General features: G+C 34.0%; 7 protein-coding genes, 1 long non-coding RNA gene and 1 pseudogene across 11 annotated transcripts; 3 read left to right on the plus strand and 6 right to left on the minus strand.

Moving 5' to 3' along the window:
- Positions 1-25407: 25407 nt before the first annotated feature.
- On the minus strand, positions 25408-40938 carry LOC145572528 (CAAX prenyl protease 2-like). Of its 2 annotated transcripts, XM_081631499.1 has the most exons (9): positions 40892-40938; positions 40577-40812; positions 36316-36375; positions 35952-36158; positions 29128-29239; positions 28548-28619; positions 27589-27651; positions 26032-26109; positions 25408-25676 (listed from the first exon to the last, which is right to left on the minus strand). In XM_081631499.1, exons 2-9 carry the CDS (start codon positions 40802-40804, stop codon positions 25540-25542), a joined length of 957 nt encoding a protein of 318 aa, XP_081487625.1. In that variant the 5' UTR covers positions 40805-40812; positions 40892-40938; the 3' UTR covers positions 25408-25539. The 2 variants fall into 2 exon arrangements, with proteins under 2 accessions (XP_081487625.1, XP_081487624.1); XM_081631498.1 differs by having other exon boundaries at positions 40577-40930.
- Positions 40939-50478: 9540 nt separating this feature from the next.
- On the minus strand, positions 50479-58692 carry LOC145570589 (ethylene receptor-like). Of its 2 annotated transcripts, none has more exons than XM_081629709.1 (7): positions 58559-58692; positions 56821-57771; positions 54973-55341; positions 54446-54712; positions 54222-54349; positions 53454-53651; positions 50479-51580 (listed from the first exon to the last, which is right to left on the minus strand). In XM_081629709.1, the coding sequence occupies exons 2-7, from the start codon at positions 57724-57726 to the stop codon at positions 51223-51225; spliced, it is 2226 nt and encodes a 741-aa protein (XP_081485835.1). In that variant the 5' UTR covers positions 57727-57771; positions 58559-58692; the 3' UTR covers positions 50479-51222. The 2 variants fall into 2 exon arrangements, with proteins under 2 accessions (XP_081485835.1, XP_081485834.1); XM_081629708.1 differs by having other exon boundaries at positions 58555-58692.
- Positions 58693-61093: 2401 nt separating this feature from the next.
- Positions 61094-65678, minus strand: LOC145572529 (tyrosine--tRNA ligase, chloroplastic/mitochondrial pseudogene; annotated as a pseudogene). The gene is made up of 2 exons (XR_014096874.1): positions 65547-65678; positions 61094-62873 (listed from the first exon to the last, which is right to left on the minus strand). The product of XR_014096874.1 is annotated as a tyrosine--tRNA ligase, chloroplastic/mitochondrial pseudogene (transcript).
- A 191-nt stretch (positions 65679-65869) lies between these two features.
- LOC145571278 (uncharacterized) lies at positions 65870-74573 on the minus strand. Its single transcript, XM_081630342.1, has 4 exons — positions 74500-74573; positions 73925-74238; positions 66310-66471; positions 65870-66237 (listed from the first exon to the last, which is right to left on the minus strand). The coding sequence occupies exons 1-4, from the start codon at positions 74571-74573 to the stop codon at positions 65870-65872; spliced, it is 918 nt and encodes a 305-aa protein (XP_081486468.1).
- A 16575-nt stretch (positions 74574-91148) lies between these two features.
- Positions 91149-94743, minus strand: LOC145572530 (CEN-like protein 4). Its single transcript, XM_081631500.1, has 4 exons — positions 94540-94743; positions 94258-94319; positions 92502-92542; positions 91149-91369 (listed from the first exon to the last, which is right to left on the minus strand). Exons 1-4 carry the CDS (start codon positions 94735-94737, stop codon positions 91149-91151), a joined length of 522 nt encoding a protein of 173 aa, XP_081487626.1. The 5' UTR covers positions 94738-94743.
- An 11317-nt stretch (positions 94744-106060) lies between these two features.
- On the plus strand, positions 106061-107079 carry LOC145571280 (uncharacterized). Its single transcript, XM_081630343.1, has 2 exons — positions 106061-106487; positions 106979-107079. The coding sequence occupies exons 1-2, from the start codon at positions 106061-106063 to the stop codon at positions 107077-107079; spliced, it is 528 nt and encodes a 175-aa protein (XP_081486469.1).
- A 5045-nt stretch (positions 107080-112124) lies between these two features.
- On the minus strand, positions 112125-115462 carry LOC145572531 (uncharacterized). Its single transcript, XR_014096875.1, has 5 exons — positions 115132-115462; positions 114915-115033; positions 114501-114616; positions 113749-113887; positions 112125-112562 (listed from the first exon to the last, which is right to left on the minus strand). It is a non-coding gene; the product is annotated as an uncharacterized LOC145572531 (long non-coding RNA).
- A 9985-nt stretch (positions 115463-125447) lies between these two features.
- Positions 125448-127865, plus strand: LOC145570590 (large ribosomal subunit protein uL1). The gene is made up of 6 exons (XM_081629710.1): positions 125448-125528; positions 125636-125673; positions 126308-126527; positions 126867-127032; positions 127278-127483; positions 127634-127865. The coding sequence occupies exons 2-6, from the start codon at positions 125669-125671 to the stop codon at positions 127685-127687; spliced, it is 651 nt and encodes a 216-aa protein (XP_081485836.1). The 5' UTR covers positions 125448-125528; positions 125636-125668; the 3' UTR covers positions 127688-127865.
- Positions 127866-136972: 9107 nt separating this feature from the next.
- LOC145571281 (uncharacterized) lies at positions 136973-137950 on the plus strand. Its single transcript, XM_081630344.1, has one exon. It carries the CDS (start codon positions 136973-136975, stop codon positions 137948-137950), a length of 978 nt encoding a protein of 325 aa, XP_081486470.1.
- The last annotated feature ends 6229 nt before the right edge of the window (positions 137951-144179 follow it).

Consider the following 144179-nt stretch of genomic DNA (forward strand, 5'->3'; position numbering starts at 1 on the left):
TTTAGGAGAGAGAATAGAGAGAAGGCTTGGGTTTTTTCCGTATTTATCATTTTCCTTTAATATATTAGTAAAAATGTAAAATATCAAGTCAAAACAATTATGTGAATAGTGAAAAAAGTCAAAATATAACACTTATTAAAATACACATGCAGTAAAACAAATACAAAAGCAAATACATGAAAAATAACAAATATAGACTAATGAGTGTTCAGATTTCTAACAATTGGTCTTACATGCATCCTTATACAGCTAGGATACATGCAACACCGACCCAATAAAGAAGCAGCCCACTCCAGATCCATATTTTGGTTTTTAATTTTTTTTTTTTAAAAAAAAAACGTTTTTCTTCTCATTAATTTTTCAAAAATAAAATTCTGCAATTAATTTCTCTAATTTTCTCTCTCCAAATCCATTCTCTCTCCTCTACATGATTTTACTTCACTAAAAAGTGAAAAATCAACAATAGATATATGAGAAGAAATACAAAATCAAAAGGATTGTCCAAAAAAAAGGTAAATTTTCTCTGATTTTTGTCCGAATTTATGTAAATTTTTATGAATATCACTGACTTTCGTCGTTAATTTTCGTCCAAACATGGGCTTTGAATTTGGGCTACCCAGTCTCTTATTTGGGCTTGAGAAGATAGTAGTAGAGTTCTTAGTAAATGAAATTACTTGTATTCTTCTACATAGGGGTGTTAACAAATCGGTCTGGATCAAAAAAATGGACCGGACCACCTTGGACTGGACCGAAACGAATTAATCGATCCAGTCTTCAGGTCTTGAAATTCATTTTACCGATCTTCGGTCCGGTTCGGTCCAAAACCCTATAAAAACCGGTCTTAGACCAGACTGATTCTTTTTTTTATTAAAAATATACGTGAAACCTTAAATAATGGTTAAGATTATCCTTAATAAGCTTAGAAAAATTTTAAATTTATGAGCTTTTTTGTACTAAATATACAAAAAAAAAAAAAAAAAAGTTAAAGTATAGATTTTCCTTTACTTTTTTCGAGTTTTCCATAAAATTATTAAATCGGTCTAAAGCGGTCCGATCCGGGCTTTGGACTGATTCTTTCGGTCCGGTCCAGGTTTGGTCCTAACTTAATCGGCCCGGTCTTCAGTTCTTAAAATTCTAATTTTCGGTATTCGATCCAGTCCGATCTTGGACTGATGAATAGCACTACTTCTACAAACTCATTATCCTTCCATCCTTATTTTTTTTGCTCCATTTAATTTTTCGTGGTCCCTAAACATATGTTTAAATGTTTATATATCTATTTTCATATACAAAAATTATAAAAAGTTGATATTATTAAAATATATAATAAAATAAATCTAACAAAATCCCACATGACTATATTACCTCTTATAAGGTTTCAAAAAAAAAAAAAATGTATATATATACATATAACCTCTTATAAGAACAACAAGAATTTATGGTCAAAGTTTTCAAAATTTGACTCAACTTTTGACAATAAGGAAAAAAAATAAAAAATAAAAAAAAGAAGAAGGGATAGAAGGAGTATTTGGTAACTTACATTTAGATATTTAGCCTAATTTAAAAATATTTGGGACAAGGGCTATGTTTAGTTCACTTTATTTTTACTTATTTCAAATCAAATTAATACTTGTTTTATGTGTGTTTTTTTTATAACTAAATATCTTTAATTATTCAAAAACTATGAAAATTGCATATTAATATACACTAATTCATATGGAAAAAAATGTATTCATATGGAAAAAAATATTAATAAAACAAATCATAATCAGAAGAAATTAGTTCAAATCAGAAACAAAATTCTTAGATGAGATCAAATAAGCGAGCTAAGGTGAATTAAACATAGTATTAGTAGTGATAGTAGAGAAAAACTAATCAAATTGATATGAGGGACAGAGAGGTAAGGTGCGCCAAGGTTGAAAATTTGAAATTGGTTAGTATAATAAGAGAAAAAAATTAAGAAAACTATTTCACGTTTAATATATATATATGATTTGGGAATAAAATTGAGATAAATTTATAAAAGTAAATCTACTATCTCTCACTTTCCTACTACATACATTAAGGGTACATTTGTCTTTTCCTCATTTATCCCCTCCTTATACCAACACTCCCTAAATTTAAAAACGGTTGAATAAGAGGGGGAGTTCCCAATCCCTGTCCCCTTAAACAAGCAACATATTTCTATTCATATATAGTATAATTTCTACACATTTATCTCTATTTAAAGATGTCTGTGAGTTATATCTTACATCGAGTCCTTTATATAAATTTATTGTGTTGTACCAAAATTTTCTAATTCTAATATTCTATAATGGTGCTTAAGCAAAATTCCATGAATTTCAATGTGCTTTGTAGTGTTATCTTCTACCTTGTCATATTTTTTGCGGGGAAAAAAAAAAAAAAAAGCGGCTTCTCGATCTAGTTATAATGTTATATGTTCGTACTATTTACATACAATAAGTATTTCTTTAGTCTTCTACTGATTAAGGATTTTTTTTTTTTTTTTGACGCCTTTCTTACTAAGGTAAATCTCTATTTATTAACAATTCATTAGAAACTAGCAACACTTACCAGAACTACTAAAAACTTTGAATCTAACAATTGTACTTGCAACTCTTCTACTAGTTACTTTTACTACAACTAGTAACTATTAAAACTTGGCAGAGCCTTTATTTAGGGTGATGAAATCATAACCCTTTTTATCTCCTTTACCATGCTTCTTTAAATTGCAAGAGAATTAAATGAATGAATCAGTAACTTGATTATATTAGCCAGTTTGCTGAGGCATATAATGGTCATCACTCATCAGTGTGCAAGTGTAAGATGATGATGATGATGATGAAGAGGTACTCAATTGAGTTGACTCAATCTTAACCTTTGTACATAACCCATAAACTATATATTATATAATTTTTTATACGTAATTTGTATATTATAAAGTTTTGATATTATTGACCATTTGTCTGTAACATTTATGAAAAAGGGTGCAATTTCCCCAACCGTTAAGACTATAATCATGCAAATTCTTACGTAGACCACATTTTTTATTAATTAGAGGTTCGGTATGTAGTAAATTAGCTGCAGCATAAAGGATAGATATGTATTAACTCTTTGTAAAATGATGAAGTATTTACTTGGTAGAGATGTAATGAAGAATGATTGCTTTCGCAATCTAGCGTATAGGCCGACGACAAGTGGAGGTTATTCATTGGGCTATTATCGGTCTGTCTTGTGAATGGGATTGTGGGTCGGATCTTAGAGCTCAGCCCGACACTTTTTAACACTTTTAGGCCCATCTTCTATTTGTTTTTTTCAAACAAAATAAATGTTGCATACGAAGAAGTAATTTTAAGGAATTAGATGTATTCGCAATCAATCAAGGTAATTACATGTATTCGCAATCATTTAAAATAATTAGATTTAAAAGAGTACTTCATAAATAAGATGAAAAAAAAAACCTTAGCCTCCTCTCTCTGTTATCTCTCCTAAACTTTAGCTCCATTGTTAACTTTGAAGGGGCTTCCTTCCATCGGATTTCACCGGTGGAAAGGCCCAATCTTTTTTTCTTTTACGTTTTCTTTGTTTTTTAAGAATATAATAATGTCTCCCTCGAAAGAAAGGGTTTATCTCCTTTGAAAGACAAGGTTTTTTCGATCTCCTTCGAAAGACAAGGTTTTTCGAACTCCTTCGAAAGATAAGGTTTTTCGAACTCCTTCGAAAGACAAAGTTGTTTTATTTGCGCTTAATAGGGTCTCTAATTGTTCGGTACTTCAATTAATTATGGTTCGGATTCGGGTTACGAATTCAACACAAGAATTTTCTTCCTCACAAAACTATGAAGCGGCGACGGATCCACTCAAAAAGTTGTGTGAGACAACGAATCGAGAATGTGCCGAAGTGTTTATCTATGTATTTGGATTCTTAGCCCTTCTCCGATTAATTCTTGTTTGATTTTGTTAAATTTGTTTTCATTATTGTTAATTGTCAATTGTAGATGTCGTATGACTTTGTTTAATGAAATTTAATGTCCTTTGGGACTTCTTTGTAAAAAAAAAAAAAATAAAATAAATAAATAAATAAAAGATTTGAATGGTTGCGAATGCATCTAATTCCTTGATCTAAATTGATTTTTATATATCAAACTATTTTCAATATGTACAAATTAATTTAGATCAATCAAACTTAATTATAAATAGTTAACTAAATTTTGATTGGTAAAACTACTATCTAACCTATCTTGACTTGTTAATGTTTCATTTGTAGTTTTGACATAAAAACTAGTTTGTGGGTCATTATACGTATATTGAAATTAAGCTTTTATAATCAAAATTACGTGACAATGAAATGTACAGACGGTTTTGTGTGAATCCGTTTCACGTGAATCCAGTTTATAATACATACTTTCATCCCCTATCACTGTCACTACCCAGCCCCTGCCGACGGCCGACGACTTTCTCCCTCCCAACCCCCGATGCCGGCGGCGATAACTACAATGAATAATTCGACAACTTTCAAGCACAAACACTTATAATTCACTGAATTGCAATTGTTAGACCTGAGAATATAAATCATCCATACCATCTACATCTTTCACATTAACATCAAGTTTCAATTCCTCCAATAAATACTTGCAAACTTCAGCCTGCCTTTCTCTGGCCGCGAAATGAAGGATTGTTCGATCATTACTCCACTGTCAGAGAAAAACAATGAAACAAATTATAATTTAGTCGAATTGATAGCAAAAAGAGAAGAGAGAAAAAGGGTGGAAACAAAAAGGATACCGTCGACAGCCATTGATGGAGTAGAAGAAAAAGGGTGGATACAAAGAGGGCCTGCAAGAGCTACAGAATCTAATTTCTGACAATTAAAACCTAATATATGACAATTATAATCTAATACCTGATAAATATATTTATATCTGACCATTATTATCTAATTTCTGACACTTATAATCTAATATCTGATATTTATAATCTAATATCTGACTATTATTATCTAATTTATGACAATTAATATCTAATATCTGATAATTATAATCTAATATCTGATAATCATAATCTAATATCTGACCATTATTATCTAATTTCAAACACTTTTAATCTAATATCTGATATTTATAACTTAATATCTGACCATTATTATCTAATTTCTGATAATTAAAGAAAAAAAATTATGTTTGTATGACCGGACTCACGTGAGTCCGTTCTACACAATACTTTACCTGAAATGTATATATAGACTTAATTAGTTACATCTACTTCAGTACTTACATCTTCAAGTTTATGAATATAATTAACTTTCTTTACAAAACATTATACACATACGGTATATCATTGGAGACTTGGTGTAGTGGCTGAAGTTAAAATATATATAATGAGCGTGAGGTCATGATGTTAGTCACTGTTCTCTTAATCTAATTTTAATATTATCCAAATAAAATAATTTAAGTTCAGTATAAATAATTTTAGCTCAATAAAAATAATTTTGATTTAATACAAATTAGTAACTTTAAAGAGCAAATATAAAAGAGAATTAGTAAATAGAACTTTTAATCAGTAAAAAAAATTAATTTAAGTCTTGCAAAAATAGTTTAAATTAAACAAAAATAATTTGATTTTTGTAAAAATAACTTCAGTACAGTAAAAATAATTTCAATTCAGAAAAAATAATGTGAAACGAACATAGTCTTAGTTAGATGCTTGAATTTTAGGCTTTTGTTTGGTTGATCTTTTTTTTTTTTTTTCATATTATTTGAACTTATTATATTATTGTCTGCACTCTTTCTTTTTTTTTTTTTTTTTTTTTAACCTACCTAAACTTATTTTGTTTGAATTTAGCTCCTGTTCTATTCACCTTAAAATAATTGTTCCTTTGTTTTCTTTTAAATACAACACACTTTTTGACACGCTTTTTTAGGAGTTGATAAGAGTGAGTAAACACACGAATTTATCAAAATAATTTGTATACTGTGATTAAAGAACGGTTATGTACTACGTGTATATATTATATTGAATAATTTATCTGTTTAGATTGATTTCCTTAAAATATGTGATGTGAAGGTGTTGCATTTAAAGAAATTTGAGGAAGTAATATTTAGTAAAAATAATACTTATCAATTTTATAAAAACAAGTAAAGTTTAGAAAAATAAGGTAATTTAAGTTCTGTAAAAAAAAGTTTTAAGAAGTAACTCAATATTCTAAGAACAATTACTACAGTGAATCAATAAAAATAAGTGTCAATCAATAAAAATAATTTAATTTCAGCAAAAATAATTTAAGTTCGGTGAAAATAAGGTGAAAAGAACAGGGCCTGATTTGAAATTGTCTAATACAATCTAATAACTGTGTTTGAAAATTTTCAATGAATTCTTTTTCTTATAAAATTTTCTAAATGAAGTATAATTTTTGAATTTATTTTTACTGAACTTTTTTCTTTTAAATTTATTTGTTTATAATGAAATAAATAAACCCTTAGAACACTTCAGTTTAGCCATTGCACCGAAAGAACGTGTTTATATAAAGAAAGTGATTTTTTTAAAGCATGGTTTTCGAGGAAGATTACTACATGAAAAGTATCAAAAGAAATACAAATCCAACCTTAAATCATCTTTAAACAGAATGATTGTTTCATTTTAGTAAAAAATAAGCCAAATATTTACTAATAACCCCTGTTATATTGATAGAGTAATCCTTAAATAACAAAGTAACCGCTATAATACTAAGTAACCCATGTAATCCTAACCAATTAGTAACCCGTGGTGGTTGGCCACATGGCCACAAAAGTTAGTGCATACTATATTTGCAATTTTAAAAAATATTTACACCAATGTGGACAATTCATATTCATTAACATTGAAAACTAAAAGGATAAAAAGATAAAGGATAATCTAGATAGTTTAATATTTAAACACCAGTAGGCACGAGTTAAGTAATTTATTTACTTATATTTCCTATAACTATCTTTTTGGAAGAAAAGATACACGATCAATTAATTAGGATTGTGGCGTCCGTCTTATCTCAAAACTCAGACTTAATTGATACGTACCATATTCCTATTATTTTTAGGTTAATCATTGAGTGTATTGGAGTAGGGTATGTTCTGATTGACTGAAGTGAGCTAAATTAAATTGAACTAAACTTATTAGAGCTGAACCGAACTTATCAGAGCAGAATTGAATTGAAAATAAGTTGAAGAGAACAAACCCTTAGTTAAATAGCAAGGGCTTAGTTAAGGAAATGAGCCCCATGAAGGGCAACCAAAATAGGGGAGAATATGTGAAATGTAAGGAAAGTTGCATCAATTTAAAGACACAACTGTCAACTATGATGTTCCACGTTAAAGGCATCATATAACCCATGAAGTTTTCTTTAGCTAACTTCCAAATTTTTAATGATTTCAGTTTGTCCTTAATTATGGCATGAAAATGTTTTTAGTTACTAGACAATTATAATCATTATAATGTTAATAATACACAGAGAAATGGTGAGCATGAAAATGAATAGCTTAATTAGCATAAAAGCATAAAATGCTCTTGATTTTAATGTGTAGCTTAATAACAAGAAAGAAGTGTTGAAAACTTTTGCGATGTAAAATCATTATTTTTAAGGGTATTAACTCGTGCAAGGAAATGTTATAAATGTATAGCCATCATTTACGATAAGATTATGGAATATGTTGTTTGGACTTTTTGATGGAAAATTAATGAGTAGGGAGTTTTCTTCCTTGAAATGCTTATCATTGGCCATCATTCTTCTTCTTTACCTTTTGCCTACATGCCAATGAGTAACCTAATCTCGACATTATAGCATTAGCAACCTCCTTTAAACGTGTTCTTCAAATTATTGAGTTATTGTTATGTTTAGACAAACTATAAACTTTGTAAACGTGACAGACTATTTTTCATGCCTCTAATATCATGTTATAGGATCAATTTAATCAAAAGTTTAAGCTATTCATGATTAATAAGGTTTATACTCTACATATCAATAAATTTCAATTATGATCTTATTAATCAAAATAGCATCTACTATATCCATTAAATGTTATGTGTAATTTTGGGGGTATTATTTGTGAGATATAAAATATTCCAAAGGTGCACATAACATTTAACGGAGGTAGTATAAGAAAAGTTTAGAGGGACTCGTTGAATGAAATCTTATATACTACCTCCGTTTTTTTTTTTTTTTTTTTTTTTTTTTTTTTTTTTTTTTGTTGACACCATTTGACTTTTACACTATTCACAAACTACACTTTGACTAGCATTTGTGATTTATAGCTATGACAAAACACAGTCAAGTGGGATCTTGTTTAAATCGTCTCAATGTATATTTTATTAATATCCACTTTTTATAATTTTACAATGTCGAGAATTAGAGATATTAATCATCAAAATAGTGCTTTGGCAAGCATGAAAAAAGAAAGGTGTCAACTAAATAAAAGCGGAGGAAGTAATAGATTTGCCAATGATCTCAATTGTATCTACGGCTATTTCACCAAATGCCATTGAACACTTTAAAAATTCACCAAATGCCATCGGACTTTTCAGAATTCACCAAATGTCACCGAGCTTTTAAAAAATTCACCGAGTGCCATTAATGTCCGTTAGTCATTTAGGCTAGTTATGCCACGTGGCATATTCTTATTGGTTCATTTTATTATTATTATATTTATCAAAAAAATTAAAATCAAAAACAAAAAAAAAAAAAAACTTAACCCCAGCCACTCTTCCTACCGCACCACCGCCCCTACGCCAGCCCAACCCCTTGCCCCCACCCCCACCGGCGACCAACATCCTCTTCGGTGTCGGCGGCCACCCTTCCCCCTGACCCTATGCCATCGCCACCCTCTCCTTCCTAGAACCACCTTCCCCCCTACCCTAAAACCCCTCCCTCCACTTTAAAAACCTCTCTCCCCTCCCACCGTCGCCCAGCCCCATCCCTTGCACCGGCGAAGCTAATTCGCCCATCCCCCTACCATCTCCATCCACTTCCCCCCCCCCTTTAAACCATCATCCTCGACACACTAAAACCCCAAAATTGAAATCTCCAAAATCGAAACCTTAAATTTCGATTTTAAGGTTTTCGATTTTGGGGTTTAAGCGAGGTGGTTCAGGGGGTGGAGATGGGAGGGGGAGGGGCGGTTTGGTTCGCCAGAACGGGGAGGGATTATTGGTCTCCAGCAGTGGGGAGTGGAGGGGGATTCAAATTTAGGGAAATCGATATTGGGGGTTTAAGGCGTCGAAACCCTAGATTTCGATTTTTGGGGATTTTAATTTAGGGTTTTGGCGTGGTGGTTGAAAGGGTGGAGCTCGGAGGGGATGAACTGATTTGGGTTCTCCGGCGTGGGAAGGGGGGCTTTGGTCGTCGGCGGTGGGGAGGGGAGGGATTTTCGATGGAGAAAGAGAGTTTGCGAATCGCGGGAAGGGTGGCTGGGTTGCGTCGTCGACGCGGGCTGGCTAGGCTAGGTCGCCGGCGCGGTTGTTCAGGGGTGGGTCGCCGCGGTGGGGACTAGCTGGAGGCGGGGATAGGGTGGTGGCAGTGACAGACGGTGGTTGGGGCTGGGTCATGGTGGGTGATTTTTCTTTCTTTTCTTTTTTTTTTTTAAGTTTTTTATTAAGTAATTAATTTACTAATTTAATAAGCAACCAATCATAAGCCACCACGTGACATAATTAGCACTAAATGACTAACGATGTTAACTGTCGTTAGTCATTAATGGCACTCGGTGAATTTTTTAAAAACTCGGTGGCATTTGGTGAATTATGAAAAGTCCGATATCATTTGGTGAATTTTTAAAGTGCTCAATGACATTTGGTGAAATAGCCGTTGTATCTACATTCATGCCAATCTGAACTATTAATTTGTTATAGATGACAATCCATGTATAAAAAAAATAATATCCATGTAAAGAATTTGTTCCAATGAAAAGTTTCAATAATTTATATTAAGAGTTATAAATGCATTATTTTAATTTTAGAAAACAGCTTGCTATTTTGTGGAAAATATATAATCCAATATACAAAGCAACGTAAGGGTTTGTTGAGTTCACCTTATTTTACTTATCTGATCTGGTTTGATCTGATTTGATTATCTAATTTGACCAGACCTTATGTGTAAGACAATTTATAAGGAAAAAAAAATATATCAAGTGGGTTGTTGTTAGATTCATAATAGTGTGTACTTTATTAATATTAATGGTTTTCTTCGTAAAATTAAAGATATGTAGCGATTAAAAAACCGCACATAAAACGATAATCTGATCAGAACTTATTTTTTTGATCTGATCCAATCCGAACAAATTAAAATAAGTTGAACTAAACAGAGCCTTAATGTAATTTAAGCAAACATAGAAGCTCGCTCCAATCACTATAATTAACCTTTAGGTATCCATTATTAATTTTATACTTCCTCTGTTTTTTTTTACTTGCAACACACCTTTTATCACGCTTATCGATGAGGTGATTAAAGTAGGTAAACGAATGAATTAAGCGATGAAATTTAAACCTTAGCAACTTATCCCTTTCTTCTTGTAGGTGTTAAAATTTTGTAAATTAATTTATCCGTTTACCTAGTCTAATATCCTTCTTAACATGTGTGCCAAAGAGATGTGTTGCAACTAAATAAAAACGGAGGAAGTATATTTGTTACATATCATGTGCCTAATAAGCTGCCCCCATACTATTCATTCAAGTAATTGGAAGTAATCTAATTAAACATTTGCCAGCTTATATTACTCCATCTATATGACTCAACTAAATTATTGTAACTCGAAAACTCTCTTTAGTCTTTAAATCATTTTCATCTAACTCATTCACATAATAATCATTATGGGAGAACTTTATTTTGGTACATTGTTATCAATTACAAACAATCTATTCAAGAAATCTATCAATCAAGCCATTCCCAAGTAGCTACTAGATCTCTTAATTCAATAGCTATCTAATAAAGTAGTATTCCATCACTCCTCTATACATTTTTAAACGTACCCTCTAATATAAAAAATGAATAATATAAAAATAGATTCTCACAGTTCTATAATACTCTCTTTGTTCTATTTTTTTTTTTTATACTTAAAATTTTCTTGTCTCACAAAAAAAAAAACTACAAAATACTTCTATTAGATTATTTGTATACTATAATACTAACATTATATCATGTTCCTAACTACTAGTATAATTTGTACAATTAAATTAACACCTTGTAGAGCACACTCAAAAGATTTGAGTCATGTGACCAATAATAATTATAAGAGAAAATACAAAAGAGATCTTATCTTGAAGCATTCCTCATTTGTGGCAAAAAATTTTAAAACTATTTTTGAAAAGGAAACCATCATTAAGTGTACAAGGCAATTAGATTTTTGGTTTCTTTTAGTGGCTAAGATTATGTGTATAAAAAAATACATAAAATTAAAAAAAAAAAAAAATAGAATTTAAAATAAAATTAATAAGTAAAATTATACTAGATGATGATGGTAGTGATGATGATAATGTAGGATGTGGAGATCATGATGATAGATGAAAATGAAGGGGAAGAGGTAAGGTATGGTTAAGGTAAGGTTTTAGAGAGAGAAAGAAGTTGGTTAGAGAGAGAAAGAGTTGTTTTGTTGGGTTATTAATTCAAAAACAATCCAAATCATCATTGCGAATCTTGGGACGGCTTAGCTCCTTCATCATTTGGGACCCCCTATACTCAAACAACAAAGAAAGCCCTCCAAAATCCAAATACATTTTACCTTACCAAACTACCCTCTTCTTGTAAGTTGTAAATTAAGGGCCTGTTCTCTTACGTTGAAATTCAGTTCAGTTCAGTTCAGTTCAGTTCAGTTCAGCTGAGTTCAGTTCAGTTCAGTTCAACTCAATTCAGTTCAGTTCAGCTCAATTCAGTTCAGTTCAGTTCAGTTCAGCTCCTAATTTCCTTCTCTTATAAAATATTCATTTCAACTGAGTTCAGTTCAGTTCAGTTCAGCTGAGTTCAGTTCAGTTCAGTTCAGTTCAGCTGAGTTCAGTCAATGAGAACAGGCCCTAAATCCATCATCATTCACATGACGTTATCTCTTCTTTTTTTTGGGTTGATAATTATAATACCTTACAAATACAACTTTTGTAATTATATATAATAGAACAAGATCTTCTCATTAAAAAAAATGTTGTAGATTTCTTTTCTTTGAGAGATTATGTAATAAACAATCTATGCACAAGGGACCTTTCACCGGGGCTATTTGGGACTCGGGCCTAGAAAAATTATTGTAATTAATTAGTTAATAAACATAAATAACTTCATTTTACTTGTAAAATATTACTCCGTAGAAGATAGTGACAGTGATTAATTTTGAACGAGAGGTAAAAGATTTAAATCTTGATCCCTCTAATATTTTTGGCTAAAATCCACTGTTAAATCTATATATCTAATTGTATGAACAATGCATGTAGTATGACAGATAAAGGTAATTATTCCCTTCAAAAAAAATATAAAGGTAATTACGATCAACTTTGATTAAGGTAAAATTAACTCAACTAATAGCTCAACTCAAATAGTTCAAGCATAACTAATAATTCTAAATGAAAAAATATTCGTTCATGTGATTATCATTAATATAACTTCTACGAGTACTAATTTAAGGGGTGACATGGGTGACATTTATTACCGAGTCATATACTTTATACACTTGAGCTTGGTTATGAGTTTTATCCTCTAACTCTACTTTGCTTGATTTAATTCATTTTAAGTCCTGCATTGAATTTAGTTGAACTAAACTTCGATCGTTTTTTTGTCATATTGAGATCACGTAGTTTGCGAATAGGCTATCATAGTCATCAATTTTTCACTCCTATGACTTATACATTCATTATGGAGTAGCTGTTAACGAAGTGTTATCTATATAAATAGGGTGTGTCTATTCACTTAAATATCACTTATTTTAACTTATTTATCCTTTTTTTCAAATTTGATTCATCATCTAAGCTTATTAGCTACGATCTTAACATACTTGAATAAGATGGGCAAGTCTCTAATCCTATATAGCATAATGGTTATGGAGTAGGAATATGAGAATACTTATATCCAAGATTATTCAAATAAAAAGAAAATCTAATTGGCATATCCAAATAAAGAAAATAGCATAATGGTTATGGAGTAGCAATCAGCAGCACTAGTATTTTAATTTATTACTCTAGTCTTCTAGGTACAAGATGGATTTTTTGTACTCTCTAGAAATTTAAATAATTTTATAAAATACATAAAATGAAAAAAAGGAGGAAAATCTAATTAGGAAAATAAATGATTTGAGATCATAAATCCTGACCCCTAAACCGGCCGCCTTCCATGCTTACACATGCATGATTGTTGTGGCAGAGAAGAGAGATGGCATGTCCCCTTTTTTTCATTATTTTTTATTTTTAGTTTTTTTACCTCTCTCTCTTCCAAGATTTTTCTCTCTCTTCATCCTTTTTAATTTCCCTTTTTCTTTTTATAAAGTTAATTAATTTTTTTAATTTTTTTTTTATTTGTCTATATAAGTAAACACCCCTTGTATGCAATTTTGCCCACCACTTTCACTTTGTTTTCTTACAAAATCAGAGTTTTTAAACTCATCCTCGGCCAGAGCTCCTCTGTTTTCTCCATTCTTCTTCTTCCTCAACTTCCTTCTCTTAAAAAGGTGATCTTTTTTGAAAACATAAAGATAGGCCCACTTCTCTCTTATTTTTCTAAGATTTTCTACGTAAAAAATAATAAAAATTTCCTTATTTTGTAGGACACCAATCTATAATACAGTACTTTTTATGTAATTCCTCTGTTTTGCATAAATTTGCCCTTAATTTGTAGGATACCTTACCCATGTTCTTCCAATTTCTCTGTTTTATTCATTATTTCTCTACCAATTTGAGAAAAAAAGCCCTTAGTTTTTAGAACATAAATATTACTCCGTAGTAAGTACTATCAATGTTGTTGCTCTGTTTGTAATTTGCTCTGTTTTTGAAGATCAATGAATGAATTTTCTTTTAAAAAAATTGGCCTTTGTTTTTAAGGGTATATACCTTGGCTTGTAAAGGAGGGAAATGTTTTTATGTGTTGCATTGCATGCCAACCTTCTTCAACTGTTTACACTTTTCTCTTTTTTAATTTTTCTCAATCTAAATAAAATATTTTTCTTTTAAAAAATATACAATTTTTTGATTGGTTACAAGGAAAAAGTTTTGATTTTTATAATATTATATATCATTACTTAAGATTTTAGTTGAGATGCATGGGTGTATTGTAGTTTACTAGATTAAAGTTTTGTCTTGTCTTGCTAAAAACTTATTCTTTTCTTGCCAATTAGGATTTCATTAAAAAAAAAAATGGTAAAAAAAAACTTGCTTCATACATGTGTTTGTGCAATCTTTCATATATATATACACATTCATGTTTAATGCATGCTTTTATGCATATAAATAACAAGAAAACTCTTGCATTATAATTGAGTGCAAGTTTTATGTATCACATTAATCTCACTTTTTCAAAGTATGTAAATTTCTCTATTATATCATGATGTCTCTTTATATCTCTTAAAATTCTCAGCTTGTTCAAGTTTTTATTTAAATTTGACAAAAATGTAGTTAGAAGATTTAGATATTTGTTTCATTTATTAATTGAATTTTACTAAATTAATTTTTGGTTCATTGTTTGCAGGTAAAAAGACAAATGGAGAGATTGAACTCAGAATTGTATTTGCAAAACTGTTACATAATGAAAGAGAATGAGAGGCTAAGGAAGAAAGCACAGAAACTGAATCAAGAAAACCAGCAACTTCTCTCAGAAATAAAACAGAGAATTACAAACAAAGGAGGAAAACAGAGCAGCAACAACAACAATAACTCTGTTTCTGATCAATTCACTCTCTGTTGCTCAACTTCTTCCCCAAATCATCATCAGTCAAGCAATTAGCATTTTCTATAAATGGAAGCATCCTTTTGGGCCCCACACCACCCCAACTCACTTCTTTTTTTTTTTTTTTTTTTTTTTTTTTTTTTTGTGAAAATTCCTAAAATACTTGTAGTAGTTGTAGTAGAAGTAGTTGTAGTGGAGGTAGCTGTTTTATCAGTTGTAGTTTTTTTAATTTTTAATTTCATAGGGTAAAAAAAGAAAGAAAAAAAAAACAGAAGGTGGAAGCATAAATTATATTTTTGCGGAAGGGCAGTTTGTTGTAGGAATATATTCTATTTCAATCTGTTTTGTTGGTGGGTGATGGTGTATTAAATTTGGCTAATATTGGAATATAATTACTCTTATTTACTGCTCTACTAGTTTCTTCATTGTATTAACATATGAAATCACTTCATTTACTTGTGAAAGTTAAAAAATGAAACGGTATATTGGTCACGTTAATGCACTCATCGCATTCAACATTATTACTCCGTGTTAATGCACTTCTTATTGTATGCAACGTTAATACTGTGTTAATGCACTCCTTTCATTCGACTATATTTCTCTTGTTATACTATTTCCGTTTCATATTATTTACAACGATTTGGTATAAAGTAGAGAGGAAAAATGTTTAATCGTTGCAAATAATATGAAACGAATGTAGTAATATCAATCAATATTCAATACAACACTGAATTCGGTTGGAGGGAGGTTTTTCGTTGAGCTACACTAAATTTGATCTAACACTAATACTTGTGCTAACACACTCCTTTTTTTCAGACAATAATACTCGTGTTAATAGTAGAATTTGAATACCAATACAACTCTAAATTCGGATGGAGGGAGGTTTTTCATTGAGCTACACCAAACTTGATCATTTTCGTATCAGTAAAAATTTTAGAGGAAAACAAATTCTTAATCAGTTACAAATTTCCAGCTATAAAAAGAAAATATTAGCTTTAAGAGATTTAATTTGTTCGTGAATAATTCCATTTCCAACTGTAAACAATTTCAGAAAAATGGACCCAAACGAACAGAAAATAGAATCTTTGGTAGTTCCAATCAATGATTATTTTTACTTGCCAATTATCATTGAGAAAAATCTATTGGAGATTTCACTTTAGACATGTTAGGAATTATTTAATTTTCAGAAAATGATAAAAGGAAAAAAAATATGATTAATTTCTAAAAGGAAAAAAATATGATTAATTTCTAATTTTAACATGCTTCTTACAGAGTAAAAGATTAGAGAAATTTAAGATTATACTTGTATATGTTAGTTAAAATTTTCTAAGTGGGAGTTGTGCAAAATGATGAATCAAAAAGGAGAAAAAATTCATTAATCTCTGTTGTTTAAAAGAGACAATTCAGCTTTATTACTTTTAAATCCATGAATATGTCTGCTAATGTTTGATTATGCTTCCAACTATTTATTATAAAGGTATGTAATGTTAAAGGGTGGTAATTGGAATTTTAATAATAACACCACCTAAATAATTGATTACATTTATCCATAAAAAACCCATTTCACCTTCATTTATTCTACATTGGATTTGGGGTTAATCATTGAACAAAACTTTATTTTAAGGACCACTGCCACTAAAGCTTCCCTATTTTAATTCTTCTTGTTTCTTAGTTTTTGGACTAGTTGTGTAGGATTGTTATTATACAAATTGTATTTGAGTGAATGTTATATTTTCCATTTTTTATTTTATATTAATAGAATTTTCTCGTTTATTGTAAATTCATATACTCCCTCTGTCCCTTATTGATAATCCCTTATTGGTAATTTACACGGGAATTAATAAACATAAATAAAAAGTAATAAAAGTATATTGAAAAAGTAAATCTACATTGGATATGCAAAAAAGTAGAGAGAGAAAGTAATAAATGCACATGGAAAAACAAGATTTATATGAAAAAGTTAAATTTACACAAATATTGTTGTAAATTAGAGAGAATTTTGGTAAAAATTAATATTAATGGTACTTGAAAAAAAGCAATTGGGACTATTATTTTGGGATTTAAAATAACTCACTTGAGTTCATCATATATTTAAATATGTTAGATTAAGCTGAGAAAAACACATTTCTTAAAAAAATTTGCATATAAACCATTCCATCCTTTTGATAAAGATGATTTTAGGCTGTGTTTTTATTGTATGTGCCTTAATGTTGAGTAGGCTCAGCTCACATTCTAGCTCACTAATAATATATGTAGTACATGCCATGCCATGCCATGCAATTCAAATGAAGGCATGAATACCAGTCAATACATGTGTCGATCATGTTGTGCTTAGCCTGAGCATTTTTCTTTTTTCTTTCTTTTTTTTTTTAAAAAAAAATTATTATTATTATTATTATTAGTAGTATTTTTTTTATATCATGTCAATGTGTGCATACACAAACACATCATATGACACATGAAAAGTAGTTTACTATATCATCCTTACCTAAATATGTCTCCCCTGAATAATAAATGTTCATCGTGTTTAAACATTGAAAGAATAATTTCCTACGTCGATGGTACCTCCCCTCCCCTTCCCCCTCCACAAATCCTTTTTTTTTTTCCCCTCTCAAACTCTTTTAAGTTATGGCACTCAAGCAATAAATTAATTGAGCTACCTAAGGCATGTGCAGCAATATAGGAAATTTCCATAAGGTTCATATGATTAAAATTTATGTGGATCTTTTCTATGATGCATATGCATATATGGTGCTTCCGTGCACTGTACAATAATTGTGATGTTTGATTTAGGAATTTGGAGGGTTTTTAGGGTGCATCATCAAATTTTAATAAGGGCCTGTTCTCATAGACTGAAATGAGCTGAACTGAACTGAACTTATTAGAGCTGAACTGAACTAAAATTATTAGAGCTGAACTGAACTAAAATTATTAGAGCTGAACTGAACTGAATATTTTATAAGAAAAGAAAATTAGGAGCTGAACTGAATTGAACTGAACTTATTAGAGCTAAACTAAAACTGAACTGAAAATAATATGATGAGAACAGAGCCGAATACTAAAAAAATACATTAAGAGGCCACACTAGAGATTCCTGGTATGAGATTTCAATATCTCATCACACATTTGGTTTGGTCCGTTTGGATACTTTATGGTAACATACTCAAATGTTAAAAGAGGGAGCTATAGTTGGTCATATAAATGGCTCAATGTGTAAATTGTTAAAGTAACTTTTTTTTTTAATTTTATTTTTTTATTTTTTTATTGGTTAATTATTGTTTTTCTTGTAAGACCTATGTTAGTAACTCCAAATGAATACTACAAGAAGGAGAATTGTTGTATTACTTTGTAGCAAAAATTCTGCAAAATTTAAAACAAAAAGCTAAGAAAAATTTAAAGAGCACGTAAATCTTTCCAAGGAAACTTTTTTAGATCCGGCAGGAAATAAGACTTTGACCTATTAGGAAGTTCGTTAAATTTAATAAATTGATATGGAATCTCATACTAGTAAAGTATGGATTCAAAATACTATATTAATCTAATGTTGTTTGATTTATTGTTGGAATGATTTCTAAACATCTAATAATCTCATTATTATAATGAATTGTGAATTTTTGGGGGTGAAGTGGATATTTGATTTTAGGAGGATGGGCATAATTAGAAACCCAATGATATGAAATTGTATACTTAAAAATCTTAAGCAAACAATATAATGGATGGAATGGACTCCAAGTCCATTCCAATTAATTTAATCAAATCCTTTTCATTTACAACCTTACATCCTAGTCAAATCTTTCTTGAGTTTCTTTAAATACTCAAGTTTCCAGTAGTGATGTTCTCAAACCACCATGCTCACCACTTCAACTATAGTATTCTCTTAATACCTTAAACTTCACTCAAAGTCTAATTACAATAAGAGTTCACTCAAACTCTTTCCTCAAACCAAAAAATTATAGACTCAATTCTATGTAATCTCTCAGTGTTTAAATAAATGAAACGTTTTCCTTGTACATGTTTGTCAATGTAAAACTATTAAATAAAAATATCTTTAATTATTAATAAGTAAAATTCTAACAACTGAATATTGATAAATTACGCATTGAGACGATTCAAACAAGTAACCACATAACTATATTTATTATTATCAATAAATCACAAATATTAGTCAAAACGAATTAGATAAATAGTGTAAAAAGTCAAAATGTTTCATTTATTTAAACAGGAAAAGGGTATACTCTGATATAGTATATGGAAAAATCAAGAACATAAGGAACTTAAAATTGAGTAACTAAAAAGTGATGATCGATTCAATTCTTCTCAAAGTAGTTTTCTTATTAGTTAAGTTTGGTATACTAAAAATGCATACTTCGTATTTTTTTTTCTTTTACAGCTTTAAAAGGTGATTACTTTACCTAAGTAATTGACTATGTTCATCTCCTAGAGCTTAGAAATTATATCCAAGTAGCTAGGAATCAGGTCAAAAATAGAATAGTCTTAAATCGAGTTTAGCTTGAAATCCCTCAATTCCTCAAAATATAAGTAAAAAAAAACAAATAAATATTGTGAAAATTAGATATATTTGGAGGTAATGGTTTCATGAATAAAGATAATTTAATTTCCGTTATACTACTTACTATCTATGCCCTTTGCGTCATAATAAATCATATAAGAGCAACTCTAATGGTTGTAGTTAGGGAGTTGCTTGCAATATTAAATAATCCCTATCTATTAGCTTGACCATTGGAGCAAAAAAATGCAATTTGCTTGAAAAAGAACTTTCCAAAATACAACAAATTAGAATAAATATTTTGTAATATAAAAACGTAAATTAAGGAGGTGGGGTTTGTTTTCAATAGTAAGCTAATTGCTAGTCATTGGAGCTCAAAGTAGCTAAAATGGCAATTAGCTTAAATATTTATGTGGCATGGCAAGCTAATTTGACAATTAGCTTGTCGTTGGAGTTGCTCTAAGTATTCAAAAATTCAAAAATAATTATTACTTCCCCCTTTCTCGAAACTTCAATTCTTATGGCCAAATTTAGTCCCAAAATAATCATTCCATTTGAATTAAGGACCTGTTCTGATTTACTGCACTAAACTGAGTTGAAGTGAACTAAACTGAACTGAGAGAAGGAAATTAGGAACTGAACTAAATTGAACTGAAAATAAGCTGAGGTAACACGCCCTAAAATATCCTCCACTTTTCAACAATAGTTATGCAAAATTAGCTTTCCCATATAAATTTTGTTTTTTTCATGTACTTTTATTACACTCTTTCTACTTTTTTTTTTTTTTTTTTTTTTTTTTTTGCAAATTTATCTTTTTAATGTATTTTTTCTCTTTTATTTAAATTTCTTAATACACATAAAAAATGTCTAAAAGAATTGAAGTTTCGGAGATGGAGGGAGTACCTATTAAGGTAAGACCCTTCCAAATTATACTCATTACAATAGCTGTTAATCTAGCATTTAAATCAAATGAATTAGTGCAAGAAAATTTCAAACCTTGCTTTCCCCTCATAGTTAGTGTAGGACATTTGTAATTTGACATGCATTAAATCAATAAATCATCACCCTTTCTTGCTGAATTCTGATGATTGATATACTGAATGATGAAATTTTGACACAAAATATTTATATGTGTTTTATTTTATTTTATTTTATTTTTTTTTTTTTTTTTTGGATAAAAAAAAGAGTTGAAGAAGTGGAAAAGGGAGGCTTTTCATTTAGATCCTGTCCGACTAGAGAGTGATGTGAAAATCTAATCAGAGGTAACGTCAGAAGTTGCAATTGCAAACTGCAAAGAGTGAATGAAGTCAATAAAGTTTAATTAACTTTGATTTTTGTTATGTGGGTCCATAAAATCAAACTTAAAAAATAAAACCATGACATAGGCCTCATGTCAATATGCCAATTGCCAGGTTGACTAAATCATTAAAATAAAATAAAAAAAATCCAAAAATTAATAAATAAAATAAATAAGTAATACAATTATGTCATTTCAGCTTTATATTTAATAGGTTAAAATAAATTAAAGGAAATCTGAAACTACCGTTTGTCCTCATAGGATTTTCAGAGGGACTAATAATGAGAAATTCTGAAACCCAAAGAAAACGAAATACTTCCTTTCCTTACCTTACCTCTTACCTGGGTCAACAAATCCATCTTATATCTGCCAGCTACAAGTAAGGGGATAGCCATTATAATTTTAGGCTTAGCTACCTATTATAATCATTTGCATGTCCTTCTACAATCTACTACCCACACTTATGCTTATATGTGCTTGCCTTGCCTTCTTTTGTCCACAGCCAAACTCTGAAACTCCTCATATGGTTTACCAAATGTGAATAAGTGTAGAAAATATTCGATACTTATCGATATTACATGTGTAAGGAGTTTCTAAACAATTTTAAGTTAGCAATATCATTGTTTAAGTGTGTAGGGTTAATTGTTCTCAGATATTGACTTATAAACACTTGTGAGATAAGTTACTTTGTAAGTATTGTAATAGTGTAATGTAGGTGATTTTAAGTAGAGATGTCAATTTGGGTATCTAGGTCGGGTTTAGTGAGGTTGTATTGAGTCTATTTCACATTTGAGTCGTGCTAAATTATTGTGTCTATATAAATTGAAATATCAATTGAGTTTTGTTCAAGTCGGTTTTGAGTCAGTTGACTTGGTTTTTCGCACCTTTAATTTTAACACACTAGAATCAAACAATGATGAGAAAAGGGAAAAGATCAACATATAAGGCCATGTTCACTTCACTTTAAAAAAAATAATATTTCGGCCCCGTTCACTTCACCTTATTTTTGCTGAACTGGAATTATTTTAACTGAATTGAAATTATTTTTGCTGAAATTAAATTATTTTTACTAGACTGAAATTAAATTTACTGAACTTAAATTATTTTTGCTGAACTGCAATTATTTTTACTGATTCTTTGTTATATTTTCTTCTTAAAGGTACTGATTTTTACTCAACTGAACTTATTTTTATTGAGCTGAAATTATTTTTGCTGAACTGAATTTTTTTTTTTTTTTTTTTTTTAAGTTGAAGTGAACAGGGCCTTCCTCCGTTTTTAAATACTTGCTCCATTTCTACTTTTTGCACTATTCATTTGTCCTACTTTGACTAATGTTTGTGATTTACACATAAGAAAAATATAGTCTTGTGGGTACTTGTTGGAATCGTCTCAATGAATAGTTGTTAGAATTTATACTTATTGATAATTAAAAATATTATTGATCAAAGATTAACATCAGCATACGTGCTATGGAGCAAGTATTTAAAAACGGAGGGAGTATTCAGTAAAAATAATTTCAATTCAGTAATATTAATTTTAGTTAAGTAAAAATAATTTCACTTCAGTAAAAATAATGTCAGTTCAGTAAAATTAATTCCAGTTTAGTAAAAATAATTTAAGTTCAGCAAAAATAATTTCAGTTCAGCAAAAATTAGAATTCAAAAAAATTTACGCTACTTATTTACATGTGAAACAAAATTTTTTTATCAACTCTAGAAAACTGGGCTCCCTCGTTAATTGTTAACCTTCCTAAGAATCAACCACTTAGGGCTTGTTTGGTTCACCTTATTTTTACTTATCTGAACTGGTTGGTCCGATCTGATCTAATCTGATCTGGTCTGAATGTCAGATTTGACCAAACTTTGACCTTAAATATAAGATAATCTATACGGAAAAAATATATCAAGTGGATTTTGTTAGATTCGTAAAAATGTGTATTTTATTAATATGTGATTTTCATAATTTTTTTCATTATGAAATTAAAGATATTTAGCGATAAAAAACTGCACATAAAACGATAATTTGATCTGAACTTATTTTTTCCGATCTAATCTGAACTTATTTTTTCTGAAATAAGTAAAAATAAGGTGAACTAAACAAGACCTTATTCAGATAATAATTTCCTACAAGGATTATAACTATTTATTACTAGTATGATTTTTTCAAACAAGGGCATTATGATCCATGTACAATTGAATATTAAGCACATCAATATGCTAATGGACCCCAACACTTGTCAGTAAGAAAAGTTACAATTTCTAAGTACTACGGAGTATTTGCTACTAGTATTATACTTCCTCCATTTTTAAATACTTGCAACACATATTTTTTTACGGTATTTAAGGTATGTGGGATTCACATGGGGTGAGTGATTATTAGGAGTGTAATTTAGTGGGCCATGTGCTTTAAACAAGAGAAATATTATAGTTTTCTCCAAAATAACTTCCATTTATGGTGTGTTGCAAGTATTGTGACGTTTCCATTTTAGGAAAGTGTTGCAAGTATTAAAAAACGGAGGAAGTATAAAACTTCAGAGATTATTTTAGGCCATCGCAATGTTTTCATTTCCTTAGATTGAAGTTAGGGGCCGTTTGGTTCACAAAGAGGAAAGGGAATGACTAAGAGAAAGAGAAAGAGGGAGAATGGAAAGCAACTCCCTTATTTATTATAGGTTGTTTGTTCACAAAGGGAAAAGGGAATGAAGATGGAAGTACCAATTCACTGCCCAACCAACTCCAACCCCCCCTCCGCCCAGCGGCACCGAGCTCCCCCACCCCCTTCGTCAGTCCCCACCCCTCCCTACCGGCGACCTACTCCCCTTTTCCTGCAACACCGCCGCCCGCCCTGGTCCACCGCGCCGCCGCCCCTTTTCCTTCTAATTGTCGGTGTTGTCCCTCTTCTCTCTTTTTTTTAAGTGATTTTTTGATAGATCTAGTAGGTTGTTTGTTAATAGAGTGTCATATGTTGTTTTTTGGGTGTTTGGGGGTTGTTTATGGGTTTTTTTTCGTTGAGATGGTTAGGGTTTTTGGGTGGTTTTTGTAGTGGTTTTCATGGTGGGTGTGGTGATTTTGTGGGTAATGAGTGGTGAACATGGTGGGTGAGGGTTAATTCGAATAAAGTTGGGTAATTTGGGGAAGATGGGTTTTTTTTCGTGTGGATTTGGGTGATTTCGGTTTTAGGTGGTTTTGATGGTGGCGGCAGGGGCGTCGGGGATTTTATGGTGGCTAGGCGGTGGTTCTGGTGGTCAGTTGGTAGTTCTGGTGGCTGGATGGTGGCTAGGCGGTGGTTCTGGTGGTGTCAAGATGGTTGGATGGTGGCTAGGCGGTGGTATCGGTGGTCAGTTGATAGTTTTGGTGGCTAGATAGTGGCTAGGCAGTGGTTTTGGTGGTGTCAGGGTGGCTGGATGGTGGCTTGGCGGTGGTGTCAGTGGTCAATTGGTGTTTTCAAGAGTGATCAAGGTAGTTAGAAATTTGGTAAAGTAAGTTGGGTGAAGAGGAATTTGGGGGTTTGAGTGATTCCCTTGGGGGGGGGGGGGGGGATGGGGAATGAAGATAGAGGAAAATTGGGGGGGGGGGGGGGGTAAAGGGAATGATTGATTTTGTCTATCAAACATCAACAAAGGGATTCATGGTAGTTGATTCCCATTTCCTTTGTTGAATATCTCCAACCAAACGGCCCGTTAATGTACTTGGAGAATTAGAAAACACCAGAATCGCAGATGCATAGTTGAGAATTTCCCTAATAATTACAAAACTATAGGGTGGTTGAATCATTAGAAATTAGCATAGACATTGTTCTTTCTAAAACCAAACACAAAAAAAAAGCAGGTGGTATGATCTGGTTTAAATTTCAATAGACCTGATGATTTTCTATGAATCTAATAATATTATTCCTGAAATAAGGTTTAGAGAGCTTAACCATAGACGTTCAGAAGGGTTTAATAAGTGATTAATATATATGCAAATAGGCTCAGGACAGGTAAGAATTTAGATTGGTAGACATGGAAATCTATACAAAATTTTAAAGATTTGTAGGGCATTTACTATCATACTTCTTTAATTACAATGATACCTTATATGGTTCTCTAGCATATTTGTAATAAGAGAGAGTTATCAATAAAGCTAGTTGAACTATCAAACTTCGTATATAATTCAATCATAAAAATCTTAGGATCAATGTGGTAACTTATTTGTTCAAAATTTTATTATCTGAACTTCTCTAACTAACCTTCAAACTTCAAAGAATGCATAGAAAGCTTTACCTAGGTCTTCAAACAAGTTAGTGATAAAAAAATTACATCTAAAGGCACACAGCATTAAAGGAAGATTGTAATAGAGGTGTCTAATTGCCCAGCTGCCCTTCTCTAGAACATCCAAGAGTTGTTAAGTGGCTAGGCATTTAAAGAGTTTTGGCAAACATAAAACGAAAAAGGTCGTTCAAACTTATAATCTCCCCCATCTTCTGCCTAGACAGATGATATAGTTTCGCTAACGACCACATCAAGCCCCTTTGGAATCCAGGACTCCACTTTCTCCGGTCAGCAGTTTCCTTGCTACTACTACTCAGTAACCTATTACTCGGAGACAACTACATGCCTTCTACAACTTAAGGGGAATATCTAATCCAGATAAATATATTTCATCTGTATAAGTAGTCACATTATTAGTGTAATTTAACTAATATTGTGATGACAAAATTCAAACTGAGAGAATAAAATGAAGGCACTTGAGGGAGGCAATTTCCGGTACTGCTGAAGTGGCATTCAGAAAAGTGAGCAAATTAATGATCTATGAACATGAAAACAAGAATAATCTTGCTTCCAAGATTTAAGTTACAACACAATAACCAAATTCCATACGGGGTTCTAGCTCCAACTACAATATCCATGCCAACAACGGCAATTATCTGTCCTATTATTGTACAGAGCTGGACTAGTCAAGGGAAATAGGAGACGAACAAAAGCTATAGTCCCGGAAATGAAAGCCAAACTTACTACTACCCCTGAAAAGAAACAAAAAAAATCCCAATTAGGTTTGATTTGAGACAGAAGCTTTAACAAGTTCTTGGAAAATGTTGATGGCAAATGTGACACTAAGGGCAAGAAATATTAAGACGCCTACTTCACTCTCCTTTCATAGAAACAAAAGAGGCTAAGGAGTCAAATAATAGTTGTAATTTGGACTCGAATGGGTGACACTGCTAAACAATTAAAACCAGAAAATTATTGAGGAACATCCTTCTGACTTAACATACAATATATTCTAAATGATTGAGGTATTTATCCCTAATATCAAGAAGAAAAATTTCGAAGTTGCAAAAATCAATTAATTAAGTGATGATAATTTAGAATGCATACCTTTCCTTCTAGCATATACTGCAGGCAGTCCCATGTAATTACAGACAATATGTGCAACTAATGGAGCACTTAGATGCCCTGTCAAAAAGAATCAATCACGCAACAAAAGCAAGTTAAGCAACCTTAAGAAAACAACATATTTTAATGAAAGGTTACTAGATGAATGTTTAATTACTCCAGCTTTCAGGAAACACAAATGTAAATATGTAAAGCCATAATGAACATCACAGGATACATATCTGATCAAGAAAATTTTTGTATAATACTACAGCATAACAGCTAGATGACACAAAATCAATATATCAAGCATTCAATCAGGGGAAATTCATCGTACATGTTCACCAAACTAATATTACAGACTTACAGTAACCATGCATGATGCAGGTCTGAGATCTTAGTAACAGGAACTTAATTAAAGCCATTACAGCATATTATTTCAATATATCTACTGATTAAGAAAAAAAACTTGCACTGGTATATGGCCCTCCGTTTCCTTCAAATTGTGACATTGACTATTACATAGAAAAGAGTTGTATTCCATATTGGATGAAGCTATGAGTTGGCTTAAGTATTGTTTTTGTTTTTGGCAGTAGGGCTTAATTGTTACCAAAGATTAATAACAAAATACATTAATATCCATCATATAATAGTCTATCTAGATTTTGCGAAATAAAAACGTAGGCCTGTTCTCTTCAGCTTAATTTCAGTTCAGTTCAGTTCAGCTCCAATCAGCACAACTCCTAATCTCCTTCTCTCATAAACAATTCATTTCAGCTCAGTTTAGTTCAATTCAGTTCACTTCAGGGCCTGTTCACTGTTCACATTTACTGAACTGAGCTGAACTAAACTGATTGGAGCTGAACTAAAGTGAACTGAATAGTGCTGAAATGAATATTTTATGAGAGAAGGAAATTAGGAGCTGAACTGAATTGATTGGAGCTGAACTGAACTAAACTAATTGGAGCTGAACTGAATTGAACTGAAATTAAGCTGAAGTGAGCAGGCCCTCACTTCAGCTCCAATCAGTTCAGTTGAGCTAGTTCAGTAAATCAATAGGCCCTTATATTAGTTCAAGAAAATCGTATACAATAAACCATCAACGTCTCATCTTCCATGCCCCTTATATATAAATTTGGCTTGAATTTATCTCTTTCACAAAATCAACTCCATCATCTTATAGTTTCCAAAGGTAAGGTGTTCTTACTTTCTGTGTCTCTCCTCTCCTATCTATGGCCAGGTCTCTATTTTCGCCCTTTTCTTTTGAATGATTTAATAAGCATTTCCTCAACTATTTTAGAAGACAACTTATCATATTTACAATAGAATCGTAAGTTGTTTCCCCTAAACTTTGTTTAAGGTGATCATATGATAGCCATAAAATAGACTAATAGAGAAAGAGAAATAGATAGGGAAATGTTCTATTTTATTAATTGATATTTAGCACTAACCAAATTTTTAAGAATGTTCTGTAAATGAAATTTCAAGTAACGAAACTAAAACTAGAACTAAGAGGCATACTAAATTTCATCATGAAAACACAAAGTAGCCATAGCATACCTGTTCTAATGAACAGGAATGAAGCATAAGAGCCAAAAATCATTGTATATGCAAGCTGGGTACCTGAAATGCAGTCACAATCAGACATAAGTTCTATTCAAGTTCACAGATATAACAAGTTCCCAATGCATCAAAGACAAACATTGAGACAAAATTATTGCATGATTCCAAGTCAGAGTGTTACATCTAAAATTCTTATTATTACAGAAGCAAATACCCCCAAAGTTCAGAGGATCATGTCATTGACTACTTCACCTAAGTACAATTCTTGATTGATACTACTGGAGCCTCCCTCTTTCTTGAGTTTATTATTCGTAATTACTAATGATAGTGTAACAATTGGACTCATGAAGTAACTTAATACACAAATCAACAGAATCTGTTAAAACACATTGTTTTATTTGATACAAAAGAGAGAAAAAAAAAAAAGTATACAACCATAGGACAAGGGGTCCCCCATAAGACATTAATGGGGGAAAAAAAAAGAAAAAAAAAAAAAAACTGTTCCAATCACATAACTAATCATTAAGGAGAACACTGGAAAAAATCACAAAGTAAAAGACATTTTGCACAACTGGCTATAGATTCACAACGAAATGTCAGAAACAGCAAAAACAGCTCTATCTCTGCTTCCTTATAAACAAGTGATAAGAACACTGAAAAGGCAGCAAGCAAAAAAAAAACAAAAGCCCATGGAAATAAATATATTGAAAGGTAAGACATGAAGAGGAGCGTTCTTGCATCAATGTATTGCATACAGGGACAGTAGAATTTTTTGTTATAAAAGCACATCAAATTCAAAATAAAGTCGGCCCTTTTAGTAGAAGGCTTTTTTCGGTAACATCCACAATAGACTCAAAAGTAAAACAGCTTGAGCTTTATTATGGATGCTGTCAGCTTTCACCCTTTTGTCAGCTTTTTAAAGGATGTATATTAATGGTGTTAAAAGATGTACGTACCGACAGCTATGGAGGTTTTCAAAAGGCTGTGATTCTTCCGGAAATAGAATTCCAAGAGATGGTTCAAGTGTGCTGAGACCCAAAAAAAAAAAAAAAAAAAAAAAAAAAAAAAAAAAAAGAAAAGAAAAGAAAATAATGATAGATTAGACCCAGAGACTTAGAGAAGATATCTGATTATTCAATAGATTAAATATAATAGCCTCCAAAAAGAGAAAGGAAACAGCAGTAGCATTGCTTGAAGAAACAAACTGATAGATTACACTTGAGTATTTCAGAAAAAATTTACCACTATCAGAGTATGGACTTGCAAAATGCAAAATAAGAGAGAGATATAAAGACAGGATGCAATATTCTGGTATGGCTTCTGAAATATACCTTGTAATGTTCAAGTTTCATTGCTAGAAGATCTCTATTACATACAAAGTATATTACATATAAGCCAAGGGGTGAGGTTGGGGTGTCCACCTAATATACCTAAACTACCCTATAAATTTATTTCCTCTTTTAAAATACAACATAAACCTGACAAGTCAATATTACAATTATGTGAACTGTGAAGTTGTGAACTGACTATACTAACCCAAGCTGAAGAACATAGGGCAAAGAAGAAGCACAGCTTGCACCTTAAATCCTCCACATAGAAGCAAAGGTATCATACAAGCCCTGAACACCAATTCTTCGGTAATTGGCGCCTATTAAGTAACATCACAGACTGTATATGTGAGACTCATAATCAGTCACATTATCAAGATATGAGGTACATATGACAAGTACTTTCAATGGATGGTGCAAGTATAGCAGCAACTTAAGAAAGACATGATATATTCATTGCTAGGTTTCAAAAAAAAAGAGAAAAAATAGTCATTGCTAAGTGCAACGTTTTCATGAAATATATAACACTTCACCAATGCCATACATGAATGCATAATTGCATAGCAATAGAATTCAAGAAAAGCTACAGCAAACTCATATATGACAATTAGATACTTCAGTAAAGATGGCAAGTAAAAGACATGAACTGGAAAGCATCAATCTGAATTTTAGACTTTATACTAGACAGAATCTCTGCTGGCAAACAGATATCGCAAAAAATAGACAAGTTATGGATTTCATCTGGTATGTCAAGAAGTCTGTGGATAGAATAAAGGTCCACAGAAGTATTGTCTTTATTAACTGGAAATTGGCCAAATGACAAATGAACAAATACAAAAAAAAGTTCTCTGGAGGTGCTTAGAACAAGAAGACTCTGCTTGTGTATAGCTGAGCTACAGCCTATAAAAAAAATATAAAAGGAAGTTGAGCTAGAGTGCAATCAACAATACTGAAGGGGACCCCCTCATGTAGTCATGTATTAGACATTAATTTGAGATAGCAATGAGCCCATCTTCTAAACAAAGGCCGGGGACAAAACAACACGAAATATGTGAAAAGATGTACAAAGCCATGTGGGAGAAAAAAAAAAAAAGCCTCAATTCCTTTTTTGATTTCTCATTTTCATTAAAATAATCAGATAAGTCACTTCCATTATTGTTGTCCATAACAAAATTAAGACGATGAAATGTATTCTCTTTAATTCTTGTAGCTGTGTATAACTTGTAAGAAACATTTCCATCCCTAATTGCAGTGCCTAGTCAATGCCACAGCTAGAGCCATCAGTTTCCAATTGCATAGGTTCCATAATTATTGTATCTATATGATAAGGAAAACTCTTCCTCAGACCACCATCTACAACTTAGTTTTTCAATTATTGTATCTATATGATAAGGAAAACTCTGATTCTCTGTTCCAATTTATTTACTACAGAAAATCTACAACTTGGTTTTTCAATTATATCCACAGGTTGTCAGGCTTGTGACTCCAAGTTCTAGGAAGGTTCTGAATTTAATCTCCTGCCTCCTACTTTCCACGGAAGTCACAACACCAAACCTATCCTGTGTGTGTGTGTGTGGGGGGGGGGGGGGGGGGGGAATGCTAAGATGTTGTGTAGTCAGCTCCTTGAGGCTATAATATTCTCAGCAAAAACAAAATCATCCATTCCTCACACCTGATATTGATCAATGACCATACTCGTATCCAGCACACAAAGGTAGATTTAACCAGGTACCTTCCAAGTTCATTCATTGCATTCCTGAGACATGGGGAAGCCTATATTCATCCAAAGGTAGACCATATATCATTTAAAAAAAAAAAAAAAAAAAGGGTCATTACGCCTATAGAAAGCCAGAAAGAGTCTGAATTATGAAGTTCCCCGCCATTGTTTTAACGGAACACCAGCCAATATTGTGATAAAGACGTTAGCATTGTTGTGCTGTTGTATCCACCACCAAACAAGAGATGTCGACCCTCAGAAGAAAATTTGAATAGTCAGTGGAGATATAAACCTTGTTTGGCAAATGGCTGTTGGCGGTTGGCTGTTGCCTGGTTCACTTGGCTTGTTTGACCAGCTGGAATGTTTGGCTGTTTATAATGGCTTTTGAAATTGGCTGTTTAAGCTAGCTGTTTATAAAAGTGTTTGGTAAATTAATTGTTGGTTGCTGGCTGTTTATTAGATAATTTATGTGCCAACAAGCCAAAAGCCAACAAAAAAAACTACTCAAAGCAGCTTTTTCATTTTGACTTAAAAGCCAGCTTTTCCGCTGACTAAAAAGCCAATTACCAAACACATTTTTTGGCTGGTTGACCACATAAAAAAGCCAAAAGCTAACCAAAAAGTCATCAAAAAGCCATTTACCAAACATGGCCATATTTTAACTGACCTCCCACTCTTCACCCCAGGACAACCACCAATCCAGGGTAAACATTGTAGCACCAATCTCAATCCAAGGTAAACATCATCTTAGGGCTATCACTTTGAACAACAAGAGTCTTCCATAAAATATCCTGATTGGCACAAAGGTAGCTTGGGTACGTTGTAACTATTGAAGAGTAGGGACATTTCAATGACTGTGTTATAATAACTTATCTAATTCAAAATCATGGTTGACTAGGATATTCTTAAAAAACTTAGAAACGTCATCCAATATCCACCCAAAAAAGTCACCTCATGCACCAACTTCTGCATCTTGTCACTCGACGAGTTAGCCCCTTAGCCCCACAATAATTGCTAATCCCAACCACTTAGCTGCCTTCTACAAGACTGCAGCCACTGCCCCACAGTGAGAGTATTGGCTGCAACATCTGCCTCTTCTCATTGGCACCTCCTTAAAACTCATTTAGCAGCTGTTGATCCCAATCTAATGTGTCAATCAAGCATTATAGAACACATAATAAGCACCTCCACTGACTTCTCAACCACCACTTTACCAAAGCCCAAGGCCCAGCCCTAGAATCTGAACATGGATCATGTGAGTACGTAACGATAGTGTCCCTAACATTTTTAGCAATCAACAAGTGCTTTGATTTAAGGAAATTATTCTCATATCTCTACACCATGCCACTATGAAAGTACAAAACATTCGTTTACTTCTTTCTTTCTGACATCTTAGCATGAATACACATCTTGGTTCTAGTAATACTATCAATGTATCATGCCACTATAGCCTCCCTGAATCAAAATGAATCACGTTATAAACCATATCTAGGCAACCTAACTATGACTAGTTTATGAGAGAATTAGAGGAGCTTTCTTCTATGATTGAGGTTCTAGCTCTACAATTAGCTACACAGGAGGATACTAGGGTTCTCACAGAGGATACTTTTGGGACCTTTCTTGTAATTTTTTTTCACTGTTGCTTGACACAACCCCCTAAAGTATCAAGCATTTTTTCCAGGGGCAATCTCCATTTGGAAGGCAAAGTTTCCTCTCAAGGGGAGAGTCTTTGTGTAGACATTGGCTTTGGATAGTGATAATACTAATGACATGCTCCTAAAGCAAAACTAGGGTTGGCTATTTCACCTTTTAATCTATATGCTTTGCTGAATTTATAACGAGCCTTGTTCACATGTTTTCCTTCATGGTGAGTTGTGAGGTGAGAAGATACCTTCGGAGGTCGTTTGCTTTGTATGAGAACTTGCATTTGTCCATTAAATGTATTGGCTTAGCTTGTGTGGTTTTAAAAAGAAAAGGAGAAGCTTCTGTAGCACAACACTTTGAAATTATGTGGTATGCGTGGTCGAAAGACTTGAAATACAACTCGTGTTTCTTTTCACAAGCCTCATCATCTAACAAATTTTTTTATGGTATATCAACTTATATTGCTTTATAATGGGAGGAATCAGCTGGGGCTTTCAAGGGTTACTAGGGAAACTCAAAGAAATTGGGTCTATAGTTTTGATTTTGTTGGGGATATAATACCTTTTGTTCAAACTCCATTTTCAGCTTTTGATATAATCAATGATTCTAATATAGGATACGAGTGTTATTCATATCTATATCTATATCTATATATAGTATATATATATATATATATATATATATATAGTATATATATATATATATATATATATATATATATATATATATAGTATATATATATATATATATATATATATATATATATATATATATATATATATATATATATATATATATATATATATATATATATATATATATATATATATATATATATATATTTGTCTCACTTTGTAGAATTTGTTTCTTGTAGTTAAACATAACATCATGGCAAGGATATGAGCAAAGATATGGAAGCATATATCAACAGATAGTCAGCTTGGTTACAATGACCGGAAGATTGTTTAACAGTAGGAGAATATTGGTTAATAGAAAGGCTTGTGTATGGCAAAGTTGAGAAATTGAGTGCAATTGAGCACATTGTCAAATCTATAACATTTCCTTACTGAGTCACTAAAAGAAAGTAAAATCTGATATGGTGATGCAAATCAGTTACTAGTAAATTTCCGTAGTCACAGAAAAACATTTACTAAGTGAGCTTCACAATAGCCAAAAGATTCTGTACATTCTCAATTTCCCATGTGCTTTAGAGTTGCTTTAGCTCACCTATTTCTAGATACACTTATCATCACAGTCTAAGATAAGTGCAACATATGCTGTAGCACACATTTTGAGAAAGAGATTATACAATACAAATGGACAAATTAGCTAAAATAACATAAACACCAATAACACAACATATCTCTTTTACCAGTGTTCAAATTATATTACCTAATTTGTTTGTTTACCTACAGCTCCTAACAATGCATGCCAAGGAACATGTTGCACATATTAAAAAATTGAGGAAGTATAGCTGTTGTCACTCCACTTCAGGCTTAGTCTGTCATTACCGTATTCCAAAAGAAACCTTTCTAGACGAAGTTCTTGAGCTTGAGAATTCTAAAAAGTGATTTGTTGACTGAGATAAACAATACAAGAGGGGGAGTGAATTGTATTGTAAGGAACTTTGGAAAACTTTTTGCAAAATAAAAAATAAATCTCAAAGTAACAAGAGAGATTTTAGCATGGTAAACTTCTTGGCCCTAATCAAGAAGAAAAACCACGACCCACTCGGGGTTTTAAACTCAACTCTTAATAATCATAATAGGGTAAACAACCTATTACAACCTAAGACTCAAGCTCAAGTTCTTCAATGAACTTAAGCACCCAACAACTGATTCCTCACTCTCAAATATATCTTTCTCTCAGCTTCACTCAAATCCTTTCTCTATAAAGTTCACTCGAACCCTAACTCCAACTTACAACTCAAGATTACTATAGTATTTAGCACAAGGACACTAACTCTCTTAGAAAATATGAATGCTTAGAATGCTCAAGTGTGTTTTTGCTACAAGTAAAACGTCCTATTTATAATACTTAAGCAACATCCACTTACACCGTTATTCAGTTCCACTAACAACATTTCCCTCAGCTTTAGGAGAAGTACGCAGTACTAGAACTTGGGCTGCAAGTGTACGCCACTTTCCTTAATTTTGTCAACAACGTTTTGCAACTCCCACACTTTTCTCAACTGATTTTTACCAAATAAAACACATGTTTTCAAAAGATATTTTCTTTAACTCGGATTTTCAATATATATCCTAAGATATGTTATTAGTTTTATTTTCCGTATTACATGGATATTTATTGGAGATAATATTTTATTAAATATCTTTTATGAAATATCTTTGGAAAAGACTTTATTGAGAAATAAACAATTTATCTTTTATGGATAATCTGAGTTAAAGATAATATCTTTTGAAAACGTGTGTTTTACTTGGTAAAAATCAGTTGTGAAACGTGTAGTACTATAAATAGGACATTTTACTTGTTGCAAAAACACACTTGAGCATTATGAGCATTCGTATTTTCTAAGAGAGTTATTCCACTTGACTCTAAAAGGGTCCTTGTGCTAAATACTAAAGTAATCTGAGTTGTAATTTGGATTAGGGTTCGAGTGAACTCTAAAGAGAAAGGCTTTTAGTGAAGTTGAGAGAAAGAGACATTTGAGAGTATAACTGATCATGGGGTCAATTGTTGGGTGCTTAAGTTCATTAAGGAACTTGAGCTTGAGTCTTAGGTTGTAATAGGTTGTTTTCCCTATAATAATTATCAAGAGTTGAGTTTAAAATCCCAAGTGGGTCATGCTTTTTCTTTTTTATTAGGGCTAAGAAGTTTTCCACGCTAAAATCTCTCTTATTACTTTGAGTTCATTGAGTTATATTTTTAATTATGCATTTTTTACAATACAATTCAACCCCCCTCTTGTATTGTTTATCTGAGTCAACATGATTTAAGAGGGAAAATTATTCCAATCTTAGAAATTAGGTAGTTTAACATGTGTGATTTTTATCATATTGATAAATTGACAATTTTTTCTGCATTATTAAACAAAAACTACTTCTTGTCACTTCCTTCATTTATTTATTATGTAATGTTATTTCTTTTCATATTTGTTACATTACTAGGAAATATGATTTCAGGATATCTGTTGCATCTTGCAATTGCATGACAAAACCAAATAAGCTATAATCTTATCATGCATAAGTAAATAAAGATGGTTAAAGGAGCGGGAAAAGGCAATGTTATTGCATCCTTTTTTTCATTTTCAAATTGTGAGCAGATTCCTGGGATGCAAACAAAAAATTAATAGAAAGAGGTAAATTTGAAAATATCAACAATTACGGCTTTTTTCTGTGACATATATTACCAATTAAAACCTACATAGAGCACAAAAAATTTTGAAGACACTGACCACAGCTAGCTGTTCAGGGTCTAGGGTACAGTACCTCAAAAAATTGCAGCTTTCTCATACTTAAGAAAAATCAATTTGCAGTTTATAATCCAACATACAGGAAGTGAGAAAAACTTATCTATAGGCCATCCACTAACTAGCAATGTTTATATAGAGAGATTAAAGAAGACAAATTATGTTAAATCATAATGAAACATGACAGTGATGATCTAGACGTGAAAGTTCAACATACAGAAAAGAGCATAAAGAAACTGACCACAACAAGATTACGCCAAGCTCCAATGTTGGAAGCAACTGATATGAACCCACAATAAATCTTGTGAAGCAAATTATGTAAACAATTGAGTGTAATGCCTTCACTCCCATCTTCGATCCATGAATCTAACAATAACAGAAACTTAAGGACCAGGGATCCCGCATAAACAAGAGAAGTCAATGAAAGTGGAAAGATCACTGCATGCCACTGTTTCATACATAAAATTGCAATTCAGCAGGCAAAACTATCAGTCATCATTTCCTTATCTGCAGAGCGTCAAATTTGAATATGATAACTGCATATGCCAGAATCCAGTTCTCCAAATAGAGATAAGGGTAGATACCAGCCACCCAAAGATACTTACAACATGGTCAGCTTGAATACCATAAAGGTTTAATACGTATGCTATTTTCCAGCTCTTAACCTGCAATAAAATTGAGTAAAGATCAATACCAGACTGTCAATACTCATAACAATAAGAAAAAAGGCTATAAAAAGTGTATACGACAAGTCGACAACTGCATATACATATATACAAGCATAAAATGTGTGGCATGGAAAGGAAAAGAGTAAGGCCAACATGAAAACAAGAAAATTTTAAATAGGCATTAGTTGTGAAATCCAGTATAGCGTATGCCATAGAGGCCATACAAATTACCTTAATTTTGCTTCACCATTATGTTGTAAAACACTTCACGTAAATTTTAGCTTTCAATGTGGGCATTATAGGGATTTGAAAACACTGGAGTACAATTTAAATCTATGAACTTATGAAGCACCAAAGTTTAAGTTAGTACAAGTTAGTGAAAATCACACAAACTGGTCTTTACTTATTATTCAATGAAGTACAACCCCAGACACGCACTTTGTAGAACTAATGAAATGAAAAAAGACTGTCATGTTTTGCTAAAAGCTAAGAAAAACTAAACAGGCCAAAATCCGTTCTTCGTTCAAGCCCTAAAGTCCTTTCTACAAGGTCTGAAGTGCTTCAACTATGACCCTTGATAGAACAGACTTAGGTCAGGTTGGTGTGGCATGTGGGAGTGGTTAGTTTATTTACAAAAATTGTAAGTTATATAGAATTCATTACCATATTAATTTTGGAGCATTTGTACAGTCATAATTTCATACAGTTATTATTGGCTATGCATTGTCTGTGGGTATTTTACCACTATATTGGAGGGTTTTTTCCCACATTGAATATTGTATGTCATTTATTTTTTTTCTTGCATTTATTTTCATGTTAATTTCTCGATTTACTACATACCCATTATACTCAATACCCTAAGAATACTGCACAAACAATCAATTAATCAATCAGCCAAAGCCTTAACAATACTGCACAACCAAAAAAAAAAAAAAAAAACTGGTAGAACTAAAGAAATGAAGGCTCTTGTTGGTTTGATCAATCAAAGCCTTAATCCCATAAGTGGGGTCGGCTACATGAACCAAATTTGATCCATGTAATCATCCACAAAAATCTTCCTCTTCCATCCCTTACGATTCAATGCTTCGTCCTCATGCAAATCCATATACTTCATATCCTTCCTAACTCCTTCCAACCAAGTCATTTTCGTTCTCCCTCTCCCTCGCGTTTAACCCCTCCATGGTCCCACTCTTCCACTCTTTGTATTGGTGCACTGTCAGGTCTCCGTCTTACATGCCCTAACCACCGTCGGGTTTGCCTCGTTATATAGAAATGAAGGTCCTTGTTGGTTTGATGAAGAACATATTTGACAAAAAATGATTTTGCATGGAAAACCCTTGTAAATTCCTGTTTGATTTCGTAAGGTATAGGGAGGAAAATGTGGAATATCAAAATATCACAAGTGTCAGCTCTAATCCTTTTATTTCTAAAGTTAAGCCAGAATCATCAAATAATTCTTTGTACTTAACCACAACAAATTTTCTTACTTTTACGCAGTTCAGCAACTCCAGGCAGGATGTCTAAATAAGGCTCCTAAATCAAAAACTATGATTATCTGTCACTTCATCTAACTGATTACTTACCCAATTGCTGCATACTGCATGTGATCGTTTTCCCAAACAGCTACAGGTCATGATTCTCAATATATATGCCCCAAGCATAAGAGACCGAGAGATGAAATTCAAAAAATATATATACTCCCTCCGTCCCATAATATAGTTTCTGTTTTCCTATTTTGGAGATTCAAAATGTTGTTCCTGTTTCTATTTTTTGATAGTATGTAAAGACCATTATACGCTCACTTTTTAACTTTATTCATCGTACTTCCTAAATTACCCTTGAATTTTGCACATCCCTTGTATTTTTTTCCACTTTCTCACTTTAACTTTTGTTTATAATTGTACTTTTCACTTTTATTAATGCACTTCATCCATTATTTCCTCCTATTTCTTAATTACCGTGAAAAAATACAAACAAAAACTATATTATGGGACGGAGGGAGTATAAAAAAAATCCTAGAGTTTTTTTTTTTTTTTTTTCTTTGGCAATTAAAATTAGATTTTATTAATCACCAAAAGCAAGAAACCAATACACCAAAATCTAGCAACAGCTAGCAGCCTAACAACCAAACGACCAAACAAGCCTAAAATATCAAACAACAATAAGAAAGTTTCTTTGACTCTCATTACAATGACAGACAACTCAAAAAAAGACAACCCTCAACAATGCAGCAGCAGTCCTATGTCGTTGCTGAAAAGCAACCTAATCCCTCAAAATCCAAATCGAATATAAGCATTCTGCAAAGAACACCAGGTAGAGCTTATGCTTAACAGTACTCCGTTTCCCACACTTAATAGCCTATTGCAACTCAGCAGCAAAAGAATCAGGACGTCTCTGAAATTTCAAAAATTGCAGAACAGCAGACCACACTTGAGACGAGAAATTACACTGGAAAAAAAGGTGATCCACAGACCAAGCACAAGAGCCACAAAACTTACACAGGATATCAGAAGTAATACCCCAAACAGGCAACCTATCAATAGTAGGCAGCCTGTTACAAATAGCCAACCAGGTAATAAACAGGCTACGAGGAGAAGCCTGGTTATTACAGATCACTCTACTCCAGTTAACCTTGACATGAGAACAATGAAGATATTGATACATTTTCTTAATAGAAAAGGTACCATTTTTGAGAAAGCAGTTCCATCCACCAGCATTAGTAACCACTTGCAAACAGCCAAATATCTTCCTTAGAGCCCAGGACATATTAGCCTGACTATGAACCTCAAATCCTAGAGATAATTCTTGTTGTTTAACAAAAAACAATGGTGTCACAGAAATGGTATTACTAATGAATCTCTAGTGTTTCAAGAATCCATATTTTGCAATTGGAATAGCTCGCCACCATCTTTGAATTCTGCGTTCATACTCTTGTAAAGATAGCGTCAAGATAAGAAATAGATTATGTTTAGCATCACCAACACCATGCCCACTAAAGAGTTTAAGCAACATGGAACATGAATGCTTCAAGACAGACTACAAAACTTGTTCTAAGACTTCATAAACGCCAGTTTTGAGACACTACAAATCTACAGTACAAATCACTATAGTAGCAATTGATGATAGCTAAACTCAAATGTCCATTGTGTGTTCTGATAATAATCATTCTAGTATGTGGTAAATAAAAAAAAATAATAATAAAATAAAAATAAAAATAAATCATGAAAAAACTATATAGAAGCTACCTAGAAGTGCTCTGCTCACACAAAAACAACAAAAATAGGTCAGGTGTACAATTTTCTCACTAGCCCCACAAAGCTTTTGAAGGAACCAAAAGGAATACTTAGTTTCAAACTTTTAAATAGGAGTATAATTATTCAATACAAGAGTGTCAATTGTTATACATGACACTTCCTGGAATTTTGGCGTGCTTAGGATGCAACGAATACTTATTGATAACATGTAATGTGTTATCATTCAAAACTCATCCTTCCTATGTTCTTTCGAGTACCTTACAATGTGAGATGAAAGGTGTGGGTAACTTGCACTAAACACAAAACAAACCCCGAACAAAAAATCTTCAAAATTCCAAGTATTTTGTACCTATCTATTACTTTCCAAAGATTCAAACTAAATTTTGTATAGTATACTCCCTCGACGCCTCTACTAAACACAGTACTTCAAAAGTCTGTATATTCAAATCCTCCAAAACTGAAGAATTCTTATCACTAATCTACTACCATTTAGACCCTTAACACACTCAATTGATCATTGATTATCACACATCAAACGCTTATTCGTCCCTATTAGTTCCGGAGTCAAAGTTTCAGCAATAAAATCTACACATATCCAAAACCACAACCAATACTTAATCAACTCATAATCACCTGATTGTAATCAGTTTCTCAACAAAATATACACAAAAACAACATCAACTTCATTCGAAATAAGAGTGCAGTGAAATAACAATACAAAAAATCAAACACAATTTCGGAATCAAACTTACAGCAATAATTATATCGCTGTACTGTGATTCCAGTAAAATCAAAATTAATTTCAGTTTTAAGCAGTTTAATCCAATAAAATCAAATTTAATCCGCAGAATCAGATTCAATTTAGCAAAACTAAGGTTATATTAAGCAGAATTTCAACACAAATTAGCATAAAAAAAAATGAATCAAAAAGAAAGAGAGCATACAGGAAGTAGTAGAAAAGAGGAAATGAAGACGCAGAGAAGAGAAGAAGCGGCGGCACAAACGAAGCGTCGAATCATGAATTGCTGGTAGGAAGTAGGAGGAGGAAGCCGGAAGATTAGCGTCGGAGCGTAGAGAATTGCGACGTAAAGCAAAGTCATGGCGACGCAAGCTGTAACTGCCGTTGATTTTGATAAGGTCGCCATTGTTGATAGTTCTTCTCCGACCTCCATTGTTGTAGCTGATGAAGAAGATGAAGATTCAAGTAATTGATTAATTGATGGCAGCAGTAGTTGATGACTTTGAATTTTTGGTAGTACCTGAATGAATGAATTAAGGAATCTTTGATTGGGAGAGGACATAAAAAAAATTGGGAAATTCGCACTGGTACCATCCTGATTATGACTTTTTTCATTGATACACTCCTAAATTTTTACCTTTACATCGGTATACCCATGATTTGGTCTATCTCCCAACTATGACTAACACCGTTAAAAACTATTTCATTAATTTAAAATAATTAAGGAAAAGACTATAATACCCCTTTTAAACATCTAATATCTCGATTTGCGTGTCGAAAATTATTCGGTTAAAGTTTTGGGAGTCGTATTAGTCCTTAAGGATCCAAATTAACCACAAAATTAGCAAAAAAAAAAATAACGCAAATGTCTCATATGTGTGTCAAGAAATGTCTCGGTTTGCGTGTTATTATTTTTTTGTGATAATAATTGTTCGGTTAATTCATGACACGCAAAACGAGACATTTTCGTTAATTTTTTGACAATTTTGAGTTCGATTTAGATCCATAATGGGTCAAAATGACCCCTAAAACCTTAATCAAACAATTATTATCACAAAAAAAATAACAACACGCAAACCGAGACATTTCTTGACACGCATATGAGACATTTGCGTTATTTTTTTTGCTAATTTCGTGGTTAATTTGGATCCTTAGGGACTAATACGACTCCCAAAACTTTAACCGAACAATTTTCGACACGTAAATCGAGACATTAGATGTTTAACAGGGGTATTATAGTCTTTTCCTTAATTATTTTAACTTAATGAAATATTTTTTTAATGGTGTTAGTCACGGTTGGGAAAAAGACCAAACCATGGGTGTACCGATGAGAAGGCAAAAATTTAGGAGTGTATCAATAGGAAAAGTCAAAACCAGGATGGTACCAATGGGAATTTCCCTAAAAAAATTTGAGTGCAATTGAGTCAAGCTTCACTGGTTGGCTGAAAATACGTTAATGATGGGCCGGTTTGATTGAGTCTAATTGGGTCGGGTGCAATTTTAATTATTGTGTCTAACTGTCCATATAAGTTGAAATCTACATTTGGTTAGTTTCAGGGTTGGTCGCGTCTGGTTTTAACACCTGAAGTCAAAGCCACTAATGTATATATATCTTCCTATAAGGTAATAAGATTACGAGAAATATCAAGTTTCTCTAATTGATAAACAAAATATATTTTACAAATGGCAAAGTTGTACATAAATGTAACTTTCTTATGGTAACCACTATTTGAAGTAGCGGTTATACCAAAACCGCTACTTGAGATGGCAGTTTAAGGGTAAAACGCTACTTGATTGATTTTTCCTGTAACATTACAATTTTTCCCTTTGATTAATGAGCTTTGTTTATTAATATGAGAAATTGGGGCAGCCTATAGGAATACTTTAATTAATTAAAGCATAAAATTTCTATCCTAATGTTTAAATAGGGAGGTAAACTTGGTCTTTGACTCTATGCTCTTTGCGGGCGAAGAATTGAATATTGAGCCTTTCTATTTACGCAAAAAAAAAAAAAAAAAAAAAAAAAAAAAAAAAAAAAGGACTTTTCATCAAATGCCCCTAAGTTATTTTTTAATTCACCATATACCCATGAAAATTTTCGAATTCATCACACACTTGAGTTTCACAAAAATGTCACCAAATGCCCAAATGACTAACAGACGTTAACTCCGTTAGTCATTAACGGGTAAATTTGCCACGTGGCAACATGTGATTGCCTAACATTTATATTAATTAAATTTTAATATTATTATTTTATTAATTATCAATAAATAAATAAAATAAAAATAAAATCCACCTACCACAGCCCAGCCCCGCCACCACCTTGTCCCCGCCAGTCCGCTACACCCCGCTGGCACGAATGCCGCCTGAACCGCCGCGCTAGCGCTAGCCTGAACCCAACACCCCACCTGTCGGTCCCCCTTTGCTTCCCCTGAACCACCCATTCCCCAATCCCCAAAACACCTTCCTCTCTCCCTCTAAAACCCCTCCCCACCATCGGCATCCACACTCTCATTCTTGCGCCGGCAAACCCAAATTGACCCTTCCCTCGCCATCTCCATCCCCTTAACCATCTCACCGAAACCCCAAAATAAAAAAAAACCCCAAAATTGAAACCCTAGATTTTGATTTTTAGGGTTTCAATTTTTTGATTTTGGGGTTTTCGTGAGTGGTTTTCGAGGGAGGGAAAGGGATTTTGGGATGGCTTTGAGCGGTGGTCGGTGCGACAAGGGAGGGAGCAGGGCTGCTGGGGTTCGTTGATTCCGGCACTAGAGCGGGGAGGGGTCCGGGTTGCGCTAAAGCAGAGAGAAAGCTTTACATTTAGATGTCTCAAGGAGGGGTAAGGATGTTATGGAGAGTTCGCCGGCGGGGTAAAGGCCTAGCGCCGACGACAGGGGCTAGCCTGTGTCGGCGACTTTTGGCTGGTTGGTGGGGTTAGGGGTGGTGGATGGTTTTTCTTTTTAAAAAAAAATAAAAAGTTTTTTTCTTAATTTTTTTATAATTAATGCAATAATTTAATAAATAACTAATCAGGTGCTGTCACGTGGCATAATTAGCCCTAATGACTAACGGAGTTAACCACCTTCAGTCGTTAAGGTCATTTGGTGACATTTTTGTAAAACTCGTGGGTATGTGGTGAATTTGAAAATTTTCATGGGTATACGGTAAATAAAAAAATAACTCAAGGGCATTTGGTGAAAAATCCGTAAAAAAAGCTTCAAGTATGGAACTTAACTTTACTAGTAAACACTATATATATATATATATATATATATATATATATATATATATATATATATATATATATATATATATATATATATATATATATATATATATATATATATATATATATATATATATATATATATATATATATATATATATATATATATACTTAGTATATTATAAAGTCATTCTTCATATATTATAGTAACTTAAGAAACACTTCTGCTTCGTTTCCGTTTGTTTTGACAGAATACATTTTCAATTGTTTGGTTAATAAAGGAATTTCCTTTTAAACGAAGGTATGCCACATTTTCATCTCTACTCTTTACATCCTTAATTTCTCATCAGTCTTCTTCCTTCCAACCCTATTTTTCCCTTCCTATATAATTTTTCTTGTATTAAATCAAACAAAGGAAAACTATTTTTACAATTGTGTTTTCCCTTGAAACTTCGCGATATTTTCTATGAAGACTAGAGTATGGAACTTGAGATAGATAATGATCCACTTAAATTGCTCTTTATTAGTGAAGAGTTCAAAAATGGTAAATAAATTGTATAAGTTATATTAGGTTGATCAAGTCCTTTCAAGTTGGATCAAATCAATATCAATTATAAGTTACTTCAAGACATTTCAAGTTCTAGTTTAGCTTTTTGATGGTCAAGTTCCAATCTATTAGTTTATTTCACGAAAAGGGTACACATAGACATACCCTACATAGACAAATGTTTTTATTGGCTGATGCAATTGGCCCACTTGGTCCCACCCCAATATTTTTGGAAATGTCGTTCTGAAAATTTTCAAAATTTGAAAATAATTATACTTTTGGCGGTGAATATTTGCGAGAAGAGACTTAGGAGAGGCGACGACGGTGGCTTTAAGGCGATGGTCGACGGACGGTAGCTTTAAGGCGATGGTCTACGACGGTGGCTTTAAGGCGAGGGTGGACGACGGTGGCTTTAAGGTGAGTAAGGTGGTTGAGAGGAAATGAAAGGTCGATGATCGACGTATTGAGAAATTGATGTGATTTAGAGTATGAAATGAGGGTCGGCGAAATCATAGGTGATGTGGTCCATAAGATGGTCTAGAACAATGGAGGGTGAAATAAAAGGTGCCGACGAGCGAGCGAAAGAGACGACGGTGACCAAGTGTATTGTTGTAGTATTGAAATTGTTTTGAAAAATTTTGTAATTCATCATTTGTATTATTTTAGTATCAAAATTTATTGTTTTAGGAGTATATGTATTATATTAGTATAAAAAAAAAGAGAATGTTTTATCTTCAAAATTAATATCAAAGTCTTAGTTGTAGTATAATAAATGACAAAAAATGTTATGATGTATGATGGTCAATTTTGTTAATGTAATTCTTAGATGTGGTTGTACAATATGTGATTTTCAACTTGAAAATGAAAAGAGTTTGTGAATGTAGATGTAGATAGGGGTGTAAATGAACAAAGCTGATCAATAAACTACTCGGGTTCAAGCTCGGCTGAAGCTCGTTCATGCTTGTTTATTTGATAAATGAGCCGAACTTGAACAAATTTTGAAACTCGTTTAATAAATGAGTTTGAACACGAACATAGATATGCTCGTTCAGATAAGTTCATGAACGACTCATTTATTTATGTTTGCGAACTACTCGTCTATTTATATTCATGAATTATTGATTTATTCACAATTGTTAATTTAATTTTTAAGTTTTTTAATAATTAAGATTTAATTGTTAAGGTTTATAATTAGGATTTAATTATTTTGCTATATTTTGAGATTTTCAAATGTCAAAGTACAAATCTCGTTTATTAGAGAAGCTCGTTTATTACTAAACTTATTCATGAAACACTTGTTTATAAACTCGTTTAATAAAAAAGCCGTTCACGAACCGTTCGCGAACATATAGTGTACTAAATGAATCGAGCTTGAACAGATATTTAAGCTCGTTTGAAAGCTCAAGATCGTGCTTGGACTCATCTAAGTAAAATGAACTTGAACATGAACAAGGTAGTACTCGGCTCGACTCGGCTCATTTACACCCCTAAATGTAGATAACAATTAGTGAATTTAGAAAAGTTAATTGTTGTAGATCTTTCAGCAGATGAATTCTCTTTAAATATAGTAATTGAAAACATTTGAGAAGAAATAGTGGGTATTAGGGGTGTCTCGTTCGGTTTTCGGTTTGGATTAAGGCCAAATCCAATCTGATCCGAAATATATTAAGTTTTTCATTTTTCAATCCCACCCGATCGGAATTACTTTTTCAATCCAATCCGAATTAAAATTCGGTTATTTGGATCCGATTTGAAAATCCGAATGAAAATACGTTAATTTATCTTCTTTAATAAATAGACTAATATGGTAATATAAATTAAAAATGCAATTATAAAAATAAAATTTTGTCCAATACAGTTCTTAAAAATAATATTTAGTTCAGCTCCTAATTTCCTTCTCTTATAAAATATTCATTCGAGTTCAGTTCAGTTCAGTTTAGTTCAGTGCAGCTCTAATAAGTTCAGTTCAGTTCAGTTCAGCTGATTTCAGTCAATGAGAATAGACCCTTAGTGTAATATATAAAACCATTGGAACTTATTTTACCTAATTAGAATTTATTGTAACTTACTAGACCTTATTTTACCTATTGAAATTTAGGGTCCAAATTGTTCACCTTATTCTAAGTTATATAAGGTGTATTAATGTTTAAGGGGGTGTTCTATTCACTTCTTTTCCGCTGATAAGAAAATATCTGCACTTGTTACATTTTATTAAATCTTATTTTAGTTGTAATTTGATCTTAGGTTCTCGTATCAGAACTTATTAAACCTGAATTGAACTTATTTGAACTAAGGGTGTGTTCTATTCACCTAATTTTGACTTTTCTAAACTTATTAGACTTTATTAAAACTTATTTTAGTAGTAATTTGTACTTGGGTAACTCTTTTCTAAACTTATAAAACTTGTATCAACAAATGTGAACTTCTTACAGGTGGAATAAGTGAAAATAAGGTATACAGAACATGCCCTTAATTGAACTTATCTAAGCTTGTTACACTAGAAAGACTTGAAAAGAAGGTAACAAAAAAAATCTTAAGCTCAGTTAAGTGTAGATATGATAAATTTATTAGTTTAGGAAAAATAACTTCTGATATCTAGTTACTCAACTATTTCACTATACTTTATTAAACTTATTGGAAGTTATTAGACCTTATTTATATTCATTAGACCTTACTAAAGACCTTTATGAACTTATGAGACGTTATTAAACTTATTGGAACTTATTAGATTTTATTTATGTTATCACACATATTGTAGTTTTTTGAAGTTATAAGACTTTATTTATACTTATTAGAGCTTATTAAAGTTATTGCAATTATTTATTAGACCTGAATAACCTTATTGTAATTTTACTTATTTTTATAAGGAACAAAATTCTAATTTGTATAATGTGAAGGCAACTAGCTTAAAATAAGATTTGTATAAGGTGTATATAAGGTGGAGACATATATGAATATAGTATTTTATATTTTTGTAAAAAGTAAGAGTTACCTACTCTCTCCGTATTTTAAATAAGTATTACACTTATCAAATGCGTTCGTGTTTTAATATGTGGTATACTTTCATTTTTTTTGCCAAAACTACAATTTAATATTAACTCTTTCTCTTTCATGGCCACCGCTTTAACCCAATAGTTTTTTTTTTTTTTTTTTTTATTATTTTTTTTTATGCGCGGCCTGTTGTACCGTGCGACAGGGGTTACTTGAATTTTTGGGTCATGGATTACTTGATTTTTCGGGGTTACTTGAGTTTATCAGTCAGAGGTTACTTGAGTTTTGCGGGGTTACTTGAGTTTCTTGGACAGGGGTTACTAGAGTTTTCGGGCTTACTTGAGTTTCTCGGTCAGGGGTTAGTCGAGGTATATATTTTTTTAAAAAAAATTGAATACATACACCATTTATTATTTTATTTTTAAATAATTTGTCCAGTTTGTTTTTGTCCGATTTTTTGAGTGTTACAGTTTCTTTAATTTTTCAAGTTACTCTATTTATATAAATTTTACTGATTTACTAAGCGTAATGTTATGGAATTTAACAATGTTAAAATGTTTTAATTTCACTAATGATGTATATAATATGGTTTTGAAAAATAATCTATGCTATTAACCATAATTTAATAAAATACGGTTAATTTTTAGCAATATCCGCCAACATAGATATTTTATAATTGCAACCCAAATTCACCTCATTAATTGTAGTCGTAGAATATTAGGAAATAAGTGCTTAGTTTACAATTTTTGTTAACTTATTTTATAATTTTTATTTATTACGGAGTAAGTAATTTTTATTTTCCTATTTCTTATTTATTTTTAGATTTTGTAAAGATATATAAGCATGATTGACAAGACTACTCTCTGGTTTCATTAGCTACTTCCTTCTCTCACCTCTTTCACTTTGAATTTGCACTTCTCGCCAAGGGTTTTAAGAAAGGCAAAGCGATTTGATATGGTGGTCAGCTACATGATGGATCAATTGGGTGATTGTGATCCAATCTACAACCACATACCTGCATCTTTCCCATCTACTAAACGAGCATCAATGAACACTTTGCATCCTGTGACGTTTGACCCTTTGCTCTGTTTACACCCCCCCATTTTACATTTAGATCTTATTCGTTCCATCATATGGTACATTGTCTCATACTTCCCTACCCCTGTTCGAGTAACACCGTCGTTCTTGTACTCATCCATTAGTTTGCTAGTTTCACTGAAGAACATAAAACCCTTTATGAAAGCATAGTTGTGGAAAAATTGGGCATACTCTTCTCCGAATACAAAGGTCATTCCAACTTCTGGATCATTTGCTATTCCCCGATCCTCTTCTTCACAGTCCTCAAACACCTCATTTAGATCAATGATTCTTTCCAAATTGCCCTCCACATTTGCCATTACACTACAACCCAACCCTGCATAGCACAATTAAACTCATAAATTATTCTCCACTATAATTATATTATGTACATCTAATAATACATAATTATACCACTATAATTATATTCATACAAAAAGAATTAATATCTCACTGAAATTGCTTAAAAATAATTTTAAAAACTCATGAGAAAGGTACATTATACATTATTAACTACAAAACACAAAATCCAAATTTTATCAAAAATAAATCCATGGATTCGAAATCCATTACAAAACTAAAAGCATATCTTCTTCAACCCTTATAACTTCAAACCAATTATATTTCCTTGTAAAAACCATTTTCATCAAATATAACATACTTCCTAATTTACTCGCTACACTATGTCAAATCAAGAGAAAAACTTTCAATTATACATTTTAAACCTGATCAATTGATAAAAAAACTTACCGTCAATGTCACCCAATAATGTTTTGAACTTCTTACTTCAGCTTTAATTCAACGAATGACTAAAACTTCATTGGCCATTACCATAGAAATTGTTTCTAAAAGTACATAACATACCTTGGTCGAGGAAGTAATATTTTTTAACAAAATGGCGACATAATTTCATCCTTTACCGCTGCTCTCTTCTTAGGCGGGAATCTCACACCTTTTTACCGCTTAACTCTCTCGCTCAACTCTCTCGCTCAACTCTCTTTCTTTCTTTTTTAAGAACGTTGACATGTCGCAATTTCATTGGATGTCTACGTGGGGCTACACATAGACTTGTATAAGCTCCCCCCTTTATTTCAAGTCTTTAATCAACTTTAATTTGTACTTTTCCGTTAAAATTGACTCTTAATCGAATACATGAGCATTGACTAGAAGATGGGCCACACAAGTCATTGCACTATTAACTTTCAACTAAAGGATATCATCATTATTATTATTTGAATTTTTTTTTTTCAAAAATTAACATCAAAATTTGAATCATTTCCCTACCTTATAAAAAGTGGGAGATTGTTCTTATGAATAGTGCACGGACTATTATACCCCTCAAAATGTTTTTTTACCTTCTTACTCCCAAGTGTAGGTGGGAGATTGTTCTTATGAATAGTGCACGAACTATTATATCCCTCAAAATGTTTTTTTACCTTCTTACTCCCAAGTGTAAGTGGGAGATTGTACTTATGAATAGTGCATAGACTATTATACCCCTCAAAATGTTTTTTTACCTTCTTACTCCCAAGTGTAATTTTGTAATTTTTTTAAAGACCCATCAATTAATTAGAAATTAAATGAAGAATGGAATAATAAAGTTTAAAATTTTCTATATTTAATTTAATGGAAGTTATGATTTTATTACATGACAACATTAGTCATTAGACAACGAAAGGTTATTGCTTTATGTGGGAGTTTTTCTTTCTATATTTTGTAAAAGTCGAAATTAACGACTTACACATAATTGTGTTTAAAGGACATTGAAACTACTGAAATTAATCTATGATTGTGCCGAATTAGATGTACTAGAAAGAAAGGAAACCAAACTGACTACAGTGAAAAGGAGAAGAAAGCAAAAAAGGGATTCAAGGGAATTATGGGTGGCATAGAGTTAATTTACTGCAAAACCAAATTGTTAGAAGCATTTTGTCCGAGTTCATTTTCTGATTATCTGTTAACTTTTGAGCATTGTGAAATCATGTGTATCTGAATACTATTATGTATTAATGCCACTACTATATATGTATTGTGATGTACCATGTACTCCTATATGATGTACCTTTTTTGTTTCCAATTAAGTCAATGAGCGCAAAAGATATATTAATATCATAAATTCCTATACAAAGTGTTAGCACATTGTGTTTTTCCACTACTTAAATAAGGGTGCAGCATGTTGCATCACATTTTCGAGAATATTCTACAACATCAAAGACAAGAGCCTTCGGCAACAGACGATTAACTCCATGTGAAGTGCAAACACAAGTCAAGAAAAATTAAGGCTAAGCAATAGAAAGATATTCCTCTATCAGTCCACTAAATTCTTGTCAAGTGCAAACACAAGCCAAGAAAAATTAAGCCACAAGGGTTGACCACCTCGCGCACAACGCGCGCTTTGGCTGCCCTAGTTCATATATAATTGTAAAAGAGAAAATCTAGAGAGAAAAAAGGCCATACAACAGGCCTAAGCTTCTCAATTCAGGCTTGGCTTGGTTGGGTGAATCTGCTCGATCAAGAGCCAAGCTTTAACCGAGTCAAAAGCTCAGAGCCATTCGGCTTAGTTATAATCTTGACTCTAGGTTGAAATTTCTGCACACAACATATTCAGGTAACTATTACACTGTAATTACCGACAAGCAGCACCTTTGTCCAAAATAAATACTCCTTAAAAAAATAAAAGGCATTGCCAATTTCAGCTCTTTGGGGCAATCTTTAAGTAGAAACTTTGCAAGTACTATGTCAGTTAGCATTGCTTGATAACTGCCTCTTCTGTGGTTCTGTACTATTCTCGACACTATGGTATGTACATCGAAAGAACACCTGGAACTGCTTGTCGGCATTGACATTGACACCAACACCGACACCTCCAGGCACCTGATTGATTACAAAGAAAAAATCGTAAAATGATACAAACAGGAGAGGAGAAATTTGGCATCATATCTAATCATGCCAAGTATCATCAATGTTTCTCCCGTCCATTACAACATTGATTCAGGTCTTCTACAACACACTACAGCGGCTCAAACACAGTCCGTCTTTCAAGGAGCTCAGATAGAACACTTCTCATTTTATCAACGGATATAGGTTTCAATATGCAGCCATCCATACCCACCCTGACACAATTTTCTCGGATCAACCTGTCCGTGCTCACAGTGAGTGCCACAATTAACGGTCTCTCATGACGCTTTGAGAACCTTTTTCTAATTTGAGCAGCAACATCAAACCCATCAAATCCAGGCATAGACAAATCAAGGAATATCACCCTGTATTCTCGGGACACAGCTAACAGACATTCCTCACTCGATGCTACAGTCGTAACTTCACATCCAAGGTGCATCAGAAGCCCTTTTGTAACTGTTCTACTAACCCTGTAGATAATTACCCGACGTATGCATTAGAGAGTAATCAATTGGTAATTAGTAGCATTTACTAGACTAATCCGGCACCAAGCATAGAACAGTTTCTATGAGAGAGCACATCATGACACTTAGATGCAAAATTAAAGACAGCCAGAAATACAATCAAAAAAATCTGCTGTTATAAACTCAAGCAAGCAAGATTATAAGCCAGAAATGGTTCCTTTCAGGTAATTGCAGAATCAGACTACTTGAAAAATAATGCTCCAGTAATTTAGAGATCAGTAAAAAGATATTTGCAAAGAGGTATGTCCCATTATAAATCTAAACAGGAGCAAAGTGGACATGCACAACAAGTGATATAGGGATCAGTAAAGAGAAATTTGCACAATAGTATGTCCCATATAATGCACAAAAGTATGTCCCATTATAATACTAATATGAGCAAAGGGTACTTGCAGAACCAGTGATAAGTCTATTCAACAATTGAAGCCCATAACTTGCTTTTAATTCCTCCGTTTATCTACATGTGTCAGCTAAAGAGAAGCATGATTCTATACCCCTCGCCTCAAAATCACTTCAGTTGCCAGAAAAGTACAACATGATGAGCAGCGATTTATGATGTTTACTGTATTCACATAGCAGCATCCTTCTGTAAAAGTCTTATTAAAATGGTAAAATGCTATTGACCTAGTTAATTAGTGGATGAAATTTATGCATTGGAAGCTTGATATCCAGACAGCTCACAACAGCAGAATAAAAGCTAATTTATGCACATGCTAGCCTATGATAAACTGAGAAATAACAATCAGCATCAGCTAAAACTTCTTAAATGTATAAAAGAGAGGTTCATTTATTCATAAGAGTGTATATTTTCCCATCACACAAGAATCCTAAAAACTAAGACTTGTAGACATTTATAAAAGACGACTCCTGACGTACTAGGCAACCTCATAATTTCTCAAACTAAAATTCTCCTTTTGGTATTAAACAAACAGCTGCCAATGTTTTGTAATTCCCACCCCGAGAACATAGTAACATTTTTTTCTGTTAATATGTTTATACAGGATTAGTAAAGTCAGCAATTATCCAAAAATAAAAGTGAAAGTTTTAAAAGAGATGTGATTTTGCCAGGGAAAAGGATGTGTATGCACATGCGGGGCAAACAAACATACACACAATTGATAGCTGTGTAAATAAAAGGCTACTGAAGTGAACACAATGAAAGTGAATATTCGGAAGGAGGAGATAATGATGGTGTTATTGTAAGTAGTGATGGTATGGTAAGATGTGAAGAAAGGGGAACTATTACCCTCATTATGGGGGTAATAGTTTATACAAGGGGGAGGGTGGGTAAGTATACTACCCTCATTATGAGGATAAAGATTCCTCCATTTCTCTGTTTTCCTCATGTCACTACTACTCAATTTCATTTGTAAACGCATATTTCATACAACACCACCTCTAATCAATTAGGTTTTTCCTAGTTTGACTTTTATTACCACTTCGATTCATTATTCTCAATCCAAGCATGGCCTCATCGGTAAAGAGAGTAATTGAGAGATTCAATTCTCCAACATGCTCCTAGCAACCCTTTTAAAAATATTTTCTACATTCGCTCCATCATAGGGTATTAAGCTTGCTTGTCATCATCTGGGTTTATATCTCACATTGAGGATGATCCCGGTAGATCTTGTATGTCAATTTTTTGTTGCTTTCTACTATTATTTATCGAATTTACTTCCACAGTTATTGGTAGGCATAAAACCATAGAAGGCTCAACCTCTAACTAATTTGAAAGTGCCATGTAAGTACCCTCATTCTCCAACCCCAACGGCTCAACCCTCACAAAACAACAGAAAAATAGAGACTATCTACAACTTACCCATTCTCATCCATAATGAGAACTTTTAAGCCACTAAAGCTAGATTGAATATGATTTGCCAATGGATTAGGTGCAAAAGGGACCACGGCTCCATTTGATCGATCAGGACTTCCAAGTTTAACTACAAAAATCGCTGTGCAACCCTTGCCAAGACCTTCACTTTCGATCCAGATGCTGCCTTCCATGAGACTTACAAACCTAATTTAAAAATTATCCAATACATAAGACATCAGTCTAGAATAACGTAATATATAACAGATTAGCCACAGTTGATATAAAAGAACCCAAGGCTTTGTTAGAAACAGTATCGTGAGAAACTAGGAAATTGTGTGATTGCAAATAATTTGGCATCAATATCTAATATTTATTACATCCTCTATTTCATAATGCTCTTAACATATTTAATTTTGTCCGTTTCACAATATTCTTTACATATCTACTTTATGCCATTTTTGGCAAACCCCTTTTACTAACTTACCTCTCTTACCTCACAGTATTTACACCTTTCCACTCACTCTCTCCAACCTTATCCACCTATTTCTTACACCCACCCACCTTTTTACATTATCTCTCTTACTTTATCCACCTTTTTACATTATCTCTCTTACTTTATCCACCTTTTTTTTACAGCCACCAACATCTTTATATTTTCTCTCTCCTTTGCCTACATTCTTGTGCAAACAATAAACGTTAAGAACATTATTAAAAAAGGTTTTTTTTATAAGATTGCCTAATGACATAGCCACTTCAACAAATAAGCCAAGTTACCGCTTGCAAATGGCAAGGCCCAGTCCACTACCACCAGAATTTCGATTTGCAGGTGTTGGAGGTTGAGCAAATTTTGTGAAGAGCTTTGGAATATCTTGCGGATTGATTCCAGGTCCTGAATCCTTCACCTAAACTCAACGAAGTCAGTAGAGTCGAATAAGTAAAGGCCGTAAAAAAAGTATTTTTTTTTTTATTTTTTTTTTGGGTTTAATAATGAAATCAACCTGCACTCGCAAATAGAAGTGATCATCTGTGGCTACTGGGATGAAATCAGGAGTCCGAGCATCTCTTAAACATTCTGCTTTTGCAACTAGAGCAGTAACTGAGACACTTCCTTCTTTTGTAAACTTCACAGCATTACCAATAACATTCAATAGAACTTGCATTAGACGTTTTTCATCGCCAACAGCAAACTCTGGTACATCCGGATCCATAGTAGTTGTTATCAACAATTTTTTGACAGATGCTATGGGCTTGATTAAATTAAGAACCTGCATCAATAGTCATGCACCTTAGAAAACTGAAAGCCATTATCATGTAAAGAACCACAATATCACCACATAATTTGATACTGACAAAAATATCGCATAATCAAAACAAATCAACTGAATAGTAATGGGAACACTCAAAACTCAAACAAAAGAAGAGGGGGGGGGGATTATGAAAGTGACATGAAAGTATTTTATGCACAATGGAATAAATGCACTACAATAGTAAAACAGCAAATAAACGGATAAACTGTCATTTTTACCTCTCTAAACATAGAATGGAGATTGAATACTCCATTATCAAGCTTCAGACTTCCATCTTCAAGCCTTGAAAGGTCCAAAACATCATTTATTAGGGTTGCAAGAAGATTACTGCTTTTTAAAATTGCTTCAACCATCAATCGTTGCTCAGGAATCAACTCAGTTTCTTGCAACAAGGAGGAAAGAGCTATTATTGCATGCATAGGAGTCCGCATTTCATGATTCATCACAGCTAAAAAGTCATTTCGAGCGCGGATGGCAGTCTCTGCTTCTCTGCGAGCCAAGTCAAGTGCAACATTCTGCTCCAAAAGTTGCTGTTGAGCTCTCATTGATTCTTCTAAAATTGCCGCATGGGACAGAGCAACTGCAACCTATATCATACAGAAAATGGATTGCATGAATGATAAATGTACAAAATAGAAAAATTAATTAACTAATTATTGCTTTGTCAATACAAAAAAGTGTAACATTCAACACCACAATCAGTACACGAGGATAAGCGCAGATTAAAGAGGAATCACTTGAGTCTTATGCTATCAGCCTATCACTATTAAATTGCAGCTGTTAGATGAGGAAGATGACATCAAAACAAAAGTTTACACAAAGCTTTTTAAAACATAGAAGTAATTTAAAATTGATATGTGAGAGGTCACAATAAGTTCTCCTAAACTAGGGATGTTGATATGTAACCCAACCAATAGCTCTGCCTGGAATTCAAATTTTGTTTTTTTTTGGAATATCTGAGACTCAACTGAACCCAACCTCAAATAGTCAAATTCAAGAGTTAATTTAGCTCAACAAGAAAATGAACCAAATCCATCATGAACAAAAATGATGACTGCTAATTCTGATATCAACCTTGAGATTCACTCATAGTCTCATACTAATAGAGCTTTTTAAAACTGTCATGCCATTTTTAATTTTCAAACTTCTATTTTTTGACAGGTATCATATTAGCTCCAATTTTGCACAATTAACAGAAAAAAACAATTACTCAACTATATGTTGGAAAAGAAAGAACATAACAGATAAGACAGAAAAGGGATGGAAACAGACGTCAAAGTTTATAATTGAGAAATTGCCCAAGTACTAACTACTAAGTCAATACTTGACTGAAACCTAAGTTACTTGTAGCAGATATTGACTGAATCAACTCTCTAAAATTGCAAATCAATACAAACCATGTTAGCACAAGCGATTCCAGTCATAAAAAGAATTTTTAGCTCTGAATACAATGGCATGTGAAAATGATATAACAATAGTGTGTCCTTAAAATCTAGAACTTACATTCATGGACTAGACATATTCCACCTATTTCATAAGATTGCCTATCCAGGTTGGCTCTAGTTTGAGTTCACTTAACAAAATCATCAATATTCAACAGCAATACAAACCTTCAACCTCTCAAGGTGTTATCAATACATCAGTGTCTACTAAAACATTCCGCAACTACTCAATATTATGTAGTTGTAACTAAAATTTGATGCTCCTAAATTACACAAGGTTGGGACAATGTGAATCCAAAAGGGTAAAGTATCTATGTGTTGTCCACTTTTAAAGACAATTACAAAAATTGAGTTGATTTTCTAAAAAACCTGGATTGGGATAACAAATACAAAGTACATCTCAAAAGTGATAATTAATGAATGATATTTGCCTACACAAACTATATCTTATAGGCTATTGCCTATGTGGCTTCACTAACAAGAATATATTTATCAATAATTTGTGCTAGTTACATAAGCTTGATAGGCATCATATGGCAGGTCGACTAGAAAACACAGCAGTGAAACTTAACATATAGCATATATGAGGATCCAACATGATATAATAGCTTGACACAAACGAACCTGATCTGCAACAACTTCAACAAGCTCCAATTCATGAACATGCCATTGCCTAGCACTGTCCGAAGGAAGCATCAAAACCATCAACGCATACCGTTTTGTTGATAGCTCTGGCCAATCATTAATTTGGAAGTTAGATAGATGAAGAAGGGGCACTCGCACAGCAACCACCTCTCCCGGCATGTACTTCCCTGAGACAGGCCGGATTCTAGCCACAGGACAGTTTGGTGATATTTTCACTGCACGATTGGTGCTAAATACTTGATTGATTACAGGAAGCTGAATGGGCACAGTAAATCCAACAGGATTTTGTTGGCGGAGTGTATAAGCTAACTGAAGCTCCAATCCAGTACGCGTTGGCATCCACAAAGCACACTCTTCAAGAGCCAAAGTCCTACCTAGTTCCACAAGAGTGGTTTTAAGAATTGTATGCCGGTCAAGAGTACTTCTAATCTCATGAGTTAGCATCCTAACATGCCTGCCTGTTTCTTCTTGGGTACGGATGAGGCCCATCTCTCTATCAAGTTCTGCAGCCTTATTTTTTAAAAACAATTCCCTAGTTTTTACACTTAATAAATCCGGAATAATATGCACAAGCATCAGTGCAGTTGCACACGAGACAACAGCGGTTAGAACCTTTGCAGTGGTCATAACTACTTCAACTGTTTTGGTATGTATTCTAAAAGTCCATAAGTTAATTAGATGTGTTGCGCCACAAAGCACTATAAAAGCACCAAACTGGACAAGCACCCATCTATAAGGGAAAACAGCAGATTTTTTAACAAAGTAAATCAGCTCCAATGGGATCGAAAAATATGCAAGGGCTATGAAAAAATCTGATATATACTGATACTTCATCAACAAATCATCAGGAGGCCATTGTGGTTCAATACAATTGCACGACTCCATCTAGAACAAACAACACCAGTTCAATCAACTGCTGCTTCCTAATGCCTGTCAAAATACACAAATACATCAAAGAATCAACTTCCATCTGAAAAGGTTCAAAAGAAACTTAGCTCAGCGACCCATAGACACACACACACCCAAATCAGTAATACATAAACATCATGGAAACATGTCATCCTATGATTACTACAAAACTCAATTTGAGATTAACAAAACCCAACAGACAATACCCCCGATTCAAACAATGGATTAATTTCACAAGTCACTTACAATCCAGTATAAAGATAAGTAAAATTAGCACTTATACTTTCAAGAGTAGCTTAAGCTTAATCAACCTGTTGCACCATTCAAGCACATTTGCATAAATTACAAATTCACTAAATTAATCCAAACTACTAGCAATTATCATCAACCCCACATAAAGATACTACTCCATCCCTCCATTGGAATTTAATTGTCATGTTACTAGTTCCAATTATATTTATTAAGGCATTAATTAATCCAAAATTTTCACAACAATAGTTCAAATTACACTATCACGGCGACAAACAATTGAAAATTTCTACGTTACTAGTTCAAATTACACCATCACATGGACAACTAATTCCGAATCGATAGAGTAATAAATACTCCATACCCAATCAAAATCTCAATCAATTCTCCACCAAAACTTAAAAAAATCGAAAACCCAACAATCAATTCCAGATAATAACAAAAACCCTACTCAAAAATCACACAAAACAATCAAAATCAAATCTTTACAAAATAAAAATTGAAAGATCAGATGAAGAAATAAATTAAGTAAAAATTAAAGACAGTCAAACTTACCCACCAAAAATTAATCTTCAAAAAATTGAAGAGGGAAACACGATCATGAGAGAGAAAGTTAGAGGGTAGTTAGACCCCCCAAGTATACATTTTTCACAAGAAAGGAAGACAATTTTTGTTAAATTTTTTTTTTTTTTTGTTTTTGCTTTTTATTACAAAAAGCGGTGGAACTGAGATAAAATAACGCAGCTGTGATGGTGACATTTGTCACTGTCCATTGAACTTGGTTTAAAAGAGGGAATGTGGGGGCCACATATCTAGAAGACTAGAGCTACTTGAGAAGATTTAGGTCACAGACAGAATATGTACTGTTTTAGCAAGTGCTCCAATTATTAGGATATTAGAGTTACTGTGCATATAGTGGTATTATTGTTGTACTTAAGTTTTTAATAAAAAAAATTTGGTTAAGTATTTTTTTTCAATTTAAAGAGTCAAATAGTGTGTTTAGAGTTCTCTTATCCATTTTGTGAGATTTTGATTGAATAAGCCTAAATTACATAAAATAAAATCAAGCTAACATTTTGACTAAAAGAAAAGAAAAACACTTCTAATCAGTGGCGGAGTCACAATGGAACATGAAAAGAAAAACTAGATTTTATTTATAAAAAACGATTTGCACTTGTAGGATATAGTTTGTAGTTTATAAATATGTTCATCTATTGCATATGTCATCCGTGACAATATATATGTCATAATGTTGATGTGTTTTGTTACCATCGGCCCATATTAGGGTGTAAAAGGTTGAAATTTTGAATTATGATTGACATTTGTTCAAGATCTATATTAATATGCTACTTAGGATTATTGTGATGTAAAAATCTTATTTTAATTATTAAAAGTGTTGGTAAGGGCTATCTAAGTTCTATTTATCGCTAATAGGTCTAATAAGCTTTAATAAATTTAGATACACATCAGATAAGTAAAAATTAAATGAATTATAGATAAATTTAGTAGTCCGGTATTAGTATCCCCTCCTCTCCTTATTTTGTATCATTAAGAAAGGTAAAGCTATGAGTCTATGATTGTTCATTAAGGATGAAACAATTCCAACTGTTAGTGGATAGTCAAACATGTTGCAGATTAGTTAACCAATTATGGGGCTGAATAGCAGATTTAATGGGTGATGTTTGAGGCAGTGTCGACTCTTGAATGATCTTTTTGTAGTCAATAAAATAGCCTTGATGTGTGACATGGGCTAGAATGGTGTTGGCGGTGGCATTAGCAGCTTCATGTTTGTTTTAGCTTCTTGTTTAATGTTATACTACCTCCTTGTTTTATTAATTGACACGTTTTGACTTTACTACTATTTACACACTTCTCTTTAACTATGTTTTGTGATTTATATGTAATGAAAAATATAGTGATGTGAAATATTATTAGAATCGTCATGATATATATTTTTTAAATATAAACATTTTATAATTTATTTATCGAAAATTAAAGATATTAGTGATTGAATTTGTGCATTGGCAAACGTGACTAAAGAATCGTGTCAACTTAAAAGATCCGAAGGAAGTATATACTTCGAATTTTATATAATCATACTAATGTAAGCAAAAAAATGTTAGATTGGATTTGGCATAACTGCTGAAAATCAGTATTAAACGGATAATTAATATGGTGTTTGAAATTAGGACAAATTAGGCAGCCCTAAAACAAACCTCAAGAACTCAACTAACATTATTTTTGCTCCTATGAGATTGGTTGAAACAGGTCTACTTACCCACTTCCCCTTCTCTTTACACATTCTTTTAAACACCTGAACAAGTATTAGTTGCTCCGCTAAGCCAAAATGGATTCTAAATCTAAACACATTTCACACGGTGAGAATGGTATATTAGAATGGGAAATTCAGGAGGATGAAGAGCTATTCGACATCGATTTAGCACTCGTCGACAACGTTCCGCCACCCAATTACTATTGGGAGAACTGCGTACTGTCAACAGGTAACGCACTCCTGGCCAATTGTTTATTGCCTGTAACTCATCTCTCAACCGCAGTACCTGTCAATTCAGGGGAGACTGATCATCATATTCTGTCGGTTTCAGTCTTGAGTTTGCCGGACATGCAGATGCCTGGAAAATCTAAAGAGTTTTCCTCATTACAGCCATAGCAAAGCAAGGACTTGAGCTGGTTTTATACCACTTACATAAATAGGCAAACTGAGTTCTAACTTCTAAGTATATTATTTAGGAACTTCTATCAAGTATCCATAGTACTCATATGTAGTTCTCATGCAGAAATTTAAGATTAGCTTTTAGAATAATTTCATGATTGCGAGTTATGATGTATTACATAAGATTTTTAGATCAGAAATACCTTTCACCCCTTTGGCACTCCAATCTGAAATTTTTTCAGAAAATTATTCTTGCACTTCTTACTTCTATAGTTCTTTACTCTCACAGTCCTGAATCCTTATTACTTTGTATAAGAAAATTGACAAACATTAAGTGACCATCTTACACAGTTACACATACTCGTATAAATTAAACACAAGTGCAAAAAGAACTGACAGAAAGGTTAAACATAGAGTGCAAAATGGCAATCACAAGAAAAAATGCTCATCATTATCTCAACTTGGTGATAAGAATGGATGCCTATGTATTCCACAACGGTCCTCCAAGTTCCTCAACAAACTAATAAAACAAGATGAACGTATACCTGTAACTGAAATTAGAATTCCCTGAAATAGAAGCAATCAAGACACCCTCACAACCATCTTGTTTTTCTTCCCAGCAGATAGCAAGAGAACTTTACCATCCACAATATCATCAGCCTCAATCCTCTTACTCTCACTATCAACTCGGCAGTTATTCAAATAAAGCCCCCCTTGCTTCATCATACGACGCACAGCAGACTTACTTTCAAGCAACCCTGACAAAACCGAGAGATCAACAATAGAAAGATTTAAGATTTCATTGTAAGCTAATGAACAGGAGGGCACATCTTCAGCAATCCCTTCAATTGTCTTCCAATCCAATTTAGTCTCAGCACCAGGCCTCAAAGCCTCAGTTGCCTTAATAGCCTCTTTCAAACCTTCTTCCCCATGGACAAATCGTGTTAGTTCTTCCGCAAGCCTTCTCTGAGCTGAATTTGGCACATATCCTGGTCTCCTCATCTCACTCTCAATTTCTTCTATCTCCTCTATTTCAAGGAAAGTCAATATTCTCAAAAACCTAACCACATCGGAATCAGGAACCGTGAAGAAATATTGATAAAACTTGTAAGGGGACAGCAATGCAGGAGATAACCAAATAGCCCCTTCCTCCGATTTCCCAAATTTTGACCCATCACTCTTCAAAAGAAGAGGAAATGTAAGCCCATATGCTCCTTCTACAGCCAGAATCTTCCTAATCAACTCGGTCCCTGCAGTTATATTCCCCCATTGATCACTACCACCAATTTGGACAGAGATTCCCTCATTCTTGTAAAGATGAAGAAAATCATACCCCTGCAATAACTGGTAACTAAATTCAGTAAAGCTCATCCCTTGCTCCGATTCTAATCTCTTTTTAACACTCTCTTTTGACATCATAACACCAACTCTAGCATACCTCCCCACATTTTTCAGAAAATCAAGGAAACTAACATCCTTCCACCAATCAAAATTATTCAAAATCACAAATTTATCATCACCAAATCTACTCAAAATCTTATTCAAAATAGATTTTATACCTCTAATGTTCTTTTCTAGGGTTACATCATCCAAATCTGGCCTTTCAGTGGACTTCCCTGACGGGTCTCCAACACGGCCAGTGGCACCACCAAGTACAGCAACTGGTTTGTGGCCGCATATCTGGAACCAAGAGAGGACAATTATTCCAATTAAATTCCCCAAATGCAGACTCTCCGCTGTTGGGTCGAAGCCACAGTAGACCTTCAACGGCGGATGATTATCCTTCAAGGAACAAGCAGAGCGGAGATTTTCACTAGTGATTGATTCAATAAGGCCTCTTTGCTCAAGAATATCAACCACATTTCGGCTTAGTTGCCAGTCCTTAGGGGTGATGGCAGTGAGTTCAGGAGATCGGGATGCTAGGGTTTGGACAGGGCGGCCTTTGAGAAGAGAGAATGAGGAATTGGGGGCAAAAGTTGAGATTCCATAAGTGGGGCACAGTGGGAGGAGAGAGAAGCAATGCCGGTAGGAGAGTAAGGATCTTGTAGCAATTGGTACTGTTACAATTGCAGTCATGGATGAATTCTTAGAGATTGTACAGAGAGCAGAAGACAAACAGCAATGTGATTGTTATAAAAAGTCAGAGCCCAAATATAGAGTGAAGCAACTTTCAAAGGACGATAACAATTAACATTTTGGTACCCTGAAGCAAGACAAAAGATTAAATTAAGTTCAGTACAGTTGATTGGAAGAAGCTGGTGCCCCTAGTGCTTTTTATTTATCAAACAATATAAGTAAAATTTTAGCTGAACAAAAAAACACAGTAAAAGAATGGGATAAGAAAGTGGGGTGGGTGGGTATGTGGGTGTTGTTGGGGGGGGGGGGGGGGGGGGGGAGTCTGACAGAAACCAAAAGTTTATGCTTTTGATTCGGATCTCCTTAAATATATGGGCAATATCAAACAACATCACCACATATACTCTGACAGTCTAACTTAAGCAATCCAAACTCCAATCAACTCAAGCAAACTAAAGATGTTTGAAGACTATAATTCAATATCTGAAAGCTGGAAACCCTCAACTTCAGCTTTTCCCAACTTTTAAAAAACACCCTTTCTCATGATACATTTCACATAAGACTTTTAGTATTACTGATTACATTTTCCCTCAAACACACAGCAAAGCAGAAAGAATGCATTCTAAATTGATTCATTACAATTTACAAAGGGAATAAGTGTGTAAACTTTGTTTTGAAAAGTCCCCTATTCCTTCCCAAAATTCGCCACCCTCCTCCCAAGGGCCCCAAAACTATTATCCCTCACAATTGAAACACCCCTTTTAACCAAGTACCCAACCCACCCATTCCCCACCCCACCCCCCTCCCCCGCCTTTTCCTTTTTCTACGCCCTCCTCTATCCCATTCTGTCACGCCTCTCTTCTTCCTTCCCATAGCAAATTCAATTTTAAACAATAAGACCCTGAGATGTAAAACACACTAGTGAAGCAGGGGAAGGTCTCAAAGTTATACAAAATTGGTACTGAACTATGTAGGAATCAACTAGCTCTTATTGGGTATTGGGTACTCAGACTACTCACTGAACCACAAAATATAAAACAAAAGTTGTTTTTGATATGGAGGAAATCATTTTATAGGAAAGGATTTTCCCATTATTCTTTGTTTGGAATGTATAGGGGTGAAATTTCCCTAGGGGTGAAATTATTTGCTTCTAGCAAAGAAGGAACAATCATTTTCCCCAGTATTACTAATTTTTCTTGTTCCTCTCTTCCACAGTACCACCCATTCCCTCCATTTCCACTTTTCCTTTTATATTTAGCTTTTCAATCAAAGAAATAAACAAAGGAAAAGGAATTTCCAGTTTACATTCAGTTCAACAAGTTTTCCATTGAACCAAACACAGCCAAAATTAAAGTATTCTGCAAGTTCTGAATAGTTTCATGAAATTCAAACATGTAAAAGTTTATAAAAAAAAAATCTATAAAAATTGACTGAGCAAATAACACTAGACAATGTCAATTATTATTCCCTGAGTATTAAGACAACAGCCTCCAACATCCAATTGCGATCCTAATACTACTACTTCAAGGAATAGAAAAAACCTCTACCATGATTACCATCTCACATCACTTTTTACCAACTGAATCCAGGTATGAAGTAATTTGGCAAAAGATAACCCCAAAAGTTCTTGTACTTCCATAAACATTTAACACGATCAAAGCAAGAATTCTTAAAAGCAGGGCTACAAAACCCATTTCACTAATTGGACTACAATTCAATGGAGACTTTAGGTCCCTAAGTTAGACAATTTAGTACTCAGAATGAAAATCCTAAGTACCTTAAGAACCATCAAGCAATATTATTATTATTATTATTTCAAAGCTCTAAAAAAGTATGGAATCCTTGGAATCATCTGTGAGGCTCAGTGGACGTTACGCATCAAATTGAACAAAATGATTTGAACTTGTGAGGATAAAAAATCATTGCTATGCCAGGGAGCACCAGTTGATCTCAATTTCAAAGCTCTTAAGTACAGCTAAAATCAACATATCTAGTTGAAGACATAAGTGGGTTTAGATATTCCATAGGTACCCAATTAAAAACTCCACAATAATACATGTTCATAAATATTACAAAATAAAATAAATCATAACAGCTTAATCATTATCAGGTTTCATTTAAAAACCAAAAATTTTATATAGTTAAATATAGAATATTAAATTAAAACCCCGTGATATAGCTTGGATTTATAAACTCCATGGAATAGATCAGCAATCTGCAGTATAATTATAAATGGTTTATAATCCCACATCTAAATTAGCCAACTACCTTAATTATCCTGCCCATTATGATAAAACATTATCAGATCAAAAATAGTTTTGTGCTTAAAATTTGGACATTAATTATATGACTATATGAGTGTTAAATTCCAATTTACTACATGAGTGTTAAATTCCAATTGAAATTTTAATGGGTTGAATCCAATATTTCAACTTCCATTATAATACTCTATAACTAAGATAAGAAAAAACAACAAAAGGGAGCATAAGGGTACGAGGAAGAAGAGGTCTAATTTCATAGTTCAATCCTAACATTAAAGGGTTCTGCAACATAGCAATCAAATTTAATTATAAAATCACATAATTTTTAGAAAGAAAAGGCATATTTGATAAAATTATCAAATTAGGCTCATAACTTTCTACTCTATCAACATAATCGCTCATAACCTTAGTAATTAGAGCCAACAGTTCAAGAATTCGAACATAAATTTACTAAACTGACAATGGAATTAAATTAGATGAAAGATGAACCCTAGATTGTGAAATTGATACGAAGATTACAAAAGGGAACAAGAACTTACCTCAGAAGCTGCTTGAGAACGTGGAGCGCGCTACAATGGAAAACTGAGAGAGAGGAGGAAAACGTTCATAGTATTTTTTTTTTGGGACAATATTTATCCATTGAAGTACTAACCTTTGTCCCTCATTTTTTTTTCCCTTTCGCCTCCTTGTAAAAATATGAATCGAACTTCAGCTTAATTTTAGTTCAGTTTAGTTCAACTCGAATAATTTCAATTCATTTCAATTCAATTCCTAATTTCCTTTTGTCATAAACAATTCATTTCACTTCTATTCAGTTCAGTTCACTTAAGTTCAGACCACTTAAGTAAATTAGAATAAGCCCTTAATCTATAAGAGATAATAAACGAGCCGTCATGGATCGGAAATCATTTAAAACACTCGTGGGGATTCGATAGACTCCCATCAAGTAAGTACGAATAGCTTGAATTACCGACCTGATGAGAATTTCCTTTCCGACCCTCGAATGAAGCTTCTCCTTCTGACCTTGCATCTTTTTCCACAATCGATCCTTCAAAGCATTAAAAATGACTCGTTTAGACCTACCAATGATAGTAGGAATTCCCAAATATTTCTCATGCTTATCAACCTTCTTCATCTCCAAAAGTCCGATCAACTCCTCTTGCTTCAACACACACACATCTTTGCTAAAATAGACCTCTAATTTCTCATAATTATTTTTTTGTCCGGAAGCTGATTCATATAAGTTCAGAATTTCAACGATCTTTTAGCGTTCCTGTAGGTTGGCTCTTGCAAAAAGCAAACTGTCATCTGTAAAAAGAAGAAGTGATACAACATGGCCACTTCTACTTGCTTTAGCCCCATGAAGAACACTATTAGAAACCGCCTTTCGAATAAGACCCGAAAAGGCGTTGGCCACCAGAATTGAGAGATAAGGAGACAACGGATCCCCCCTGTCTAAGGCCCCTTGAAGGAGTTACAGAGCCACATGGAAAACCATTAATAATAGAAGAGTAAGAAACAATAGTAACACACTCCATGACCAGATTAACCTAAGACTCAGCAAACCCAAATTTCATAAGTAGGTCCCTTATAAACGACGATTCAATCAACTCTATCAAATTAATGCATAGTATGAAAAACCTCTAAGGTAATTTGTAATACCCCATATTTTTATACGTATTTTATTTTAAATAAGTATTTTATGAAGTATTTAAATAATTCGAAATGAATTATTTATGTCACTTTAATTGTTTGTTTTAGTAAGTTTGGAAATATTTTATAAAAGGAAAATTTTATTTAATTATGTATTTTAGTAAGTTGGGAATATTTTAGGAAAGTTTTATAAAAGGAAAATTTTATAAAAGTTAAGTTTTATTAGGAAAGGGATTAGTAAGGATAGAAAGGGAATTCAAGGATAGGAGAGTTTCTAGAGAAAAGGGGTATAAATATTCAACACATGGGCAAATTAAACTTTGTCCAGAGTGGATACCCAAGGTAAATTTTCTCTCCATTCTCTCTTATTTTCCTTTTTCTTTCTTTCTTTTTTTTCCCCTTCCCCTTTTTACACGGACCACCGCCGGCCACCACCACGCCCATTGGTGGGCCGCCGCACCACCAGCAGTCGTCGGCAGTAGCAGCGGCGTCACCAGCAGCGCGGCAGCAGCCGGCTGTGGTGCCGTGGCTGCTGTCCGGCGCACCAAATTCGAAAAAAAATTTTATTATTTTTATTCTTTTGCTTTGATTCTTCAATCTAATTATGATTATGGGTTTTGTGATGATTTTATGATGTTTGATTATAAGTATGATGCAAATTAATTTTCAGATTTTGATTTTAATTAAAAGGCCTCAAATTTGAAACCCTAGATTTGTAAATAATTGATTATTGAAGGAATATGATTTAGGGTGGTTTAAATCTTTAATTTGAGGGTTATAAAGCATATTTACAGCAAGTTTTAATGAATTAATATTGCTGGAAATTTTATTAGTAAGCTAAAAATTAAGTTTCTTGAAGGAAATTTTGACTACCCATTAATTGGGATTAAAGTAAGGGGTTTTAAATTAATTTTCAGCTAGTTTTAATTAAATTATGGGTGATGTAATAAGAGTATATATTGCTAGAAATTTGTGTGGAGTAGATTTTAATGCCATGTTATAATTTTGGACTGAAGGAGACTTCCAAGTGAGTGATTTCTTTTAGTCGTGGCGATTTTAAGATCGAATTCAAGGTCCGTTCGCGTACTTGGTATTTATTTGGTGATGTAGGAACATGCTAGGCTTTGAATAATTGATTCCAAATAGTATCATGTTAGATTTTGATTGGAATTTATTATTTGGTTGATGTTGGTGATTGAATTATGAAGCGTGGATTATTTGTGATGGATTAGTGATTGAAAATAATTTTTTTGGCATGTTGTATATGAACCACACTTTTATTATTGGCATGATAGAGAGCACGTTTAATTAAACTAAATGTTTAATTTGGTTTTGAATACTAAAAAGGAATTTTATTATGGTTCATATAATTTTTATTGATGTTATAAGCATGAGAAAAGTGCTAATTAAGTGTCTGTACACGAGGAATAAATTATATATCGGTGCCTTAGTGCACATAAGGTGTTTTTAATCACCGAGGGATAGGAATTTTGGCGCATTATGCGTTTAAGATGTCTTTGACACCAAGGTATATTTAAAAAGGGTTCAACGTTAAATATTATGTGGTCACTAATTATTCAAGAATTAAATTGGAATGTTTAATTATTTGAATAATTATAATGTTTGATTGTGTTATGGTTTGAAAGTCATCACCAAGTTTAATAATATGTAAATAACCTAAAGTGAAAGAGATTACGCACCAAAACTCTTGGGACGTATATACCTTGAATATGAACATATGAGGGGAATTATGGGGTTTTATATTTAACCATAACTTCTACTGGGAGTATAGGACGTTGTATTTTCCTTTTATTATTATGCGCAGGAGTTACGCCACTTACGAGTGATTCTTTTATACTGGCACGGTTAGCTCCCGTGTTAGTACCCCTTTATTGGGCAGGTTAGGGGGGAAACCCGTTCAATGCGTAATCAATACTAAATGAATCAATTAGTTATTTAATTGAGGGTCATGTTTTATGTTGTAATAGGGGAGAGCATGGGACGGATACCCGTTCCGATAACGTTATCGGTTCGGGTACCCGATAACCAATAAGGACAAAACCAATAACTGAAACCGATCCGATAAGGAACGGGTACCTGTAAATTCGGATACCCGAAAATACAGGTACCCGAACCAATAAGCTGTTTTTTTTTTGGTCTTTTAAAACCTGCTTTCAATTCTTTAAACCAAATATCTGTTTAGTAGCTTTTTGTTTTTACTTCCTTTCATTTTATAAAAATAGAAACACTAACCTTATAAAATTAATAATAAATTAAAAATGTATGACGATAACTAAAATAAGTCCATAATTTTTTTTTTTTAAAAAAAAAATACAACCTGATACAAATCATACTACCTGATAATTTAAAAAAGGTTCAATCATACAATACATAAAAAACAAAGTTCCTCAACCAAATAAAATCTAACAATTGTCTATTACAATCCATAATTAAACAATCAGTCCATGAATAAAGTAGCAAATTAGAATTGATTAAAGCCCTTAGAAATGACCCCTAAAACCTTAACCGAACAATTACTATCACAAAAAAGTAACAGCACGTAAACCGAGATATTTTTTACACGCATATGAGACATTTGCGTTATTTTTTTTGCTAATTTGAGGTTAATTTGGATCATTATGGACTAACATGACTCCCAAAACTTTAATCGAACAATTTTCGACACGCAAATCAAAACATTAAATGTTTAAAAGGGGTATTATAGTCTTTTCCTTAATTAGTTTAACTTAGTGAAATAGTTTTTAACGGTTTTAGTCATGGTTGTGAAAAAGACCAAACCACGAGTGTACCGATGGGAAGGCAAAAATTTAAGAGTGTATCAATGGGAAAAGTCAAAACCACGGGTGTACCAATGGGAATTTCCCAAAAACATAATACAGAAAACGTTTTCTTGACATCAATCACAATCATCCTTCTATCCTTCATGCTTGCTGCTGCCCCTAATAATCATCAACAAAGAGGGATTGTTCCTCACCAAGCGGTAACATTTCTTCGAAAAAAAAATGTAAGGAATAATTAACAGGAAGATAATCAAATAAAAAAAAAAAGAGAAAATATTTAAATGTTACCTGATTCAATTTTTTTCATATCTTCAAGTCTCTCCTCAAGTATAAGTTCTGAATAATCAAAATTAAACTAACAATTCCTAAAACATTATCAAAGCCAACAAATTACAGAAACTAGTACTCTAGACCTCTAGTAACACACAATCAGTTATCACAGATCACATAAATCAAGTTATTTACCCCAAATTAAGTATCAAATTCAAGCAAAAATATATACAGTAGATCCAAAAATATCAAATCAGGGTAAAATTTAAGTATTCAACTTTCGGCATGAATAAACTGATTAAGTATAACTATATAAAAAAATTGAAAATAAGACTAGTATTGATAAAAAAAGAACCTGGAATTCGGAAATTATTCTCCAATTTAGAAGAAGATACTAGAATCCCAAAGGAGTAGTGTCGGTCAGCCTGCCGTCAACTAGGAAGACACTAGCGAACACTTGCTCGGAGCCTTGGAGAATGGAGATAGCCACAGAAGAAGGGAGGAGGAGGAAAGAGAAAGTGGGATGGAGGCTGAGTGAGAAATGAGAAAAGAGTGAAAGAGAATTAGGGTTTTTTTTTTTTTTTTTTAATTTTTTGTCAGCTTTCTTCTTTTTTTTTTTTTTTTTTTTTTTCAAATTAGCATTTTAAAATTATCGGGTAATTCGGGTACTCGAAACTGTCTTAACGGGTATTCGATACCCGACCCATTAATTTCTTATCTGTTTGGGTACCCGTCCCGAATTCTTAAAACGGTTCGGGTACCCAATTATTCGGAACGGGTACGGTTTGGGTTTTTGGTTTTCTGGATTTTTTAGCTCAGCTCTATGTTGTATGCTTGTAAACAGGTGCAACAATGTAAGTTGTGTGTTGATAGGTGAAATCATGTTAGTGTGTTTAATTACGCTTATGTACTCAACATTGCTGATTGTGTGTTTGTATGTTTGTTTGGCCTTGTCTTTACCTTGGCCCTATGATGACCCATTTTTAATGGAGAGTAGTGGAAACAAGTTGAGAGAAGCTTTTTGTAATACCTCGTATTTTTATACGTATTTTATTTAAAATAAGTATTTTGAGAAGTATTTAATTGAATTGAAATGTCTTATTTAAAGTATTTTAGTTATTTATTTTAATAAGTTGGAAATATTTTATAAAAGGAAATTTTATTTAATTAATTATTTTAATTAAGTTGGGGTTTAATTTAGGAAAGTTAATTTTAGTAAAGTTTTATTAGGGATGGGATTAGGAAAATTAAAAAAGGAAAGGTTAGGGAGAAGGGTCTTAGAGAAGGGGTATAAATATCCCACATATGAGGCAAATCAAACTTTGCCTAGAGTGGAGAAAACCCAAGGTAAACTTCTCTCTCCTTTTTCCTTATTTTCTTTCTTTTTTTTCTTTCTCCTTTTTTTCCCCTTCCTCTTCTTTTTTTTCGGCTACCCACCACCACCACCACTGTCAGCCACCGGCAGCAGGTGGCTGCCGCCGCCGGCAGCAGGTGGCCACCGGCGCTGGCAGCCGGCGTGGTGGTTGCCGTTGCCTCCTTCCTCCCTCTTTTTCGAATAAAAAAAAATTTAATCTTTGTTTCAAAAACCAATTTAATCCTATATCTAAATATTAATTATGGGTTTTGTGATTTGATTTTTGAGGTTTGATTATAAGCATTATGTTAATTAATTTTCAGATTATATTTTTAATTAAAAAGCCCAAATTTTTGAAATCCTGGGTTCTTGATTTATAAATTATTGAAGGATTATGATATATAATGGTGTAAACCTTTGATTAAAGTGTTTTAAGACTAAATTACAGCAAGATTTAATTAAAATATAGTGCTGGAATTTTTGGTAAAGCATTAAAAATCAAGTTTCTTTAAGGAATTTTAATTACCCATTAATTGGGATTGAATTATGTAGTTTTAAATATATTTCAGCTTATTTTAAATAAATTATGAGGGGTTTTATAAGAGTATATATTGCTGAAAATTTGTGTAAAGTGGGTTTTAATATTCTTTTATGATTTTAAATTGTAGAAGACTTTGAAGTGAGTGATTTCTATTAATTGTGGCGATATTAAGATCGTATTCAAGGTACGTTCGCGTACTTAGCATAATTATGTTGATATAATAGCATACTAAATGTGTTTGATTGATTACAAGTAATATCATGCTAGGTTTGGATTGGAAATTATGATTTGGGTGTCATTGGTGATTGGATTATGAAGCATGATTTATTTGTGATGGATTATTGAATAGAAGATAATAGCTTAGAATATTATTTATGAACCACATATTTATTTATGGCATGATAGAGAGCATGTTTAATTAAACTAAATGTTTAATTTGGTTTGGAATATTGAAAAGGAATTTTATTATGGTTCATATAATTTTCATTGATGCTATAAGCATGAGGAAAGAGCTATATAGGTGTCCATGTACACGAGGAATAAATTGTATGTTGGTGCCTTAGTGCACTTAAGGTGTTTTAACACCGAAGGATAGGATTTGTGGCGCTTTATGCGTTTAAGGTGTCATTGGCACCGAGGTAGAATTAAAAAGGGTTCAACATTAAATATTATGTGGTCACTAATTATTCAAGAATTAAATTGATATATTTGATTGTTTGAATAATTATTGTTGATTGAATGATTATGGTTTGAGAGTCATTACCAAGTTTAATAATCGATAAATAACGTAAAGTGAAAGAGATTGCGCACCAAAACTTTTGGAAAGTATATACCTTGAGTATGAACATATGGGGGGAGTTATGTGACTTTATATTTGATCATAACTTCTAATGGAGTACAGGACGCTGTATATTCCTTTTATTATTATTATTATTATTATTATTATTATTATTATTATTATTATTATTATTATTATTATTATTATTATTATTATTATTATTATTATTATTATTATTATGCGCTGGAATTCCGCCACCTATATGTGGTTTTGATGTTGGCACGGTTAGCTCTCATGTCAGTAACCTCAATTTATTTGGGGGAGGTTAGTAGGAAACCCGTTCGATGCGTAATCAACGCTAAATAAATTATTTAGTGTCTAGTGAGAAATTTTATTGAATGTGGTATGCTTGAAAAACAGGTGCAACAAGGTAAGTAGTGTGTTAATAGAGAATTGTATGCTAGTGTATTAATTGCGCTTATGTACTCAGCTTTGCTGATTGTGTGTTTTGTGTGTTTGTTGGCCTTGTCTTTATCTTGGCCCTATGATGACCCATTTTTAATGGAGAGTAGTGGAAATAGGTAGAGATAGGCTTTTCAGGTGATGAAGCATTTTCATGAATGGGCATGAGTGAAGAGTGCATTATGCTAGTTTCCATAAGCATATGATGTGTTTATCGCTTTAATTATTTATGATAATATTATTACGCGTGACTAACGAAAAGGTTTTGAATTTGGTTTGGTTTTAATAAGGGCCTAAAATGGTTCCAAGTTGTAGGTTGATTTTATTTTACTTCATTTGACTTTGGTTTGACTTTACTTTCGTTGATTGACTTTTCAAGTTGACTTGTTTTGAAAGGTTTTGAAATTAGTCTTCCGCTGTGTGTCTTTGATAGTTGCCTTAGCCGTTCTCACGGTGGCGGTAATGTCTTAGATATTCCTATTTAAAGTTTTAAACAGGGAAAAACAAGTATTTTAAAAGAAAGGAATTTCTAGGGTGTTACACTTTTCAGGTGATTAAACATATCCATGATGGGCATGAGTGAAGAGCGAATCATGGTAGTTTCCATAAGTTTATGATGTGTTTATTGCTTCAATTATTTTATGTGAGACTAACGCAAAGGTTTTGAGTTGGTTCGGTTTTGTTAAGGGCCTACAATGGTTCCAAGTTGTAGATTGACTTTGCTTTACTTTATTTGACTTTACTTTCATTTGATTGACTTTTTAAGTTGAATTATTTTGAATGTTTTTAAAGATAGTCTTCCGCTGTGTGTCTTTGATAGTTGTCTTAGCTGTTTTCACGGTGGCGGTAATGTCTTAGGTTTTCCTATTTTAAATTTTAAAAAGAGCAAAACAGGTATTTTAAAATAAAGGAATTTCTAGGGTGTTACATAATTAATACATTATCAGTGATCAATCTGCCCGGCACAAATGCACTCTGATTTTCCAAGATCAAATCAGGAAGAATATTTTAAAGACGCATAACAATTGCCTTAGACGCTAGTTTATATAGCACATTACATACAGAAATATGGCGGAACTCAGAAATAAGTTTCAGATCATCAACTTTAGGGATCAAAGAAACATTGGTCCTATTAATACTACTCAGAGATCTATGACCATGCAAAATATTATAAACAAACTCAGAAATATCATCACCAATTACATGCCAAAATTTTTGATAAAAAATTGCATGCATACCATCCATTCCTAGAGCTTTGCACGAATGGATCTGAGAGAGGACCGCAAAGATTTCCTCCTTTGTGAAAGGACGAAGGAGTTCATCATTAATTTCAGAAGAAATAGCCGGATCAATTGCATTGAGAACCATCTCCCTGGCACAGTAAGAGAGGGAGTCTGAAGTAAACATGCCATTGAAAAAATCCACCACGATGTCTTCCACCCGCTCTTCTTCCTCTTGTCACACTCCCCTACCATCATATAGACCACTGATCGTATTTTTCTTTTTCTCTGAGAGGCCTTATGATGAAAATATGATGTATTTATGTCCCCGTCTTTTATCTCCAAAAATCTAGAGCGAATAAACCAATAGGCTTCCTGTTTAATCGTGGAGATCATCAAGCAGTTTCTCTAACCTCATGCACTCAGCCACACTATCCTCCGTAACATCCCACTCTTGAGCTGAACGAAGGAGTTTTTTTAGCAACATTTATCTTTTTTCCCAGGCCATCGAACTTGCCTCGTCCCCAACACGAAAGTGAGTTCACCATGAGGCCAAGCCTATCACTTACGTTCACCCTAGAAAAGCTAGCCCAATTCTCGCGCATAACCCTCTCACAATCAGGGTCCAAGAGCCAGTCGGTCTCAAACTTCCGCTGGTTTTTGGCGGGGCCATTCGGATAGCAGGAGGAAAGTCCACTAGGTTAATTAGAATGCATTGTGTACCCCCAAGTGCCTTGGGGGTATGGGTTTTTAAGAATATGAATATTTTCGACATTGCACTCCTCGGTATGCAAGCTTGGCGATTGCTTAAGCATCCTGACTTGCTCCTAAGTAGAGTAATGGCTGCTAAATATTTTCCACAGACCGAGTTTTTGAACTCGTCATTGGGCTTGCTGGCAGCTATTCATGGTCAAGTATTTGGTCCTCGAAGGCCCTATTGAAGGAGGGTCTACTTTGGAGAGTTGGTGATGGTGCCCGTATTAATATATGGGACGAAGTCTGGGTTGTAGATTGACAGGGTTAAGTCGTATCCCCTAATCAAAAGTAATACCTAAGTCCTCTAACTAAAGTAGATAGGGAAGTAGGGTCGAATCCACAGGAAAACTGGTCTTTCTACTCCTAATTAAATATTATAATCTAAATTATTAAGGCAACCAAATTGTTGTTTTTAATATGAAATTATACTACGAGGATTAAGTTTAGGGAGAAAGTCGATAATAAGAAGGCCTAGGGTCATAGGTTCACCAATAATTAATACTCCGGGATAAAACATAACAATCAATAATTAACATTGCACAAATAACATGATTAACAGGCTCTCACAATTTATTAATCAACATAGATCTAACAGGCTCTCGCAATTTACTAGATCTAAGTTCCTATTGAAAATAGCCTTTAATATCAAATTAACATCTGCTCGATTCATCAATTCAATATTGCTAAACATTCACAATCAAATTACATCTGCTCGATTCATAATCTAATTGCAAAGAATTAAAACAATTCAATAAGAAATTATCATGCAATATCAATAATCAACAATAATAAATTATCTCCTCATATTAATTATGGATCCCCCTAAACCCTAGAATTAAACTACTCAGACATAACTAAAACTAAACAAAACATAATAATTAAACAAGACATGAAGGAATTGAATGAATAAAATACTGAGATTAATTAAGAGAGAAATCGTACCAAGACGGCGGAATTACAATTGAGTTAAGGAACAAGAGAGAATAAAAGTCTAGAGAGAGAAAGTCTAAGTAGTGAGAGAGAGAGAGAACAAAAACTAGAATAAGAGAGATGAAAAAGAAGTATTAATCTTGCCTAATAAAATTACATTAATACTAAGCGAGCTTATTCGCTAAACTTAAACTAAATCGGAAAACAATCCTCCTAAAGAACTACACGCGCCCGGTCGGGCAGTGGCTCGCCCGACCGGGCCCGCCTTTTCTTCCTCAAGAGCTTTCCCGCGCCCGGTCGGGCAATGGCTCGCCTGACCGGGCCCGCCTAGTTTCCCTCACGAGTTATCTCGCGCCCGGCCGGGCGCATCTCCGGGCGCGGCTGTTCTTCAAAGCCTCGGTTTGCCCCGCCCGTCCGGGCGCGCCTTCGGGCGGAGCTCTTGGTCCGGGCAGCTTCCACTTGGGCTACCAAATGAACCTCGATGGGGCCTCTTATCCTCGGCCCAATCCGAGTTTCCTCCTTGGATCTTCATACTTGAGCCCTTAATCACCGATTTGATACCTCCAATCGGTCTTGGGCTAACGAACTGGGTCGCGGTCTTCCAACACTTGTAGATGCTTCCTCAAAAAACCCGGGAAAATGCTCCAAGTACGCAAATTCCTACAAAACTCAAGCAAAACTACCAAAGCACTGGAAAACACAAATTAGTAATAAAAGTGGCTCGTAGGAGCCAAAAACACTACTAATTACGACCAAGGGACGGGGATAAATATATATATATAAAATGAACACATCAAACTCCCCCAAGCCAAACCTTTGCTTGTCCCTAAGCAAAGAGCTCCTCAATGAACAATGAAACATGCCTCACCCCAATATAAAAATCAAGCACAAACGATTCATGGCAAATCAAGTGAACATGCTTCAAAATCAACCAATCCTATCCATCTAATTACCCTTCCTCCCCAACAATTGTCAAGTAGAGCAAACCACAAGAGCATATAGAATTCAAGACTAGTGCTCACACACTCAACTCTCATTTATGTGGCGAGTAAAAGATGTACTCGATCGCTCTCCATCCAACCCCTTTAATGTGAACAATGCCCTCTCAAACTCACAACACTCGTGTGTTTAAAAAGACATACACTCAACCTAATAGTCGACTCAGAATATGTCAAGTCATAACTTGCATTGATAAACAACACTTTCACATTTACACAACTCTATGCACAAGGTCAAAAGGTCTTTTAAAGCTTGTAATGTAGGGCTAGGGAAAAGGGTAGGATAAATTTGGGAATATGTGCGAGAAAAGCCTTGCTAAAAGGGAGCCATATCCTAATAAACCCATGACCAAATATAATGATCATACACATCTCCAACAAAACTAAATCCAACACAAATCCACCAAATATACTCCAATCATAAAAATCAAACCTAATACTTACAAAATTCACTCCCAAAAATATGATAATATAAACTAGAGTGAATAAACAAACTCTGAACTCAAAACTCAAATATTTTCATTGAAACTCAACTTTTTCTCTTTTCTTTTGATAAACCTTCACTTAGACAAATTGAACATCAAACTTTTTTTCTTTTTGGCTCTTTTCTTTCATTTTTTTCTTTTTTTTTCTAGAAGTTCACTTTCTTTTTTTTTATATTTTCTCACTTTTTTTTTCTTTGAACTTCTCTTTTTTTTCCATCACACTTTTATTTTTCAAATATATACACAATAAAACTCATCAAAACAAAAATATGATCAAGAACAAATAACTTCTCAAACCCACCCAAATTGTGCAAATGAAGTGCACACTACAAACTCCCTCACCTCACTCACTAATAGCTCCCCCAAGCCAAGCTTGGGACTAGTAACCAATGGGGCAAACATGGCTTGTAATGTGGCTATAAACAATAAAAAAGTCAAGGCAACAACATGGGTAGCAAGAAGGGAACAAATGTATCTAAATAAATCTGAAGGCTACCTAAAGAACAAATGCCTTCGTCCTCCTCATGTGCATAATAGTGAGTTATGAAACACTACTCATCGTTGCAAATCAATACTCAAATTCATTGACATACCAGGAACTAATCACACATTCCTAACCAAATCAACTAGTCAAGCACTATATTCACAAGTAGCTGGACAAAATTGACGCAAGTTTAGGAATCCAGGTAATTAAACTTCAAATCATGATCAACAAATCCACAATGCTCAAAATCAAATACCAAGAATCAAAACAATTTTCTCAAGTATGGGGCACAGGGAAGCATGATTTACAGTTCATTGGTTCGTTTTTTTTTTTTATTTTTTTGTTTTTTTTTTCAATTTTTTTTGTATTTTTCATATAGGGAAAGCAATAAACTAATCTAAAAAGTAATAAATCTAAACTAACAAAAACACACCAAAAATAAACAAAATAAAGAAAAAGGAAGAAGAAATAAATACCAAATCCAAAAATCTCCCCCAAGCCAAGATTAGACAATGTCCTCATTGGCTCGAAGCTAGCCCAGCTGGCTACTCATCCTCATCCTCATCCTCATCCTCGTCCATCCGTGTGGACCCACCTGCTCCACCACTGGAACCTGCACCATCTGCACCAAAGGAGCTACCACCAAAATAGTTAGCATGAAAAGTCCCCCCCGGCGGTCCCCCAAAAGGTATGTCTTGGTCGTACCCATGGAACGAAGAATAGTCTGTGTAAATACCATGGGCAGTGGGATCTCTATCGTATCCCTGAGGTGGGGGCTGGAATCAGTCTGGATAAACAGCATCGTCGGGAATGTTACCCCGACGAGCATAATCATCATAAATGGGGTAGAGTCCCCTACCCTGGTTCCTCTCTAGGTAGCCTAGCCTATGGTCGACAGAACCAATCATCTGTCTAAACTCGGTCTGGTTTTGCTCTATGCGACCTATGGCCTGGCCAATACTCTGCAAGTCCCAAACTGGGTCAGAGTCACCATGAGGGACGGAATAGGACTGTCGGGGTGGTGAAGGTGGCTGTGGGATAGGCTCAACTACTGGTTGTGGCTGGGCCTGTGCCTGCTGTGGATCCTGGCCCCTAGCATGGGCAACTAACAGGGCATAAGTGTAAGACTCTTGCCCTGGGGGAAAGGCGGTCAGGTCAGGGTTGGGCAAAGGAAAGATGGGTAGGGGTTGTTCAGTCCCTGTCCTAATGCACCAATGGGTGACCTGGCTCCCGTCTACCCTCAACCACCCCAGCTCCTCAAGGTACCTAGAGGTAATGTAGGTGTCGGATCCCATGTTAGTCATGCGGTGGGGTCCACTCTCTACAAAGCCGGCCTTCTTGATGGCTATCCTAGTGATAATGCCACCAAGACGGATGGGGGTAGTGGTCTGGTTGCTGGCCGTAGCGTGCCTACCTAGGTGGTGGATGATATACCGGTACCGGGCTATGTTCAATTTCCCGTACCCAAACATATAATGGCCAATTACAGCTAATTCATTGGTCTGACAGTTGTGGGGTTCATACCTACCTAGGAAACAGACACCGGCAAATCTTTGCCACATTTTAGGGACGGGGTGGTGGATAGGCCTAGCACTAGCATGTTGTGCAGAAACATGAGGAATACCAGTCAAAGCAAAATAAACATCATCCATTTTAAACTCAGCATTCCATTGCCTATCTAAATCAGGTTCTAGTTCAAATAATTTACAGAATTCCACAAAAGAAAGAGTGATGTTTCTATTATTAAGCCTAAAAATTAATTTTGGTCAACTTTTATGACTTTGAATAACAAGAGAAGACAAGAATTCACAGGTTAATTCACGGTATGTCGAATAATGCATATCTACAAATTTACGCATACCAATATCATTCAAAAATCTTCTAACAAAGCCATAAATACCTAAAGCTTCTAAAGTGGGACGGTGTAACCACCGTGAAGGGATTACCTCGCGTCCGTAGAGTACCTCAAGCTTTTCTCGTTGCTCCGGTGTTGCGATCTTGATCGTTGGCCACTGAGCAAGTTGAAGGGTCGGGTCATATTGTTGAGATGACCCGCTTGAACTACCCCCGAGCAAGTTTCTGCCCCTCTTTGCCGCCATCGGAAGTGGTTATCAAAAATTAATTTTTGTGGAAAATAAAAATTTTTGATATAGGAATGTAGAGGATGAAGAGGGGAGTATAAATATGTAAAAAGTTTTGAATTTGGGTGAGAAATGGAGGAGAGATCTTAGAGAGAAGTTAGAGAGTTTAAGGCTTTCTAGAGAGAGAAAGAATGGCGGAAATAGGAGAAAGAAGGAAGAAAGAAAGAAAAGAAGAGGAAGAAAGAAGAAGAAGGGGACGGCCTCCCTTCGCGCCCGGCCGGGCGGGTTGTGGCCCGGTCGGGCGATCTATTTGCCTTTCGTATGTGTTGCTCGCGCCCGGTCGGGCGCCACACCGCCCGATCGGGCGATCGTCATTCTTTTTGGGATCGTCTTCTCGCGCCCGGCCGGGCGTCTCACCGCCCGGTCGGGCCATTTTCTTTCAAATTTGATCTCCTTCTCGCGCCCGATCGGGCATCTCACCGCCCGGTCGGGCCTTTGTAAACTCCGTACACGTCAACTCTCGCGCCCGGTCGGGCGAAGCTCCGCCCAGTCGGGCCCGAGAACAAGTTTAGACGTTCAACTTCCTTCAAATTTTGGCTAACTCTTTTCCTCTAATCTGTACCAAAAACTCATAAGACTCATTAAATTCCCTCCTCTCACCTCTCATAAGAAAAAGAAGAAAAACAAAAATAAAAGCAAGTAAAATACGGGTTGCCTCCCGCAAAGCGCTGGTTTATCTAGGTCCCGCACGACCTTCTTACCATCTTTGAGCTCATTTTGGAAGTGGAGTTAGGAGAGTCTCCTCCACATCTCTAATGGTAGCACCTTCATGATACACTTTCAACCTTTGGCCATTTACCTTGAACTCCTCACCCTTGTCATTCGCCAACTCCACTGAACCAAATTTGTTCACCTTTGTGACAGTGAAGGGACCAGACCACCTAGATTTCAACTTTCCTGGAAAAATCTTCAATCTAGAGTTAAAGAGAAGAACCTTATCACCCGGTGCAAACTCTTTTGGTAGGATCCTCTTGTCATGCCACTTCTTGGTCTTCTCCTTGTAGAAATAAAAATAAAACCGTTTCCCCGGCAACGGCGCCAAATTTTGACAGGGTTAAGTCGTATCCCCTAATCAAAAGTAATACCTAAGTCCTCTAACTAAAGTAGATAGGGAAGTAGGGTCGAATCCACAGGGAAACTGGTCTTTCTACTCCTAATTAAATATTATAATCTAAATTATTAAGGTAACCAAATTGTTGTTTTTAATATGAAATTATACTACGAGGATTAAGTTTAGGGAGAAAGTCGATAATAAGAAGGCCTAGGGTCATAGATTCACCAATAATTAATACTCCGGGATAAAACATAACAATCAATAATTAACATTGCACAAATAACATGATTAACAGGCTCTCGCAATTTATTAATCAACATAGATCTAACAGGCTCTCGCAATTTACTAGATCTAAGTTCCTATTGAAAATAACCTTTAATATCAAATTAACATCTGCTCGATTCATCAATTCAATATTGCTAAACATTCACAATCAAATTACATCTGCTCGATTCATAATCTAATTGCAAAGAATTAAAACAATTCAATAAGAAATTATCATGCAATATCAATAATCAACAATAATAAATTATCTCCTCATATTAATTATGGATCCCCCTAAACCCTAGAATTAAACTACTCAGACATAACTAAAACTAAACAAAACATAATAATTAAACAAGACATGAAGGAATTGAATGAATAAAATACTGAGATTAATTAAGAGAGAAAACGTACCAAGACGGCGGAATTACAATTGAGTTAAGGAACAAGAGAGAATAAAAGTCTAGAGAGAGAAAGTCTAAGTAGTGAGAGAGAGAGAGAACAAAAACTAGAATAAGAGAGATGAAAAAGAAGTATTAATCTTGCCTAATAAAATTACATTAATACTAAGCAAGCTTATTCGCTAAACCAAAACTAAATCGGAAAACAATCCTCCTAAAGAACTACACGCGCCCGGTCGGGCAGTGGCTCGCCCGACCGGGCCCGCCTTTTCTTCCTCAAGAGCTTTCCCGCGCCCGGTCGGGCAATGGCTCGCCTGACCGGGCCCGCCTAGTTTCCCTCATGAGTTATCTCGCGCCCGGCCGGGCGCGTCTCCGGGCGCGGCTGTTCTTCAAAGCCTCGGTTTGCCTCGCCCGGCCGGGCGCGCCTTCGGGCGGAGCTCTTGGTCCGGGCAGCTTCCACTTGGGCTACCAAATGAACCTCGATGGGGCCTCTTATCCTCGGCCCAATCCGAGTTTCCTCCTTGGATCTTCATACTTGAGCCCTTAATCACCGATTTGATACCTCCAATCGGTCTTGGGCTAACGAACTGGGTCGCGGTCTTCCAACACTTGTAGATGCTTCCTCAAAAAACCAGGGAAAATGCTCCAAGTACGCAAATTCCTACAAAACTCAAGCAAAACTACCAAAGCACTGGAAAACACAAATTAGTAATAAAAGTGGCTCGTAGGAGCCAAAAACACTACTAATTACGACCAAGGGACGGGGATAAATATATATATAAAATGAACACATCACAGATGATCATGGGAGGCGTATTACTTCTGCCAGAGTGGCTGGTCTTGATTTGGTGCAGAATCTCATTGCACCCAATACTAGGGAGTGGAATTATGAGATCATTAGTGAAAATTTCAATGATAGAGATGTTAAATGTATCCTCTCCATACTGCTTAGTTTACGTGCTCCAAATGATGAATTGACATGGGCATTCTCTCATAGTGGGGAGTACATAGTCAAGATCGCATATTTCCTTGGTAAATCTAACAATTTGGATGAGTTTCATTGAGCTTGGGTGATTATTTGGGGGTTGAATGTTATGCCAAAAATCAAACCATTTATGTGGTTGGTTTGCACAGGTACACTAGCAGGTCACTCCTATTTAAAACATCGTCATATGACTAACTCTGATGTGTGTCTGTGGTGCAAGGATAATGTTGAGACTGTACGCCATGCTTTGTTTTATTGTTCAGCAGTGAAAGACCTATGGAGAGAGGTGGGCTTGATAATTTTCCATGGAATGTTAACAACTCCTTTGCCGGTCGATCTCATTTTTGACTAAAAAGAATGTTTTTCCTCCTCCTTATAGGTTAGTGCTATCCTATTGTAGCAAATTTGGAACAGGAGGAATGATTTGGGGTTCAACAAGGTGGAGGTTTCGCACTTAGTTGTTGCTGAACGAACAAGGAGGCTTGCTGCAGACATTATTCTTTATTCTGAAAAGGTGTGCGGTTTTATGAGAGTGCCTCAGATGAAAGTCAGCCCCTAGACTTGGAAGGCTCCTTCGATGGGTTTTGTGAAGGTCCATTGCGACGACTCTGTTGATGCAACTGAGTGGATTAGGATGAGAATTGTTGCTAGAGATTCTGTTGGGTCGGTGCTCTTCTCTGCTACTAGGAGAGTCCGTGGGTTTTGGGAGTCAATCATCGCTGAAGGCAAGGATTTGGTTCATGCTGTCAATGCAAGCTGGCCAACAGGTTTGGGTTTAAGAATGTAATCTTTGAATCTGACAACTCGTTCATCGTATCGATGCTCTCCAAGGAAGCCATCCGCTTGACTAATCTAGACTCGATCCTTGAAGATATTTTGTTTTTCTCCCATAATTTTGAATATGTTTCATGGTCTCATGTTAGAAGAGATGGAAATTTTGTCGCTCATCATCGATCTAGCTAAGCTCTTTCCATTTGGGCATGAACAAGTGTGGGTAAATCATTGTCCGTGTGAGATTTTCCCTTATGTTTTGATGGACTCGATGTCCCCAATTTAATATAATCGGCTTTCAATTGTTTCAAAAAAAAGATATAAGAGAAAAAAAAATGTAGAAAATATAAATAATTTTATAGAACTCAAATGACCAAATTGCCCTTGAAATAATTATAACCCCCAATCTATTTCTTTCTATATCTGCTGCTAGACCTGTCAATCGGGTCGGTCGGGTCGGGTCACTTCTAGTCAAGGGTCGCGAAATGCTCAACCTTAACCCAAAGTTTTAGGTTCGGGTTAACCCAACGGGTTTAGAATAATTTTTTATTTAATATTTTTTTGGGTTAATTTTTAGAAATTTCTGATTTTTCAAACTTATTATGCTATTTTTTTCCACTTTTTAATCAAACATTTTTCACCATATTATTTTTAGCCATTACATAATACATAATTTAAAACGTCATCATTTTGCCAAAGTACATCCATTCCTAACTAATAAAAAAAGATACGAGTAATTTTTAAACATCCCAAATTTTAAGGAAGAGGCTAACATTATTATATGTGGGGAGTATAACATTACTTAACATAATATCAGTAGACATATCAATCGGTGGCATGGCGATGATGTGGGTTATGTAGATGCAATTAGTGTAGGTCAATAGTTGGTGTAAGAGGTGATTGGTGTAGATTTGAGCAAGGGTAATATGAGATAGATTAAATGAATGTCTGATGGTAAATAAACAGTCAAATTTAATCAATCAACTATTATTTATATTCGAATAAATGTATTAATTAAAAAAAAAACCCATAAAATTAGGTCAACAGGTCGGGTTCGGGTTTAACCCAAAAATTTACGGGTTAAAAAAAGTTGTCCAAGACCCACAAAAACGGGTTAGGTTCAGGTCGAGTTTACGAGTTGGATCAAAAATTGACAAGTTTATCTGCTGCTAAGGAGTATTCTCAAATCATAAAATGCAGCAAATGAATAGTGAGCGTCTTCCCCATTTAAGGGATAATTTATGTTCTACACTCATGGTTCATGTAGTTTTATGATATGTGATGTGGATCTCCACATTCTCCTATATTAATCTTGTTTATTGCTTGTTCTAATTGTATTGATATCGATCTCACTCAAATTTGGTATAAAATCATACCATTACATTACATAATGCTACCTTTTTTTTTTTTTTTTAAACGATAAGGAGAAAGGCTCTACTGGGCCAGAGCCTCTCACAGGTTCAACCTGACCCGTGTTAGCGGGCTAGACAATTTGAGAGTGGGGGAGGAAATGTAAGAGAATCCCCACCCCAAATTGCTACCATCTTAGTTTTAACACTTTTATACTCCATATATGACAGTAGAAATAATATGTAATGTTATGATTTTGTAATTGATGCAACCCTCTTCAAGCTTAGTATTGTATTGCGGCTACAGAAAAAAATTACGTACTCGTATGAGTACGTAATTTTTATTGAGTTGTCAAAATTATTTTAGCCTATCTATATACTTCGTATAAAAATTTTGAACCGGTACCCTCTATTAGGCCCCGGAAATTTGAACTAGTACCCTCTATTAGGCTCCGGAAATTCAAATCGGTACCTCTTATGAGGCCTCGAAATTCGAATCGGTACCCCCTATAAGGCCCCGAAAATTCAAATCGGTACCTGTGTTAAGCCCCATAAATGTCTAGTATAAGTTGGAAATTTTAGTTGTTCGACTGTTCATCTCATAATAAGATTTTTCGGAAATATAAATACCTTAAAAGTTTGTCGTAGTACAATTCATTTTTATTTTTTTGGTGGAGGAGAGGGGCCAAGCGCTTAGCAAACAAACAAGCAAAGCAAAAGCAACAAACAAGAAACAGACTCGAAAAGAAAGCAAATAAAACAAACTAACAACAATGCCTTAAGGCCACAAAGCCTAAGAAAACTTATTCTTCGGCACCATACGAGGCAAAGAAACTCCCCCCAACTCCTCCAATAAAACGGTATGAAGATCCCTAGGGACCGCTTCCAAAAGATCAAGGTTAAGATTTGCCATTATACCATAATTAGCAAGCCAATCGGCTGCCCGATTAGCCTCTCTATAACAATGCGAAATCTTCACCTCCTAATCTCGGTTTGAAATTAGGACCTTGCATTTTCTAATCAAATGAATATAGGGGGAGTTGGTAGGAGAATCATCTACCAACATTTTAACCACAGCCTCCGAGTCAATCGAAACAAGCACTTGTCGATGACCACCTCTCTAAGCTATCATTATTTATAAATTTGTACAAAATTAAATCTCAAACAATGAAAAGTTAGATGTACTATGATTTTTTTGCAAATTAGATGATAGGGATTAGGGATGATTATATTAAACTAAGGGTAAATTTGGAATATAATCTTAATTTAAAAATTATCTTATTCTGGATTCAGGCAAAATGCTATACCTGCATTTAGTAATCCCCTAATATAATTGTATGAGATTTTGTTGAATTTGTCTTATTGTATACAGAGTGTATTTTAGAATAATTTCTAATTTTCATAGCTTTTGTACAAAAATGAAAATAAAATCGTTTTAAGACCGAAAAAAATGAAAAAATCATATGAGGCAAAATAATAGGGACGGAGGAAGTAGTTTGCACTATGTATAATTAAAAGTATATGTTTTCATATTGTAGTAATCATCAGTTTTTCATTTTTATTGAATCGTCTTGTACTTAGACTTGGTACGGAGTAGTATATACTTCAACCACGCATAATGTATATTTGGTTTTTTAAAGCCTAATTGACTAGTGTTTTGATTTTTGCTATATACGAAGTATGCAAGTTCTTTTTTCTATTTTTATGGTCAAACTTATTTAACATAAGGAAAATTTGTCAATAAAAAATCTTTTAAAATCACCATTTTGGGAAAAAAAAACCTTTTAGAAGCTTTTTGGTAAAAAAAAAAAAAAAAAAAACACGTTTTTTTTTCTCGCAAGAGGAAACATGTTTAGTTAATTACCCTCTAATTACTTATTAATTACTCTCTAATTTCCTCCCACTTTTTCTAACTACCCTCTAACCTAGGCCACCTAATTATTTAATAATTAAATTTAGTTTATTGAAAAAAAAACCCATCACCCGGCCCTCAAATCACCGGCCAACTAGCCACCGAAATCACCACCATTGTTAGCCGACTCTCCATTTCACCCTTATCCCCGCCGGCGACCATCACCTCCCTTCGAAGCAAACAAGTAAGAGCAGAAGGTGAAGTTGGATTGAGATTTGGGTTAGGTTAGGGTTTTGAAAAGGGGGTTGGAGGTAGAATGAATTGGTGGTGGTGTCACCTATGTTTTGAAACATAATTGTTGAAATAATTGAATTTGATGAGGAGGTTTCTAGGTGGGTAATTGAGGAGAGAGAAAGAATTCAATTGAAATTTGGAATTTGGATTTTGGTGTGAGGAGGATGGAAAGTGTAGGAAGATGAGGGAAGAGTTGAGGAAGGAGAGAGAAAGAAGAAGACTTGAGCAAAGCTAAGAAAGCGAGGAGGTCGGGAAGAGATGATGGTGGTGGTCGTCGGCGGTAATAAAGGGAAAAGTGGTTTTGCGGATTTTGAGGTGGTCGGGTGGCGGTTTTAGGGGGCCGGGTGTGGGTACGATGGTTAGGTGCGGATTGGTGGCCATGGGGGTTGCTGATGGAGGTTTGGTGGTGTTGCCAGGGGAGGGGGAAAGGGAAGGGGTGGCTGGGTGGTGGTTTTTGTTTTTTTTTATTCTTAATTTATAAATTATTTTAATTATTAAATAGTTAGGTGGATTTTAAAGGATAATTAGAAGAAATTATATCTTAATTACATTAATTAGATGTACTATAGGTTGTCTTCAACAAAAAAAAATAAATTACAATCGGGTTTTCTTTTGCTAAAAATCGGATTTTCTCTTGCCAAAAAGCTTTTAAAAGGTTCTTTTTTCGCAAAATGGTGCTTTTAAAAGTTTTTTTTGACAAATTTTCCTAAATATAATTATTATTAGTGAAAATTAAGATCAATCATACTACGTAGTTATTGTTATTGTTATTAATAGTAGGTATAGGGAATATTTCAAGCATTATCCCACACTTGAGCCCCATTGTGATCATACACTTAAGCATGGTGGCGTCCAAAGGAAAGGAAGCTAGAGCAAAAGAGTCGCCAACAAGTTTTAGGAACTTGTAAACCGTTCATAGGGTGAAGGTTACACCCCTTAACGATCCAGGAGATCGTCAACTCTAATAGGTTTGGAACCATGACTGGTGTTCGGGGATGAGGGTACGAATCCAATCTAAAAGCGAAAGAACTCGCCCTATAAAATAGGCCTCTACTTTATTCTACTCGTATTCATGTGCGCTTTCTGACTAACATGCAATCAATAGGTTTACCCTAAACCTGTTTATCTATGTTGGTTGAATATTAATGCACAAATAAAACTATTATTGGCGATCACTTGAATTATAATCATATTAACCCTAAACAAGATTATTAATTATCTTATAAAAGCGTGATTACAAGTACAAATTCCCTTTAAACATGCATAAAAAGTGAGATCAAGCAATAACAATGACAATATATATAATAAGCAACATCATCATCTCAATAAAGCATAATAACAATAGCAAGATCCTAGGCATGATACTAACAAGATTAATAACAAACCCTAGCATGTCACTAAACAATAAAAATCAAAGCTTTAGCTCTAACATGATACTAGAAAGCAATAATAACATCCTAACATGATGCTAGAAAGCAATAATAACATCCTAACATGATGCTAGAAAGCAATAATAACATCCTAACATGATGCTAGGAATTAATAAATAATAAACATGCTTTCTACAAGAATAGAGCAATAAGACTACATACTTTGATGCCTCATGCCTCTTTCTAATAACAACATACACACATTAGTAACTTCAAGGAAAAGTATTAAAACAAACAATCAAATTAAATAATTGAAATAGAGATTTGGGCCAAACCCTCAGAAATATCAAACCTTTCACGTCTAGGGCGAAGGCAACTTCGAACTTGGCTAGGTGTGTCTAGAACTAATGTATGAGGAATTGTGTTTGAGGGAAGGTTTAGAAAAAGAATAGAGAGAGAAGGACAACTTCTAGCTTTTAGAGAGAGAAGAATTAGAGAATTCTGGTTATTGAAAAAACGAAGGTCCAGGGACCCTATTTATAAGAAAATAGTCCGGAATCGATAGAAAAGAATCAGAGTTCGAAAAGGAATAAAACACTCTTCTCTCGCCAGCGACAGAGCTTGTCGCCAGGCGACGAAACTGTCGTTTGGCGATGCAGAAGGTTTTCCACGCGGAATCTATTTTTCGATAAAATCAAGTCATAAAATCCGTACGAAGGGTAAAATCGTAATTTCATTTAAAACACTTCTTTTTATTCCAAATAAAACTCATAAAACATAATTATCAATCCTAATCCCTTTAGGATTCAAAAGAACCTTCAAGAAGATTCTAGAAGACTATAATCAATCCTAATTGCATTCATAATAGGTCATCCTCTAGATCATTGGGCCGCATATTAGAACCAAACCGGACCCAGTGTAGTATTTTGGCCATAACTTCCTCATTATTCATCGGAATTGGGCTTATAACATATCGTTGGAAAGCTCTTTTCGAACCCAATCCAACCACACTATTATTGGACCCTTGTCATGGACCAAAATAAACTGGATTGACTATTTTCATAAAATAGAGCAGGTTTTTGAAAACAGAAAGAAAGATTTTTTATAAAAACTAACCACAATATTAGACTTTCCACACTTTCACTTCATTCGATTATGATTCGACGCGAAAGGTATTCATCACCGGGTTTGGTTTTGGGGAGACACATTTGGGTGTCTACAGTAGTGCTAGTAAATTTTTTTTTTTTTTTTTTTATTAAGATTGATCGAATATTTGCTATATGAATTTTTCTTGTAAATTTGATTGAAACCCTTAATTGGAGGTTACTTTTTTCTTAAATTAGCTAATATGTCAAATACATGCATACAGTGGCGTAGCCAGGATTTCAATAATGGTAGGCACCATACTAGAATATTTTTTTTTTTTGTCAAGGTGTTAATTTATTTTTTTCTTAAAAAAATCAAGACACATCTATGTACCTTAATAGGACATTAAGCCAAAAAAAAAAAATACGGAGTAAAAAATAAGGACATTAAGTAAAAAAAAAAAAAAAAAAAAAAAAAAAAAAAAAAAAAAAAGAATGAATGTTGGGTAAGAGGATTAGAACCCATGACCTTAAGGTAGATAAAGTAATGTTCTAACCACTAGGCTAGTAGTAAGTTTAAACACTTAATACACTATGTATTCCATTTAAACAGATATTTACTACCTTTTTTTTTTTTTTTTTTTTTTTTTTGTAAAGGGCACGTGTCCTACCAAGACCTATAGTGGCTCCACCACTGCATATACATTAAATTAGTTTTTCGTAATTAAAAAGAAATAATGAATATAGGGAATTATTATAATCATAGTTCAAAAGTTTGACACCAGCTTTTCAATCCTCCCTCCCCTTCCTTTATATAATAGAGAATTAGAGATTAGTCTTATATGCACGCAATACGTGCTTTAACGTATGAAGCTCAAATAACTTTTAAAAGGCCTAATCAACTATAGTGTTTTAATTTTTGCTAATTTTTACTTTGTTTATTTTGTTATTACTTATTTGCATGCATCTTTTTATTGAATTCATTAAAACATTACAAATTAGAGTATTATAAATCGTTTTTGAAATTGATTACTCTGTATTATAAAAGATCTAAATGAAAACCATGTCTAATATAATTGTTATACATCTAAACAACACCATATTAAAATAAAAGGTGAGAAGACACAATCACTAATGAATATCATCTGGAATTAGATTCACCCAAGAGACTTGAGACCCATAAAATCTATCTAAACCCTAAAGTGAGATCAAGATTAGATTAGTGACTCATTGTCATCCTTAAATCAATTCATATAAAAAAAACATATTATTTGTATACGAAGTAAGTTTAATCATTTCCGTAGCAATACAAATGGAATAAGTGATCCCAAATTGGTTACTCATGTCGGCCTCGGATTTAATTTGTGTTTAAGTGTTTGACTCATCTATATAGTTTGATGATAAGATATCAATGATTTTGGTTTATTATGTTGTGTTCATGTGTCGATAGTCATGTCAAAGTATAAGATATTCAACATGTATTTTTAAGTTTGAATCGTCGATATAAAAAGCACGAATAACAGTAGAAATCACCAACAAATGGACAACAAAGTTTGTTAAACACCACCTGTTTTTAGTATTGTATAGTACACACCCATCCAAAAATTTATATCACACAAAATCATTGCACACAATCAAACTCTCCATGACTCTCTCAAGAACCAAAAGAAAAAAAAAATTACGTGCACAAAATTATAATCTCACACGGTACAATAGTGCATTATGCACAAACCGTCAAACCCTCACGAAAGAACAAAAATAAGCTCGAATTATTGCATGGAAGTAAGCTGTCAAAATTAATTAATAGCATAATTATTTATATGATAATAATGTGCTAGGGTAATTAACGTCTTCTAGCTGCAGTTTCTCTTTGACAATTGAAATAGGCAGCAGCAACAGGAAGACCAAGATCATTTTCGGCTGCGAATTGCCGAGTGTTGAAGTAATCCCTAGTCGAAGGCAGACTTACTATTGTTTGACGACGATTCTGCTTAAATAGGATGAATATAAACCTGTGTATTCCTATATTTGGCCTTGGGATTTCATACCGAACCAGCTCCGATCCTGCATTATTTGTCCAATTAAATCAATAACTTAATACTAAAACAGACACCGGGAGTGACACGTGTCATATCTTGGTGTTGTTTTTTCCCTCAAAAAAAACTCCCATTCCCTTTTTAACTTTTTAATTTTTTTTTTACTTTTTTTTTTATTTTTATGTTAATATTTGATTCCATAATAATATCATTCCAAATCTTTTATATTATCTTTATGACAAATATATATTCCTTTTTATTTGGTGTTCATTATTATTCTATATACATTTACCTAAATAATTATTTCAACTTCTTTCAAAAAAAAAAAAAAAATTATTTTAACTATCTTTTAAATGGAGTATTATTAGATTTTGCCAAAAAAGTTATAATAAATTGATTCATTTAATAGATGTTAAATAAATTACTTTAAAACATCACTTAATTTTATTTTTTTTCAAATACCTGTAGCTAATATTTTATTTCAATTTCAATTCGATATAACTATATAATCAAGTTAATTACAATTTTGTTTATGAAATTTTACTACTACAAGTACATATTATCACAGATTGATTTATAGAGTATAGTATAACTATAAAATAAATGTTGTGTTTTACAAATGATTTTTTAGATATAAAGGTGATATATTATTTGTAATTTTGGATATGTTTGCACTTTTGCTAATAACTTTAGTGGAGATTTTAGTTTGTTATTCGATTGGTTTTTGATGTTTATTAAAAATGCATTTATAAATAAGTATTCACTAATATGACCACTAGACCTGATCAAGCACTGCCTGAAAAATTCTCGAGTTCGGGCAAACTAAAAAAAAATATAATCCATTTTTAGATAATTTGTTGCTTTGCCTATTAATATATATTATGATATTATAATTCTCTATATTTGATTTGTATGTTTTATTAAATTTTATTTGTTGGATATAAGTTATTTTCTTATAAAAATTTAACTAACCGTGCATGGCATGAGCCTTAAGCTAGTTTTAAATTAATAGTTGCACCATAAGATAAAGAGATACTTCGTATAACATATTAGCATTTTAATTGCAAAGAAAAAGTTATTGAACAGAAAAGGGTAAAACATCCATATTTCACCCGAGTATACCTAAAATCATAGAATGCATAGAGAATAATTTTACGTACCAAAAGTGGAGTCGGTCGTGCCTGGTATGTCCGACACTATCCTGCAAAATTGATCATTTCATAGTTAGAAACTACTTAGAACTTTGATTTCGTTACCATAAGAAAACTGTAGTCACGTTATAATGATAGAAATTCAACAGACACTAACTATGTTAAGTTTAAGGCCCCAATGCTAATTGGTTCTGATACCAAATTAAGCTTGGAAACTAATGATAAGTTTGTCACCTTACAATCAAAAGCTTGTGAGATCAAACCCTACTAGAGGCAATTTGGGGTGGGGATTCCCTTATCCTTCCCCCCCACTCCCAAATTGTCTAGCCCGCTAACTCGGATCGGGTTGGACCTGTGAGAGGTTCTGACCCGATTGGACCCTTCTCCTAACCGTAAAAAAAAAAAAATAAATAAATAAAATAAAATAAATGCTAATTGGTTCTGATTGATCAGAAATTCACTTTTTCCTACTAATATCGGCTCGTACTATATAATTGATACAAGTATTTTATATCTAGCTAGTATGGAATGGGACCCCAATCTTTTCACCTTGTGATTAAAATGAATCAAATAGGAAGGAATAAGGTTGTAAACGTGTATGATTGGTTGGAAGAATATAACATATGCAAGCATGCTCTTTTTTCAGTAAAAACTAGATTTAGAATATTTTTTTTATACAAAAAATGGTTTGTATGATGAAAAAAAATTGATTTATTATATAGAATATTTTGATTTTTTTTTTTTACTTAAACATAAATCATTATGTGAGTATATATGTACATTTTAGCGTTCGACCATCATATTAGGGCCTAATCTGATTTACTAAAAACAATTGAACTGAAATGAATTAAATTAATTGGGGCTGAACTGAACTGAATAGAGTTGAAATAAATTATTTATGAGACAAGGAAATTAGGAATTGAACTGAATTGATTGGAGCTAAATTGAACTGAAATTAAGGTGAACAGAATAGGTGCTTAATGCGAGATTTTGTAAGATTTGAAAAACAAGAGTACATGTCTAGCGTAATTGTTATTTTTACAACCGATTATTACATTATGTAATGACTATTTTTTTGGTAAGGCTGTGGAAATCGAACAAAAAACGAGTAAGGTTGTACCATGTATATGGTGCAACTTGTACGGAGTACTATGTATGGTTTGCTAAGGATAAAAGTTTTTATAACAAATTAGTAGATGAACATTTGGAGACCAAAATTTGGGAAGCAAGGAAGATGAAGAAAAGTGATAATTAAGCACAACTTTAGAAGCTAGGTACGTAGTGTAATCTAATAATCTGCATTCGATGACGTCATGTGCTTAATTAAGTTTATCTTGAATAATGGGATTCTTTTCTAAAAATGATTTGATATTTGGCTCCAATTTGGTGTCAAGGTGTCATTTGTTAGATTGGACAATTACATAATTGAGTGTTATATACTCGATTATTACAAATTATTTATTTATGGTAGTCAAAATGGGATATGTGCGCGAGTGTATAGTGTACGCTAGGGAATTGGTTTCATAATTAATTTTTTAATTTTAAATTGTTAACTCTAAATTTTGAGGTTGATAATGAGTCGAGGTCTCAAGTTTAATTAACTCAACTTATATGCATGAGCCGAGTTAACTAAACTCGATTTAAGAGACTTGTGAGCATATTCAATTTAATTGTAAAATAATTATTGTTACAATTGTAAGGATTTGTATAGAATTACCACATAATAGAAAAGAGTTGGTAATAGTAATTGTATATATATACATACCAATGAAGATGCTCTCGTGAATAAGGATCACTTGGTCCGGGTACATCCGGATCTGTCAACACCTGTAACCAAATATAAATTAACCATCAAATAAACATAGCTTATAGTAAAGTTATTATGATCATATCAATATCCTTAGTAGCTCTATACACAACATAGTTAAAAGAAGACATAGGAAATTTTGTTCATGTATAACTTTTCTAGTTTATGTGATCCCTTTTTTAGGAGCATTGTCAGTTTCACCCCTTTCTCTCGCTCACTCTACTAAGTATATGAACCTACCAAGGTAAAGAAGGTTCTCATGTCTTCACCATTGATATCGACTCGAGGTTTGGAGGCAACCGAAGAAGGAAGAAGCTCGGAGCCATTGAAAACCTGCTTATTGTTATAGTTGACACACATTTGTACGGATGGGTTGAAGGGATCGATCACATCTCCTATCACCCGTCCTACTATTAAAGGTTCTATCATCCTTGCCATAATGTTTTTGATGTTTCTTGATATTTTTACTTAATATTATATTTTATAAGAGATTCTCTTATAAATAAAGTATGTTTTGCATATTTCTAGGATGTTTGCGCAGCCTTATATAGTTATAATTATACTGTTATGAGATACCCCAACCTACCAATAATATTTGTATAGTTGTATATGTGATATGTCTACTACTTTATGCAATTATGCTTAATGCATGTATTGATTTATGTATATGCAAATATATATAGTACTTTTACTTAATTTGGGAAGTCATACTAAAAAAAGACATTATGTAGTAGTGTGATACCAATATTACTTAGGGCATGTTCTCTTCAGCTTAATTTCAGTTTAATTCAGTTCAGTTCCTAATTTCCTTCTCTCATAGACAATTCATTTCAGCTCAATTCAGTTCAGTTCAGTTCATCTCCAATCAGTTCAGTTCACTTTAGTTTAGCTCATTTCAGTAAATCAGAACAGGCCCTTAGACCACTATGATCTATTGATTTTATTCATCTTATTTACTCATATTTCAGAAAATGAAGTTGTAGACAAATAAGCTAAGAGTTCGTTAATATATAAGAAAAGTTTTGATAAAGATATAAGAGTTAGCAACTTCAATTTACAATCGAAATAAGCTCTAATAAATTTAAGTAAGTTTAGTTATATTAATTAAGATAAAACTAAATAAGTGAAAAATAGGTGAGTAAATCGAATCCACCCTTAATCTAACAATAAGTTTTATTTGTATATCTTGCATTCTTGCAATTTGAAGACTAAATGGGTCGTGGTGTTTTTCATCTTTACATACCCTCCTCTATATCCTGCACCAAGAGGCCATACTTATTAAATTGAATTGAGCTAGGATGACTCATGTAGGGTTCGGACAAGTATGTAGGCTTAAAAAAAAGGGAAGGGGGGGGGGGGGGGGGGGTTGAGGCAAATAACATACCCTAGTTATTAGGATTTTCTTTATCCTTTTCACACATTCGTAAGAATTCGTGATTTGAATAGACCCTTATTTAATAGGTTCTTTAATTTCTCCAAATTATTATTTGTTACATTTAGCCTCATTCTAACGTTTGAAATGAGCATATTATTTCTTTGGTACAAATTAAAACTTAAAGATAGTGGCGGAGCCAATTAAGGGACATGGGAGGACAGGTGTCCCCCCATTTTTCTTAAAAAAAAAAATTCAGGTTTTTATTTTTTAAAATTAAAAGAAAAAGAAAGAAGAACAAGAAAAATGGTTGCTATATAACAGTTCTTCAAGAGTAATAATGGAGAAGTTGTGATGACAAGATGAAGAGAAGAATTGAAGGAGCAGAGAAGCGGAAGAGATAACAAAGGAGATGAGTGCATAATTTTTTTTAAAAAAAAATATATATTTAGAAAATTTATTTAGAAAGCAGGGTAGTAGAATTTTAGAATTAGTTGAGTTTTGAAAGAAAAACAATATTAATTTTAATCAAACACATGTGAAGTATAAAAAGTATCTTTCAAAAAAAAAAAAATGATTAAATGAAGTATAAAAGTATGGAGTATAATTATATGTGGCATTATTTGAGCACTTATTATTACGTTAATTTGTTATTGTTGATAATGTTTTTGATTATTTTTTTATAGTAAAATGTAATTTACTTATATGTTTTATTAGTATATATGTTCTTTTGTAGTATAAAAAAACTTTGCCTATAAAATTACTAGTTTTTTTAGTGTTATCTATTCATGCTCCAAGTTTTACTATTCTAATTGTATGTCTATTGAGGCTCAAAGTGGATTCAACTACTTGAGATTTTGGAAGTGAAGTATAATTTAGAAAAATCTTTTTCTTTTCTATATTAGGTACTAAATTTTTTTATTTTTATATGTATTCAAGTAAAAATTTTGAAGCTTTTTGTTAAATTATAGGATGTTCGTAGTTCGTCCCCCCAATTTGAAAATTCTGGCTTTTCAAGACACTAACGTATTGAAAGGAAATTTTATGCAACTATGACGTATGAGTATATAATTATATATGCATTGCCAATGAAAGAAATAGTGTGTTTTGAATTTGAACCAACTGTAAAATCATCATTATAAGACCTAGATACTATTAATCATTTACTATAACTGTAATTATCTATGAACTATCGAAGTCAATTAATGACGCAAAACTCTTTTTGTATGTTATTCGCCTAATCGTACAACTTATGCCGTGGTCCGTAGATTTTATTCAATTTTGAGTAATCTTGACTGATGAGGTTTTACTTCATTCAGTCAAATTAAAAGAAGATGCTAAACTGTCAAATTAAATTGGATTAAGGGAATTTGATATCAATAAAATCAAATAATATCAGATTTTGCTTAGCTTAACCTTAAAGGCATATGTATGTGACAACTAAAACTAGTTAATACTTTTTTTTTAGTGTAAAGGAGGTCACAACTTACAAAGGACGATATTGTACACAGTAATACAGTCATTCGATTTGAGTTCTCGAATAACTAAAACTTTAACCAATTTAGTTAGTTGACATTTTTTAGAGTAAAAGGATCAGATCAGAGAATAACACCTTAAAATCAAAACTACTCATAAATGATCCGCCCTAAGCCTAACAAAGGGACTTGGATTATTTCAATCTTAAGAAATTTTGTGTGATGCTAACATTCACAACTCAATCCGTAGCTCTGTTCTATTTCCTTCTCGGCACTCATATCATTATTATCCATTTGCACAATCAAATTACAAACATTCATCCTCCTTGCCAAGTCCAAGTCCGATTTAGTTATAATAGAGTGTAAAGACATATTCTTAGGCTTCAAGTATCAGCTTAAGCTTTTGGTTAAGTTGGTCTATAAACAAGTTATAAGTTGATAATTAGTTATAATACATATTCCTTTAACAAGAAAAATTGATTAAAAAAAAAAAAAAAGGGGGTATTTTCTGCGCATGGGGTGATGGAACCTTATATTTTAAAAGTGGACCAACTACAAATTATTCATTGGTTACCTTTGGAATTTGTTCCAGATAAGCCTCACTAATTAGCTATAATTATTAAGTTGTTTTTCATAAAGGGAAAAAATACAAGTTATAAGCATTTTTTGAGAGGTTTCTTATATTATCTTAGAACTTTTTCTTTGATTTGATGTGATATTATCCTAGTACTTAATTGTGTAGTAATGTATAGAAGTATAATTAGTGGTACACTTGCTGTTTGCAAATCTGTACCATAGCAAATTGCCAATCATCCATATATAGGGTTGACAATCAACTCTTACTTGGTGTTCTTACAAGGTACACCCTTTAATCCAATTTACTCATCAGTCACATGAATGAGTAGATTGTAATAGAATAGGAAATGTATTGATGAGAGATTTGCAAAAAACCTAACCGGATTAGAAATTTTGCAAAAAAATTATTTTGTATGAACTAGAAAAATCAATGTTGTAAATGTACAGAGTAAGGAATTTGAAATGAACAAAAATATATAAAAGGAAAAATTGTATTTCACCACCCTTCAAAACACCCTATTTTGATTTAATCGCTCTTTTTTGTAGGTGCTTGAACAAAATAAATGGAAAAAAGAAAGGGTGGTTAAATCAAAATAGGGTGTTTTGAAGGATGGTAAAATACAATTAATCCCGGAAAAAAATTTATTTTACCACTCCTCAAAACACCCTATCTTGATTTAACCACTCTTTAGGTGATTGAACAAATTAAAAGAAAAAAAGGGTGGTTAAATAAAAGTAGGGTGTTTTGAAGATTGATAATATACTACCTCCATTTAATATTTTTGCAACTTTTGCAAAAAATGGATGCTATACATTATTTGCAACCAATGTTTTCTTTCTTTTTTAGGTTGTCATTTCTCTCTATCTCTCTCATCATCTTATGCATTCCTATTTTTCTCTCTTTATCATACACTTACAAATAAATTTTACCTAGGAGTCTGTACACCCTTCAAAGTTGCAAAAGATGTGAAACGGAGGTAGTAAAATTAATCCAAAATAAAATTAAGTGGAATGTCAAGAATTTAATTTTCAAAGAAGACATGTCCTAACTTCTTATTTACCCTTAAGCTCGAGATGAGTTAGTCGCTTTCCTTTGATCTTCTCTACATGCAATACAAAGCTACTTTGGTATTTTTAGTCCTATTCTAATGTGTGACATGCCCCATCAGCCCATCTAAGCAAATTGAGACTTGAGATTCCCACATCTTTTATCCTTTCCGTTACTAAAAGGACACATCTAGTACTTTTTAGCTTAGATTTAACAGGGAATATATCAACTCTAGTAAGAACCATTCTATTCCCAAATATACAAATATATCTTTTTTGCACCTTTAGAAGCCAAAAAAGAAGACTCTACTTACAATATAGTAATAAGACTATAGAGTTAAGAACCTTCCCATATTGGAAATAAAATACACTTTAAAAGAACTTCCTATCCTAAAACAATGTTCAAAGATGGGAGCAAGAAGAATAAAGATAGCATCACAACTTCCAATTAATTTCATACACAAAGGTACTTATGATTGTGACTAATTACTAATTAGTCTTTTAATTAGTGGTAAGAGGTCATTTCAAAGCTAAAAAGTGAAAAGAAAGATTCAATTTTTAGGTCACCCATTTTCAAATTGGGAAAGCCAACTGTGGATGATACTATTCTTAGAAAGAAGGCATCAACTATGTTCTTTTTTCTGTATATACCTCACACGATTAGTTTTTTGTGATAATGCTTAATTAATTACCTAATATATTCTCCTCTCTATTCTCTTTTCACTTTTTCGTGCATCCACCATCTTTGAATTTTGAAATCGATCAAACACTTAGACAAATTGCGTCTTAATTGGCCAATGGAATGGCAAAATTGAACATTTGTCATATTTGGAAAAGCTTTGAATTTAGGCGGTAGAAATTTTAGGCTTTTAATTGGCCAATAGAATGGCAAAATTGAACATTATTTACACCACTTTAATTTGCATGGTAGAATTTACACATGTGGCCTATTTATAATGCCATGACAAAGTCAAAGCCGAATAATAATAGATAATCTTATAAATTGTCTATATTATGAAGTTTTTTGTGTGTATATGAAATTAAAATGTCGGGCTCTATCGCGCTTATTACTACAAAAAAAATGTAAACATTCTTTAATTGCATATGTAGTTGTAGATCTTGTAAATAGAAAATTTGAAAGGAATAAGATGTAAAATTGACCTATGCTCTGAGTATAATTAATGAGCTAAAATTTTTAAAAAGGTAAATTAATATACGATTAGAGATTAAGTTAAGTGGGACTAGAATATTAATATATGTACCTTAAGCACATATTCTTTATTCAATTTTTTGCATAGATCATATATATGAAGCACTAAGTTAAGCTATAATTTCAATTCTAAATGATTTTTTTTTTTTTAATTTAAGAAACTCTTTCAGACGATTAAGAGGATTACTAGATTACTATTGACACCATGATAACAAATTAACAACTAAGGTTAATCAAATTAATAAAACAATATACTATTTTGAAAACTAAATCAAATCCAAATTTATAAAAAATCAAAACATAAGTCAAACTTACTTTTATTACAATTTGAAACCTAATGACCCATATCAAAACACCAATTTTTAAATTCAACAATCCCCAGAACCAAATAATATAAACATCTTGAATTCAATAATGTAATTTTTCTTAATATAATGATTTATTTAAACTACGCGTTGTAACTTTCTAATTTGATTTTGATATGATGCTCCTTGTTTTGCAACTTTGCATTAAATACTCAATAAACTATTGTTTATTATTTATTATTATTCAGTTAATAAGCAAACCTAAATTTTTTTTTTTTATTTCAACTTCAATCTATCTATATCAATAACTTAATACTAAAACAGACACCGGGAGCAACACGTGTCACATTTTGGTGCTGTTTTTTCCCTCCAAAACTCCCCTTCTCTTTTTAACCTTTTTTTTTAACATTTGATTCTATAATATATATTATAATTCCAAATATATTATGTTATCTTTATGACAACTTTTTTTTTGTTAATATTTGATTTTGATTCTATAATATTACCATTCTAAATATTTTGTATTGTCTTTATGACAAATATATTATTTTATTTTACTTGATTGATGTTCATAATTTCTATACACATTTACCTAAATAATTATTCCAAATCCTTTTTAATTGTCTTTCAAATGGAGTATTATTAAATTCTGTCAAAAAAGTAATAATAAATTGATTCATATAATATATGATAAAGAAATTACTTTAAAAAAACACTTTTTTTTTCAATTTCAATATGACTATGTATTCAAATTTATTATAATTTTGTTTCTGAAGTTTAACTACTATGTGTGTGTGTGTGTGTCTATATATATATATATATATATATATATATATATATATATATATATATATATATATATATATATATATATATATATATATATATATATATATATATATATACAAATTAAGGACTTATAAAGTATAGTATAACTATAAAATAAATGTTGTGTTAGACAATCAATAACTTAATACTAAAACAGACACCGGGGTGACACATGTCACATCCTGGTGCTGTTTTTTCCCTCTAAATTTTCCTTCCTTTTTAGTGAAAATCTTTTTTTAGATCAAATATTTGTATAATATAAGTATTATACTCCATAAAATTATTTCAAATCTTTCATATTATCTTTGTAATATTTATATATATATTTTTTTAATTTAGTGTTCTTAATTCTTCTATACACATTTACCTAAAATATTATTCTAACTCTTTTTTATTTTTCTTTTAAAAGGATTATTATTATATTTTTTCCAAAAAAGTAATAATAAAATTGATTATAATTTATAAATGATTTTAACGAAATTACTTTAGCGTCACTTAAATTTTTTAGCATATTACACTAGATAGCCGCTTGTAAAAGAGTAAAATAACTTTTATAACACTGACCGAGTAACCCTTACAACTATTTTTTTTAATCTAAAATATGATATAATATACTTCGTATTAATCGTTTGCTTTGCCTTTTTATATAGATTATTACAACATAATTTTCAATATATTGATGTGTATGTTGTATCAAATTTTATTTGTTAGATACAATTAATGTTTTAAAAAAATTGAACTTATCGTGCATAGCACGGGACCTAAGCTAGTACTATACTAAAACAAGGTACACTAGCTCCAAAGCTAACAAGTGTCCATGTTTTAGTTTTTTTTTTTAATTATTTAAAAAATTATTATGGTGTGCATTTGTCAAAAATCCTGTTCATATATATTATTGCATATTTACATAGGAATATATTAGTAAATTACTTATTTTTCCGAATGAAGTACTATATAATCTTTGTCAAATATAAACATGTATAAAATCTTTGACAAATAATATAAACAATATCTTTAACAATAAAAACCATATATTTTAATTTTATTTATATAAATTTTATAAAATACCTTCTATAAGCTTTGTATATTATATTTTGAGGGATATTTACACTTGAGTTTTGTATGTGTTTTTTTCCCTTTTTTTTTTTTGTTTTTTTAGTTAACTTAATTTTTATAAATTTTCTTATATGTATTATATTAATTTTTTTGAATCACATGTGACATGTGTCATTTAAGATTCCTATTTAGTAGTGTGTATTGACATCAATGCTAGCTATAAACACAAATAAAGTTATTTTAATAATTTTGGCATGATTCTATTAATTATTACTACATTCATATTATTCATCAGTTATATATGATTGAATTATTTTGGCATGTTTCGTAAAAATAAAAAAAATAAAAAATTATTATAGCATGATTTTTACATCATGTAGATCCACTCAATTTTATTTTGTATGATTCTTCTTATCTATTGATTGCTAAAATCTAATACTATCTATATTTGAACTTAGAAATGTATATGTTATTTTTTAATTATAATTTTATTATGTTTTATAAAGATATTTGTATATCCTACATTTTATCACTCTATATATAAAAATTCTTTTTATAAACATCTTTTTACAATTTAATATATATAAAATATTGTTGGCTTCTCTATTTTTATGCATTAAGAAAAGATTTATGATATTGCATACGAAGTATTATATAATAGTCTTTATAATCAATAAAAATTTATATCCTACATATATGAATTAAGTCTATATACTATACTAAAACAGCGTAAACTAGCTTCAAAGTTGACACATGTCCATGTTTTAGTTTTAGTTTTTTTTTTTTTTTTTTTTTTTTTGATAGACTGTATAATTGTCAAAGATCTTATTAATTAAGATGCTCCAAGATAATATCCTTGACTTCTTAATATTATTTCTCAATCAATATTATTCACGGATATTCAACATATATTTTGTCCATATTATTTGACTTTAGATTGCTTAATTCAAATAGGGTATGTGCTCTTATTTTGTAGAGTATATTTTTGCTATTCTTATTAGCACAAGTACAACTATTGTATATGCTCTAGACTTTTTTTTTTTAATTCCAAATGAGGCTACAAATAACCAAGAAAAAGAAAAATCAAACAAGCAAAAACAAGAAAACTAAAAGAAAATAGAAATCTAAACACCCTAATTACGGAGGAATAAAACACTTTCATGGTACTAGAGCAGGAATAAAAAGTGTTGTATTGAGTTAGTGGACAAAGTTTAATCATTTTTAAAAGGAGGTGGCCAGTGACTCAAGTAGAAATGAGAAAAAAAATGACTTAATGCAGGTATTGATTATCAATTCATTGAGTTGAATTATATTTAAAAACTTTACATTCAATTAAAAAATAAAAAAAGTTATTTTAAAGCACAAATTATTATATGTGACTAAGTTATTTTAAAGCACAAATTTTTATATGTGGCTGGCCATATTGTGTAGCCGGGGTTATTCATGCTTAGGTGTGTGTCAGCTAGCCATACAAAAAAAAGCGATGTATTGAGTTAGTGGACAAATTTTAATCATTTTTAAAATGAAGTGGCTAGTAACTCAATTAGAAATGAGAAAAAAAATATATGACTTAATGTAGGTATTTGTAATACCCTGATTTTTTATACATATTTTATTTTAAATAAGTATTTTGTGAAGTATTCAAATAATTTTAAATGAATTATTTATGGCATTTTAATTATTTATTTTAAATAAGTTTGGAAATATTTTATAAAAGTTATTTAATTAAGTATTTTATTAAGTTGGGATTTATTTTAGGAAAGTTTTATTTTAGAAAAGTTTTATTAGGGAAGGGATTAGTAAAGATAAAAAGGGAAATTTTAAGTAAGAAGGGTTTCTAGAGAAAGGGGTATAAATATTCAACACATGGGCAAATTAAACTTTGCCCAGAGTGGAGAATACCCAAGGTAAACTTTCTCTCCCTTTTCCTTTATTTCTTTTTCTTTTTTTTCTTTCTTTTCCCCTTCCCCATTTTACACTGCCGACCACCACTACACACCACCGGCCGCCACCACAACCACCGGCGCAAGCGCCAGCAACCGCAGTGGCACCAGCAGGGCGCGACAGCAGCCCAGCCATGTCGTGGTGCTGCTGCTTTCAGCCGTCGAACAAAAAAAAAATTATTATTTTTATTTCTTTTGTTTAATCCTAAATCTAATTATTAATTATGAGTTTTGTGATGATTTTATGATGATTGATTTTAAGTATGGTACTAATTAATTTTCAGGTTGTAATTTTAATTAAAAAGCCCCAAATTTGAAACCCTAGATTAGTAAATAATTGATTATTGAAGGAACATAATTTAGGGTGGTTTAAACCTTTAATTTGAGGACTTTAAAGTATAATTACAGCAAGTTTTCATGGATTAATATTGCTGGAAATTTTGTTAGTAAGCTAAAAATTAAGTTTCTTGAAGAAATTTTGACTACCCATTAATTGGGATTAAAGTAAGAGGTTTTAATGAATTTTCAGCTTGTTTTAATTAAATTATGAAAGGTTTAATAAGAGTATATATTGCTGGAAATTTGTGTGGAATAGATTTTAATGCCATATTATGATTTTGGATTGTAGGAGACTTCCAAGTGAGTGATTTTCTGTTAGTCGTGGCAATTTTAAGAGCATATTTAAGGTACGTTCGCGTACTTGGTATTTATTTGGTGATATAGGAACATGCTAAGCTTTGAATAATTGATTCCAAATAGTATCATGATAGGATGTGGTTGGAATTTATTATTTGGTTGATGTTGGTGATTGAATTATGAAGCATGGATTATATGTGATGGATTATTGAATAGAAATAATTATTTTACCCTAGCTTCTTACAATAGCAGAAGGCTGAGGAATTTTCAAACCTTAAGATGAAGGAGATGCCAGTCATTGAATACTACATAAAGTTTATTGAGTTGTCTCGTTTTGCTGAAGAGTCTGTTGCTATAGAGAAGGCAAAGGCTAGAAAGTTTAAGAGTGGTTTGACTACTGATTTGCAGCTGAAGTTGTGTGGGCAAGTGTTTGAAACCATGGATGAAGTGTATGGGAGAGCCGCACACCTTTATGCACTAGAAGTGAAGAAGAAGAAAGAACTAGCTGAGATAGAAGGGAAGGAGAAGTGAAAGGAGGTGGGACAAAGTTCTGGAAACCAACAGGGTAACCAAAACAATTTTAAGAAGCAGAAATACCACCAGAACAACAACAACTTCCACAACAACAATGATTCCCAAAGTAATAATCGTCAAGGAGGACGAAACTTCAATGGAGGGGCTAGGAACTATAACCAAGGGAATAATAAGAATGAAAGATGTTATTTTTGCAAAAGGTGCAAGAATAATCACCTTAGGAGGGATTATGAAGGTAATCTGGTTACTTATCGTGCTTGTAATAAACTTGGGCATAGGGAGTACGAGTGTTTCTCCAAAAATTCTAATGGGAACAAGCAGCATAATAATTCATGAGGGACCCAAAGGAACTTTCAAGGGGAATAACAACAACTTTTCTGGGAATAAGGGAGTGCAGCAGAATGGAGCGAAGGGCAACAACAATAGCAATGGGAATAACCAACAGAAAGGTGGAGCTGCAGGAAACTGAATGTGTTGAGTAGGCATGAGGCCGATTCCACGAAAGATGTCATCACCGGTACTTTTTCTATTAACTCTATTCCTGTTAAAGTTTTGTTTGATTCTGGTGCAACTTTTTCTTTCATTTCAAAGGGTATTGTTTCGAAACTTAAAGACTGTTTGAAAACAGTAGAAGTAGTAGACCTGCCTATAACCATTCCTACGAGTGGGGTAGTGAAATGTACCAAAACCTTTAGAGACGTACTTTTAGAAATTGAAGGAAAGTGTTTCAGTCTGACCTCATCAAGTTTGGGTTGAGTGACTTTGATCTCATTCTGGGAATGGATTGGTTGAGCAAGTACAGTGCAGAAATCAGTTGTCGATCGCAGAAAGTGAAAATGAATACAAGTGAGAATGAGTCAGTGACATATTGGATGCATGGTGAAACCAAGTGCCCAAGGTTAATATTCGTGCTTAAGTTGGCAAAGTACATTAAGAAGGGACATCCAGTATACTTCTGCAGTGTGAGAAACATGGATCATGAGGAAGCAACAAAACCAGAGGATATAGAAGTGGTGAATGAACTCCTGGATGTATTTCCAAAGGAGATCCCTAGAATGCCACCTAAGAGGGCAATTGATTTCACAATAGATTTAGTCCCAGGGACAGCACCAATTTCCAAGGCACTATATCGTATGACACCTGTAGAAATGAGTGAGTTAAAGGAGCAACTACAGGATTTATTGGAAAAGGGATACATTAGACCAAGTGCATCTCCTTGGGGAGCACCGGTCTTATTTGTTAAGAAGAAAGATGGAAGTATAAGACTATGTATCGATTACAGGGAACTAAATAAGGTAACAATAAAGAAAAAGTATTTGTTGCCAAGGATTGATGACCTGTTTGATTAGTTGAGAGGTGCAACGGTGTTTTCTAAGATTGATTTGAGGTCTGGGTATCATCAGTTGAGGATTGCAGATGAAGACATTCCTAAAACTGCATTTAGGACAAGATATGGGCATTATGAGTTTACAGCGATGCCATTTGGATTGACAAATACACCGGTAATCTTTATGGATTTGATGAACGGGTTGTTTCATCAATATGTGGATAAGTTCGTAGTAGTATATATAGATGATATACTGGTGTATTCGAAAAGCAAACAAGAGCATGTAGAACACCTAAGGGCAATTCTACAAACATTAAGAGAAAACAATCTTTATGCAAAGTTCTCTAAGTGTGAATTCTGGTTGGAGAAGGTAGCATTCCTAGGTCATTTCGTGTCCAAGAATGGAGTGAAGGTAGATCTAGAGAAGATCGAGGCAGTGAAGGGTTGGCCTATTCCCAAAACAGTATCTGATTTTCAGAGTTTCTTAGGTTTAGCAGGGTATTATAGGCGTTTTGTGAAGGATTTCTCGAAGATTGCTAAACCTATGACTACTCTAATGAAGAAGGACAAAAAGTTCGATTGGGATGATAAGTGTGAAGAAGCATTCCAACTCTTGAAACTGAAGCAGATTACAGCACCAGTGCTTACACTTCCAGACGATAGTGGGATTTATGATGTGTATAGTGACGCATCCAAGAATGGCTTGGGATGTGTGCTTGTGCAAAATGGAAAGGTGGTTGCATATGCGTCAAGGCAGTTAAAGACTCACACTACTAGAAAACTGCTGTTTTTCAACCGAAAAAAATCACTCGGAAACACCCCATTTTCCGTCGGAAATCGTCGTCAGAAACCCTTTTGTAGGAAAATCAACCTTTTCCAACGAAAATTCCGTCGGAAACACCTTTCTGATGGAAATTTCGTCGGAAACACCTTTCCGACGGAAATTCCGTCGGAATTCATGCGTCGGAAGAAAGTTTCCGGCTCAGAAAAATTCGTCGGAAGTTCCAACGGAATAGTATTCCGTCGTAACTTTCCGACGGATTTTCCGTTGGAAAATGTTTCTGTCAAATTAAAAAAAAAAAACACGTTGCACCACCACTGGCACGGCGTGTCACCACCCTAACACCAACAGCAGCCACCACCGCCACTTCCCCCCACATTAACCACTACCCCCCACATCAGCACTACCCGCCACTAACCCCAACCCCAACCCGAACCATACTACCACTCACCCTAACCCGAACCACACCACCACTCACCCCCTAACCCTAACCACACCACCCAACCTGAACCATACTACCACCCACCCTTACCCAAACCATACTACCACTCACCCTAACTCGAACCACACCACCACTCACACCCGAACCCTAAACGACCAGATTCACCCCCTTAACCTACCCCACCTAACCCTAACCCACCCAAATAAAGATCTACCACCCAATTAAACCAAACCTAGATCTACAACCCTAACAAATCCGGTCGAACTAACCATCTTAAACAAACCACCCCACCACCAACCTAAAACCACCACCATCGTCAAAAACCACCAACCTCAAACCCAAAAATTAACAAAAAAAAAGAAAGAAAAATAAACACAAAACATACATTAATACGGTCGAACCTTCGAATTTCATCTCGAATTTGGTTTAATACGGCCAAATTCGACCATGAAACCTCTAGATCTAGGGATTTCAAGGTCGAATTTGACCGTAAAACCAAGAATTTGACCGTAGAGAGGGAAAGAAATTCGTGAGAATTTGACCAATAATTTGTTGATGTTCGTGATTCTTGACGGAGAGAGAGAGAGAGGAGGACAGAGAAAGAGAGGGAAAAGGAGTTGAAGAAGACAAGAGAAAGAGGAGGGAGAAGAAGGCCGAGAAAGACGGAGGAGGGAGGAGGAGATGAGAGAGAAAGAGGAGTAGAACTGAAGAAGATAAGAGGAGAGAGAATGAAAAGGGGAAGGAGTAGGAGAAAACAAAGCCTGAGAAAAAGGGGGGTTCAATGTTTAGGGTTTCGGTTTAATTTTTTTAATTTTTTTTTTAAAATATATTGTGACGGAATATTCCGTCGGAAATTTTCGACGGATTTTAATTTCGTCGGAAAATTAATTTTCCGACGGAATATTCCGTCGGAAAGCCCATATATTCCGACGAATTTATATTCCGTCGTAAATTTCCGACGGATTGTTAAAATCCGTCTGAAATGTCCGAGGAATAAAAATCCGTCGGAATTTTAGGGTTTTTCGACAGATTTACGTGTCCGTCGAAAATAGCCCTATTTCTAGTAGTGTCATGAAGTAAATTACCCAACTCATGACTTGGAATTAGCTACAATTATATTTGCACTAAAGATTTGGCGGCATTACTTGTATGGAGTGAAATGTAAAATTTATATAGACCATAAGAGCTTGAAATATATTTTCACTCAAAGAGATTTAAACTCACGCCAAAGAAGATGGTTGGAGTATACGACGGATTATGACTTAGACATACAATATCATGAAGGGAAAGCAAATTTAGTTGCGGATGCCCTAAATCGTAAGACCAATCATGGATTGAATACCTTAATAGTGGCAGATGAGTTATGTAGAGAAATGAGGAAAATGAATCTAGAAGTTGTAGAATGGGGAGTGCCAGCAGGCATACTTGCGAACCTAACCATCCAACCAACAATATTCGATGAAATAAGGGAAAATCAGGAAGGAGATGTGAAGTGGGATAGGATTCGCGAGAAAATAAAACAAGGCAAAGCTACATATTTCAAAATTCATGAAGATGGGAGTTTAAGGTACAAAGGTCGATGGTGTGTACCATAGAAATGTGAGGAAGTTAAAAGGATGTTAATGGAGGAGGTAGGGATGTCAATGGGGCGGGCTGGGGCGGATGTTGGCCTTCCCATCCCCATCCCCATCCCCGCGGCGGGTCTAATATTCATCCCCATCCCCACCCCGGCGGGTATAACTCTAAAACCATCCCCGCCCCACCCCCACTTGAATATCCATCCTCACCTAATACCCACCAAAGACCCACCTAATCCCCACCCAAGACCCACCTAATCTCCGTCTCTCAAATACACAATCCTACATAATTAATACGGATAATAATAATAATAATAATAATAATAATAATAATAATAATAATAATAATAAAATTCTTAATATTACACACATTTTTGTTTATAATATAATTGTAGTACAAAGTATTTATAATTAATATTTGATTTCACGTAATTATTTAATAAAATAGTATAAAAGTATATAATTTTTCTTTTAAAGATATATAGATGTGGGTATGAGGTGGGGATGGGGCGGGTCCGAAGTAGGGCGGGGATGGGGAGGGTAAAACTTAAAATCCACCCCGCCCCATCACCCATGGCGGGTATGGTTTTTATCCTCATCCCCTCCCCACCACCCGCCAAACCGAGACCCACTGGGGCGGGGATGGGGCGGGTCTCCGCCCCACTAACATCCCTAGGAGGAGGGTCACAATACACCATACTCGGTGCACCCAGGAGGGGATAAGCTATACAAGGATTTGAAAAAGGTGTATTGGTGGCCTAGAATGAAGAATGAAGTTGCGGAATTTGTAACAAAGTGTTTGACTTGTCAAAAGGTGAAGATAGAGCACAAGAGACCCTAAGGGTCTGTGCTATCATTGGAAATTCCTGGATGGAAGTGGGATTGTATCTCAATGGATTTTTTGACTTGCCTCCCAAAGTCAAATAGTGAAAATGACACCATTTGGGTAGTGGTGGACAGACTTACAAAATCTGCAGTGTTCATACCAATAATGGAGACTTGGAAGATGAAGCAACTTGCAAATTCTTACATCAAATATGTTGTGAGGTTACATGGAGTTCCAAAGGATATTGTATCTGATAGAGATTCCAGGTTTCTTTCAAAATTTTGGAAAAGTGTACACGAAAACTTTGGTACAACACTTAAGATGAGTACAACGTTTCACCCTGCAACAGATGGACAAACTGAGAGAATCATTCAAACCTTGGAAGACATGTTGAGAGCTTGTGTTATAGACTTCCAAGGGGGATAGGAAGATAGCTTGGATTAGATTGAATTTTCCTATAATAATAGTTATCATGCGAGCATAGGCATGACTCCATTTGAGGCTTTGTATAAAAGAAAATGTCATAGTCCCATTTGTTGGAACGACATAAGTGAAACAATGATTTTAGGGCCTCGAATGATCGAGGATACAGTGAAGCAAGTAAGAGAAATTCAAGCAGCTCAAGATCGTCAAAAGAGCTACGCGGATTTGAAGCGTAGAGAAGAGGAATTTAAAATTGGTGACAAGGTTTTGCTGAAGGTGTCACCCATGAAAGGAGTGATGAGGTTTGGAAAGAAAGGAAATTTTAGTCCAAAGTATATTGGCCCATATGAGATACTGCAAAGGATAGGCAAAGTAGCTTATAGGTTGGCCTTACCTATGGAGCTAAGTAAAGTGCATGATGTATTTCATGTGTCTCAATTGAGAAGATATATCCCTGATAAGTCTCATGTGTTACAACCTGAAACCATTGAGTTAGATCAAAGCTTAACCTATGAGGAAAGACCAGTCAAGATTCTTGATAGTAAAGTGCGTAATACACACAATAAGAATATTAAGATTGTGAAAGTGCTATGGTCTAACCAATAATATAAGGAAGCCACTTGGGAAGCCGAGGATGAAATGAAAAAGAAATACCCAGAATTGTTTCAGGTATGTTGAGTTACGGAGACATAACTCATTTTCTTTAAGGGGGTAGAATGCGGTAGAATTTCGAGCTTTTTCCCTAAATTTTTAGTAATTTTTGTGCTTTTTGCACAATTTTAATGAGTATTTTGAGTAATTGTATTCTCAAATAGACACAAAAAGGTAAAGGTATGACAAAAAGTACAACAATATTATACAAAGTGAGGAAAAAGTTTGAATTTCGTTTCCCATTCGGGACAAAACTTCTTTTAAGGGAGGTAGACTGTAATACCCCATATTTTTATACGTATTTTATTTTAAATAAGTATTTTTTGAAGTATTTAAATAATTTGAAATGAATTATTTATGGCATTTTAATTATTTATTTTAAATAAGTTTGGAAATATTTTATAGAAGGAAAGTTTTATTTAATTAATTATTTTATTAAGTTGGGATTTATTTTACACTAGTGGAAAAAAGACTATCCGTAACAGGCAAAAACAGGTCATCCTTAACGGGCAACGGGCGTTACGAATACGGTCGTTACGGATAAAAATATTATTTGTAATGGGCACTTGTCTGTACAAATAAAAATATTATTTGTAACGGGCAGTTAAGTGCCCGTTACAAATAGCCAGGTATGGATATTTGTAACGGACACTTTGACTGCCCGTTACAAATAGCCTGGTATTTGTAACGGACACTTTGACTGCCCGTCACAAATAATGGCTTGAAGAATCAAATATTAGGGGTATTTGTAACAGGCACAACAGGTGCTTGTTACAAATACCCCTTTTCTTTTTCCATTCACATCTCAAATTATCATTTATAATAATTAACATACAACAAAATCCCAAATATTGGTTTTCATGCCACAAAGGCACAAACATATTATCAAAACATGTACACCAAATTTTTAATTTACATCTCAAAAAATTCTTATAATCTTGTCAATTTAAAAAAGCTAATGATTAAAAATCCGAGAGCAAAATGGAATACGAAAAAACAGCAACCCAAGAGCATAGTAATAGCTGCAACAACCATGTTTGGAGGAATTGACATCCAGTTAGCCACAACAGCAACATCCTAAAGCAGTGGTATCAGTGCAACCAAGGAGCAGCAACCCGCAGCAACCAAGAGCAGCAGCAGCAACCCGTCTAAGTTAAGACAATCACATTCATATATGCCAAGGCTTTCTTCTCGATAAACTTCTATCGCATTATGGAAATTATTAGCAAAATCTTCAGCTGGTGTTAGAGAACACTATAATAAGAAAAGATAATTTCATGTTATTATCCATTCACATTCATATAAGTTGCAGCAAAAACACGTTAATAAAAAGAATTTACAGCTTATTTGATGATTTGATAAGTGGTCATCAATCATTGAAACGATAATAAATTCCAGTCGGACTAAATAACGATCATATTGCTCAGTCTAGTAAAGAAGTCTTTTGTGCAATAAGATAAACCAAAAACTCATAAACAAATAGGCTGATAAAACAAAACATAGTTAAATGTAACTTGAGGCGCTCGTGTGGGAACTGAGAAGCAGCTCGGCACAGGGACAAATGGACAAAGTATCAACTTTCAAATTTAAAGCAAGATATTATATATTGGTTGACCAAAGCTAACAAAAAGATTTTATAAGAGGACAGAGGGAGTACTACTCTCTAAAATATTCAACAGGGGTGGGAAGGGAGAGAAAAGCATACGATTAGTTAGTTAGTTTTCGCATTATTAAATATCTACTAGGTGACCCCAGACATTGACCCCTCTCCCCATTGGAATAACTCGATAAAATATCAAGCACCTCTTAGTCTTTATTACCTTGAAATTAAGCTTAATTTAATTTCAACAACTTACACAAGTATCTTTATTTAATAGAAGACATATATATGATTGGATCCATACTACATAGTTTAATATAACTGTACCATTAGTCCATTATTACTCAAGAAAAAAACAAAATTTTTGATGTGTAGCAGATTATAACTAGAAAAAGAAGAAACTATAGTTGTCCATCTCTTGAACAACCACCATATATAAATAATATAATAAGCGGATATATGTACAATTCCATGCCAATTAACCAAACTATATTACACTCTTTACGCTTCAAAAGAAAAGACTCCCACCGATTATTTTTCATCACTAGGGTGTACCTTTGCTTTTGTAGAGGCTTGATTTCAGAAGGAAACAAAAAAAAGATTTCCATTTTACAAATCACAACCTAAATCAAGCTAGACAGCTAGATATGCCCAAACTAAGAAGCTAACACAGAGCAACGATAGTACTTTATAAAACCACCGGGGAGCCATGAAAATCAATACAAGATTTATTGATAAAAAAAATATACGAAGTATACAAACCGACCAAACTAACTAGCAGCATTGTAATATTATGACACACATAAAGCATGTAACAGAAAAATTGAGCTGCCTACTTACAATTTCATGATCGCTTGCAAGGCCGAACTTAATTCCAATCAACTCCCCATCAGGTACAGTTGAAGCCTCACTTTCCTCCATTTTTGAAAGAACAAGAAATTTGATTCAGCTTATGGTGGCATACAAGAGAAAAGCACTCCTGTGGAAGAACATCAACATATACAATAATGAGTGAGCACATGTGATTAAATCATAACAGATTAACAGCATCTTTGAAAACAAGGTATTCCAACCTGCCAGACATCACATGCTTATCTTATTATTACAGAGTAGCTGCATTTTATGAGTATCAACAGACCTAAAGCTTGTTACAACTTAGAACGACAACAGCAGCAACAACATCAGCAAACCAACAAGACATCAAAAATCAAAGGCTCTCACAAGATCGTCTCATCTTGTGTATAAATCATGAGAATAACCAAGTGCACTGATAATTCTTCATCTTGTTTCAGGCTTACAGATGGCATTCATAATTACATTGACAAGTCCAAACAAGTATATAAGCCATTATGCACAGAAGAGCGTATTTGAAGATTATATAGCATTATTGACAATTTGACACCAAAAGATGTACAACATATAGGTAATCGCATATTCACATGTTAAATAACAGATAAGTTGAGAGTCTTGAGACTATTAGGTTACAAAAACCTCACCGTATAAATGGCCACCTATACTAACATTTTAGCGAATATAATACTCATAGACACACCTTGAAGTTACACGTATTGTAAGAACAGTAAAAAAAAAACCTGGTTTTTCTCGGATATCAGAACCTATAGCTCACCCTTGACCTTCACATCTCCATTAGGGAGTGCATTCTGGGTTTGTGCCATCCTTTTCTGCTTTGGATGATTGAACTATAAATCTGAACCAAAAAAAAAAAGAAAGCAACACAATAAAATACCAACAGTCATCCAAAGTAGAATCAAATTAAAATTTTATATATAAAACCCAATAATTCAACCAATTAGAATTAAATTATTCCAAATCTAGCGAAATACACCAAAAATTAATAAAATTTTAATCAAAAGAAAAAGATCTACCGAAAATACACCAAATACCTAGCGAAAATAAACCACAAATTATGCTCAGAATAAGAAATTATTTAGATAATAAGTAAATAAATAATAAAATCAAAGTAATTCATAGTTAAAGGAGCTTACAGTGTTAATTAGATCAATGATAACGGGTCTTCTTCTACTTCTTCGCATCTCTCTCCAACACCCAGGGGAAGTCAATTCACCGAATCAAATTCACAGTTTTCTCTTCATATTCGATTTTACTAAAAAAAATTCCACAATTTCAAATCAAAATCACCAAAATTGCAAAAAAAATTAGGTCAAATTAAGCTATTGCGTAAATGGAGGAGAGAGAAAGTACGGGGAGAAGCGTTTGGGGCCTGATTCCTCAATTATTCCGAGGCGTTTGATAGGGAGTTTGTCGAGAGAGATTTCCATGTCGCCTCTGTCCGCCATCAACTTCTTCACAAAATCGAAAACAAGATGCAAGAGTTTTAGGGTTTTTGGGGCCGAAAATGAATGGAGGTTCAACAATGGAGGGAAGAGAGAGAAAATGGAGGTAAGGATAGATGATATAGAGAGTGAAGTGAGAAAAATCGCCATGAAAAGATCTCTGAGGAGAGAAAAAGAGAGAGAGTGTGAGAGAAAGGAGAGAGAATGTGAGAGAGACGGTTGGAGGAAGTGATGAATAAGAAGGATAGGCTTTTAGGGTTTTCTAATATCCAATTTACGTAGTATTTGTATCGGGTAACTCGTGTCAGTTACAAACAACAAATTATTTATAACGGGCAAAATGCCGCCCGTTCTAAATATTTTCCGTACCACTATGCTATTTTAGTGTAACGGATCATTATTTTTCCCGTTACAAATAGGTTTATTATAACTGGAAAATTGATGCCCGTTACAAATAGAGTGTTACAAATGACATTTTTTCCACTAGAGAGGAAAGTTTTATTTCAGTAAAGTTTTGTTAGGGAAGGGATTAGTAAAGATGAAAAGGGAAATTTTAGATAAGAAGGGTTTCTAGAGAAAGGGGTATAAATATTCAACACATGGGCAAATTAAATTTGCCCAGAGTGGAGAATACCCAAAGTAAAATTTATCTCCCTTCTCCTTTATTTTTTTTTTTTTTTTTTTTTTTGAGAACCATCGGAAAGTGCCTTATATTGATAATTTATCCATCAATACATAGGGAGAAACCTCACAAGGGATATGGTTTTCCCATCTTTGTTCATGACCAAATGGCACTATACGGGCTAAATTATGAGCAACCGTGTTGCCATCCCGTTTTACATGACACCAAAAAACCGAACATAAGAAAGAACTAGAATAAAGAATATCATCAAGGATAGCATCAAGATCTGTGAAGTAAGTCGTGGCCTTGCATAATCTGTTAGCAAGCACTTGCGAGTCGGTCTCAATAATCACCTTGCTTAGACCATAATGCCGAGCCAATCTTACTGCCATAGCCACAGCTTTTGTTTCAGCAATTAAAGGAGGCCAAAAAGCCTTGACACGCCTGGTAGCAGCAAAAAGAACTTCACCCCTGCAATCTCGAGCCATGACTCCAAGACCCACCCATCCTTCGTCACATAGGGAAGCATCACAATTAATTTTGTGGTAGTCTTGGGGAGGTGCCAGCCATTTCTTCGAGCTGCTGCTTACTTTTGTTCTAATCCCTCCATAAATCTTTTCCGAATAGGTGATAACATCTGCTGCAAGTCGATATACTCGCTCAATTATTACGGGGTGATAAGTATCTGAGCCATTGAAGATCATTTCATTTCTCCTACCCCAAATGTTCCACAGCAATATTGCTCCCCTGCATTTCTTCTTCTGCTCAATATTTCTCCAAGAGTCAAACAGCTCCAAAAAGTTCATATCTTGCGGCCAAAAAGACATCTCAGTGCACTCACAATCGATCCATAAATTTCTGACAGTGTGACAATCAAATAAAGCATGGCGGAAAGTTTTAGGGCAACCAACACACCAAGGGCAGTCATCAATCTCTGTCATATGGCGATATTTCAAATAAGCACACACGGGGAGAGTTCCTGTGCAAATTCGCCATAGGAAGTGACGGATTTTTGGGATTACATCAAGCTTCCAGATTTCTGTCCATGTCTTATGATAATCATCAAAATTACATGATTTACCAATCATATAGGCTGATTTAACAGAATAATCCCCATCCAGAGAGAAAGCCCAGGAAATGCTGTCAGGAATTGGTCTTGAGCTGAGTGGAATAGCCAGAATGCTACGAGCATCATCATCATTAAAATTGCTAGTAACCCGATCCACATCCCATTCTCTAGTCTCGTGATTTATAAGGTCACTTACATTCTCTATCCCATCAACTCGTGGGGAAGAAATGAATCGACTGTCACCATTAACAACCCACGGGTCCTCCCAAACTGTCACTGAGCTGCCATTTCCGATTCTCCAAAGCACACCCTCCTTGATAAGTGATTTGGACGACCAAATGCTGCGCCAAGGGTAGCTCCCACCATACCCCAAGCTAGACTCTAGAAAAGATTTATTTGCGTAGTATTTAGCACAAAAAACCTTGCCAAGAAGAGAGTCCGGTCTAGTCAATAGTCTCCAAGCTTGCCGACCCAACAAAGCATCATTGAACACGCCAAGATCTCTGAAGCCCATTCCCCCCAGGCATTTAGGGGTACACAGATCACGCCAACTCTTCCAATGAACTCGTTTTTTCTCTTCTCCTTGTCCCCAAAAAAATCGAGCCATCATTGCATGAATGTCATCGATAACACCCAAAGGGAGCTTATACACTCCCATAAGATATGTTGGGATTGATTGAATCACCGACTTAAGGAGAGTCTCTTTGCCGGCCCGAGATAAGAGCTTTTCCTTCCAACCCATTAGCTTCTTCCATATTCGATCCTTGAGCGCCCGGAAAATCATTTTCTTTGACCTGCCAACTATAGTCGGAATTCCCAAGTACTTCGAATGTCTATCAACTCGTCGCATAGAAAGAATACTCAATAACTCCTCCTGCACAGTATTATTAACCCCTTTTCTAAAAGAAACCTCCGACTTGTCATAATTAATTTTCTGCCCGGAAGCCGCTTCATATGTGTTGAGAATATCAACAATTTTTGTGCATTCCCTTCGGTTGGCTCTTGCAAAGAGTAAACTGTCATCCGCAAAAAGGAGATGAGAAATTTCCGGGCCTCTACGGCTAGCCTTAGCTCCATGTAAAGAACCTTCGGACATAGCCTTCCGCATTAGCCCTGAAAAAGCATCAGCAACAAGGATAAACAAATAAGGGGATAAGGGATCCCCTTGTCGAAGTCCTCTAGTGGGGGTAACCGAACCACACACCCCTCCGTTGACAATGAATGAATATTTGACCGATGAGACACAATCCATAATGATTGCCACCCATCTCTCCGCAAACCCCATCTTCAAGAGCAGTTTTTCCAAGAAATTCCACTCAACTTTGTCATAAGCTTTGCTCATATCCAGCTTCAAAGAAACCAACCCTTTCTTCCCAGTACACCTGTTCTTCATAGAATGAAATAATTCCAGTGCAATGAGAGCATTATCAGTGATCAGACGACCCGGAACAAAAGCGCTCTGATTTTCCGAGACAATTCCCGGTAAAATAGATTTCAACCTCATAACAATAGCTTTTGAGGCTATTTTATACAGCACATTATAGAGAGCAATCGGTCTGAATTCAGCCATCAAAGTGGGAGATTTCACTTTCGGGATAAGAACAATATTATCTTTTTCTTTTTTTCTTTCTTTTCCCCTTCCCCTTTTTGCACGGCCGGCCACCACTACACACCATCGGCCGCCACCACAACCACCAGCGCAAGCGCCAGCAACCGCGGCGGCACCGGCAGGGCGCGACAGCAGCCTAGCCGTGTCGTGGTGCTGCTGCTTTCAGCCGTCGAACAAAAAAAAAATTATTTTTTTATTTCTTTTGTTTATCCTAAATCTAATTATTAATTATGAGTTTTGTGATGATTTTATGATGATTGATTTTAAGTATAGTGCAAATTAATTTTCAAGTTGTAATTTTAATTAAAAAGCCCCAAATTTGAAACTCTAGACTTGTAATAATTGATTATTGAAGAATCATGATTTAGGGTGGTTTAAACCTTTAATTTGAGGGTTTTAAAGTATAATTACAGCAAGTTTTCATGGATTAATATTGCTGGAAATTTTGTTAGTAAGCTAAAAATTAAGTTTCTTGAAGGAATTTTGACTACCCATTAATTAGGATTAAAGTAAGAGGTTTTAAATGAATTTTTAGCTTGTTTTAATTAAATTATGAGTGATTTAATAAGATTTTATACTGCTGGAAATTTGTGTGGAATAGATTTTAATGCCATATTATGATTTTGGATTGTAGAAGACTTCCAAGTGAGTGATTTCTGTTAGTTGTGGCGATTTTAAGATCGTATTCACGGTACGTTCGCGTACTTGGTATTTATTTGGTGATATAGGAACATGCTAAGCTTTGAATAATTGATTCCAAATAGTATCATGATAGGAGGTGATTGGAATTTATTATTTGGTTGATGTTGGTGATTGAATTATGAAGCATTGATTATTTGTGATGGATTATTGAATAGAAATAATTATTTTGGCATATTATATATGAACCACACTTTTATTATTGACATGATAGAGAGCATGTTTAATTAAACTAAATGTTTAATTTGGTTTGGAATATTAAAAGGAATTTTATTATGGTTCATATGATTTTTATTAATGCTATAAGCATGAGAAAAGAGCTATGTAAGTGTCTATGTACACAAGGAATAAATTATATATTGGTGCCTTAGTGCACTTAAGATGTTTCTAACACCAAGAGATAGGAATTGTGGCGCATTATGCGTTTAAGGTGTCTTTGACACTGAGGTAGATTTAAAAAAAAAAAGGGTTCAATATTAAATATTATGTGGTCAATAATTATTCAAGAATTAAATTGGAATGTTTAATTGTTTGGAGAATTATAATGTTTTATTGTTTTATGGTTTGAGAGTCATCACCAAATTTAATAATATGTAAATAACATAAAGTGACAGAAATTACGCACCAAAACTATTGGAACGTAAATACCTTGAGTATGAACATATTGGGGGGGGGATTATGTGACTTTATATTTGGCCATAACTTCTACTGGGAGTACAGGACGCTATATTTTCCTTTTATTATTATGCGTAGGAATTCCGCCACTAACGAGTGGTTATTTTATGCTGGCATGGTTAGCTCCCGTGTTAGTACCCCTTTATTGGGGCAGGTTAGGGGGAAACCTGTTCTATGCATAATCAATATAATGCTAAATAAATCAAGTAGTTAATTAATTGAGAAGTCATGTTGTATGTTGTGTGCTTGTAAACAGGTGCAACGAGGTAAGTTGTGTGTTGATAGGTGAAAGCATGTTAGTGTATTTAATTACGCTTATGTACTCAACTTTGCTGATTGTGTGTTTGTATATTTGTTGGCCTAGTCTTTACCTTGGTCCTATGATGACCCATTTTTAATGGAGAGTAGTGGAAACAAGTAGAGAGAAGTTTTTCAGGTGAAGAAGCATATTCATGATGGGCATGAGTGAAGAGCGAATCATGCTAGTTTCCATAAGTTTATGATATGTTTATTCACTACTAGAAAAAGGCTCAATTCCGACGGAAAAATTCCGTCGGAACCACCCCAAAATCCGTCGGAAAACCCGTTTCCGACGGAAATTCGTCGGAAACGGTTGTCGGAAAACCTTTCGTAGGAAAATTGCCTTCTTCCGACGAAAATTCCGTCGGAAACACCTTTCCGACGGAGTTTACGACGGAATTTTCCGTCGAAAGTGGTGTTTCAGCACCCGGAAAGAATTGAAATTCCGTCGGAAATTCCGTCGGAAAATCTTTTAACGAATTTAAAAAAAAAAGCCGCGCCACCACCGGCACGGCATATCAGCCACCTCCAACCACCTGTATCACCAAGCCCCCTAACCCATTCCTCCACCCACAACCACCACCGCCCCACACCAGCCCACCTAACCCGTACCACCACCCCACCACCCACCAGATCTACAACCCAATTACCTAGCCCGTATCTAACCACCCCACCACCCACCGAAAACCACCAGTGGCCACCGAAAACCACCGTCGCCACCAAAAATCCCCCCAAATACAAAAAACTTAATAAAAAAAAAACCAAAAACTAACCCAAATAATCAAAAATCAACACAAAAATATGAAAATTAAGATAAAAAATTGACAAATACCACACAAATAAATCAAAACCATTAGATCTACATATTTAACAAGAATTTCATAAAGAAAATTGAAAAGAAAAGATAAATAAACAACAAAAATTAGAGGAAGTATATAATTACACAATAATCTAATAAAATTACAAAATAAACATTAGAATTACATAAAAATTAACTAGATCTACAATCTAACCTAAATTAAAACTACAATCTAACATTAGAATTAGCAAATACGGTTGTGGTGTTGTTGTTGTTGCGGTGTTGTTGTTGGTGGCGGGGATGTTGATGTCGGTGTTGTTGTTGTTGTGGTGTTGTTGGTGGCGGGGATGTTGATGTCGGTGTTGTTGTTGTTGTGGTGTTGTTGTTGTTGATGTCGGTGTTGTTGTTGTAGTGGTGTTGTCGGTGTTGTTGGAAAAAGACGAGGAGAAAGCAAGGGGAAAAAGACGAAGAGGAGAAAGCAAGGGGAAGGAGAACGAAGAGAAGATCAGAGGAGAGAGGAGAAAGTAGAGAACAAGAGGAAAGAGGAGGAGGAAAGAGGAGGAGGAAAGAGAAGATGAGGGAGAAAGGATGAGAGGCGCAAAAGAGGAGAGAGAAGGGGGAAAAAGAAAAAGGGGAGGCGAAAGAAATGGGTAGGTTTTTAGGGTTTTTTAAAAGGGGTTTTTAAAAGGGGTTTTTTTTTTTAAAAAATTATATTCCGACGGAATATTCCGTCGGAAAGTTCCGACGGATTTTAATTCCGTCGAAAATGGTTCTTTCCGACGGAAAATCCGTCGGAAATTACATATATTCCGACGAATTTATTTTCCGTCGGAAATTTCCGACGGATTTCCGACGGAATTATTGAATTCGTCGGAAATTTCCGACGGAATAAAATTCCGTCGAAAATTTCGTTTTTTCCGACGGAATAATGGGTCCGTCGGAAGCAGTCCGTCGTTATTTCCATGTTTTCTTGTAGTGATTGCTTTGATATTTTATTATATTATGCCTGTGTGACTAACGCAAAGATTTTAAAGTTGGTTTGGTTTGATAAGGGCCTACAATGGTTCCAAGTTGTAGGTTGATTTCGTTTTACTTTGGTTTGAATTTACTTTCGTTTGGTTAACTTTTTAAGTTGAATTGTTTTGAATGATTTTTTTTTTAAGTAGTCTTCCGCTGTGTGTCTTTGATAGTTGCCGTGGCCGTTTTCACGGTGGCGGTAATGTCTTAGATTTTCCTATTTTGATTTTTAAAAAGAGCAAAACAAGTATTTTAAAAGAAAGGAATATCTAGGGTGTTACAATATTGATTATCAATTCATTGAGTTGAATTATATTTAAAAACTTTACATTCAATTTAAGAATAAAAAAGTTATTTTAAAGCACAAATTTTTTATATGTGGCTGGTCACACGATGTGGCTAGTGTTACTTGAGTTATTTGGTTAGGGGTTACTCGAGTTACGCAGTCTGGGGTTACTTAAGGGGTTCGATCAAGGGTTATTTGAGGGGTTCGGTTAGGAGTTACTCAGTTAGGGGTTATACATTTGAGGGGTTAAATTACTCGATCACAGGTTACTTGAGGGGTTACTTAAGGGTTTATTCGGTCAAGGGTTACTTGAGGGGTTTGGTCTGGGGTTACTCAGTCAGAGGTTACTTAAGGGGTTACTCGGACAGGGGTTACTTGAGGGGTTACTCGGCCAAAGGTTACGCAAAGGTTTACTCGGTCATGGGTTACTCGAGGGGTTTGACCAGGGGTTAATCGATTAGGGGTTACTTGAGGGGTAACTCGATCAGGAGTAACTCGAGTAACCCTTGACCGAGTAATTAACTTGAGTAACTCCAGCCACACGGTGTGGCTAGCCACACAGAAAAATCCCCCATTTTAAAGTAGTATATCATTATTTTGAGAGGTAAAAACTGTATGGTTAAGAAACCTATGTAAGTAAATTCATTATTACGCATTAAATCATTTTATCTTTAAACTTTGTTAAATGAATATAAGTATTAAGATTTGTAAGCCGTGAGTATTAAGATTTGTAAGCGGTGCATCGCATGGGTGCTATGCTACATTATACTCTCTAATATATATCAACCTTCTAAATTATAGCTTATTCTCCATTAATTAAAAGGTCTCAATATTTTATGCAACTATTTTAAGGAAATAGAGCACGAAATAAAAAGGAATACAATTATTATAAAAATAATACACAACCCTTTCATATGTGGCTCGCCAAACCACAATTTTTTTTTGAAATAATGGTCGAGTTACTCGGTCAGTCGCGGGTTACTCACTCCGTCAAGCGATACTCGGTCAGTCACTGGTTACTCACTCCGTCAGGCGATACTCGGTCAGTCATTAGCTACTTGCTCAAGGGTTACTCAATAGGTCAGGGGTTATACTCGGTCAAGGGTTATTGTGTCAGGGGTTACTTGGTCGGGTTTTACTCAGTCACCCAGGGGTTACATGGTCAAGTGTTACTCATGTGTTAGCTGGCCACATGGTGTAGCCATCCACATACAAAAGATGTTTTAGATAATATATGATATTAGGAATAATATTATTGTAGTTGTATTTTACAAATATTCTAGAAATAAATATAAATATTTTTGTTAAAAAGGGAAGGGAAAGTTTTAAAGGGAAAAAAACAGCACCATAAAATGACATGTGTCATTCATGGTGTCTGTTTAATATTATGTTATTGATGGTTAAACATTTTTTTTTTTGAATAGATATTAGGTTAAACCTCATGTTTTGCACAAATGTTAAATAATTATAATGACAATACAATAATATAGAAAAATTATAATGAAACGAGTCACCAGGCATTAAAACGTATGAAATAAATTAAAACAATGAAAACATGTGAAAGGAAAGATTTAAATATGTAATAATTATAATGTGCAAGTAGATAAAATTATAATAATTAATCAGTTAGTGTAAATGAGCTCTTTATTACTAATTGAAGTATTTTTTTTTACGAGATTAATATTTAGATTTATAAACCGTGCATCGCACGGGCACTATGCTAGTTGACTATTGAAATTTTGTAACCGTTGATGGGATCAAATATTTCCACCATATATTTTTTAGTCTACTTCCTTTAATGTTTAATCAAAAAACTTTTAATATTGAATTTTTAAAAATAACTACATTATAATAAACTAGATTAATGCCCGTGCGATGCACAATAGTATTAATCTTTTTTTCATAATTATTTTATGATTTAATATAAAAATGAGGCATCTTGAGTGGAATAAACAAATGCAATATATATAAAGAATATGATAATAAGGCAAAAATTATTAAAACTACAACTGAGAAAAAAAAAATACTCCGTATTATTGTATTGAAGATATTTAAAATTGTACATTATATTACATTATGATGCATGTTATTCCCAATAAAACTATACAGTGTAGATGTCATATGACTTTTTTTTAGGTAAAAAAAATACTATACAATGTACTTCCAAAAAATAAGCTAAGTAGAATAATTTTTTTTTTTTTAAAAAAAAATAATTTTAACCTGGCGCCATATATTGTATTGGCGGGAATTTTTTTAATGATAGCTTGACATATGTCCAAAAAGATTGATGTAAGCATGACGTGTTTTAGTAATTATTAATAGATTTTTTGAAGGAAGAAATATTTATAAGTTAGTAAAATTATTGCAAAAATATTTAACAGAATACTAACTCAATTATATATTATTATTTCATAAGGTTTCAAATCAACACCATGAATAGAAATATTTTTTATCCCATAGAACCCCACTATAGAACAACTATATAATGGTAATTTAATGTTAATATTGTATTTTTGGCTTTGTTATTTTATACTCTCCAGTCTCCACCTTATTTCGAACTTCTAAATTATAGCTTATTCTCCCTTAATTAAAAGGTCACAAAATCTTGTGTAACTATTTTACATAAATAAAACATGAAATAAAAAGGAATACAATTATTATAAGAATACTATTTAAGATTACGAATAATATATTATTATAGTTGTATTATACAAATATTTCGTAAATAAAATATTAAGGGAGGGGTAGTTTTGGAGGGAATGATAGTTGTATTATACAAATATTCTAAAAACAAAAGATTTTTGCTAAAAAAAAGAGGAGGGTTTTGGAGAATTGGAGGGAAAAAACAGCACCAGAAATTGACACGTGCTATTCCTGGTGTTTGTTTTAGTATTATGTTATTATGATTACAAGCAATGATCCGGGACATCATCCAAGCCAAAAACTAGTTTTCTTCTGAAATATCGATTTTGGGTCATATTTCCATGACCAATATTGGGCTCATCCCAGCCCAACCCAACCCGAAACTATGCCCCAAACGGGCCAACAGTTTTTCATAGGCCCATTCGGCCTGGTCCATAATCACTTCTACTCAATCTATGGTTTAGTAGTCCAAAGAAAAGGCCCAGTCCATTAAGCAATTAAAAACCTTATTCATTCACTCATTCTTCTCTACTATTTGCTGAAATTGCAGGCAGCAGCCTAAACATAAACCCTAGCAATTTCTCTGGTACTCTCTCTTTCTCTCCTCATCTCCCTTATTCCACCGACATATGCTGAATTAATTTATAAATCTTGTTTAACTTTGGTTTATTATCTTTGTGTTATTGTTATCAGGTTCTCAAATTTGGCCCCTTTTAAGCTTTAATCATGAGGTAATTCTTATCTTCTGCATTTCTGATTTCTGTGATTTTCAATTTATTTCTTTGCTAGGGGGTTTTTAATCTGATTTTAATTCGTGGGTATTATATATTTTGAATAATAACTTGATTTTATGGGATTTTTCACGTTGTTTGAATTTGGAAATGGGGTTTGATTTTTTTTTCAATAAAGTTGTTGATTAATGCTGCTAGATGTTTATTGATATAAAATTGAAAAATTGAAGCGGGTATTGTTTGTTGGGCTTAAAAATTGATATGTGAATCGATATGAAGGTGTTTTTGGGTTTCTAGGAAATATTATTCGCTATGCTATATGAATTTGATTGTAAGACCTGGATTTGCAATGTGGTAAGGCTTGAACTTGGTTGTTAATCTAGTGTTCTTGGTAGAAATAGATTGAGCTAGTTATCCCCTTACTTTCAATCTTGTCAACATCTTAGTTTAATTGAAATATTGAATGGTTGAATGTAGCGAGGTTTGATATCGGAATCCAATGTGCTTTATTGTTTGGAACATAGGTACCGAATTACCGATGTAGTATATAGCATGATAATGTTTATTGGTTGCCACACTCTAGTTCTTAATGCTTTTTGAAAGATTTTATATTATATATTTTTTATTGTTGCAGTAAGCTTCAAAGTGAAGCGGTGAGGGAAGCTATATCTGGTATTGCAAATGATGCCAAGGAGAAGAATCGCAAGTTCACTGAGACAGTTGAGCTCCAGATTGGGCTGAAGAATTATGACCCACAAAAGGATAAGCGTTTCAGTGGCTCCGTTAAGTTGCCACACATCCCTCGTCCCAAGATGAAGGTTTGCATGCTTGGAGATGCACAGCACGTGGAAGAGGTATATAATCTGTTCTTGTAGATTTCGCCTTGGTCATCAAAGCAAATTATTATATAATCAAGACTTTGTGTGAGAAATTTTAACAATTGCTGGTATGCTTGCTATTCGTCAGCCCTGATATATTTGTACCACGGACATGTCTCAATAAGTTGCATATGGATTATAATTATTACATGGTTTTGAAGTTCTTGATTTGTGTAGCCGTGTAAGTTGTTGATTAACCTAGATAATATGATATGCTTGTTGACGCCATTATTGCTGTACAAAGTTACAACTTTTATGCCTGGTTGCTGTTTTTTCTTTTTTCCCAGCAATAATGTAAGTTTGTTGTGATTGCAGGCTGAGAGGATAGGTTTGGAATGGATGGATGTTGAAGCGTTGAAGAAGCTCAACAAGAACAAGAAATTGGTTAAGAAGCTTGCAAAGAAGTACCATGCTTTCCTTGCTTCTGAAGCAGTGATTAAGCAGATTCCGCGTTTGCTTGGTCCCGGTCTTAACAAGGCTGGTAAGTCTATACAATGATCTTAATATTGATGTATGCTTGTAGGATCATATGTTGACTTGTTGACTTAGAAGTGCTTTATGTTTGATCTGCTCTCCTAATTAACTAGCCAAGTAGCTACAGGCTGCCTTCATATGTGGCATGTGCATTCTTTTAGATCCTGATGATCACGTGTGCCTTTAGCATTAGCAATACTATCAAACGCTTAGTTCTTTTACTAATGGATATCATTTGGGTTGCCTGTCCAGGTAAATTCCCTACACTTGTCACCCACCAGGAACCCTTGGAGAACAAAGTGAACGAGATCAAGGCAACCGTAAAGTTTCAACTTAAGAAAGTTCTCTGCATGGGAGTTGCTGTCGGTAACCTTAGTATGGAAGAGAAGCAGATTTTCCAAAATGTTCAAATGAGTGTCAACTTTCTTGTTTCATTGCTGAAGAAGAATTGGCAAAATGTGAGTCTTTTTTTCCTATGTTTTGGTGAAACTGTGGTATTTGGTAATTTGTTGTTCATCTTCTCTGCTGTATAACAATTGCATTGCAGTGAAAGAAGTTGTTTGCATCCTATTCTGAGTGATTTACTGGTATTGTTTATGTCTTGGCAGGTCCGGTGCCTATACTTAAAGAGTACCATGGGCAAGCCATACCGCATCTTCTAAAACAGCCCCTTTTACCGTTGTTGGTTGAATGGCGTAGGAGTTGGAAGTTTTGTTTATTGCCTTTTTGTTATTTTCTTCATTGTTCATTTAAACCTTGTGCCTTATGTGAGTTGATATGTTATTCCTCAGGAAGAATTTTGGAGATACATGTTTATTGTATTGTTAGTCTCTTTACACATCTATGTTTGCAAGAAATATATATGTCTTTAGTCTTGGATGGCTATATTGGATCAGTATTTCAGTAGTTGGAGGATCCAATAATGAATACTTCAAGCAGTAAGCTCCTCCGAAGTCGGGCAATAGTTTATGGTGAAATTTTGCTCAAGTATTGTTTAGTTGGGATTTGGGAATACTAAAGATAATTTCTAAGTGTAGGATCCTGTTAATTAGGTCATATCCTTTGGTAATCTGGGTACACCTAGCTGCTGGGTATTATTTGTAGCAGGATTGAAATATGGGTTTAGCAAGATTTTACAGGAACTCTTAAAATGGAATTACGTAACTAACAGATTGATGTAGCAGTCTAGCACGATGCAACTTTAATGGTTACTTTGTTCACTTTAGAAAGACGCAAAACCAGTCTCTCGTTATTAATCATGGCTGTGTATTTTTGTACAGCGCGTACTTTCATGTGTCAATTAGAAGTGAGGAGGGAGTGACTACTGTTACATAGATGCAGGCCAATGGTTGATTCAGGGGCTAATGTGATTGTGGAGATTTGTTCGGTTCAGATTTCTATAGGATTTTGGCTCTCTATGATTTCATGTTTTATTGGAGTTGTATTTTTATTGTTGAGTTTTTGCTCCGAGCAGTAAGCTATCTGAGTAACTTTAGGGGCAGTGAGACTTGGATCTCAGGAATATAATTATAGATTTAGGGCAACTAACACTCCCTTATACTATGATTGAAATACTGGCATAATGTATACTTCCTCCGTTTTTTTATTATTGCACCATAAGGGTTTGACACAAATTTTTTGGTAGTGGAAAAAAGGATGAGGGAGAAAGGTAGAAATACCAAGTTGCCCATGTGATTGTATGCACAAAATAAAAAGTAAGGGTTGAAAAGCAAGGGTATATTAAGTATTTATAGTGTGAACACAAAAATTTCTTTTCCTAAAATGGATATGGTACAATAAATGTGAAACTTCCTTAAAAAGCAAGTGGTGCAATATTAAAAAAACGGAGGAAGTATAGTTTTATACAAGTAATTATAATTTGTTGATATAATTTGTAAATAAGATTAAGATGTTTACATTTTCAAAAAGGTAAAGTATTGTATAGGATGGACTCACGTGAGTCCGGTCATACAAACAGAAAAGAAAAAAAAAATCTCAGATATTAGATTATAAGTGTCAGATATTTGGTTTTAATTGTCAGAAATTAGATTATAATAGTCAAATATTAGATTATAATTATCAGATATTAGATTGTAATTGTCAGAAATTAGATTATAATTATAAGATATTAGATTAAAAGTGTCAGACATTAGATTATAATAGTTGTGGACCCCTTTGACATCTCAGTTAAATTTTTCGTCAAAATTTGAAATAGGGGTGGTGCAATCAAGAATTTTGGTACTTAAAAGGTGGTTTAGTAAATAAAAAAACATAAAAGGTGGTTTTTTCAAAAAAATTGGACCAAAAAGGTAATTTATACCAATTTTGCCGTATATATATACAAAAATGCCATCACATTAACAAAACATCGTTTATTTGATAGACAAACTTGTATTTGCCGATTTAAACACCGTATCAATTGGTTTTGGCTAAAGACTAAAGGTTGTGAGTCGTTGCGACTTGTGAGGCGATCTCGTTCTCACGTCAAAATCAAACTTTAATTTACTCAATATACGTCTTACTGTAATTATTCTATTTAACCCAAAACTCCAAAAGCTTTCACGAAAACCGGTCAATTAAGACAATTTTAGGCCCTGTTCTTTTGAGCTTTTGGACAGGGCAGAGCAGAGCAGAGCAGGGGTCAGCAGAGCAGAGCAGATTAAATTTCAGCAGAGCAGAGCAGAGCAGATTTCAGGATAGCAGAACAGAGCAGAGCAGAGCAGAGCAAAGCCGAGTAGAGCAGATTTCAACATTATTATTAATACTATTATTAATGTTATTATTATTAATGTTGTTGTTGTTGTTATTATTATTATTATTATTACTATTATTACTATTATTATTATTATTAATACTATTATTAATGTTATTATTATTAATGTTGTTATTATTATTACTATTATTATTACTATTATTATTATTATTATTATTATTATCTCAAAAATAAAAGTCAGAAATAAATTATTAATGGGAAGCCAAGATACAATCTGAGCCCCCACTCCTCTATCTACAATAAAGTCATACTATTATTAATGTTATTATTATTAATGTTGTTGTTATTATTATTACTATTACTATTACTATTACTATTACTATTACTATTACTAAGTGCATATACCATTAATTAGGTGAGTGAAAACATAAATATATGTATACCATATTTAACATATGTTAATAGTAGAAAGATAAAAGACAGCGGTTTACTTATATTTATTTCACAAAAACTTTAAAATAAAATGATTTAATGAGTAATAATGATTTTACTTATAAATTTGTCTTAATCATGTATTTATACCCTAAATATAATAATGATATACAAAGTAATACTTGAAAACAACCTCTTTTTTTTAATTCTTAAATTGTATGGAAAGATTTAAAAAATAATTCAACTCAATGAACTAACAATCAATACCCACATACATATAATGTTTCTACACATTGTGATTCTAATATCAAATGTTTATAAAAGAAATTATTATCAATTGTTATTATTATTTATTTTTTTTGAAAGAATTCTTATAATTATTAGAAATTATCAATTAATAATATTATTAAATATTAATTCTTAATAGTTTGAATTATTAAATATTAATAATGGTAACTATTATTATTAATTATTATTATGATTAATAAATATTAATTATCATTAATATTAATAATTATTAAAATTATTTTATTAATAATTATTATAATTATTCAAAATAATAAATTATTATCATCAATACAATATTAATTATTATTATTATTGAATATTAATTATCATTATTGTTATTATTAATTATTATTTGAAAATAGAGTAGAGCAGAGCAGATTTCTTTTGAGCATAGCAGAGCAGAGCAGATTTGATTTAAGCAGAACAGAGCAGGGCTCAGCAGAGCAAAGCAGACCAGAGCAAAGCAGAGCAGAGCAGCTCTAAAGAACGGGGCCTTAGTGTGATTGAGGGTTATTGTCTTTAAAAACCGTCTTTGTAAAAAGTTTGATAATTTTAGATTTATGTTAGTGGAAAGATTCTTCTTACAACACGTAGTCACATATAATAATATACTACCTCCGTTTCTTATTATGTGCAATAAAGGAATATTTTATGTCTTATAAATAATAATTTTTTTATTATACATAATAAAAAATGGAGGTAGTATTTATTACTTTTGGAGATGATACTCTCTTTGTATTTTTGTAAGTATAACATTTTAAATTTTAGCATTATTCACCTATTTCACTTTGATTAATGTTAGTGATTTATATATAATAAAAATATTAATTTTATGGGTACTTATTAGAGTTGTTCAATGAATAATAGTTTATTAATTAATATTCAAATGTTATAGTGTTCACTTATAAATACTTAATTAAAGATATTATTATTGTTCAAAGTTTTGATTGACAGCATGTTCAAGTACTCAAGTAGTGAAGGACATTTTACCATTATTATTCATGCTATTATAAATCTGATCTATCTCCATTACCTCATTTAGTCATTTTCATTACAAGCGTTTATTACTCCCTCTGTCCCTTAATACAAAGCCTCTTTCTAGCATTTATTACTCACATAATAAAGAGAAAGAAACTTTTAATTTAGGGACGGAAGGAGTACCATTTATTATCATTAGAGAGGAATTATTGCATGTTTGGTGATGGGATTCCATGGTAAATAATCTATGTAAGGAAAATGATAAACATAGCCTTAAGGGCTATGTATAAGAAGCTAAAAAGGAAAATATTGAAAAAAATTAACATTAATTACACCGAATTGCGCGTGATTTTGTCATGAATTCCCAACTTAATTCCATTTTAGGAAGTATATTTAATGCTTATATATAGCTCTAAGGGCTACATATAATATATAAGATACTTTCCTATCTTAACATCCCCCCTCAAGCTGGAGCATGAAGATATTTTCTAAAATATTATCATATAAGATACTTTCCTATCTACCTAACAAGATAAATATACTCAATATCACAATCTTCCTAAAATATTATCATATAAGATACTTTCCTATCTTAACATCCCCCCTCAAGCTGGAGCATGAAGATCTTGAATGAATGCCCAACTTGCCAAGCAAATACTCAAATTGAGCCTTCCCCAAAGCTTTCGTAAAAATGTCAACTAGTTTCACCTTCGTAGGTACATACGAAGGTGAAATCAATCCTTCTGTTATCGCATCTCGCACAAAATGCATGTCCGCCTCAATATGCTTTGTTCTCTCATGAAACACTGGATTTTGAGCAATGTGCAGTGCTGACTGACTATCACAATACAAGTTCATACCCTATAGATGGCGCACACCCAAATCACCAAGTACTCGTTTTAACCAATTCAGTTCACAAGTCACCGTAGCCATCGACCTATAATATTCTGTCTCCGTCAAAGAAAGGGAAACCATAGGCTGTTTCTTGGTTTTCCAAGACACGGGGGAAAAACCAAGCAACACAAACCAACCTGTCAATGACCGCCTCGTCTAAGGGCAACTAGCCCAATCAGAATCACACCAATCTTCAATTTGCAACTCACTGTATGAATGAAGAAGTATTCCTTGACCCGGGTTCTTCTTCAAGTATCGAACCACCCGAAGTGCGGCCTCCCAATGGGCTTCTCTCGGACTCTGCATAAACTGGGACAGTATATGAACAAGATATACAAGATCCGGTCTAGTCACAGACAAGTATATTAGGCGTCCAACAAGTCGCCTATATTTCTCCACATCCTCCAACTCAGACCTTCTGCTAGGGCCAATTTATGATTTTGTTCCATCGGAAAATCTGCAGGTTTCGCACCTAATAACCCAGTTTTAGAAATAATATCAAGAGAATATTTCTGTTGACATATATAAAATCCCTGCTTGCTTGTTTTGAGCAACCTCAAGTCCGAGGAAGTATTTCAATACTCCTAAATCTTTCATCTTAAAGCAATCTCCTAAATATGCCTTAAACTTTGACAATGCAATTTTATCATTCCCTGCAATGATCACATCATCAACATAGATCAACACATTCAATTATAATTTTTCTTTGGTCAAAGTGAACAAAGAATAATCTGTATAGGAATATTTAAACCATATTTCTTCAAAGCTGTCGTCAATTTAGCAAACCAACATCTAGGAGCTTGCTTTAAACCATACAATGACTTCTTCATCCTGCACACATAATCAGAGTTATCTTTATTGAATCCAGGAGGAATTTTCATATAGATTTCTTCTTCAAGGTCTCTATGCAAAAATGCATTATGAACATCCATCTGATGCACTTTCTAGTTTTTCACGGCCGCCACTGCAAGAAAAGTCCGAACTGTATTCATTTTAGCTACTGGAGCAAACGTCTCATTGTAATCTAAACCTTCAACTTGATGATTTCTCAAGATTACCAATCTCGCCTTCAGTCTTAGCAAATTACCATGTTCATCTCGCTTCTCCGTATACACCCATTTGCTTCCAAGAGTTTTCTTCCCTGGCCGAAGCTTCTCAAGTACCCCCGTGCCTTGCTCTTCTAAAGCTCTAATCTCTGCGGCCATTTTAACAAAATAATCTCGCAAGGAATTAAACTCCGTTCCATTATCACTTCTAACAATTTTAATTACTTGATCAAATTGACGTTTAATCATAGCAAAAAAATTTAAGAACATATTTTCAACTTCAGTTTTATTTTTCAATAAATAAATCCAAACTCCTCCAGAGTAATCATCAACTATTGTTAAAAAATAATGTGCTCCACAAGATGAAGGTATTTTATATGACCCCCACAAATCTATACGAACAAGGTCAAATATACGACTTGCTTTATTTTCACTAATTGGAAAGCTACATCTAGATTGTTTAGCACGAGGACAAACATCACATGCTTTATTACTATGTCTCCTAGAAGAACCATGTTTAATTCATGCCATTTAGAGTAGTTGAATCATGTTTAAATCTTTATAGGGTTGAATCTTTTTTAATTCATGCAACTACTATATTTCATTATTTCAATTCACTAATGCTATGTCTCTTCATCCTTAGCTTTAATCTTCTAGAAAGTGTTTTTTTTAGATATAATTTTATCCCTAATTAAGTATAACATTTTATAGACTTTGAATAACATGTGAATAACATTGGCCAAAATTCTAGTTATGCTCAAAAAATATGGAAAGCAAACTCTTGCAAGTTTGCAACTTGATTAATATGGAATTTTGTAACTACTCCTTTTGACTATCCCCTTATGCTAGTACTAATAAGTTTAAACTTTTGAAAATTTCATACATTAGAATATATATTTTAAAATTAAACTTTGAAAAGGTTAAATAATTCTTGGTATAAAATTTTCCTTGTCATAAATAAATTTATAATTGAAGTTAATGAGTTAAACAAACCATTTAAAAGTTGAACATACATAATATTTCTTAACTTTTACTCTAACTAAGGTGGCCAAGCAATATGTTTCTCAAAAAAAAAAAAAAAATGGCGGCTAAATAATATTTGAAAACTTCTTTCGGTTTGACCTTTTTGTATCACAACTTTAGTTGTTGTATAAATGTGCACACATTATAGTTCAAAAAAAGAGACAATCAACATGAATGAAGACGTATAAATAATTAAACATTTAAAGAGCATAATTATTCAAATATTATTTATAACTTGTAAAAGTTTATGTCAAGCTTTTTAAAAGGTAGAAAAATACACTTAACTTACACTCCAACTTATAAAACAAATATTGGGTGAAGGAGGACACGACAATATTTATTCATCTTAATGTATTTTTTTTTTAAAATTTTTTTTAAAGTTCCTATTCTTATGCATTATATACACTATAAAATATACAAGAATAAAAACAAATTAAAATATCCCAAAATTAAGACGATTGTTTAGAAAATATAAAATTTTGTTCCAATGTATTACTACCTCCGTTTTTTTAGTTGATACGTTTTGATTTAGCACTATTCTCATACTATTCTTTGACCGTATTTTGTGATTTATACGTAATATAAAATATAGTCATATGAGGTCTTGTTAAATTCGTCACGATATATATTTTCTAAATATCAATTTTTTATAATTTTTGCTTATCGGTAACTAAAGATATTAACGTTTGAATATGTGCATTGCCAAACGTGACTAAAGAAATGTGTCAACTAAAAAAAAACTTAGGTAATATCTGTTAATATTTACGCTAATACTAACAAACAAATCAATATTTCAAACAATTATTATAATAAGGAAACTAGCTTATATAGGTCCCAGACATTTTTTTTTTTTTTTTTTTTAATTATGCAAGCGATATATACGAAGGATTGTCGAGAAGTGCACAATTATCTTATCTTACTTATTCTATGACGCATAAAATAATTATTTAATTATATAAAAAGATAAGTTAATAATAGAAGTTGATAGCAATGTATACATTATTGTTTATAATGGCATGTAATTAATATATAAACTAAAGGTTTACATCAGGAACAACGTACAAGTCTTTGTATTGCATTTGCATAGGGTAAAAATTTCATTGGTGGTGTTTCTTAACGTGGGCAAAACAAAAAAGTGAAAAACAAAACAATTGCAAGTCCCGGCTTTATTCAGATTTTTTTCCATAAAATATTACGGTGTACAAGTACACCGTAATAATAATAAACATCTTATCTTAGCATAATGGGGCCTAACTGTATGGGGAGATACTGAAACCGGGCCGATAATGTGTGAAAGGCCGATATCTTAAGCGAGTTCGGTTTCTCAGCAACTCTCAGACATACCAGCATTTGCAAAAGACAGACATATTGGCTTGTCAGCAATCGACACGTGTCATCAGCAATTTGACACTTGGCGCAAGGTGGTCTGCATGCCATACAACCACCTGTCATTTGAAAAGGCTATAAATAATCAGGTTTAACCTCATAATAAAGGGGGCATTTATTACTCTCTCTTTCTCTACTTTCTCTCTCTTCATTACTTCTCATCTTCTTCTTAAACACCTTCTGACTTTATCATCGGAGTGGTTATCCCCGGATCACCCCGGGGTTAGCTAATCTCTGCTCATTGTGTAGGTTCTCAGCTTGTCGATAGGAGTATCACGGATCTCGGGCTCGGGCTCTCGGGTTGATTAGACCCTGACAGAAACAATTTGGCGCTAGAAGGAGGGGGTTGTGATCACTTCTATCGCCTAAGAACCTCATACACAAAAATAACAAGACAAACAGTAATGGCTGGAAACCAGGAAACACATGCGATTAGTAGGATAGTAAATCGGGTTATAACGGCAAGGAATGAAACAACACAACCCGAAATTGAAATAGAGGATGAAACTCATACTTTGGAGGATAACCAGTTCCATATGCCGATAACACCGGAAAGGTGGGCCGAGGCAGTTGTAGACCCTATGGCTGACTTTACACCGAAAGATTTGGAGATTGCAGCTAGGGTAATGAGTGCAATGAGTAAGAAAAGGAAGGAGGTAGAAACAACTCAAGCTGGCGGAGGGGTGCAGGTTACTAATCTTGGTGGGCAGTTTAATCAGCCAATAAGCTCACCAAGGCACCACCGAGAGGAGTTGCCGGTAAGGACACACACAACTCCGCGTGACGCAGGTCAATCCTCAAGTCGTGTCGTTAGCACAAGAACTCAGCGGCAACGAAGTTCCCAAGTTGAAGGGCAAGTGGTACGAACATTGGTTCAGTTAAGGGCATCGCCGTTTGCACAAAGTATCTTGGATCAGCCAATGGAGAAAATTAAAATGCCGACTTGTAGGTATGATGGAAGAGGGGATCCAAGCAGGTACATAACGTCCTATGAGGGACATATGATCTTGTACACCAACTCGGATGCCGTTTGGTGTAAAGTTTTCCCGACAACTTTAACTGGAGCTACAGCAAATTGGTTTAATAACCTGGGAAATGGTACGGTTGATAACTTTGAGAAGCTGACAGAAATGTTTGTGGGATAGTATATCAGTAATAGTGTTCGGCAGAGAACTTCGGGAGAGTTGATGGCGGTAGAACAAAGGCCGGATGAGTCTTTGAGGGATTACATCAGGCGGTTTAACAATGAAGCGAATACAATCCCAAAGTTGCAGCAGGAAATAGCTGTCATGGCTTTGATGAATGGTTTGAATGACTCTGAGTTTAAACGCTATCTGATAAGGAAGAATTTGCCGACGTTAGCAGTGGCTTTTAACAAAGCACATGATTACATAAAAAGTGAAGAGTTGATGAAGAAAAGTAGCAGGAATGTGTCTGCCGGTAAGGTTCAATATCAGTCCGAGGCGGCATCTTTCGGAAGTAGAAGGCCGAGAGCCTCGGCCCTAGTAAGGGGAGTTAGAAGTCGGCAGGATGCTAGGGGTACAAAGCCGCCAATGCGATACAGCACATATACGCCCTTGAATACACTGAGAGCTGCAATTTATTCGGTGAACCAGAACAGAGAAGGATGGACAAGGCCGATCCCAATGAAAGCAAGGCCGAGATATGTTAAGAAGCACTGTATGTTTCATAGGGATGTCGGTCACTATACTGAAGAGTGTACACAGCTGAAAGATAATATAGAAGAGCTGATAAGGAAGGGGCATTTGACCCAATATCAGTTGAATACAGGGGGAAATCAACCACAATCTCGGCAGATTGAGAGGCAGCGGATAGAAACAAGTCCTGATAGGCCGCCGGGTGGAGTAGTCCGACAAGGGGATGGAGGTTTGCCACCATTATCAACTGGGAGAAGGGTTGATGTGATAACCAGAGGGCCAGTGCATGGAGGAACGATTAGTGGGGCTAAAAAACACTTATCGGAACACCGACATATAATCAATGCTCTTGATACTGATAGCCGTCCGCGGCCCACCAGCATTCTTGATGTGGTGTTCACGAAGGAAGATGTGAGAGGAATTGTCTTCCCCCATGATGACCCGCTGGTTCTGATAACGAAAATAAACAGGGCTGATATCAAGAGAGTCAAAGAGCAATATCGGTGATGAATAAAAATAAAGTTATCTCATACTATGTCAAAAATAGGCATCCTCCACTTAATAGAAAATCGTTAAGTGGGACGGACAGCTCAAAACCGCTTCCGTGCAGTTCATGCGCTTATAACCTGATCAGTTGCAATCATTAACTCACGAGGTTGCTGGTTCAAAATATAATACCGGCAAAATCAAATCAAGTATATGCCGACTTGAGGCGTAGCTTTGATGATGATCGCCAAGAGGGTACCTAACTGACTATGAATATAGTGCAGTAGGTGGCCAGCGTTATACTCTGAAACAACAACTATATGAGCAGAACAGTAACATTGAGCATGACACTTCATCCTAAAAATATATATATGAATATTTTGCATGTATCTGACTTACAGATACTTGCACTACGGGGGCAACAGACAGTGATAGCGGTGCGATAACAAATGATGCTCGCCGAAAAGTTAAACCGGTGCATGTTAGTTATTTATAACTGCTATTAACAATACGGGCAGCTTAATTGTTAAAAGGCTGATAGCCGCTAAAAGTAGTAGTAGCATTCTGATAAATGGCAAGTTTAAAGGAGAAATTAAGCACAAAATTTTCAATAATTATTTGGCACAGACGCTATCATATAACGACTAAAAAATATGAAAGTAATTTCAGATAAAGATAGCGAATGAAGGATAAATTATAACAACATAATTACAAGAATGGAAGTCGACAGGCATCACCACAAAAAAGGGGTATATGCCGCTAAAACAACATTGTCAAAAACATCATAACACAAAAATATAAAATGTTTCAAAGTTCAAGATCATGGCCGATAAGGCCCTATTACATGAGATTCACAGGAAGATGTCGGTGATGACTGCCCGCCCCTTCAAGCTTGGGGGTTTTAAGCTCAGGAGAGTCTAGAATGCTGGGGTTTGAGGGGTCGTCATCAGCAGTTGGCACAAGGTTGAGAAGATCCTCCTCGGCAAATTCCTGCTGTTCAAAACCGGAAGGAATCGTATGAGCCTCCTCGTTGAAGGCTTTCTCGACCTTAGCCCAATCCTCCTTTTTCCAACCAGCAACCCGAGCAACACACCTTTGGGCAACAGTCCACCCTCTGTCAAAGCGGTTCTGGAGCTTAGTGGCGAATTCAACAGAAGTCAGGTAACGACCTACAGCTCTCTGCCGGATCCCTGGTTTATCAGCTTCCATCTTCTGAATTTTGGCTTCCAGATTGCTTATGGTAGTCTTAGCATCGGAGAGCTCATTTTGCACCACAGGAAGCTGATTAGCAGCAACACTCTTCTCAGCAAGTTGAGAATTTAACTGTTCGACCTTCTCCTCAAGGCTGGTAACAGTACCAACTTTCTCGCGCAGAGATTTTAGCTCTACGTCATCCTTGGCCTTAATCATCTTGATGCCGTCAAGAGCCTTTTCGGCGTTCTTCAGAGCCGTTTCCAAGGATTGTTGCATAGAGGAGCTTTGGTGGTGCTGTTCCTGATAGTACCGATACATCTCTACAAGCTCGGTACCAGACATGACGGCCTGAGGATGACCGTAAAAATATATATATAAGATATATACTATCATCAAATTAAAAAAAAACATATAAATAATAATAACGGTAATGATAAATTTAACATGAGTAAGAAAAATACCTTCATCAGGTCATGCATATGCTGAGCAGCAAGGGGACCGATAGAACCGGCAGGCCTATCCATGGGAGGAGTAAGATTGCGCAAAAGCCGATAACCGAGATTTTCTCCTCGCATAGGGTCGTCAGCAAACAAAGATTCATTCCGGTACACGTCAAGCTCTGGCTGCTAGCGATCCCCTGAATGACCGTCAAGGACGGAAAATCTCTTGATAACTTCATCTGGAAGTCTTCCCTCGGGGCGTTCGATCCATTGATGAGACCGATATACGAGGCCGGGAGCACTCACATCAGGCCCGCCGGCAGCACCAGCCCTAGGCTGTATCTCGGGAATGTCGGCTGTGAAGGGGCGTGTTGGAGAAGGAGATACAGGTATGTGAGTGATATCATGAATTATTACCCCCTCAGCCGTGTTTTTGCGATTGACACCGTAGAAGGATCCACCGTTTTGTCCTGGGTGTCGGTACGTTTTGGAGACGGAGGTTTCTCTTGATTCTCGCTCTCCCGAGATTTCTTTTCAGCTCGGTCAGCGGACTGTCTTGGGATGCTGACGCCGATATTGCCACCACGGCGGTTTCTGAGTGTAGTTAATTTTCTCTTCCTAGATTGCTCATCGGCCATCGCCTCGGCTTTTCTCTTAGGGTTGGCGGGAGAAGCGTGGCTACAGTAGGAGGCAAGTGTATCGTAACTGGGTTTAGGGGCCTTAGGACACCGCCTGATAACCCTTTTCCCGTCGGCTGACAACCCAAGCTGTTTGTTGTCTAACTTGTCAACACTTGAAATAAACAAAGCAAGAAAACATATGAGAATAATTGAAATTTTGCCTAACATTTGTGCTAATATATAAGATATGACGACAAATATAAAGTGAAGAAAAATGATGATGATAATGAGTTAATACCATAACAATCAGTCCAGCACAGACCGACATGTGATAAAGGGGCATTGCCAAGAATGTACCCCACGTTAGGTACCCACACCTTTGGGGTAAGGCGGGACCTACCCTTATCGTCCTCAGATTTAACTATATCAAAATGACTGATGGCCCTAAGCTCATGCTGACCGAGTTCTCTTTCGGCAATAGTGTCGAATCGAGGGTGAGGACGATAGAAAGTTCTCCGAATAGGAAAGTCATCGGGAACAGACAAAAAGAAAAACTTATCTTGCCACCCTTTACAACTGGATAATTTAGGGTGGACTGTGTATTTCCGAGAGGCGGTGTACAAGGACCACCACCCCTCTGACTGACCATCTCTTTTCAAAGACAATAGCCTCTAGAATGCATTAAGTGTTAGTGGGAAATTCCTGTACAACATAACCCACACAAGAGCAATAACGACATGAATAGTAGGAGGAGTTAGCTGAGCCAAGCACACATTCCAGGCCTTTAAAATTTTTACCACAAACGAGTGAAGGGGAAATCGTAACCCAAAATCAAAATGCTTAGCGTATACGGCAACGTGACCGGCAGGGCAATCCAGTACAAATGACTCGGCGGTAGGAAGGAACAAGTCGTACCCATCAGGCAAGCTGTAAAACTGTTTGGCACGATGACAATAATCCTTTTCCAGTGCGGTTTTTCTGAATTTGTCGCTTATTTTAGCTTTTGCGACTTTGCTGCTAGCCGGTAAAGTAAGAGGTTGCCGGTATTCGGTGTCATCTGTTTCGGAATTATGCTCCTCATCCAAACTCTCTTAACGTCTGCCGTTAGGTCAATAATGTCATCCCTACTCTCGGCATTGCCATTATCTTCTTGCTCATCACTCTCGTCCCCAAGAACCGAATTCACTGCAGATTCGTGAATGGGGGATGACTGTTCCTCTTGCTGATTTGAGGGACCCTCCCTGTCACTAGATTCGGAGGAGCTGGGGCTCACAACCTGACCTTGCCCGGGTCTTTTACTTGATTCGGCAGCGTCCCTAGCTGCGACATCAGGCTGATAACTGGTTTGTTTCGTTCTCGGCATTGAAGTGGTACTTATACCAATGTTATCAACGTTTGAACCGTATTGGTCGAAATGGGTGTTGGCAAAACTCCTCAAATGATAACGGACGCTAACCGGTTCAACCTCAAGAATTTCAACATCTTCTGGAATGTTAGGGTTAGTAGGACGGACTGCCTTCTCGCAGTCGGGTAATAATTTATGACGGTAAAAAGCTTTCTTTTGCTCTTCTGCAGATAACGGCTGAAATGGATCGTCAATATTGTCAAAAAGAGAAGAAGCAGTTCCTTTGGTTCGGCCGAGATCTTTCCCTAAAGATTGTCTTATAAGGCGGTGCCTAGCAGTGCTAAGGGTAGGTTGTTCTTTCTCAGTACTACTATTGGACATTTAATATTCTAACCTAGAAACTGGGAAAATAAAGAGAAAACGACATACATAACATGCAAATTTAAAATCAAAGTTTATAAATACCTTAAACTATTCGCCCACACCTTAGAACTTCGACAACTTGATCACGCTTTGAAAACTAACACTTAAAAGACCAACAATTGCTTCAAAACGACAGTAACAGATGCGCAAATTTTGCCCTTTCTTTGAAATTCTCTCTCAAAAAACCGTTTCTTCTTTTTTGCAAATGCAAATAAAAGCTGAAAAATGGAAAAGAAAGGTTTTTTTTAAAAAAAATAAAAAAAAAGTGACGATTGATGTGACAATAGTGTCAGAAATCTAACGGTTAGGGTAGTTTTAAAATTAAAATGCAGGACCGTTAGATTGACGACACGTATCCTAGTTCATTGCATGTTTCCCGCTGTTTTACTTGGACCCTAATAAACGATTCGTTTTCTAAACGGCAATTGGGGGGAAAACGGAGTTTTTTCGCTCCCAGTTAATTTTTTAAGTAGACCTTGTATGCTGTCGGCATACAAGGTCACTTGGGGGGCAAATGGAGTTTTTTCGCTCCCAGTTATTTTTTTAAGTAGACCTTGTATGCTGTCGGCACACAAGGTCACTTGGGGGGAAATGGAGTTTTTTCGCTTCCAGTTAATTTTTTAAGTAGACCTTGTCTGCTGTCGGTACACGAGGTTACTTGGGGGAAAAACGGAGTTTTTTCGCTCCTAATAAATTAATTGGGGGGAAAACGGAGTTTTTTCGCTCCTAATAAATTAATTGGGGGAAAACGGAGTTTTTTCGCTCGGCAAACAAGGTCACTTGTGGGAGAAACCGTAGTTTTTTCTTACAAATATAACTAAACCAAAACGGCCCATACACACCACGACTGTAAAGCTTCAGTACATAGCACAATATGCCAGAAGTCATCCTAACTATTAACGTCCATCACAGTAGAAAAATGCTCGACAATACAAGAAACAAATATAAATATTACAACAGTTGACAGCAAAGTGAGAACGTCAATTTTCAATTCAACGTCCTCACTTGGGGGGCTAGTTGTATGGGGAGATACTGAAACCGGGCCGATAATGTGTGAAAGGCCGATATCTTAAGCGGGTTCGGTTTCTCAGCAACTATCGGATATACCGGCATTTGCAAAAGACAGACATATCGGCTTGTCAGCAATCGACACGTGTCATTAGCAATTTGACACTTGGCGCAAGGTGGTCTGCATGCCATACAACCACCTGTCATTTGAAAAGGCTATAAATAATCAGGTTTAACCTCATAATAAAGGGGGCATTTATTACTCTCTCTCTCTCTCTACTTTCTCTCTCTTCATTACTTCTCATCTTCTTCTTAAACACCTTCTGACTTTATCATTGGAGTGGTTATCCCCGGATCATCTCGGGGTTAGCTAATCTCTGCTTATTGTGTAAGTTCTTAGCTTGCCGATAGGAGTATCACGGATCTCGGGCTTGGGCTCTCGGGTTGACTAGATCCTCACAGAAACACTAACAGTAAGATTACTAGTGGATGTTTTTTTTTTTTTTTTTTACTCCGTAATCTTACTGTTTGGCCCCATTATGCTAAGCTTTTTACGGAGTACAATCCATTTTTGTGGTTGAAATGTACAGTAAATATCGTTGACTTCACACTCAGTTTACTATTTTCAAGCTTGTTGACCTCTATCTCTCGTTATAATAATGGGTATAGATAGAATGATAGAAGGATGATTGCAATAAATCTTCTTTTTAAAAATAAGATAAAATAAAATAGCATTTATAAGTTTCCGATCCTACTCTCTTCTACTGCTTACTCTGAATTAGAGATGTCAAACCACATTCAATCCAACCTGAAAAATATCTAATTTAGATTTAGACTTGAGTGAACATCAGAATTTAACAAAATTCAACTTTAAAAGTTGACTCGAGTATCTAACCCAATCTCATTAAACCCGATCCGATCATCTGAATTGACACCTTTTACATTCCTCAACCCGTGCCAAGGGAGCCACATGCAATTATGCAAACTAGACCTTAGGAATTAAAATGCTAACCAATCAAGGAATCTTGTAAATGAATAGGTACGTACCTAATGAATTACTAAATTACCATGAGCAGCGCACTCTCGCACAAAATGACAATCAATTTATACGAGCATACTAGTAGTTTAATTTATTTTGATGATGCTATTACTCTAGATTAACCGTAAAATAGGATACGTAAAAATTAATTTTGACAAAGAAATTTGACAGGATTGCAATT

Source organism: Chenopodium album, chromosome 12 (assembly GCF_948465745.1).
Source record: "Chenopodium album chromosome 12, dcCheAlbu1.1, whole genome shotgun sequence".
Lineage (NCBI taxonomy): Eukaryota > Viridiplantae > Streptophyta > Magnoliopsida > Caryophyllales > Amaranthaceae > Chenopodium > Chenopodium album.

Coding starts and splice junctions, on each gene's coding strand:
- LOC145572528 (XM_081631499.1), bottom strand. CDS start 40,804: ATGGAGGTCGGAGAAGAACTATCAACAATGGCGACCTTATCAAAATCA. Junction 27,652..28,547: donor GAAAACCTCCATAGCTGTCG/GTACGTACATCT, acceptor ACTGCATTTCAG/GTACCCAGCTTGCATATACA. Junction 26,110..27,588: donor ATTCCTGTTCATTAGAACAG/GTATGCTATGGC, acceptor TCTTTTTGACAG/GGCATCTAAGTGCTCCATTA.
- LOC145570589 (XM_081629709.1), bottom strand. CDS start 57,726: ATGGAGTCGTGCAATTGTATTGAACCACAATGGCCTCCTGATGATTTG. Junction 54,713..54,972: donor TCCATTCTATGTTTAGAGAG/GTAAAAATGACA, acceptor CTATTGATGCAG/GTTCTTAATTTAATCAAGCC. Junction 54,350..54,445: donor ACTTCTATTTGCGAGTGCAG/GTTGATTTCATT, acceptor CGTTGAGTTTAG/GTGAAGGATTCAGGACCTGG.
- LOC145571278 (XM_081630342.1), bottom strand. CDS start 74,573: ATGTTGCTAAAAAAACTCCTTCGTTCAGCTCAAGAGTGGGATGTTACG. Junction 66,472..73,924: donor GTTCCGCCATATTTCTGTAT/GTAATGTGCTAT, acceptor AACTCCTTCAAG/GGGCCTTAGACAGGGGGGAT. Junction 66,238..66,309: donor TCTTCTTTTTACAGATGACA/GTTTGCTTTTTG, acceptor TATATGAATCAG/CTTCCGGACAAAAAAATAAT.
- LOC145572530 (XM_081631500.1), bottom strand. CDS start 94,737: ATGGCAAGGATGATAGAACCTTTAATAGTAGGACGGGTGATAGGAGAT. Junction 94,320..94,539: donor TGAGAACCTTCTTTACCTTG/GTAGGTTCATAT, acceptor ATTTGGTTACAG/GTGTTGACAGATCCGGATGT. Junction 91,370..92,501: donor CACGACCGACTCCACTTTTG/GTACGTAAAATT, acceptor CAAATAATGCAG/GATCGGAGCTGGTTCGGTAT.
- LOC145571280 (XM_081630343.1), top strand. CDS start 106,061: ATGGATTGGTTGAGCAAGTACAGTGCAGAAATCAGTTGTCGATCGCAG. Junction 106,488..106,978: donor AAAGGGATACATTAGACCAA/GTGCATCTCCTT, acceptor TGGTTGGAGAAG/GTAGCATTCCTAGGTCATTT.
- LOC145570590 (XM_081629710.1), top strand. Junction 126,528..126,866: donor ATGCACAGCACGTGGAAGAG/GTATATAATCTG, acceptor TTGTGATTGCAG/GCTGAGAGGATAGGTTTGGA. Junction 127,484..127,633: donor TGAAGAAGAATTGGCAAAAT/GTGAGTCTTTTT, acceptor ATGTCTTGGCAG/GTCCGGTGCCTATACTTAAA.
- LOC145571281 (XM_081630344.1), top strand. CDS start 136,973: ATGGCGGTAGAACAAAGGCCGGATGAGTCTTTGAGGGATTACATCAGG.